The 137113-nt window shown below is 38.4% G+C and overlaps 4 protein-coding genes across 11 annotated transcripts; 1 reads left to right on the top strand and 3 right to left on the bottom strand.

Moving 5' to 3' along the window:
- Window positions 1–13212: 13212 nt before the first annotated feature.
- Window positions 13213–26885, bottom strand: RAB21 (RAB21, member RAS oncogene family). Its single transcript, XM_026100332.2, has 7 exons — window positions 26440–26885; window positions 19225–19284; window positions 18932–19039; window positions 17328–17391; window positions 16447–16501; window positions 15928–16016; window positions 13213–15043 (listed from the first exon to the last, which is right to left on the bottom strand). Exons 1-7 carry the CDS (start codon window positions 26584–26586, stop codon window positions 14904–14906), a joined length of 663 nt encoding a protein of 220 aa, XP_025956117.2. The 5' UTR covers window positions 26587–26885; the 3' UTR covers window positions 13213–14903.
- Window positions 26886–51080: 24195 nt separating this feature from the next.
- Window positions 51081–75676, bottom strand: TMEM19 (transmembrane protein 19). Of its 7 annotated transcripts, XM_064509104.1 has the most exons (8): window positions 75466–75676; window positions 67508–67550; window positions 64278–64432; window positions 57632–57745; window positions 55849–55986; window positions 55260–55514; window positions 53929–54138; window positions 51081–52418 (listed from the first exon to the last, which is right to left on the bottom strand). In XM_064509104.1, the coding sequence occupies exons 3-8, from the start codon at window positions 64405–64407 to the stop codon at window positions 52255–52257; spliced, it is 1011 nt and encodes a 336-aa protein (XP_064365174.1). In that variant the 5' UTR covers window positions 64408–64432; window positions 67508–67550; window positions 75466–75676; the 3' UTR covers window positions 51081–52254. The 7 variants fall into 7 exon arrangements, with proteins under 7 accessions (XP_064365174.1, XP_064365191.1, XP_064365162.1 ...); XM_064509121.1 differs by lacking the exons at window positions 67508–67550; window positions 75466–75676 and adding an exon at window positions 64661–64867 and having other exon boundaries at window positions 55849–55884; window positions 64290–64392; XM_064509092.1 differs by lacking the exons at window positions 67508–67550; window positions 75466–75676 and adding an exon at window positions 64661–64866 and having other exon boundaries at window positions 64290–64392.
- Window positions 75677–80252: 4576 nt separating this feature from the next.
- Window positions 80253–84625, bottom strand: THAP2 (THAP domain containing 2). Its single transcript, XM_026100323.2, is given in 4 exon segments — window positions 80253–80652; window positions 83851–83936; window positions 83939–83989; window positions 84601–84625. Coding segments are annotated over 4 exon segments (429 nt in total). The 3' UTR covers window positions 80253–80385.
- Window positions 84626–85423: 798 nt separating this feature from the next.
- Window positions 85424–127015, top strand: ZFC3H1 (zinc finger C3H1-type containing). 2 transcript variants are annotated; one of them, XM_064509080.1, is made up of 35 exons: window positions 85424–86177; window positions 89906–90325; window positions 93834–93898; window positions 94182–94377; window positions 94591–94817; window positions 96455–96578; window positions 98247–98344; window positions 99318–99521; window positions 100252–100416; window positions 102435–102572; window positions 102749–102867; window positions 103210–103356; window positions 104357–104531; window positions 104738–104869; window positions 105574–106122; window positions 106211–106320; window positions 106859–106990; window positions 108071–108192; window positions 108738–108839; window positions 109202–109318; window positions 110165–110348; window positions 112207–112393; window positions 112924–113115; window positions 115019–115256; window positions 116362–116467; window positions 116546–116744; window positions 117232–117326; window positions 118301–118411; window positions 120705–120809; window positions 120902–121067; window positions 121823–121923; window positions 123060–123161; window positions 123749–123788; window positions 125970–126032; window positions 126158–127015. In XM_064509080.1, exons 1-35 carry the CDS (start codon window positions 85568–85570, stop codon window positions 126293–126295), a joined length of 5979 nt encoding a protein of 1992 aa, XP_064365150.1. In that variant the 5' UTR covers window positions 85424–85567; the 3' UTR covers window positions 126296–127015. The 2 variants fall into 2 exon arrangements, with proteins under 2 accessions (XP_064365150.1, XP_064365145.1); XM_064509075.1 differs by having other exon boundaries at window positions 94179–94377.
- The last annotated feature ends 10098 nt before the right edge of the window (window positions 127016–137113 follow it).

Here is a 137113-nt window from a genome sequence, read left to right as displayed (position 1 = left end):
AGGGTTGCCGGCGTCACGCCCTTTCCCCGTGGGACCGGTAGGACGCCCCGGTCGTGCCTCCCTGCCGAGGCCGGGCGCTGCCCTGCGTCCGCGGATGCGGGTTCAGAAGCAAGCTGCGCGGCTGAGGGGACAGTGAAGGACAAGGAAACGGGGAAACACGCGAATTTCTCCAGCAGGTGGACTAAAGAATAGACAAAGCATTTGCCAGTGAAGTGTGAAGGTTCAGGCTTGAAACGTCTACCGGGCTTTGCGCTTTGGGACTAAAGGGATAGTTACCCCTATAGTGCACCAAGCTGCTGCAAGTAATGTAGGAAGGATATTCAGACGTTTTTTTCCTACCCTTAGAGTTTTTTTTCTGAAGCACTTGAGATTGTAACTGCGAGAACTGCTAGAAATTTGATCCAAAACTCATATTTCTGTAGCTGTTTTCTCTTCTCACTGTTCCACAACATAAATAGCTAGGAAATAGTGGCCATAGACACCATTTAAGCTACCCTAATGTCCACAGACCAGATTTTTACTGAAAAATACAACAGTTTCAAGGTTAGATTGCATCTGCTTTTAGCAGATAATGCAATGTATCCATATTCCACGTGGAATAAAGCCAAACCTTGGTAACAAGCTCATCGATGTTAGCAATTGTTCAGCATTCACATACGTGCAGATTTGTAAACTCTGGGTGAATCCTGCTGTTGATTTCAATTGGTTTTGATTGGCCTTCTTTACCAGAAAAGCATATAATTCATGGTATTACTTACTAACTTACAAAAACTTTCATCTTTCATTTAACATCTGCAGCCTTTGATCCTGTTTAGAGAAACAAATAAAGATTTTTCTAAGACTGCACTTGTTATATGCCAACATGTTACCATAAGATACTTTGAGCAAAAATATGTCCCCCAAATGTCGTTTATTCAAAATGGATGAATGGGATGCTCACATGAGAGTGATCCACTAACTTGAAGGAGCCTCATATAATGGTGTTATAGTTTGCTTCTGACTTCTCAGATTTAAAACTCACTTGCTAGATTAGATAGCCATACTGTATTTTTTACTATCAGAAACAAGAGTTGCTCATCTCAAGCAAGATAAATACTGATTTACTTAAGAATTGTGACCATCTATCTTGATTATCCTTCTATATAAACATGCATATGGATAAAAAAAAATGCAGCCAGAACACACATCCTTGTAGTAATATGTAAATTTTGAAAGCTGTATGGACATAGCAAAAATGGATATGGTAACTGTAATGGGCTCTTTCTTTGAATTTAGTAAAAACATAAATGATGTCTGGGGAAGATTTAAGGAAAAGGGCTAGACATTAAAAAAATGCATCACCATTAAGGAATTACTTTGACAGGTGAAATAGTCCTGTTTGCCATCTTTCACTATCCCACTGATTTAATCTCTTTTGGACTGTCTGATATTTGTCTTCCTTTCCATTTCTTCTCGCTTCCCTTTATTTCTTACTCCTTACAATATAATCGCACATTAGTTACACACATTTCCTTTAATCTCATTAATCTCTCCACTTCTTTTCCATCTCCAAGCTCCCTGAAGTCACCAATGAACACCTGGGACTTCCCTTTCTTAGTTGTATTACATACTCTCATTCTTCTTTCCCTTCTTGCACTCCACTGAAACTCCTTTGTCAAGGTTTCTTTCCAAGTTCTTTTCCCTAGGAGAAGCTCAGAATTAATATTCCAGTCTCAGCTTCTTTAACCTTTATCACAGTCTACAATGCACTTCTTGAAATCTCCTCCCTTCACTAGTATGATTGTCATCTAATTCTCCTATCTCTTGGACTCTGTCATTAACGTACTGAATGAAAGATCCACTCTCTAATTTTCATCATCAATCCTCTTTCTCTTTGTAGGTAATTTTGTCTTGGCATCTTTTTTGTCATCAGCAGGCAGCTAAAGACAGACATGGCTTTATTTTACTCCAGACTCTCCTGGCATCCACCCCCCTCTTCAATATCAACATCCCAGCTGTCTTCCAGGCCTTCAGCCTGGTTGATGCCTTAGACTTAGATCTCCCTCTAGATTTTCTCTTCCACATTATAACCGGGGAGGGGGGGAGTATAACAGCTCTAAAGCATGGCTTTTCAAAGTATATCCATCCACACAGCTGAACTTTTTTTTTCTTGTAACATTCCGTTCGCTGACTAATGCCATTTTGATCTGTTCAGAGTCATGCAGACTGCTTTTGCAAAGATCATTCAGCTGGTCCATATCACTGCAACTGTCTCACCCAGCTCTTTCTACCAACACGCACCCTTCTCTAAGACTCAGCATAAATTGCCTATCCTCATTTCAAGGGCCTTTCACAGATTACCTCCCATTCTCACTCACTACCAAGACACCAAATCCATGTCAAGTGAACTCATTGCCAGAATCTGCCTATCACTTGTGAAAATTTCAAACAAGAACTTGTGTAGGCGGCTTTTTCCCAAAACTGACCTTCCTATAGGGCAAGAACTCCCTCAGAAAGGCACCAAGTTACCTCATTTTTCTTCAAATCCTGCCCCAAAATCCCTATTTGCTATAAAGTGTACCAAAAAAACAGTATCAAGTAGATAACTGGTAAACCAAAACCACTACTGATTGTGCTTACTGCTACCATCTCATTGTTTCCTGTCTATACTCTTGTATCCACCTGTTGTTTCTTGCCTACCCTTTGAGAGCCAGCTGGGTGGGACAGGATCCTCATTTTTCATATAATCACAGAATAATTTAGGTTAGAAGGAACTTTTGAAGGTCATCTGGTCCAACTCCCTTTTCAAAGCAGGACAAATTTTGTAGTTAGATCAGATTGCTCATTTTAGAATACTACAAGTTTCTTCTTTCAGATTTCCCATTGCTAAAAAGACTGTTAACAGTTATACTGTATCTGTAAGCGCACTGAAAGCTAACCTGTAGCTACTTTATGCATTTTTCCTTAAGCTTCCAGCATTCCCATATTCATTTGTACAGTCATTCAATGAGAAACAGTCCATAGGAATTTGGGACTAATTTTTAACTTGTCATCTATTTAAAGCATTAAAATTTAATACATTCGCTTTCTTATCTGGCCTTTGGACCAATCCAATCCTTGGGAATTTTCTGTCAATTCCAACCACAACATGATCTTCTACCTCATAGGGAGCTTGTAATCAGCCCCACTGAATGGTATCCCTGAGTTTAAAATTAATCCTCACTAAGCAGTAGTCCTTACTCGATCAGGGTTGTTCTTTTTGTTTCCTGGAGAGGTCTTCTCTCAGGGGTAGCTAAAGGTCAAGCCTGAGATACTTCAAGCTTAGCACTGAGACTTCCCTTTCCTTTGGAGATGTATTCAGTGCAGCTCCCTTCTTCTACCAGACCTAGGAAGTGAGCTTCACCCCTAAGTTTCACTGGTGAATGATCAATGGGTCCCACAGGAATCTTCCTGGTAGGATTCCTGTCCTGTCACACTGCTCTCTCAAAGTCCCAGTCAGCACTTCCCTCACTCTCAGGAAAGCAGGAGTGTTTCAGAGAGCTCTCAGTCCCACAGGCCAATTCTACTCCGCAGATGCCCAACAACCTTCTAGCTAATTACCCAAACTACCAAGCCTTCCCCTTAGGTCCTGCCTCTTTGTTCTTTCGCAAATTATCATTGCATAACAACAAGCATGTCTTTATTCAAGACAAAGAACAAAAATGACTCTGCTATAAGGTTGCAATATCACAGAATGGCTGGAGATCATCTAGTCCAACTACCCTGCTCAAAGCAGGGTCAGCTAGAGAAGGTTGCTCAGGATCTTGCCCAGACAGGTTTTTAATGTCTCCAAGGAGGGAGACTCTACAGCTTCTCTGGGCAACTTGTTCCAGTGTTTGACCACCTTCACAGTGAATGATTTTTTTCTTATGCTCAGATACTCTTATGCTGTGTTTCAGTTTGTGCCCATTGCCTCTTGTCCTTTCACTGGGTGCCTCACTGGGCACCAATGAGAAGAGTCAGCTCCATCTTCTTTATACTCTCCCATCAGATATTTATAAATATTGATCAAATCCTCTCCAAGCCTTCTCTTCTTCAGGCTAAACAATCCCAGCTCTTTCAGCCTCCAGTGCCTCGACAATCTTTGTGGCCCTTTGCAGGACTCACTCCAGTAGCTCCATCTCTTTCTCAGGTCACGGAGCCCAGAATAGGACACAGCACTCCAGATGTGGTCTCACCAGGACTGATTAGAGGGGAAAGATCAGCTTCCTCAACCTGCTGGCAACCTAATACAGTCCAGGATGCCGTTGGCCTTCTTTGTTGCAAGGGCACATTGCTGGCTTATATCCAACTTGCTGTCCATGACCCCCAGACCCTTCTTTGCAAAGCTGCTTTCTAGCCAGTTAGTTCCCAGCCTGTACTGGTGCGTGGGGTTATTTCAATTCACTAATTAAATGATACACAATAGCATGTACAGTAGATTAACAAAGTGCTAGGAGATTCCTTTCCCTTCTGCATAAGCCCATTAAGAAAACAATGGGACAGTCTGTAACTCTGTGCACACTACACAGTTGGGAGTAACAGGGAGAGTATCATCTTGGTGGTCCATGCTTGGGGTTTTAAGTAGTCATCTGTTCTAGTATGGAATCTTGTGCCACACAGAGGTAGTCACAGCACCCCAGCCAGTTATAGATCCTGAGTGTGCAGCCAAAAACTGTTCCTGTCTTTCCTGTGGCTTCTGTTGCTGTCACAGCTGCAATTGTAGCTATTATTGCTATGCTAAGAGCTGCAGCAGCTACTATTGTTGCTGTTACTGTTGTTCACACAACTATTTCAGCAGAGCTCCAAGGATCCATTTGTGTATTCAGATGTATCAGTTACCCACATACTCAACCACATGAAAGCCTGGCCCAGACAACACAAGTACAGATTCTTTCAACTCATTCCATCACAGGCTGAATTTGTACAAACACAAAAACCTCACAGCAGCAAGAGAAAGATAAATATTGCTGAAAAATCTTTCCCTTTGACTTCTTTTTATGCTCACAGGAAAAGGATACATTTCAAGCCTTGTTTTAACAGGAATGCAGTCCACAATTTTTCCAGGCCATTCTAGTTTGTCACAGGCCACAAGCAGGCAGTAAATAGGTCTGCTGTCTCAGTCTCTGGTTGCAGCAGGCCTACCTGAGACAAAGCTGCAGACTAAGCTTCTCTGTGGAGTTCCTCATATTCCTGCAAAGTTCCAGTCCTCAGTAGAATTACATGAAAGATGGTAATGGAGATATTCCAGGGTTTAGCTGTCATAGGCTCTTATTTTTCCACATACAAGAGGAAAAGATGGAAAAACAATCCTCCCAACCTACTTAGTGATCAAGAAGAGAGACCAGGAGAGAGATCAGGCTCTGACTACATCTGTTCAAGTAAACCATGTAAGCCTGGGGCACAGGCTTGAGCACTGACCCACAGTCATCCTTACTGTGGAATTACTATCATGCTCTCTCTCATATAATTCTGGTCCATGCCAACTAGGTTTCTCACAGCACAGTACCTAGGCACAGCTTGGGGAATAGCATAGCCATTTCAAGTAGGCAGCATGCAAACACTGTTTCAAGGGGAGAAGATTGCTTGACCGTACAGATGAAAGCTGTACTGTGCCATTTGCTCTCAAGGCCAGAGCTCCTTACGCCCTGGCCTAATTTATTTGCCAGTATAAGGGTAGCCTCTAGGACCAATTATGATCTTCTGCACTCACCTATTGTCCTTCCCTCAACAAGGAAAGATAACAGTCTTTTCAACCTCTTGTTCTAAGAAAACATACAAGCCTAACCCATGCAAGTAGAGCAGGCAGGTAGAGAAACATTCCACATTTGGCTTCCTCCTGCCATGAAGTTAGGATTAGGACAAAAGAATTTAATAAACACAGATTCAAATTAGAAAGAAGGAAACCCCTTTCCTCACTAGCCTTTTTTTTTTTTTTTGGGGGGGGGTGGGTATTTGCAGTGTGAAGACATGGATATACATGAGACATGAAGGCAGTACACTGGATGAGAAGCTTTCTTCAAGCATTTATAGTATGTCATATATATATGTATACACACACATATAAAACGACGACTATGAGTTGTTTGTGCACTTGATTTTTTTTAATCTATGCATATCAACTACTAATAGAACCCCAGAATATGAAGCAACCCAAAACATACAATACCTGTCATAAGGCAACATTATTGTTGATACAGCTGATTACAGGTTTACAATGGCTCTTTGTTCTCTCAGTGGGAAAAGAAACATTTTTTAATTATCAAACAAGCAGAGCAGATACCAACATGAAGTGCTCTGCATTTGCCATACAGGGAGAGAGACATGGATTGCATCAGCCTCCAGAGACACTAACTGGAAACTATCTGAGAGTGATGACTACACAGAAACTGATCTGTTTGCTGATTGGCACAGACAAGTATTGCCAAAGCTACAAATTCAGAAAGCAAAGACGAATGACAGTAACCTCATTCGTTGTACATACACATTACAACACTACCAACGGGCAACATTTCCTGGAAAGAGCAGGAAACTAACAGAACAGTTGTTTCAAGGTGGGAGTAGTCAATGTTACATTCCATGCTAGCTGCTCAAAGGTAATGCTAATGATGTGTCTGTGTTATTAACCCAAAACTTGCTTCCTTCTGTAACTTACCATCACAACCCACTTCAGAGATCTGCTTCCTACGCAAGCTGAAATCCTTAAGTCCCTGCAAAAGTATCAGTGTCCCATGGTGCTAAGCACCACATTCACATACTGAAAAGATGGTCTAGATCCCTAGAAAGCTCCAATCAAACTATAATTTAATGTCACTAAGCCTCAAACCAACTATTCTAACCAGCATGGACACATCTTACAGTCCAGGATTGTTTTGCAGTTACTCCAGCATCACAAACTAGTGGCACGGGAGTCTCCATAAGACTAGGCTGGCAATCAGAGTGACACTGGATACTCTGCTGCTTCCTGCCATTTGAGACATTTGCTAGAGGACTCTGATTACCATATAATAGTAGAAACAGCATACCCACTCTTCACTATTTAATACAGACTCTTTCATGAGATGGTGACAGTATGTGGGGGAAAAAATGTGCAAAGAAACTATATTTGCTCACAAAAGTTCCTAGAATTTTAGTGTCTTGGGAATAAACTTCTCACTAAATAGAAAATACATTTTAACACAAAGATAATGGGATTTAGCCATAGCCTTTCAGAAAGTGAAAATGAAGGATAAGGAATTGTGCAAATTCCCTTTATCTTGTCCTGCCTTTCCTGTTCCTTGCTTGCTGCTTACACTCACATTATCCATCCAGTTCAAATCCTCAGCATCAACTGAGTAAGAACATTCACTAGGAAAGTGTTCATAAGCATCCATTGTACAGTTAGGGCATAAGTAGGACACGAACACATCAGTGGTAAATTCCCAGTCTAGATCCGTGGTTGCATATTTGTCTTTTTTTTTGCTGCTCCCTTAGTATTCAGAGGATTCGTTAGTAAGAGCTACCATTAAACCAGCAAATGTAGTTCAACAGCAACTGTGTCTTCCTCAGGAACTGTTCCAGGCTGCCAAAGACCAGCTTGAGAATCAAAGCTGCATTTTGATTGAACCCTATTTGCACTCCCATCTCTGGAGTATAAGCCAGCCTAATTTAGAGCAGTCTTTCTGAGTCTGGTGTGGCCTCTTAAAATCATCTTCTGACATATTATGCTCAGATGGGCTCAGAAGTTTGTTCTTGTAACAAAAAAAGTTTTTTTTTTTTAAAAACAATCTTTTTTGAATTCACCCCCCCCCCCCGGTAATTTTCAGGACCATCTTCATTTCAAGTTCTGTAATTTCCTATATATAGAAAATTTTCAAATATGGCATTTTCTTATATTGATCTTCAATACAGGAATTTCCCCTTCTGTGGATTCATTCCCACTTTTAATAGTGTCATTTCTACATACATTTTCATCTTCCATATTAGGAATTCATAGAATAACAGTCATGCTTAAGCTCTTTTGATCAATCATTTGAAATTGCTTAATTTATCACAGCTGTATGTTGGTGCATAAGAGATACTTAAGAATTCCAGCTGCAGCAATGCATTAGGAAAATTAATGTTTGTGAAGGGTCATAGGTACTATTTCTGAGTATATCTTTTCTAAAATACGCCCAATGTCAGTAGAATCTTCCTAAAAAACTCGACAGCATCAGGCTACCCAATATCATTAAAAATGCTGTTTCCTTTTCAGCGTTGGCTTCAGCCCTGCTAACATATTTTGGGGGTTCAGAAAAAAGTACTCTATTTGATAAAGCTTGATAAGCCACATTGTTCAAATAAGAAAATCCACTGAGACAATCAATAAGATGCCTGTACGATGAAACAGCAATGACAGCATCCAAATCTTTTTATATTAAGTGCAGTTTTCTTTTTCCACCAAGAAACAGCTTCATTAGGCTCTAACTTCCTGGTTTGAAAAGAAGAAACTGCTCATTTTCTTACACCATAGGTCAAGTCTGTTGAACTTTCAGAATGGCATGATGATCAACTTTAAGAAGGGTCTACAACTTAACAGTTTCAACAGCTCAGAAAGGATCTCTTACAGTAGTTTGGATCTGCCATAGGCTATCAGCTACTTGGCAACAGAAGATAGTCCTTGCTCTCTGCCTACTGGAAGGCTGAAAGGAGTCCCTGCTACCCTCTATTAGGATTTGATTTCTTCTAAGTCACTTTCAACATCCTGGAATCGGGATTCAAGTGCCAATAGAAGTGGCAGGGACTCCCTCTCAACCTTCCAGTATTTTCTCTTCACTGTTTTGGAGGCAGGTTATGATTAATTGCTATGGCAAACTAGGGAAGACCTTGCAACACTACTACTCATTGGCCTTTGTTGCTTTGTACTTTGAAATTACATTGCTTCTGAGTGGCTTATAATGAAGCATTAAAAACCCAAGCAAAAGATCAATGAGACTGAGTAAGCTGGAGAAAAAAAATATTTTTAAATCAAGTGTCTTGTCAAGAAATGAGAAGGGCTCCTCTGGAGAAAAAACAGTGTCCTTAAATTGAGACACCCATTTTTGGTTATAGTACTTACCACTATCTAGAAGAGCTAGCAGAGCAAGCAGAAAATGTTTCCTTTCTTGTACAGGGAGATGTCAGGCAAGGAAAGTTTCCTGTAGTAGTAATTTATAACAATGAGGATCAATGCAGCCAACAAGCAGGTGAAGAGGGTCATAAGCCCCTTATTCACTCAAGCTGTATCAGGACATGTTGTTTGCCTGAATGCACAAAGCAGTGGTGATAGATGGAAACAAACAATTCTGTAGTCTATTCTTCAACATCCTTGTGTTGAATACATACAAGCAAAGCTCTGAACTCTCTAGAGGAATACGGATGATTACACAGCTCCTCATTACAGTTACGGACAAAGCTTTTTAGAAAACATACTAATCAAAAAAGAAATTTTTGGCCTGATATGGTCTAATTTTGGCTTAAGATTTGGTAATCCTGTTAGCCTTAAAAAATTAAGAATCAAGAGGTATCAGCTTGAAATAAACTTACATTCTGGAAGACATCATAACAAATCAATATTTTTAAACTTTTCCTCTAAGCCAAAATATTTTCAGTCATCTCAAACAAAATGCCTTTGTCATACAGTGAAAATTTTATAGACTGTCTTTTCAAGCCAACTCTAAGTTTTTCACAGTTCTCAGACTGCTTCCCCATCTCATTCTGCTCAGTGACCAACAACAGCTCTGAGAATGCAGAAAGAAAAAATACACATTGTTATTATTTGATGGAAAAGCCTAAATTCAGTAGGCAGCTATAACACAGAAATGCACAGGTTGGTCCTAAACAGGGGGAAAATCCCAATGTTGAGCAGAATCTCCCAGAGAGATTAGTAGAAGCAAAAAGCTCAGCACAATAAACACAGATCTGGTTTTCAAGTTGTCTTTGTTGAGTTTGTGTAGCTAGTGCCAAGGATCTTGGTCTTCATCTGGGACTCCCTGGCACAGTAGTAGTAAAAGTTATCTTCATCGGAGGATCCATTCTGACAAGTCAGAAAAAGAAAAACCTAAACTTTGATGCAAACTTAAGATTAACAGTCAGTTTTGATGGAAACTTAATTTAATAGAGTCAGTTAACTGTAAATACCTCAAATGAACATGTTCTACAAAGTTAAGTAGGTTTGCTTTCTGAAAGTCTGTTCAAAGTTACTTGCAGTCTTTTGTTCAGTGAAATGTCTTTTGCTTTAGTAAGAAAAGCAACCTAAGAAGTTATCTTTAAAAAAAAAAAAAAATCTTGAATTGGCCAGTTACCACTGCTGAAAAGACACACTGGCAACTCCAAGAACTGATGAGCTCAGCTCCAGCAGTCCATTACCAGAACCTTCATTTTTACTACTTGTCCTTTTCCTATGTCTCCCTTTCCTTCCACAGGAGAGGGGGGCAGAACTTAGTTAACTAACTCTCATATACCCCTATGCTATCCCACTTCCAGCTCATGGAAATTTATGACCTCAAGTAGTCCTGTTCCTCTTACTTTCTTTAGATGGCTTCCTGTGACACCATCCAGTGTTTTCTGAGAACTCTGACTACCTTCTATGACCTCAACTTTTTGCAAAGCTTTTTTCACCTGGCTTGGAATCTAGAGCAGAAATAGAATTACTAGATTTGTTCAAGAGCTGTAGAGAGAAACGGACAACAATATAAACAGCCAGAAAAATAGAAGTGGCAGGATAAGAGAACTAAAGGATGCTTTTTAATATGCAAGAATGTCTGTCCCCAATGTGTCAGCACTGAGAAAACCTGCACCGAAGATGTCATTCAATTACTTGTCTTAAGAGATTTGACTACACCTTCAAAAATTAATCACCATACAATGCAGTTCATTTAAGTCTTATCTGGACTTCAGGTGTCTCAATCTTGGAACCAGTATTTGAGTCCATTACAAAACAGATTTCAAATCACTCACAATCTTTAGAGCTAGTTACACTCATCTCCAACTACTACAAGTCTAAAACAGACTGATTCAGGCAAGGAATTTCTAAAGCTATCTATTCTTTTAGGCTACAGTTCAGGAGTTCGAAGTGCAATAAGACAGTATCCATAAATAACTCAATGAATATGTATAGTGCTGTATTCAAATTTTTTGGACTTTGGTTTGTTAGACTATTTCAACAAGTGATAAGACTCTGCAGGTAACTCAGTATGTCTCCACAGCAGCACCATCAAGACTGTGAGCAAACTTAAACATTTTTTATTGTAGTATATAGGTACAAATACCTTTCTAAACTAACTTTGTCATGATTTACCCTGAAATAGGGTGTTCAAAGTTGCAAGCCCTTTTAAAGTTGACTTATGCACTGTAGTGTGTCTGGCTGGTATTACCTATCCCTGAGAAGTGCTTTTTCAAGTCCTTATTCTTCTGTACATCTTCATGTGAACAAAAATACATTATCACTTGAGAAAAAGTTTCATATTTAATGTTTTGAAAGGCAAGAAGTTGCTCAGTCTCAGATCTTAGGCTCTTTTTTTTCTTTATAAGCTTAAAAAGCTCAAAAATGCTTTCAGGTACATGCTGAGTAGAAGGAGAAATAGTTTTCTTGTTTTCAGTAACAGAAGTCAGGAATAGAACAATAAGTATCTGTTTCAGAAGAGTATTAAGACATACAAACCAGGGAACCATATTAGATTCCAGCAAAGGCAAGACTCTTGAAAATCAAGCCAACAATCAAACCAACACAACAGTAATACCTGGTTACTTAAGTCAGATCCTGCTCAAACAGAAATCAAACCTTTCTGTACTTTCCTATAAATTTAATCCAAATAATCCAGATGTCAAAGATTCTTAGGCAAAGTACAACTGTCTTAGAAAAAGAATGAGATAGCTGAAGTTAATCAGTCTAAAGAATCCAGTGTTTTCACTGTGTGTTAGAAACCAACTTCACTGACTCCATATTCACCTTGAGACATTCCCCGCCCCCCGCCCAGTTCCTTCCATTCCAAATCTTCTTGGAAACATAGGCCAATTCAGTCTTTTCCAGCTTTCAGAGACTGCAGGTATCCTAGGCAATGCCTCAGATCAGTAGGCAATATTAAGGAAACAGGCTCCCAGCTAATTTTTGGCTCATGCAATTAAGTGAACTGTTACCTAGAAATTCAAATAACCCCCTAGCTAAGAAAGAATTCTCTGGTTTATGAATTTTGGTTTCCTTCCATTTACACAAGGATCAATCATGTTCCATGAGTGTTTATGAATAATTGCATATGAATCCTTACTACAGTCATTTTACAACAGCTGCCCAAGACACTAGGTTGACATGTATTCAAATACCTACTTCTGAGGAGTAGGATTTTCATTTCTAAGAACTATATTCAAAGAGTTTTGTAAGATATTGATGTTCTGCTAAGTACAGGTTTTAATGGTTTGAGTAACAGAGCCCAGCCAAACTGAAGCTTAGAAAGTCTCCATTCAGGATTTGTCATGCTGCAGGTTCACTGAAATTAAGAACAGCAAGTCTGAGAAGAGTAACCAGCACCTTTTTTTCAACTATCAAAATATTCTAATGATACAAAATGCCAGCTTCCTCCCTCCACCCCAGGTTGTCAGCAGGAATAGTCTGTTTTGCAGGAGACTTAAGAGTTAACATCAGCATGGCTTTGTTAGTTGTGGAGTCACACAAAGCCCACAGAATGCAAAGCAGCTATATAGCTGCAGACACACACAAGCATGCTATGCTTTTGCTTTAAAGTGGTCAGACATAACACTTTGGGGTAAAAAGCTAGCATTGATTTCTAGACCAGAATCTCAGCTGTCCATTTCAATACAGTGGAGAAAGCCTTACTCTGAAGAGAACACTTGCATGCTCTAGGGCAGATAAGAAAGCAGATAAGACATGACAGCTTTTCAAGTGTAGTTGAGGTTTTTTTTTTTTTTTTTTCCATCTTTGCAACAAAAACTAGAATCTGAAAAATTTGGAACTCTTCTCATGAAGACACTCCAACCTTGAACACAGAGCCTCACTGTTTTCATTCTTCACATCAATACTGTATCACTTACAGATTTGAAAGTGTTGTTTTCAGATTAACTGACCTGCTTAACTTTGGCAAGGTCACTGTAAATTGGATACAATATGAAGATGTTAATGCTATGTTAAAGATAGTGTTGCTATATGTATGTCATGTGCCCATAATTTCATGATCATGAATTTAGATTGACACCAAAGCTCTGTACAGTCAAGAAACAGTTTTATCTTCACTAGCAAGAACAGATCACCTTTGTCATACATGCAACCATGTTAGAAGAACACCCCAGTATTAGCTTAATGGAAAGTATCCACACCACAGTTCAGACAAAAGGGGAAAAAAATGCATCAGGAACAGTTTATAGCAAAGCCATCTATAATTTCAGAGAAAAATCAGGTTGAAGACAGCACACTTCTCTTACATGCCAAACTAATTAGTTACTACTACTGTTGTGCATCAGAACATTCCCACCCCATTCAGTGTATTCATATGCAATACTAATTCTGCCCTTCAGAAAAAGGAAGGCCAAGGAATATTCTATTTTGTCATAGACATCACCTTTACTGTTTTTCCAAGCACAACAACTTAGATAAAAAAAGTCAGAGCACGAAACATTTTGAAGTTTCAACTGCCACCATTTGTGTTCCTTCTGTGATAGTAATTTATACATTGTGTTTCTGAAAACCTTCCTCCCAAACCTTAACTGGGCTTCAAAAAGCTTTACAAGAGAAAGAGCAAGTCAGGAGTAAGTTCAGCTCCGTCTAGTATCCCCACAGTTACAATTGCATCTGGCAAGTTTTACATCTCCCACATAATCACTCCAAAGCAGAAGTAGTTTTAGTTAACACTAATTCACTTAGTTACTCAAGCCCTGCAATACAGAAAATCCCTTATGCTCATTAATAGTTTATAATGCCATCTTGGGACACAAATGTATTAATACACCTTAAGAGTTTCCCATGCCTCTGGTTTACTGGCTACCAGACAGACAAGGGCTAAGTTTGCTTTGACTTCTGGGGCTATTCTGAGAGGCTGAAGCAACTGCAGAGGCAAGATATAAGCATGCTCCAGCTGCTTTAGTTGGGGGTCAAACACCTCCATCTTAAACAGCAGTCTAGGAAGCATTCCCTCCCCACTAAGGAGGTACTCTAAACACTGCTGCTTGCCAGAAAAAAGGCTTAAAAAAATTGCTGTAGCTATGAATATACTAAAAAAAAGCTGTTTTCAAGGAGGAGGAATAGAGTGAGCAATTCAACAGTACACATGAAAAGCTTGCGTCTTTTCACTGACTTATTCACCTCACAATCACTGACAAGACTGCTGTACATATTTCTGCACCTGCATTTGTAAAAGCAGATAAAATATTTAATATGTAATTTACAATGTATTTTACCAGCTTGGCATACAGGATGAACAGAGTATATCAAAGTAGTTGACAATTATAGGCTTGTGGAGGCCCTGCAAAAATATTACTTCAGATATCTGCTAATTAAAAAAAAATTTGCATTTTAGAAGTGATACAATTCAATCTACCACAAAATACAAAGAGCTGCAAAAACGTATACCATTCCAACAACAATGTATATAAGTTATTAAATAATGATCTGATTTAAAAGAATATAAATGAAGCCTTTAAGTAGGTATTTTCTACATGCATATTATTCCTCATTAAAGAAAAAATATGTAAAAAGGCCATTGGTAATTGCTTTGTTAACCACTGTAGAAAATGCCAATTCTCTGGTCACAGACGCCACTAGTTTAGCACTTAAGGTCTCTGCAGTGTTATAAGTGATTATTTTTAAATACTGTTAATTCTATTACTCCATTGGTAAAGAATGCGTGACTTGGAATATGGCAGTCTTCATATTGAGAGGGCAATGACGCACAGTTTTATAGTTATCCAGAAGAACAGCACCCTCCACTGCTCTGTACTTGTGGCTCATCATCAATAATCTGTACACCTCGCCTTGCTGTTCCTGACTGACTGGAACCATTCCCTCTTGCTCTTTCATCCACTTGAGCTGTTTCTATCATTCCTGTAAATGAAGACATTTATTAGATGACATTCCACTGCAATTTTTTTTTTGAAGACTAAGATCTTAATCCACTTCAGTTACATGCATAGATATTAAGTTCAGCAAGACTGGTTCTCTATTTGTAATCCAGTAGTTAGCATTCAGGTATCACATGGCATAGTTTAAGAAAATACTTAAATCCTATTCCTAATGTGCCCAAGATCCAACAGCTCCTGCTGACTAAAGGAAGATCTTGTATGCTGGAGTGTACTGGAGTTAGTGACTTGGAAAACTAGGTTTGGTATAAAGTATACCTACCGATATTAAGGACACTTTGTAAAAGAAGAAAAACAAGAAACAAAAATACACACACATACTCTTAATGGATCTGCAGGAAAAGTTTGGCTTAATAATTTCCTGTATCATAAGAATTCCATGATTAAGACAACTTCCTCAGTTTACTATGCAAAATGGACACATGTCCAGCATCCCATGTTCTTTTCCATTTACTTAGACTTGTGTATAACATTTGCATTGTTGCACTTTCAGATTTATGAACTGTAGTTGACAGTTTCAGAAGAGTTTTGATTTTAAAACAGAGGGCTTGAAGTAGGCAACAGTGAGACCAGTCACAGTAAGCTTAATCTAAAGTTATTTAGTCAGCATTCCAATAGGTCAAAGAAAAGTATCTTTCAAGTATAGCATGAATTTACAATATTGTAAGCATTCATACATCAAGCTTCCATAGCTGTTAGGGTACACAAGTGGCTTGAAGTAAAACAAGACTTGAAGTCGGGTTTTTTTAATTTCTTAAATTAAGGCTTTTATATGAATTTGAAGCATGCCCCAAGCCTTTAGCTTTCTGTGACTGAGTGCTTTACAATCAAACTAGATAAAATACCTACTTTTACAAAGGTCAAGAAACAGTTCTTCAATTCCTTTATTCTGTTTAGCTGAAGTATGATAATGTTTTGCTCCAACAGATTCAGCATACCTGAATGAAAGCAGATACAGAAGAGCTTCACTGCACAGAAGAAATCACTAATCTTTCTAAACCACTATACTTTAAGTGAAGCAAAAAAATGATTACAAGATGTTTTCTCCTTCACTGAAAGTTAATCTACACATGCTGATTTAGCATTTAATGGAATTAATCTGATAAAAATAATCATGATTCAGAAAAAAACACCAGGTGAAATAAAGAAAACTTCACATCTAGAAGTACATTTAAACTACAGTATTACTTCAGTTGTACTTTAAGCTACACTTCAGTCATTAAGGGCATTCTGGGACTCAGATACTAAAAGAACAATGAGCAGAAGCCAGACACTGCTGGTTTATGCCTGCCAGTTGTTAACAGCATCACAAGTTTTAGTCCAGCATAATTCTGCAATGACTGTTTCTATTAATAGATGGTAACTTACGTTTCTGCTTCTTGCACTGAAACATGCCTCTCTTTTTCCAAGTCTATCTTGTTACCTGTTGGAGACAAGTTGATCTTTCAAGTCTTTGTATTCCAAAATTACTCCAAAGAGGTATTGTAATCATAGTCCCTCCCCTCCCCCCCCCTTTTTTTAAAAAATAATACAAGCTGTCCCAAAAAGGACTGAACACAAGTCTCTATTTGGAGCATTCCAAAGCAATTTAAGAATCCACCTTCCACTCAAACATCTTCACTGGTGCCTATAAATCATGTTCTACTTCTGTTAATGAGACCAGTGATAGCTGAATGCCTCAGTATGAGGCACTCCTTCAGGCTTCTGCTTTTCTCTATAATTTGGTAGGCAAGTTCTGTGCTGCAGAACAGTATAGTTTTTGCAGAGTATCTGTATATCTATCCTCCTGAAGACTGAGAGTGTTTTCACTAGATCTGATCAGTATGTTAGATTTGTCTTAAAAAGACTTCTTTAAATTTTTTTTCTTCTTTAAGAGTCATATCCCCTTCCCCCCAGCACTTTAATCTGAAGACACATAAGCATCCACATGAAGTCTAGGTATTTGCAATAAGGCTATAATATATAATGGAGGTTTAGGCTTTTCTTTGTTCAACTATGCAACCTGCAGCTGTCTGTATCATGTCTCTGCCATGGCGTACCATTAAAGAGTTTTCTTTAAAGCTCTTGCTTTTTCTCAGTTGCAATCTACTGAACCTTCTGTGAATCTGATGTTTAAAATTCATTTGGAGCTAGAAGTTTCACCCCTACACATGCACAAGGTGTCAAAGCAGTGTTCTGAAGATTCCACTAACAATCAAAAGTAGTGTTTCTAACTCAGTCACTAGAACCATGTATTAAAAAGGACTTACCTACTATACATAAACAGATTTCATTTCCCAACATTTTTCTTAATTCCTTAACCCAGTTTTTTACCTGCACAGAGAACAGAGGTAAGTTTATTTTGATACATTACTGGTTTAGGCATTGCAGAACTGACCTATTTCCTTCATGAACTGAAATATGTTTACAGCAACACAGATTTACCAAATACTCTTTAGATAACTATGCACAGCTTTAGTTCCAGTATTCCGCAGGTTTTAGCTTGCAGTTGAAGTTAGCAACAAGTGAATCACAAGTTCACTACACTGGCCCTGTGCATTTATTTCCTTTAGGTCAGTCAAGATTATCAACAGGAACTTAGTGACAGATCACAAGTAGTACTTTAAAGGTAGAGGTACATGCACTGAGTGTTCCCCCCCTGCCCCCTCAAGTATGTACATTTCCTGGGAGAACAGATGGGCCAAGAATGTTGAGTTAGCTGGTAGCAAAAGGTAGCTGTTAGCTTTGCTTTCATGCTTGGAAGCTGTATGCTCACAGCATTGACTTTGGGACTGCTATTTCAAGGGAATTTAAGTAGTGATCACTCCAAGAACTTAAAAATACTTAGGACATCATACAGAGGTAGTTATGCAATAACTTTTGCAAATCTACCTTTCCTCTTTTTCCAAGAGAAGTTTAAGTGTCTTGATATCACAAAACTCTACATCTCAGCATGAAAAGGCACAAGTTGAACTAGTACTCACAAGTCACAGCAATTCTGCAGATAGGAGCAAGGGGTTAACAGCTAGCACAAGTGCTTTAATTGCCCTAAGTCAGACTTAAATTTACTTCAGCTGCTGTGGAACCATATCCTTACTCTACTTTCATCTTTGCTATCCTAAGCCCAGTCCATATAACCATGATTTCCTAATACTCTACACAGAAGTCCTACTGCTTCTGCCACAGGCTAGCTTGGTTCAAATCCACCTAGCAGAAAGCCTCAAGTCTTCAGCTGGAAGAGGCCATAGACTGAAAACAGCAGTCTGAAATAAGATTAAGCTGACAGAGAATTGGACAAGAACTCACCTGCCCAGCTAATACTGCTGTAAAGTAATTTAACTATTAAATTTCAGGTTTGAATTAAGATTTGAAGCCCACAAAGTAGATAAAAATCCAACTACCCATTATCAGTGAGAACTTAATGTTTCCAAGTATCATGTATTGCAATTTTAGTCATCTCAGATCTACCAAAGGCCACATCACTTAACTTTTAAGAGCTTAGTTTATACAGCAAAGATCAGCATTGCATACTATCACAATAGTACTGGTTTATGTTTAGATTGTTGCAGGTAACTCATACCTAGTTCTCTGGTGTTCTCTGAATAACCTTGTTAGAGCTTTATCTAGAATTGACTGAAAAAGTCTGCCTTCAAAAATATTAAGCCATATGCTTCCATTATACAGGATTTTTACTCCTAAATTTGCAGATCTAATATTAAGATTTTCATATGTGATCAGATATCAATCCCATAACTTGAACAAATTAAGCAGAGGTGCTATTGCCAAAACAGAAGATTGCCAGTTACATACTCATACCACAGGTTGGCTCTTTATCTGTTTACATCTTGCAAAGAGGTGGTATCTGTCACAGTACCTTCTGAAAAGAGTCTTCATCTGTTATATCATATACTAGAATAGCTCCGTTAGAATCTCTGTAGTAGATTGGCCCCAATGCATGAAATCTTTCTTGACCTGCTGTATCCTGCATTTGTTAAAACACACTTATTAACATTTAAGACAAAACAAATTATTTGAAACACTGCAATTAGTTCTAAATTTTACTTTAAGAAGTGTGAAACATTTGAGTTTTATTAACCATAAATAATTTTTCAGGATATTAGTCTGCTGGGGGAAGGGGAAGGGGAAGTTGTAGAAAAGCAAACATACCCATATTGCAAGATTTACTCTTTTCCCACCAATATTTAGCTTCTTTGTAAGAAAAGATGCCTGGAAAGCAAAACAGATTACAGTTTAGTTTTATACACAAGTGTGTCTCATTTGACTTCAGATTAATTTATTAACATACACATCTGAATCAATAGAGAACGGGTTTTTGGATCAAAATACTCCTTAAGCCAGAAGGCTGGGTCAATACTAAGCCAGTTAGTCATTTCACTACATTTTGCCAGCAGTCTTTTCTAAATAAGTTTGGCTTAAGCCAACCACTTCCTACTTTTGTTGTTGTTGTCCTGAATGACTTGGGAAGGATAGGAGAAAGGTTGTGCAAGAAGAGGTTGAATTCAAAACACTGATATGCTTCAAGTTCAGCTTAGACTTTTCACTAAAGTATATGAAGCTGATGGGATCTACCTCAACTGCTTTGATTTTTTAGTTTGCAGGAATTGAGGTAGTTCACTATTAAACTATTAGAACAGTTTTAGTTTAGAGCTAGAAGTCTCAAAATACTAGTATTTGGAGAGAAGTTCTCATCTTTTTCCCTTTGTTTTTCTGAAAGGAGCTCACAATTCTCCTTGTCATTTTTTTCAGTCTAGTACTGTTCCTGCATCCTTAGTATGCTCTTCAGCTAACTGTATCTTAGGGAAAAATGTGTACACAAAAAAGGAAAGTGGCAGAACTGACCTGCACATAAGAAAAGGCCTCAAAAGAAGCATAATGAAATAAATTCTTAGAGTAGTTTAATAGGCTGAAGCGGCTATAACAAAGTCGATACATTAAGAAGCTGTTCTCCCATCCTGAAGTCCAGCAGTAACTGGTTAACATCATTAGTCAATTCAGTTGCTAAGGGTTAACTTTTGTCTTTTTCCTAAGTTATACTCAGCTCGCCTTTCAGCTTCACCTCAGTTTGCATTTAGACATCAACAATCTTACAATATCTTACAATACACTGATCCCAGCTCATTTTAGGCTGAGCTGCAGCAGCTCAACAAGAGCTCTCTGCTTGAGTACTGATCAGGCACTGAACCAACTAAAAACCATCCGTGTGTGTGGAACGAAAAAGTATGTGGGACAGATCAGCTGCCTAAACCAGCTTGCCATTTAATTGCATGAGCAACCAATACCCACACAGAAGACCATGACAGTTCAATTTATATCAGCCTAAACCACAGTGAAATCACCTCTCAGGAATGATGACTGTACTACAGTTAAGCCAATCCAACACTCAGCTGCTAGAGCAGATCCTGCTCTTCTGCTCCCTCCCTAACATGAACTCTGGCATTTGTATGACATAAGGTAAGGAACTGATTCAAAGAAGTCTTTCTTCTCTTCTTTGAAATAAGTTGTACCCTTTCCCTCAAAGCATTCCATAACATCTGAAAAATAACAGAGCTGATACAGAGAGAGGACAGACCGTAGATCTGGAACCAAAAAACACCCAGAGACTCCTTCCAAGAGCAGGTAGCAGAACTGGTCATTGTAGCCACTGTATTCAATCAACTTACAGCAGTAATGCTACCCCTTTAGCCTACAGTGAGGTGGCATAGAAGTCAACTTCAGAAACAGCTCCAGATAGCATGTTAAAAATAATCAACACACTATCCAACTTGAAACACAAAACATAACATCAGTAGCAAGTCTTAAACATGAGGAAAGCTTTAATGGTTTACAGGTAAATCAAGAATTCTATATGAACTAGTTTATGACTTTTAGCTAGCTGTCCTTAAGGATCATCTGTCTGATCAGCCTCCAGTCTTCACATCCTAGCTTGTTCTACTACATCCAAGTATAAAAATGAAAAGCTTAGAAGTGACTTCAGAAGTTTTAATTCACCAACATTGGGGCCATATTAATAAGAAGTATGGGTTAAACACACTGAATCAAGTTTACCTGCCAATATTTTATTGATGTACTGTACTACAGGACTACATACATCTGTTGCAAATGCTCAGAAGAGTTCTTCCTAGAGATTATTTGCTTTTGTCTAAGCCTATGCATAACAAATTTCTTACAGGCTGAGCAGAGTTAAGTGATTGAGAACCACATTCTTGGACCTCTGGACCAAAAGGTGGAAAAACTTTTCATAGAAATAGGATTCATATTAAATACACAGGAGTCTGTATTCAAAAGGTTATAGTATCATGGCTTTGGACATTGGCCTAGTAAAGACAACTGTGCCATTAACTGTCTGACATACCATATACTGAAGCAAATTTATGTCCCTAGATAAGTTTTCCTTAAATATTATCTGTTCTTCAGGTCACTACTACTCTCGATAGATACTGTTCTTTTAGCACCAACAGTAGAATATTTGCTTTCCCATATACCCAAGCTTGAGAAGACACACACATTCAAGTAAGCTTTTCAATATCTACTGTAAAACTGACAAAAGATAGCGGCAAGGGTATTTAGCATCGGGCTGTTGTACTTGCTCTCCATATTAAAACTTGATGAATCTGTACTGTTTAAGTTTAGACTGAAGTCTTAGATCACTAGCCCAAAACAAGGAAAGACAGTATCAGTATAAAAAAGGTCACAAGCAAGTTTGTATGAAAAGCTTTAACGAGTTTGTAACCTGGTAATGAGCAGAAAACTTTATGAAGATGCTATGCAAAACAGTCAATACTACATATAGACAAAATGCTTCATTCCTTTTCATTGTGTTGACATATTTGAAGAGTATCATTAGCAGGCTCTGCTCTTGAACTAACAAGTATGGCTAAGTTTGGCATATTTACATTTAAATAACTGATGTATTTCATGGCCACAGTGGCACATATTTCAAAGACAAAAAAAATATGCATAGAAAAAAGCATGGAATTCATTTCCTCCTGATCCCCAGGGGAAGTTCCATTTGACTCACTTAACAGCAAGGTTACTAGTCTTCATTCTGAAGGTTAGAGATAATCAAAAAACTAATCAAGTGAATGGCAGGACTTGCAGCTTTTTTTCATTAAAAGCTTCAGCAAGAGTTTTTCGGGAGTTCAAGGTGTAAGGAAGACCCTTAACTACTGCTCTGGGGTAGAGAGTTTCCCCATTCAACTCAGTTTAGAAAGAAGTCAGTTGCAAAGCATGTCAGAGCTGCTGGAAGTGATACAGTCTAGACAGCATTAGGTAATTAACACCAAATAAGACTGAACATTTTCAAACTCCTGCAGGCTTACCAAACCAAGTACAAGAGGGTCAAGTGTCAGTCATGACTTCTGACTTGCAATCAGCAACTCCTTTCCACACTTTTCATTACCACAGCAATTCCTTTTTACTTGGGTGGGGGGGGGGGGGGAAGGAGGAGAAGGCAAAAGCAGAAAAGCCTACCTAACCCATGAGATCAGAGTTAATATCAAGATAAGCAATCTCATACAGCTCTTTGAATTAGCTACTATTGGTATTTTGATCCATGTAGTATCAGTCTCAAGAATACTTAGACACTTCGAGGAAAAGGATAATGCAGTTATAGTAGCTAAATACCATTCTCTTAACAAGTCTGTAGGAAATCCTTTCTCAGCTTTTAAGAACTCAGTTCCACATGTGCATCAGGCCCTGTTAGAGTAGATAAAAGGACCTGAGTGGAACAAGAAGGAGATCCAGTCACAACAGATTCTCTTGCAAGTCATAGCAGACAGGGGAAAGCAGTTTGCTGCAATCTGCCCCTTGACTGTTTTATCTTGGACATAGGGGCAAGCCAGGCATAAGAACACTGCATAAAGCACTAAGCTGAAAAAAGTAGAACAAGGAGGCTTAGAAACCCATGACAGCTTTCCCACGTTATGCAAGTACCCCAAAGGAATCAGCACCGGCATGGTATGATTGGTCCCACACTAGTGCCTCTCTTGTACTGGAAATTTTGTAGTCTTCTGTATATTTCAGAGATCAGAGCATCAAAGGTGTACTCATCTCCAGTAATTTAACCAAAGTATCTACCTGAACAGAAAGTGATAGTTTGAGAGTCAATTTCTTTATTATTGGAGTAATTCCAGCATATACCACTTGACATCAGTTTAGAACTGAGAAACAATTTAAGATAAAAGCACTGATCTCAATATCTGGATCTATGGGAACCAGTTCTAACTTGCCCACCAGATCTGATAATATAGGTTATAGTCATGGCTGGGGGTGGAAACTAGCTTTCCTGCATCAGCTTCTCCACATTCTGGGTGTTTTCTCTCAATCAAGTAGCAAATCAGCAGCTACCTTTGTTTCAATTTACAGGTCCTTTGAAGTTATAAACTTAAGATTTCAAGCTAATATAACTACAGCAACATGTCCCAGCAGCTTCCTAACCTCTACAGGAGAGGTTCCTATCTATATAAGGAAGTGCCAAATCATAGTTTCCGTCTAGCTTTCGGGGGGGGGCAGCTCCCTTTCACTAATACTCTTGTACTACTAGCACAGTGGCAGGGGGGAAAATCCTATTATGTATACACAGATAAACTTCACAGTTAAAAAATGCTGAAGTGTTACAATTCAGATGGAAAAGTAGAGATAATACATTAGCAAAAAGATCCACACTGACCAATTTAAAGGCTTCCTAAGCTGTCTCCCTGCAGAGGGCACACACCCATAAATCACATTCCCCTCAAGACAGAGGGCTCACACTGCAGGAAGCACCAGGCAGCATCACTAAATTAATTTTTCAGAAGTCTATAGTCCCACCATCCTGCTTTTTGTTGTAATCGTATTAGGATAGAGCACAATGCAAAGCTTCTGTGACAAGAGCCACTTGTCCCACTATCTGGTGATCCCTTCATACAGCTCATCACAGTGGGTCCTCTGCTGAATCAGGAACTAAGTATTTATCTAATTTTGACTTTATTGGAACAAAAGTCATTTGCTGAAATACTCTGAACTGATGCCATGAAACAAAGCCACTTCATCCGATTAAGCCCTTAATCTAAAAAGGGATGTCTCGCAAAAAACATCACTTCATTGCTTAGTCAGATATTCTAGTTTCTCCCTAGCTTATTTTTAAGGGATATTTTAACTTGTCAATGGAAGTACTTATGACTTACTAGATCTTTCTTCTACTACTGTAAGACACAGGAAAACAAAAGCAATAATATGCACTTTAGAAATACTATCATTCAGTACACTAGGATTCAACAGCACCTGACACTATTTTACAATCAGAAAAGCAAAGTGAATTGAGAAATACAGTGCAATCAATTAAAAATAGCATTATCACTTGACTATCAACATTTAAGTAGCAACCAAAAGTCTAACTGCAGTAGAAACATAAAATTTCAGTTTCAAGCATCAGCATGTGTTTCCATTCCTTTACAAGCAATTCTTGCCATCCAAGACAGTCCAAAACAAAGAAGCTCCCAAACCATAGAATCTGGAGAGGTTTTTTATTGTCAGCATTTTTGACTTGCCATTTAAAGCTCCATTTTATGACATCTGTTACAAAGTCTGTATTCCAACTCACTTTCTACTTCCAATTTTAAGTTTTCCACTAATGATTTAACCAGTAAGACTAAAACAGGGGTAGTGTTCAATGGACAAGCAGTGTTCAATCCTAATCCTTCTGCTTGGGATATCAGAATACATAGACCACTTCAATACACTCTTAAAAATTCTTGTTTGCTTGATGCTACAGTTCAGGTGAAAGTTACAACTGTATCCTGACACCTGTAAGTTACCAGTTATTGCTTTACCAGTGTGAAGTATTATTTACCTCTGCAGCAATCCAAACTACAATTAGCCTGCCAGGAATACCATACGCTGTGTCTCATGCCTAGTAAACCTATCAACAGATCCTTCCAACACCAGAATACGAACATATGTTAATAAAGTTTAAAATATGTGGTTCTTTGCTATTAAATAGCAAAAATGGAGCAACTGTATTTGTTAATGAAACATTCACCATATTGTTCCAAGCACATCTCTAATATTCCCTTTGTTTTAAGGGAAAGCTTCACCATTAAGCACTTCTGAGCTGCACAGCCCCACAAAGATGTTTCCCAAAGTGTGCATAAATAGCACACAACCACCTTAAGGCTCTTTTTTGCAACACCTATTTACTCTGTACACCACACTAGAGAATTTAAAAAGCAGTTCAAGACCCACCAGTGGCCCACATGGTGGCAGGATTTGTTTCTTTACTTAAAGAATATTTATTATGAATAGTACGCATTACAGTGTTAAAACCACGCTTTCATAAACCTGTTCACAACCGCTAAAAAACATGCTGCATAACTGCAGATAAAAGGTTAAGTGAGCAGAGACAGCCCACAATATAAACTTAAACTTTACATCAGGGATTGTACATTAAAAAGTGTTTTCTGAGACCATGTACAGCCATGTGAGTATTGGCTTTCGAGACTGTTTTATAACACGACAAACATGCCATACTAGGCTAGTAGGTAGTGCAAGAAACAAACACTATTTTCATGCAGACATCCTATCGCACATTCATAAGTGGAACAGCACTTTTCAGTTGTTTATAAGTTAGTTGACAGCACTACTGAGAACTGATCCAAAATCCAGATAGGTAAAGTAACAAGCAAATAAGTCTTAAGAATTTTTTCTGTTATGAAACCAGAAAAAATATACCATGATTTTATAAGCCATTTTGTGAAAGCTGTGCTCTTCAAAGATGAGTATTTAGGCAGTTCAAATGTTAGGATGTGAAACACTAGGAAGACTATAATTATCAGAAATGGAGCACATATGAAATACTTAGTCATCAGTCCACTGCTGATGGTGACAATAACAACATTACTTTCAAATCATGCTTCTCTCTCCCAGGATTCAAATGAACGTGTTCGTATACATAACTGAAAGAGAACCGGTTAGCATTCAGAATAGAAACGAGTTATCTAAGCACTGAAAGCTTAAATTCGAGGGTTTAAAAAAAAAAAAAAAAAAAAAAAAAAAAAAGACTGGCTTTCAGCATAGCCAGCTGGGGACAGCCACCATTTAAAGAGGGGCAGCGGCCACTCCGGCCATGGAAGAGCAGTGAGCAAGACTGTAAACACCCACAGAGACACTCCAGCGCTGAGCAATACCGCATAAACCGAGCACTGGGAGGAAAGCGGGCAGCCCGGTACGGCGCCAGAGGGCCACGGAGAGGTGGGCTGACACCGCCCAGCAACCCTAGAAGGCGCCCAAGGCGGGGAGAAGCGAGAAGAGCAGCCGGAGTCCCCCCCCGCGCCCCTGCCCGGGAGCCACGGGCTCCGGCTCCCGCCCGCCCGGCCCGGCCCGCACCTGCAGGGTGGTGATGTGCTTGTCGTTGAACTTGTTCTCGCAGTAGCGCAGCACCAGGGAGGTTTTCCCCACGCAGCCCTCCCCGAGCAGCACCACCTTGAAGGAGAAGCTGCGGCCCCCGGCCGCCGCGCCGGCCCCCGCCGCCATCCGCGCCCCGCCGCCGAGCCGGGCCGCCGCCGCCTCACATGAACCGCCCGCGCCGCGGGGCGCCGCCGCCACCCACCGGCTCCGGCGGGACGGGTACCCGCGGGGGGGGATGGGGGGGTGAGGGAAGGGGTGTCGCGGCAGGGAACCGGAGCGGGGCGAGGGGGGGGAAGGTGCCGCCAAGGCCGCGGGGGAGGAGCAGCGCGGGGAGGTGAGAGCCAAAACGTCCCCACAGCCGACCGCCCTACTTCCCCCTCCCCCCTAATGGCGTCTTCTTCCTCCTACGTCACGCGCCGCTGGGTCACGCGCCTCCCCCCCGCCGCCAATGGGAGGGGTGGACGCGGCAGCGGCGAAAGGCCCCGCCCAAAACTCCCGGAGGGGAGGGGGGGTTGTGAGCGGGGCGGGGCGGGGCCTCCTGGGCGGGAGGGGGCGGGGCCGCGTTCGCCGGCTGGCCGGGGCGGGGGAGTGGCGGGGGCTGCGGGGGGCTGCGGCGTGCTGCCCCTTCCTGTTCCCGTAACTGTGTGCACACGTACATCTGTGTATAACTGTATAGGGACACCTGACAAAATGTCGACATCCACAGTTGTGTGTAGGCGCGTGTAGGTACCCCTGACAAAATGTCGCCGGCGCCGCTGAGGGAGGCCCCGGTGGCGGGAGGGAAGCGGCTCTCCTCAGAGCCGGCCCGCGCGTCGCCGGGCGCAGCAGGAATAGCGCCGCTGCATCGCACCCCGGGAGCGACCGTTTTTTTCCGTTGCCTGTAAAGGCAGGCCGGGGTGGCTAGCACAGGCAAAGCCGCTTACCGAGGTCGGCAGTTGGGTGAGGGGGGTCTCGTCTAGAGGTCCTGTCTCCATAAAGTTTCTAAAACTACCGAGCTGCCCCTCAAACGTATAATAAAGGGCAATTATTTGACAGAATGCTGAACTGGAGTGATATTTGTGGCCTAAGTGGAAAAAAACATATCTATAATAATATGTCAGTAGAGAGAGAAACCTGTGCAAGATTTATGCACACGTACGAATTTGGTTTTTAACGTCATCGTAAGACTTTCAAATGCAGCAAATGTACCTATGGAGCTCATCGCAAGTAACGCCTGTAATGAATATAATTAAACACAGCTTTCATTCCATCAAACTTCAGTGGCCCTATTCATGTGAATAAAGTTATATTCGTGTTTAAATATTTGTAAAAAAAAAAAAAAAAGTCCACGATAAAATGCTTTAAACAGAGATGTGAGAGCAGGCAATGAAAAAAGGCATGAGAAAAATGTTCTGTGAGGTTCCTTGACCATAGGAGTCTTTGATAGTGTTTCATACACTCAAGAACTGGATTACTGCCTTGTCAAATTGAATGTCATACCTTAATTAAAAGCTGTCCACACAAACTAGCCCAAACTGCTGCAACACAACTTCTCTCTAGTGATCGTTTAGTGGTAAGAAAAATAATGCTTATGAAAAGGCATCACAGTGCAATTTCCTTTTTTCTCTGTCAGATAATATTAATGCTCTGCTGTGTGAGAAGGAATAGAGAATGCCGCCAGGAGAACAAAGATCAAATTTCCTGGAGCAAGAAACCTCATTACCAAACAATATCATATTCACATACAAAATGGATTTCTTTTTTACCTTTTTATTTTCTCCAAATGTAAATAAAGCAAATAGAAAAAACATTAAAAATCAATGCAGACAAAATCTTCAAAAGTATCTTTTCTTTAAATAAATTAGCAGTTTTGTGGGTGTGTAAGTGATTTCAACAAGTCATTATAAAAACTGTGTTTTGCTGGAAAGTGATACTGGCTTCTGTTAATCATGTCTTCCATGAATAGCCAGTAAAACTGACTGGGATGTTAGCTATTCCTCTTCTGGTCTCAGTCAAAGAAGCAAGTAAGATCAGTTTTGGATTAAGGTTGTCAGAGGTGATGGAAGTCAATGCTCAAGAGTACAGGCTGCTTATGAGGCCAAGCAGGTTGGGGCTTTCCCTGGTAGCTGATTGCAAATGCATCTGCTAAGACACTGCTGTTGCCTGTATCAGAGACAAAATGCACTACGTAAGCAGCAAAGGCAAAAGAAGGGCAACAGAAAACAACTTTAGTCTGAAACTCCGAGTGACAGAACTGTGTGGAAGGCTGTCTTGAAAACTGTGGGGAAAAAACCCTCCCTGTTCTTGTGTCTTTCTACTGTTTTCAAGGAAATGAGATTCTATATATGTTCTTTATAAAGAAACAAGATTATACTAAAGAATACACCTGATTTGTACTTTTCAGTTTTCCTTCAAATAGAAATGATCTGTATGTCAGTTAAACCTTATTGGTCAAAAAGATAGCTGTTGGGTTCTGGTACTTTCTGCATGGGTGATTTTTCATCAGTCTTCAGTCAAGTATGTTATTGTATTGAACACTATGAGGGAAATATAAGCCATCTTCCAGTGAGAAAGAATTAACTGATGTCTGAAATGCTTGAATTGCTCCCACTGCTTGCACAGAAGCTGAAGCTTTTAGAAGGGCTATGGGAGAGATAACCCATATGAATTCTGTATGCTGAATAGGCCCAGGGGTACAGCTGCTGACAGCAGAACTGTGAGCATCATTTTTCTAACAGAAAACACAACAAAGCATAAGAAACCAACTGCAGCTCAATTTTAGTAGACTACCTTTCTCTAAGAATCCTCTGCCATGGTACACAGTCAGAAGACACATCTTCCTGCTGACAGTAAAGTGCTGCAAGCGACTACTGTGTTTCATCATTTCTGTTTTCCTCTCTCTGTTGCTTGGAACTTGTGATTACTGTCTTTTCTTGCGTGGGAATTCTAAAGTACTATATTATCCCAGACTGCAGACATTAGAACAGAAAATTCTATCTGAGCTACAGAAAATACTACATTTTACCATAACCTGATATGCATGGCTTATTAGAATCTGCAGGTTTAGTTGTCTGTGATAGCTGTCAAGCTGTTTTATTTTAATAGTGTTAATTTAATTTGGAAGGTGTTTTCTGGGAGGCATTTTTTGGGATGCATTCTGTCTTCTGAATATGACAGAATACAGAAGACAGAATGCCTCTTTTCCATCTAATTTGGTGTGCTTCGACTTTTACATAGCTCCCTAAAAATACTTTTACAGAACTTCTGTTTTAAATTTTTTTTATTAATCCATTGGAAGGGAACATTTTTCACAGTTCTTAAAGAAATAGACTTTACAAGACAATCTAATTTGTAAAGGTGGCCCCATATCTTACTTTATGGCCCCATATCTTTTCATTATTGTCCCTAAGATTCACTGTGTCTTTTGCTGCAGAGGCCTGACAGTGAACAGCTGTTTGAACTCCTTGTAGCTAACTGCCATTGAGGCAGCAACACTATGGTAGCGGTTTTGTAATGAAGCAGAATCAGACAAAAGGATCGGACAGCACTTTTGCGGCATAAGTTCCAGGAGCATAAATACCCTGCACAGTAGATCAAAATAACTGTATATAGTCACTAGCCACTTAAGGTGGATTCATTTCACCTAACTTGTGGACGCCCACATTTAGTCAGATAAGTTCCAGATAAATCTGTTTTAAGAGGAACACCTGACTGACTTGGCAACATGTACTTTTCCCCACAGCTTCAGTGGAACAGCTGAGTTTCACCATGTTAGCAATGGTTTCTGACAAAAATGAAAATGGAAAAGTTAACTATGTTGCTAATTACAACTGCATGAAAATACCTTTTAAGAAGTATTTGCTATTTCACAAAGAAACTACCATGAATGAAATGTGTGAATTTGTGTTTCTAACATGACTGACAGGAACACCCGGTCTAGGAGGGATAGTACACACTGTTCTACTAATTGGCAATCACAAGTAACATCAACCTATCCATCAAAAGATATAGTAGGTATTTTTATCTAAGCTGAGATTAATACTTCAGGTTACTTAAATGATGGCAAACACAAATAAAATGTTAAGAAGTGTTAATGTATTAAAAAGATACAGTCTGTTCCAAAAAGAAAGACAAGTGTTCAGGTACTGAAGATGAAGAGTAAGGCATATGAACCTGAACATATTTTACCCACTCATGCAATGCTTAGAGCCTCAGTGTACCATGGGGATGTACTTGACAGGTTCAGTAATGTGTTTGGAGACTTTGTGCAGCATAAAATTTGTTTCTAATTTGTAGAAACAAGTAAATCATAGAATCTGATTTCTAGGTAAGAAACAATGCTCACAGGGGACAACTGTTATTTTTTCTTGTAAAGAAAAAGACATCGTTCTTTTTTTTAAAAAAAATCACTTCTCTACATTGAAGTGAAACTGTCTGTAAATGTCATTCCCTCTAGCATAAGCAGTTATGAATCCTTTGCCACTTTATATTATCTTTTTCATACCCACAGTGAGACACATATGGCAATGCTGAATAGCATCCCCAAGTGTTTCTAATAGCTCCTCTCGTTGACAAGTAGCATCCTGAGCTCGTGTTGAGAACAGCAAGCAGCATGCTGCTCCGCCATTCATTCAGTCCCTCCTTCCTCTTGGCATTTTCACTTGCAGGGTTGAAGGCTCTGTTCAGGCTCTAAATATTTTGTTCAGTGTTTCTTCTTCTGCTGCTGTGCCTGGAATGAACATCCCTCAAATCCTTTACTTCTTGAATTAGTAAAGGAACTGCTGAGTGAAAGGAACAGCAAAACTGGGGGCAAAATGGAGTGATACAGATGCATCAACATGCTCAGGGTGAGCTCAGATAATGAGAGGGGCTGAAGGTCTGGAAAAAAAAAAAAAAAGGCACTCAAAAGAAAGCCATCAGGTAAATGTTATATTCATTTGTTATAATTACTTATAAGTTATTTTCTCTTTAATGCTTTTCCCAAGGAAAAGAAGAAAAGGAGAGTGAATAAAGGTCTGGGCTAGGAGTGAGGAGGAAATAAAACTTTTTCCTAAGGTTCCTTTCTTAAAAAGTTCTTCCCCTTGTATTCACACCTTGAAATTGTTCTCCAAGTGCCTCAGTTTTGGAAAGTTTGGATATTGTCCTGAATACGCCTGACTGATCAGTGCATCTTTTAAAGCTACCCATCCAAGTCTCTCCGGTTCCTGTTATATTATTAATAATTAAGCTATAATAATAGTTCTTGTGCTCTCTGACAACATCACTCAAAACAATGTTTTGGTGTGCCATATTTATTATAGGAAATAAAACATTTAAGATGTAAAATAAGTTTGCTAGACAGGTGTTGTCCTCCATGAGAATGCCTTTGTTAGAATGGCATAACTGTAGTGCAGGTATTCCCAGGACTGACTGAACTGTAGTTATTCTCACAAACCATTTCATTTCCCAGATGCCTTTAATGTGAATTTTAATTATTAAGGACTTGCAGCAAAGAACATGAAGATATAATCTATCCAGGGCAAAAATGCAACATACAACAGCAAGATTCTCCAGGATTGTAAGATCTGCAAATTTCTGTTTGTGATTCTTTGCAAATAGATTGGCATCCTGTGGAAGTGTGAGTAAAAATCTCTTTCTGGGTTATTCTGCAATCTCACTCTTTAGCCCTGTGTCGGGGCCCTGCAGCATCCCCCCTCCTGGAGGTGAGGTCTGGCTGCCAGGCTGAGGCTCTCATGCTTGGTCCCCACCTGAGCTACAGCTCCGGCGGTGTCGAAGCCCTGCCCCTGCCCAGCCATGGACCTGCTGAGCCCGGCCCCAGGCCCGACCCACGGGTGCTCACCCAGCCTGGCCTCGGCCTGACCTGGCCCCACAGCGATGCCCAATGCCCCCCGGGTCTGGGGCTGCTCCAGGTGTCCCTGGTGCCCTGCGCCCTCAGGGCAGGGGGACCGATCCAGGCGCCACCAGCAGCCCCCACTACTGCCACCCCTGGGGAGCTGCCAGCCCCTGCAATGCCCTGGCACCCCGAGAAGCTGGAAAAGCAGAAAATACTCAATATGAATTGTTGGGTACTCAGCTGCTACAAATATGATTTCTCGGCTTTGTGGTACATGCGTCCATGTTGCAGCCGCAGTGGTTGGAAGGATTGGAATCCACTGGCGAGGATTAATACATGGTGTTGTATTTACACTAGCAGTCTGGGAAACAAACTTGAGGAATTAAAAATTTCCCTGATGAAAAGAAATGTGCTATGAGTGGCATTTCTGAAACTTTCTTGGACAATTTGAATGGCTGGAATATATATATATATGAAGTTATAAACTATTTTGCAAGCATAAAAATAGTGGAAAAGTGCAAGTATAGGACACTATAACTTGCTCTGAAGAAGCCATAAGTGGTACCAGAATTATTAACAAATTGGATACAGAGAACCTTGAATGCATCATTTTAACTGGCAAAACCCAAGAAAGGGACATTGCTGGGAATCAGTAAAAGAACACTAATCAAACCAAAAATAGTTTGATTTTCTTCATAGAAACTTGTCTATATTCTGCCTGTATGTGTGAGGCGAAGGAGAGGAAGTGATGTGATAGGCATCTATTTAGAAAATCTGTATTGGAGGACCTGAGAGACCAGCTATGAACCACCAGTAAAATTTCAGGAATGGCTCATCTTTCATTTCTTAACACAAACAATAGAGCACACGGTATGTGACAAGCCTATTTTGGACTTAATGTATCAAGAGAATCATGACATTGAAGATGATTTCCTAGGCATCAGTGACATAAATATGGGCAAAAAAAGAATGGTATTGCTAAGCAATTAGTAGACATTTAAGATTATGACAGGCAGAATATAATGAGGGCAGTTAAACAGAAGAGGGTAAACCAACCGTTTGTAGGGTTGATAGGTTTTAAAATGAGCTAGGAACAAAAGCAAACATCCGCCTCTCCCCAAAGCCCATTTACTAGATATAAGCCATAAGAGGGTTAAGAATGAAAAAGGAAAAAAGCAGAAGTGCTTGTTTTAAACGCATGCTTGTGTACCAGGGAAATTCCAGAGGAAGGCAAAACTGGTAAGATTATGCCAATATTAAAAAAGTGAAAATAGGACCCATGTAATTATAAGCTACCTAGACTAATATCAGTCCCTGGCAAACCTTTTTTTAAACAATTATGCCAGTGTTCTCAAACATGGAAGACCAATGCGACTGCTGGCAGGTCTGTATTTACTTCATGGGATACATAAAAGAAGAAACTCTGTGCCAGAGTAACGTGTTGCTACATGGTGCAGAAAACGATGGGGAAGTCAGTCATGCCATAGGTTCCTTCATACTCAGAGAGATTGATGTGGCAAGCTGATGAGTGGTGAGACCTTGCAGTGCGCTGACTGCAGGTGAGTCAAAGCAGTAATAATAAAAGAAAGGTTTCATACTTACTGGATGAACAGCCAGTGAATAATGCAAAAGGTACTATACAGGGAGCTGGAACATAGAAAGAAAGCGTGGATGCCTTGGGGACATCCTGAATCACAGTTGTTTCAATGCTACTCAGTGCAGTGATGATTGCACAGGTGAGGAAAGGAATGAGCTTCTCTGAGCAAAGCCAGGCTGCTTTGGATCAGGGAAACTTCCCTAAATGAACTACACATCTCCATCCAGATCACCAACAGTGTGATAGCAACCAACCAGTCCACAAACTGATTGTTTGGCAGTGATAGTTGCCTACTGCACATATGCTTGTACTCATACTTGTCTTGTCTTCTGCCCATGCGCAGACTTTGATTCACCCCTCCTCACTGCGGCATTCTTACCTTCAGCTGTGGGGAGGAATAGGTGACGACAAGAAAAGTAATGACAAGAAAGAAAACTGGCGATTAAATGAAGCATAGGAATATTATGTGTGTCTAATGGAAAAATAGGTCTTACCAAACAAACCTGTGATGCCCCTTCAGACTTGGCTGTTAGAAGGTAATTGCATAGCTGTACTGGTGTTGTAAGGTGTAAAGCACAGATTCAGTGCATGAAGAATGGGATGAGCAGTTCAAAGTATAGCTGTCCATGGGACAATTGTCTTTGAAAAGGGATGCTTCCTTTGAGGTTCTTTGGGTTCCCTAAATGGCCTGGAAAGTAAATATCAAATCACTGCTAATCAAATTTGAAGTGATGTGGCACTGTTAGTATGGTATACAATGGTAAGAATAAGGCAGCCAGCAAAGACTGAAAAGCTATCTGAAAAGCTATCTCCTGAAAAGTTAGGAACGTTGTAAAGGATATAAGAGTGACAACTCTTACACAACATAAAGAATCTGAGAGTCAAAACCTAACAAGTATCTCAGTAAATTACTGTAGCAAAAGGACTAAGGTGATTCTTGAATATGAAATAAGAGAGTAGTGAAGAGATGATTTTATCTCTGTATTGAGCATTAGTAAAACTGATACTGCAATTCTGCATGTAGTTTAAAAATTGGGCAAAGGGCAGGGAAGAGTTTGGTTTGGTCAGCTCATCATTACTCCAGCAAGGACAGGCACAAGGAAAGAACTAATAGCGGGAATCCAAAGCCAGACAAGTTCAAATTCAAAATGAGGCAAATGTTTTTTAACCAGGATGAACTACCAAGTGAATCAGATGATTTCTCATCGCCTGACAGCTTTACATGAAAGCTGATGGGGAGCTTGCTGGGATGACTTACTTTGCAAGACAGAGGTTATATTTCAGACAGGCAGTTACCAGGCCTGATTTACAGAAGACTGACCATCTCTGCCAACTGTGAAACTTATTAAATTAATTTTTCAATAATATACTCAGTATATTTATTGCTGAAATAAAGATGATCAGAATTATTAACGACACAAATGAGAATCACATCTTACTAAAATATCATGCATTCATCTAAGACTTCTAAAACTTTGAGAAAGATTTGCCTTCTAAGCATATAATTTACAGAAATAAGTGGAGCCATTCTAAGACTCTGTTATCTGGTTTAAATTGAAACACTTTATCCTAAAGCAGCCTTCAAAACAAGGAAAACACAGATAGGAAACTGTCTGTTTTTCATAATAATGTTCATACAATAATAATGTTTTATACCACTGGTATAAAAACTATTGTGATACTCTGACTGAAATGCATTTAATATTATAGATCTTTTCTTTTGCAGTGTTCCTTAAAGTGCCTTGCAATACAGATACTGTCAAAGAATTTGTGAACAAATAAGCATCTACAAATACATGCTAAAGCATTATTCCTGTCAGTCCTGTGTTTTAAAATACTGTATAAAAGGCATGTTACTGGACACCAGGATTAGCATATAAATTCTTAAAGAAGGTGATTTGGTTTCTATTGACTGAGCAAATAAAATGGAATAGGTCAGCTTTTTCCTTCTCATCATTTTTTTCTTTAAAAATTTCTGATGTAATTTCTAATATTTCTAGTGTTTCTTTTTATTACACTGACCCAGTTTCAAGAGAGTCACATGGACACAACTGAAAAAAGAATATAGTTCATCAAGGACAATTAGGTATTCCTGTCAGAAGAATCCATCCATTAAAAACAATTGTCACCTTGCTGCTTTGACCAATTTCATATTTTCTTTTAAAAGATAAAACCTCTGGTTTGGAGAGCAGACAGAAATAATGGTCTCATTTCTGCCTAGAAAAATGAGTAAGTATGACTTCTCCCCAAGTCTGAAGGAGCTGATGCTTCAGGGTAGTATGAGGAGCTAGGGTGCTGTTATATCTGTCATTTCAGTTCTCTAAGAGACAGAAAACTTATTGTGTTAAGCTAGATGCTTGCCATGCCTCTTCTCACTGGACTCCAGGTTGGCTAATTAGATCAGAATTACATATTTTATATCCACATTGTAACAGGCACTGCACAGAGCCAACAGCAGTGCTGTATTTCTGGCCAAAATCCCCCACATGTCCATGAATGTAAGCACTACACAAATTTGCTGTTACGTTGTACCCCCAAGGAGGCTGCATGTCAGCAGTGAGTTAAATAGCCTCTGGATAATAAGCACAGTTTGTTGTGTTTATAGACACTGCATGTGTGTATATTATAGATTATTATATGTGCATATGTGTCTGCATATGTGTATGTTGTTTATGTAAAAGTTGAGATTAGGGGTAAAATTAAGCCCATTACAGTCATCTAAGTAACAACATATAGCACTTCATGTGGAAGTCCCTTTGGAGAGAGATTATTTATACCAAGCAGTTTCTTAGTTAATGGGTAAAAAGCATAGTCCATGGCAGGTTTGCACCTCCAGTTGTCAGGGACCTTGTCCCTGTAGGCAAGATGTGCTTTGCAGGAGGTAGCTGTGCGGGTTCCTGCACCTTCCAGGCTGCCTGTGTGCCCAGAGAGGGGGATTTTACAGATTATTTGGGCCTGAAACTAAGCCATAGAGAGAACAGGTTTGGAGGCAAAGATAGCAGTTCTTAGTGCTGGAGACATAAAATATGCCTATCGCTCACTATGAAGATGAAAGCACAGATAAACGATATGAGACTGGCATGGTGTCCAATACTTATTTGCTCTGTGTTCCAGTTTGGGTTTTATGTTTTATTTTATTTTAACCGTATGGTAATAGCCCTAATACCGTTCTAACAAAATGAGAGGCACCATCTTAATTTGGCATTATCTTCCAGAAAATGTGCTGGGTAGGGGCCACTGCAGGGCTGCGGGTGGGACTGGCATCTGAGGCAGTGCAGCAGCAACCAGCTCTCTGCACAAAAAGGAAAAGGGCTGGGCACAGGCTCTTTCTGTGTAAAGTCAGAATTGGAGGACACTTATGAATGGATTAGTTGAAGTAAATTATGAAGTTATGAAAGAATAATTATAGTCCTCAAAACCTAGTGACTGTTTCAGTAAGCCCCGATAACATTCTCAAAGCTTGCTTGGCCAGATGGATTGTGTTTGCACAGTAGATGAAGGGAATCAAGGAGCATACTTTTTATCTGAGAAGCATGACCCTCAAGTTTCTGTCATCTGAAGCTCTACCTGAATCTGTATGGAGGAGTAAAACAGCTTATGTAAGACATTAGTTATATGTACTCCAGAAAAAGCAACTGGTAGGACTGTAAACAGCAGTTCTCCTGTGAACTACATTTATTTAAACCAGTGAATCCATGATTAGGATTCTTTGTGGTATTTTTGTTGTATTTCCTCCTGTAGAGACACTGATGGCTACAAGACATATTGCTGTATTCACTAAAAAAAAAAAAAAACAAACAGATTTATTGACAGATTTCTGTCAAAAAACCAGCATTTGCTAACTCAAACAGCCAAGATGCAGCAATAAAAAAAGTCTGTGGAAAATTTATTTTTGCAAGTCATCTTTACAAGCATTTCTGTTCAAAATATCATTGCATCCTTGGTTGATACATTTGTTCCTTATTAATTCCATTAGATGTCATGAGTACATGTTTGAGAACTTGGTAAAGTTTAATAAGCAGTGCTTGCTACAAATAAAAATGTGAAAATCTGTTGCCTAGCAGTTGAAACCTGACATTAAGCTTCTTTTTCAAGACTTTACAAGGAAGAAAGGTTGCTGAGGCTTCAGGCAGTGCTGAAGGCTATAAAGCATGGTGGAGTTGTCTCCATCCTCAACTTGTTAGCATTCCCTGATTTTTGATGGATTGTTTTGTTAACTCACTGGAGTTACTTGTTTCTGCATTTGGCTGACCTTTCTTTGCCCCATCCTGATCATTTTCTTGAAATGTCTTGTGTTTAGAACCTAAAATCTTCAGTCTCATGCAATGTTTTAATGGTCTGTTTCCAACCAATGTCTTGGTAAAATAACATTTTCAAAGCTATCCCAAAGCTCTAATTCATTTACAGGCATATTATCAAGGTATTTTTTTTCTCTAAGATGGGACAAAAGCTGTATGTGTTTATAACTCCTGCAATTTTTTACCAATGAGGGCATTGTAGCTCTGTTGTGAATTGACCAAAACCATTTTTTTCTTTACTTCTGGGGATGAAAGAAGCCCGTCTTCACTTAAGAGTAGGCAGGATGACTGAGCTGGCTTTTTATTTTTATTTTTATTTTTTTTTCCCCACAGCCTACCAGGCTTGGTGGGAGTCCAATTCGCTCAATTCAGTGAGTATTGCAGGCAGGAAAGCAAGGTTTTTTTTGTTGCAAGCTAGGGGAAAGTGTAACATATGTTATCCATTTTGAACTATGCACTGTTTTTACAAGGTGAAAATTCCCACCAGGATCACATTAAAATCTTGAACTGTTTCATAGAATAAACTTGGCTATCTGAACAGAACTACTTAAAAGCTTCACCTGGCAATGCACAGAAACCATGGCTAGTATGATTAATACGAATGAAACTTTTTACTGATGTTTTGTAGTCAAGCTAGTTTCCACTTATTCTGTCGTTCGTTTAAAATGTGCATGCCCATTCAAACAAAGGCTTAAGGGAGTGTTTTATAACTAATGAACACACTTACCTGTGCGAATAACAAGTTCTGTGTTAAGGCTTCAAGTTGCCTTACCTCTCCACAACTGCTGTTGCAATTCTTTTCTCTCTCCTGCTCCTTCAAAGAACCTGCAGAATTGTTTTGAATAGGGTTGCTTCCAAGGCTGCAGCGCAAATTTACTTATTTTATATCCCACCTCTCTTTGATACCTGGGTTCCTCCTGTGGGCCCATTGACCTCTATAACATGTGCAAGATACTGCATGCACTGTTTCCTCTGTTCAGAGGAAAACCACAGGGTATGATGGGGAATTTCAGCTAACCCAAGTGTGCAGACCATACAACTTCAAGTTCAGCACCTTCTCCATGAGAAAGCCTGACAGCACTTTTGAATTGAAGCCTAATTCTTTTCTAGTGGAAATATTTTAGGATTAAACATTTTGCTGAAAACCATCATAAATATTTTCTGTGAAAAAATTTCTTCCTTTTCTCATTAAATATTTTTATCCCAGGAAGTAAAAAGAAAAAAAATGAAAGCATTTTCTGGAAAACTTAAATTCTCACTTATAGTGAGGGCTATTAGCTTGTTTGGTAGGTGGCAGAGATCTAGAATACCAGAACCAAACACTGGAGTTCTTTTAGCTTAAATTAGCGAGTGGCTCAAACAGAGAACTACAATAGACTTTTATTTGTGGGTGATGTGTGATATACACCTACCAATGGACAAGAGTTGCAGAAAAACAGAAAATTCCTGGGAGTGCTGGAGGCAGAAATTCAATCTGTCTTATTCACTAAGCTCATCCAGAAGGTCCTTATGCCAGACCTATTAGATATATCTATATCTATCCCAGCTTCTGTGCTAGGAAATACATTAGCATAATTGTACAAATATAACTGCCGTGAGGACCTGTAACTGGATTAAGAGACCTTTCCCAGTTTAGGTATGCCAAATGGTGATAACTGAACTGCAAAAAAAGAAGGTTCTGTATTCTGAAACAGGGAATTGTATTACAAATATAGTATTGTAATTACTATTAGGTCACTACATCTCCCCATGTAGTTCAGATAGGTTTCTTAACACTTCTAAAGTACTGTTCAGAGTTCACAGAAGTGACTTCTTTACACACTGCCAGTTTTCATTTCCCTTTCTTTAACCTTTGTCTTCCTCTCTGTTCTTTCATGATGATCTCCTCTATCCTCATGCAATGAGAGGAAAACACATGCTCTAAATTAGCAGCAACAAGTCAAAAGCTCACCTACACATAAAAGACAAATGCTTCATTTTGCAAGACAGTGGGAGGCACATCTAAGAGAAATAACATAATGACATAGTACATATCTGAAAATAAAGTTATGTGACACTTAGAAGAGAGTTGAGGCAAGATGTGGTTAAAGATCTCTATTTGCTCTGTGATACCCAACATGTCTGACATTTGGTGCCCACACATGCAAACACATGACTTTGACTCCCCAGGCTTAGTCCAATCTTCTTAAGCACTAATTCTGCTCCCAATAGTTTTGCTTTTTTTGGGGGGTGGCTGTGGCAGAGAGAGGGCTGAAGTGATGGCACAGTGATAGAAAAGAGATGTCAGGAGGAGAAATCACAGCACCCAACTTTCCATCATCAGATGCAGTGAATCAGACAAAGCACTAGTGCTTCCAGAGCAAGCAAGGTAAAGAATTGCTATACCAGTCTTTATTGTTAAAATGGGTTTGTTGTATAGGTAATTCAGTCCAGGGATGGCTGTCATTTTGGCGGAGCTCTATCTGATCTGATTCAGCTGTGTTTTGTGCAACTCACCTGGAGGAATTCATGAGGTGACTGCTGAGGGAAAGGCTGACAAACCACATTTCTCACTTTCAGTCCTTGAGTACACACACTGCAGCATAGCCTTCTTGTCTCATGTAACAGCGACAGATAGTATAAATGGTGGAACTTTCTCATCTACCTTGTCCTTATCAAGATGAAGACAACTGCAAGCTGAATGCTGTGAATCTCCAAGGGATACAGGCTAGGTTCAGTCATCTTTGTCACTCTGGTGATGAAAGCAAGGTAGAAGTTTTAAAATGCTACATAACAGGCACTGCAAAGTTTCCAGCTCTGTCAAGTCTCACTCCTCTACTCTTTGACTTTTCAGCTGCGGAGCAGTGTAACGATAGGAGCTCTAAAGCTTCAGGGAATTCAGCTACTAACTTATGTGGGTTGAGAAACTTCCACTGTGTGCAGGTCATCTCCTAACTGCCCAGGCTCAGCCATGGGAATTACAGACAACAAGCCAGTGCCTTCAAGCCTCAGGCTCCATTTTGGTGGGTCCATACTTCACTTTCACACAGGACAGCTCTCACTAGTGTTAGAGGAAGACTGGGAGGAGTTAGAGAAGGATCCTATTTCAGGAGAGGCATTCTAGAAAAATCAAAGGTCTGAGATTATAGGTGATGACTAGTTTCCACTTCTTTTTCCATTGAGCTGTAATACTGAATTCTCCAGGACAATGTGAGCAATTTCTTGGGTTCTGTTTTTCCCACAGTCCATTAGCTTCATAAAGGAAGACCTGAGGAAAATCATCTGTCAGTATAAAGAGCTTGTTTAAAAGGTGAAGGCTGAAATGAACTGCTTGTCTGAATTGACTGTTTCCATGGGGAAACATAAAACAGCTGCTTATATACATCAACAAAATGACAAGGTCTGTCTGATGCTGCAAGTATGCTATAATAACACTCGCTCTCCTCTGTGCACAGCAATTTTCTCTATCCAAAGAGAGGATAGACCTTCTCAGCTTCAAGGCAGCAATGTTTATATCTACAATATGAGGGCCTAGAGGAGCAGCAATGCAGAGGAAGTACTGCAAAGGGAGGTCATGGGTCTGAGCAGATCAGGAACAAGAGCTGTAAAAAAGGGTTCTGTAAAACTAGAAGGTTTATGATTTTGGCATAGCAATAAAAGAAAAAAAATGTTTCATGGAGCTTTTCAGGAAACAGCCTTTATTTTGTATAGATGACGTTAACTACTGTCCAAAGGTTAATACTGAAAAGAGAATGACTGATTCTTAGGTTACCCTTTTTATTGAAGATTCCCTGGCTTGCTGTCAACTTTGATCTATGCTGCTGTACAAAACAGAGGAATTTCACCGGAGGATAAAATGATCAGACATCAAAGAATCGCAGTGAAAGGAAGTTACAGTATAACCTGCAGTGCAGAAAAGTTGAGGAGAAAGAAATGAACAGCACTGTAAACTTAAAAGCTACCAGAACACTTATTAATGAGACAGCATGTAGCCAGAATGTAATTCATCTAGAAAATAGTAGGAACATTTACTCTTTTCACTAAACTCCGTGGGATTTTTCATTGCAACAATCCATATATGTCATCAGTACCAGACACTTCATTATAAATCACTAAGTAATTTCAGTGACGAGGAATGAGGATATCAAGGAACCATCCGTGATCTCTTGATTCTGCATGACGCCTACCTGGGTCCTCATGTCAGTACAGCCAAATTGTCCTAGGTTACACCACTCTTTCAGTGTCTGCCTATCCCCAGTATGTAATTTATAAAAGAGGACCTCTGGTGCAGGAGGCCGTTTGTATATGAGAATACAGTGCTTACCTGTACAAGGAGATTTCTCTGCTGTCTATTTACACCTTATGCGTATCACCGATGAGTGTATTCAAATAGCCAGCTTTGGGCTTCTGCTTTCAAGTGTCTTAGTTAGGAGCTGAACTGTCCCTCTGCAGACTTCACAGGTTGTTCATCATGGAAGGGGACAAGATTCAGAACACCTAAGTTAACCTCCTGATCTGAACTGGCCTCTGGTTTAGGGTGATTTTCAGGTTTCTGAGTGCATGAACAGGCCTTAATCGTACTGTCCAGCCCCATCTAGGACTCCCACCGACACCCTCTGCCTGTGGCCTGGGAGCTCTGGGTAAACTCAGGCTGAGGCACCCAGACCTTGCCTGAGCTGTCGTAGGTGTGCTTGTGTCTGTGCCTAGTTCCCTGCTGTCCTGGCTTACCAGCTGGTTTTGCTGGATGGGCTCTGGACCTATGGGGTAGGTAGCCTTGCCTCCAGTCCTGTCTGATGGACCTTGGCCTGATTTGTAGCCTGGTCTCTAGTCTTGTCTCTGGCCCCATCTCCTGATGTTCCTGAGTGAACTGGATGGATCTCCCTGGAAGTCCTCAGGTCCTCACCTCACCTAATCTGCCTGGCCTGTGGCGGGGGCACCCATGGCTCCTGGCTTGTCCCTGCCAGGGCAGCCTCACTCCTGCTGCTACCTGCCTGTGATTCCTCTGGGTACCCAGGGATCTTGGGGAAGCTGACCTCTTAACCTAGGCAACTAAAACGACATGATGAAACTAGGCAATGTAAACACCCTCCTGCCTCCCCGTCCTTCTAGGGCACTGCCTAAGGAACCTGATCCACAAAGCTCAAAACTCCCAGTTCAGGCAAGAACAAAAGCTATTTGCAATAACCAAAAGAGTTTGAATAATTCAAGGAAGCAAACTAAAGTTCTTGAGGATCAAAAAGGTAGTAGAAATTCCCTCCCTCTCCTCTCCTTTAATGGTACTGTAGAAGCAGAAGTCTGTGAGCTGGGCTGCAAGAGACTGACCCCCAGTGTTGCCAGTGGTAGAAGTCAAGTCAGACCTGCTGTCACAGTCCAAACTCAGAAGTTGTTGAAATACATTCGAATAGTCTTTTTGGCAAGCAGAATTAAATGGCAAGTTTCTAAGGACACAGAGCTTCCCTTACATATCCTGTGAGCACACAGACTCATAGCAATAATGGAAACATGGCTTAAATTCTTCCAGCAGTGTTACTGCAATGATGTTAAGCACAGAATCACAGAACAGTTGATGTTGGAAGGGACCTCTGGAGATCATCTAGTCCAACCTCCCTGTTCAAGCACCTAGAGCACATTGCCCAGGACCCTGTCCAGGCAGCTTTTGAATATATCTGAGGATGGAGACTCCACAACCCCTCTGGGCAACCTGTTCAAGTGCTCAGTCACTTTCATAGTAAAGAAGTTTTTCCTTATGTTCAGCTGGAACTGCTTGTGTTTCAGTTTGTGCCGGTTGCCTCTTGGCCTGTCACTGGGCACCACTGAGAAGAGTCTGGCCCCTGCATAAATACTCTATATGCAGCAATATCTAAGAGAGTATTTGCACACAAATATTAGGCACACTGTTTTGAGAGTCACTGCTTGTTCAGAAAAGTTTCCAGCCTTATTTGTAAAAGCCCATTTCACCTGGAGAACCTGTGCTGAGGTGGGATGACCTGAGCTGATGGCAGTAATAATATAAACATTGTGAATTCATTATTTGATGTCTGAAGATTAAGCACCATTCAGCAAAGACGAAAGTGACTGATGACTCATTCCTTCAACTACATATGCACTTAAATGATGCTACTCACAGGAGCAGGGCACATCCACAGGCGATGCAGAGCAGGGTGCTGCCTGCTTGCTGATGAGGCTGTGCACAGTATGCCTAACTTTAAACAATACTAGTACACCCCTAGGTGTACTAGCTCCGTGGAGCTACTCTTGTGTTTAAAATTAACTGTCTGCTTGAATATTTTGCTGGATTGTATCTTGCTGCTCTCCACTTAGCAGGATCAAGCACAGATGAACTAGGGCTGTGCTAGAATATCTGATGATATTGACTTTGGTAGAACTGAAGTAGTGTTATCACCTATGCAAAGATTTGTACAAATCTCTTGGTGAAAACAAGATGTAGGAAAATGATTCTGCTGAAAATGACTGCTGAAAACTTTAATCAGCCTGTGTCACTTTAAATTGACTGCTTTAGCATAGTAGAGATAAAACTGCTGTCATTGTTACCAGAAGTCTTTGCAAGAATTATTGAACAGATCATTTCTAGCTTAAAAACAGGACAATATAAGTGCTGGTGGCTTGGCAAAGCCAATTGGCTTTTCTGCTTGCCAGCTTTCCTAGCTGAAAAAAGTGGGAGAAGGGCCTATTTTGTGCCAGCCTGGGTAGACAAGTAAAATAATCCTGGTGCTGATGTGTGTCTGCTGTGTCCTGATACTGTCTCACACAGAACCAATTGTTGGCTTCTGGGGAAGGATGCTGACCTGATTCCTTAGGATTGCCTTAAATCTACAGGAATCTCTTTGCACTAAACTCTCATACAGGAGAGGGTATCTTAACACTCCTCAGTGTCCTAGTGCATTCATGGAGCTCAGCTTTCTGTAACGTTCACCCCTAGCAGTCAGCTTTTATTGCTTTACATTTCACTTTTCCCTAAACCCAGATGGGAAGGGAGAGATTATAGGCCCCAGAGAACATCAGGTAATATTTTTAAATAACTGCTTGTGCTAGTAAAGGAAAAATTATTGCACAGAATGTATCAATCTTGCACCATGTGCAAAAGTGCAGCCACTAACTTTGTACCTGCTGCTAATGAACAGAGTCGCTCTCCTGTGGTTCCTCTAATTCACATTCACAAGCATTGAAGAATAGCTGCAGATCCCGGGCTGAGAGCTAGGTCACTAAACCAGAAAGAGATAAAGGGAGCAGGGGATGAAGAAAACCAAACTCTTCAGATAATGGGAGAAAATAAACAGGACAGATAATGGGAGAAGATAAACAGGACATTTCTCACGTTGCAGACATTTAACAGTCTAAAAATTCCTTTAGTCATTGTAATTGTCAAGGACGAGTGATAACAACCCAAAATGGCATACAGGATATACATACCACTGCATTTTTGGATTTGTAAATTCCATGTAGACATGGTATAGACTGATACATATTCATTACCATCCTAGTCCTTTTTCTCTCACCTTCTAATTTAAATACTAAAGTAGATCTGCTAGTGCATACAGACATCATTTAAGGGAATTTAAGTGATATTATAGATTTAACAGTAAGTTTAAACAATTTCAACTCCATTTGAACTTTAAAAGATTCTTTTGGGCTAAAGTTGTTAATGCTTGCTTCTCAGGCAAAAAGTATGAACTTTTGAACTAAAGGTAATGGTATGAAGAAAAAGACCGTCCCTTTCAAGTAAAATAAATTATAAAAACAGCAGAATTTTAACTTCAGCAAATTGCTAGTCCTTAGAGAGGACTACAGTCTTGACAGTTTAAATTTTTGAAAATTAGAGAAGATATCAAAAAGCACTTTTCTGTGTACCTGTTAAATCTAGAAATATTTTACTGTTTGCTATGTATGAATGTCAGTGACAGTCAATTGTTAATACCTTCGATTCTTCAGGGCAATGCTCATATGCTGAATATCAATATTATCAAGTGCCTGCTGGAATTCAGGGTGCCATTACATGATATGTTCATTTGAATTCTTTAACATAACACAAGCTGTTGCATTAATCCATTTCTTCTTTTCAGTTTGGCCATTTAAAAAGTTCTTTAGCACTGGATTGTCTAAAATGGCAGATAATGGTTTTGTTTAATTTTTAGCATAAGTATTGAGAAGGCACATGGAAGTTTTACTTTTTTCAATAGAAACAATATTTTCAAAAATCTCAAGAAAAGCAGAAGGGTAACAACACTGCCTTATTACGGGGGCGGGGGGAAATCTAAGATACAGTATGTCTTTCACTTTATGTGAGAGAGTGAAATATAATGTTAGCTATGAAAATGCTAAAATTTGGTGAACAAAAAGAAGAAATTTCTTGTGGTAAAAGTCACTAGACTGGGTCAGAGAAGTTTGCTTAAGTAGAATTTAGGAGTACAAGTCAATAAACATAGAGTCCGTTGTAATCAAGCTAATCAGCCTTGTGCTCTTCAATGCAAAAACATCTGCAGGAAGAATTGGACAAAGCGGGTCCCCCTGCATTTTCAGAACTATCTATTGGCTGATCCCTTGATCTCTCCTCATGACTTTATGTTGTTATCCCTTAGGAATGAAGACCATTCCTTATATAAAAAGGTATGTAAGTGAAGATAGATGGCCACTAGTTGTAGAAAAAATCCAAATATATGGTAAAAGGCTGGGATTTGCTAGAGAGAAGAGAAAAAGAAACTTAGCTTGAAATCTAGATTACACTGTTATTTCAGATGAGTTCTGAATCCAAGTGAAATACATGTTATTCCAGTGCAAACTAAATCCATCTAATTGTTGTATTTTTTCAGAAATCTATAGGCAACCCAATATGAGCATATTTTTGTTTGTTTAACTTCAAGATCTAAAGTACAATAAATTAAAATACACTTCCATTTTTGTCTTGTGAGAATAGCTCTGGGCACTTTTTTAGTCTTTCTGCAGGGGAGGGGGCACAGCTTGCATGGTTTAACTATAGGGCCTCTAGGGCAGACGCTTTTCATTGCAATGTTCACTCTGACACACATTTCTTGTTTTTCTTACTGCACCTATCAGAGCAATTCTAGAACTCCAGAGGTGAATCATGCCTCTTATCCCAATGCATCATAACTCATCTCCTTTCACTTTTGCATTTTAAATTGTATTAGGAGGAAACACTTAATACAGCAAGATGATATTGGGAGTAGCAAAGCCAGAGGCATTTAGTAGCTTAAGGCATAGCAATACAGTGCAGGCAGAAGAGCAGACAAAGTACCATCACTTTGGGAGAGCATTTAATGACAGCAGCTTTCATCAGTGGAATGATTTCAAGACTTGGAAAGTCAACAAATGGAATAACGAAGAATCAGGATAATGAGTAGTCGTAAAAAAAAATCAGGATGATAAAGGTCACTACTTTTCTTGCGCTGGGCTGAACTCTGCACAAGTCATTGCAGTAAGAGCCCATGAAGAAGAAAAAACAGAGTGTAGCCAGTGCTCTTGCCCCCATGACTGCTAGCAGGCAGGTATTGATGAGAAGCAGTGATCTGGGCTGTTTCATGGAGATTTTTATGCTTTTAAGAATGTGCCGCTGTGCTGGGTTGTAAGGCTAGAGGTCAATCAATGCATTTACAGAAATGAACACTTTGGGAATTCAAAAACTAGCATGAAGCCTACAGTTAGGTTAGTTGAAAGGCAGGTTAAAAAGCAGTATGTTCTCCACAGGTTGCAGAACCACGCAAGGTTGTAGTGCAGAGCTCGGCCTTTATAACAAGAGGTTTGTGCACTGATGTATACTTATGCATTCTATGCATGACGTTTCTTCCTAGGGCCAATATGAGCTTTTATGATGCCCTTCTACCTTCCTAGCTTTGTTGCAAAGTCCTTACAAAATGCAGTTACTGAAAAGTTGCTAGAGAATATTGAGAAATACTGAGATCCAAAACACTTTCATTACTGCTTTATTTCCTTCCACCGATATGTTCTTTAAACGCAGAATGCATTTGCATTTCTTTTAAACTGTTACCATCCTTGCTAAAGGTGTCAGTTTGAACCTCCAAGCCCAATTTGGATGGCAACCACATTGCAGCGTTTCATCTTGTTTTACACTTGTTTGAACAAAGCTGCAAAAAAGCAACCAGCAGGAAAGAGGCAAACAAGTTACACAAGGTTTCAGAGGTGGCTCTGTGAGCCCAGCCAGGTAGCTCCCTGCAGACTGAGTTGTCTGCTGCTGGTGGTATTGCCCTTTCCGGAAACCCCTTCCCTCAGCACAGGTCAGACTGTTTTTTCCACATTTCAGCAAAATTCCTCAGTCAGCCTCTCAGATTAGGAAGGGAGCTTGCCCCTGCTCTGAGAGCACCACAGAGCAAATAATCCTGCTAGAAGCTCTACTACAAAGAGGGTACATTTATTTTAAAGACATTTTCAAAGTGACAACTACATAACATTACTACTTCATAGTATCAGTCTCATAGAAAATGTTCTAGTCAGAACTCACATAACCTTGGTCCTCTACTTTCCAATGCATCTGCCTTATTATGTGCTTTGAGGAAAAATTTTGACATTTAGTTCCGGCTGCAGTAGCAAGGTGGTAATATTTATCTAGCTCCTCATGGCGGGTGGAAGTTATTCTCTGTTGGAGTTTGCTTTAACTCAGAGCTCAACAGACTTCAGAGTACTCAGGCAGAAACAGTCATTTGCCTCACAGCTTTATTTCTACATTCCTGTATACCATCTTCATTTGGGATACACACTAAAATTTACTAAAGGAGGCTCCAGGCCTGGGAGCAGTGCAGGTATCCACAGAGTCTGAGTGAATTCAGGTACCTGCACTTACTTACCCATTACAAAGGGCACATCATTCAGAGAGCTGCACAAAACCCCCCAAGATAAAACCATCATTTAAATGGAAAGATGTTATGCAGTTCTTACTTTGGAGCACAGGAAGGCACAGAGGTACTTGCACAAGCTGGTCCTGATTTGAAGCAACAAAACACCTGGCAACACTGGCAGAACTGCCAGAAGCAGAGATTGGGGTGTACCTACAAAGCTTTAACTGAATAAACTTTCTGCAAAGTAGATTAACTCCTGCTTGAAGAAGAGTGACTTACTGCAATTTAAGATGCCAGATAATTAAGTTTAAAAAAGGCTGGGTGGAGTCCAAAGCACTGTCAGAAGAACAGAGGGAAAACAAGTCCTACTTACAAATCTGTGACATCCAGTCCTAACAGATTTTAACATGAACATCAATCTACTGCCTCATTTATTTAGTTCTCAAATCAGCTTCTGTAAACTATCAACAGTATTTTAGGAAATTTCAACCCTTTATCATCAAAAAAGTCGGTCTTCGGAATGTCAGCTAGTTGTAACAGTAAAATAAAAATAATTACAAAAATAATTCTCAATATCAGTGATGTGATACCAGTACCCTTAAACACTCACGATCAATACACCAAGCCTGAGTCAAATCTGGCTAAAGATTTCTCATGCAGAGACTGCAGTATATATGTAATTTATTAAGCATAAATTATGTCCTAACTATAGGTAAACTCGCTTTTAATTGAACTCATATAACATCTAAAAAAAAATCACACCAAGAATGAGATTCAATGCTTCACAATTTTAACTCTTAAGTTAAAAAAACCCAAACAAACCTAATATATCCTTTTAATGCTATAGAAATATTGGTGCCACTTCAGAATGAAAGGAAAATTAGTGACAGATTTCTCAAACTAGATGTACCAATGGCTCTGAAAGAAAATACATATTCAAATGTTTTTTAAAGGATGAAAATAAATTTGCTTACTGCATTGACCTATTTGGCACCTTCAAATCTCTTCCATAAATTTCCTTCTGTTTTTATCTTAGCTCCTCTTTTTATCACTTGCCCTTTTACTTCCTGCATTTTCCGTCTCTCCCAAGCATCATGTGGACAAGTAGTATTCCTGTCTGCTCCTTTCTGATCTCAATAACTGTTCTTAGAGACACAAACCACTTTACAGGCACTAAGTCACATACTGTAACTTTCTCCCTGTGTCTCTTACTCAAAAGAAAAAAAAACAAAACAAAACTAACAATTCTATGGCTACTAAATGAAACAAGTTTAATGTAAGAAAATTTGCATAAACTATACCCCAACTCAATGTAATATGCCCAGAGTAAACACTGTCCTCTTCAGAGTGCTCAGATCTCCCTGAATACTGAAGATTTATGAGTGGGAATTTCAAAAGCAACTCAGCGTCATCACTAAGAAAACATGACAAAGATAAAATTCTGAATAATGGCCTTTGAAGGTCCTTCCTGCAGCAGTTCATTCAGATCACATTAATTCATATAACAGATGAAAGCATTTCATGCTGCTATGAATTTAAAATTATAGATGTTTTCTCACTGCAGTAAGCTATTTCAAAAGTACGACCCAATTAGTAAAAAGTTGACTAAAAGTATACTTCAGTGTCTGAAAATGTATTTTGTTTCAGGAATCAAAAGTATTTAAAAATATAAGCTATTTAATTGAAAGAGAAACTACCTTACAGAAATTCAGTGTATTAATTCCAGAAATCACAACAGTATTAATTAAATCTTCAAAAAGATTGTGTTTAAAATCAAATCAATGCATAAAAGCTTCATGTGTTCATAGTTATAGTTCAAGTGCATATATTCCTTTCATAATTTTGCACCTACCACAGGAACACTGAAATATAGCTGCCACAAAATTATTCTTTTCTGAAAGCTTTCGCTTCTGTGAAAAGTTTGAAATCTTGTATATATAAACTGGATAATACAGTTTACAAGTTCCAGTGCTAATTTCCAGATGTATATAGAACAGATTTCAAACAAATAAACTCAAAATAGAAGGTGTTTTTATAATTTTAAATGTTCTCATAAAAGGTGACATATATATAACCCAAGTGAATTAAGACAGGCAAAATACACAGTATCTTTGTAAAAATCTGATGTTTAATGTAAAATACTCATTTATCTATTAAGTTAAAAAGAAAAAAGGTTTTTTTAAGTTAACTGTACAGGCCCTACTTTCTGAATGTCTCTAGTCAGAGGTTATTAAGAGGGTATTCTTAAGTTTTCAGTACAATCTGTGCTGGCTAAGTTACTTCCATATCTTCTATAATTAATGGTGAAAGATGAACTCATCTAATATAGCAGTCTAAGCACTAAAAGTTCAATTCCCATTTTGAAATGCTTTGTAGATGAGACTCTCCCCATTCACTATAAAGATAACCTCTGTAGCTTCTTTGGTTGAGAATATCATCACTGAAAAGCAACTCCAAACAAAATGGAGAGAAACTACACCACTGAGAAAGAACCCACAGAGAATAGTTTGGTCAACATGCTAAATATTACAGAAATGATGTTCGTATTTCAAAAAAAATCCAAAAAAACACCCCCCCAAATTTGTACTGTTTTATTTAGATAAGTACCACATTACAACAGTGCTAACAACCCTTATAAAAATTTTTAGTTTGGAAATTCTAAAGATTTGAAGAATTCTAAGGATTTGTATAAAACAAGTATACATTTATTCTTCTTACTGGAAAAACTGGTATGTTTTTATTTTAAATTTAGTCTTATGCTTCAAACATTTTTTTTTTAACATTTCAAAATATTTCCATGAAATCTTACATCCTATAGGAGATCATGTGAAATACTAAACCAGAATTCATTCATTTCATCCATGTTACCACTGCCAAAAAACTGCAGAGTGCTTTGTGCCAGGCTTAGACAGTAGCCACAATGCTCCATCATACTGGTAGATGTAGATTAAGCTTCTAATTCCAGTTTCTTGCTCTTCCAAATTCTGTGGACTGTAGAAAATATGTAAGCCAACCTCAGCTGCATGAGGATAAGTGAAGTGCTTCACCTTGCTTGGCAGTGATTGACATCCACTTGAAGAGCTGCAAGAGCATATTGACAAAACCCCTTCTTGGCCCTGACAGATGGCAACTGCCATATGAAGCTTATAGCCTAAAGAAGTTGCAATGGAAAGTCCTTTGGCTCTGAAGGTTGCAGATCCCTTTCCAAAGCGCACTCTTAGGAGTGTCTTTGAGTAAGGCTGAGCGCATCACTGAATCACATACAGAAAACCTTCAGCCACTTCAACCTCTTGGCCAGAAACCCCATGCCACACCTGGAAGCACCAAAGCAATGACTACAGAAGAAAAAAGATTCACTGCGTTGTTGTCTAATATAGGTTTTCCAGATATGTGCTTGGAGTCTTTTGTTTGGTGGTTGACAACCATGCAGATATTCTTGTCAAAACCTGGGAAAAGATAATACTTCCATTTACAGAGTTAACCAAGCTGAAAAGAAACTTAGTAAACAAGTGCACGCAACTTCCTAAATTGTTTAGTTTAAAATTATGGTGTTAAGCATCTGTAAGAAAAGACACTAACTGACCCAATTAACTAAATTATGGTTTAATCCAATAGCTTCAAAGAATGGGATATAAATGCTATACTTTACATTAGAAGTTACTTATTTTGAAGGGTTACAGTTCTACCAGACCTGCCTCTCTCTTTGCATAGTTCCATAACAAGGAAAGGTACGAAACATGAGCTAAATCAGAAGAGGAAAAAGCTATTTCAAGAGTCATTCTAAAGCAAAAGATGCTGTTTTGAACAGAACAGAAACAACTGATGGGAAACATGTATATTCCTGTTAAAAAGATGTATTTGTTTTCAAAGTTAAATAATAGAAATAAATTACTTGATCTGACAGCAAACAAGCCCCTTACAGAGGCTGAATTTAACATCTCTAGTTACACACTAATTTTATACTACCAGCCGCATGGATTTTTTCCCATCACTTAGGCACTTCCTGCTCTGTACTAGCAGTATTCCAGCACTGTGTTTCATTAGCTGTTACTGTGTACACACAGTTATTCTATTTTTTGTCCAAACTGACTATTTCATTTGCTGCCAAAGTATAAAATTTTAATGGCAACTCCCTATACAGTATTAACTGGGTGTGTGCATATGCACATACTTAATGTTGCCATGAGAAAACATTCCAAACAGGATCAGCAGATTTTATACTAGCATTACGTTTCTCTATCGATTTGAATATCTGCTAATACCCACAACATTAATAATTCATTATGAGCTGCTGCTTTATTACAAAACAAAACAAACAAAAAAAGCATGTCAGAAAAAACTTAGAAAAAAAATCTGCTTGGCAAGTAAATAGCTGCTGTTACTGTTACCTTTAAATCATATATTTAAATCTAGCTTTGACTAATGGAAAAGGGCTACAGAAAATCAAGTGTCCAATCCTGACAGTTTCTCTTAACACTTACTATGTTTTAGAAAGCTTTCTTGAAAGAGAAACAGGGGATAACTCCTTATAAATATATATCCCAAATGCAGACAAACCTACATTCAGAGCAGATATATGAAGAGGAATAGAAAGTCTTACCATTAGCTTGATTTTTTACAAAATGGACATAATTTCAGATGGATTACATAAGAGAACTGGGATCTAACTCTGCAAAACTATTCAAAGTTTTACTTAATGTAGATAAGTCAGCTGGGAAGAAATGTACAGAAATCAAATGTACTGAAATCAAAGTGTATCTTCCATCCTCTTCCTTTACTACAAATAAAGCATCAACTGCCCTTGCTCTTATTTTCATTATCATGTCCATCACTTTGGCCTCCTTTGGCCTTTGTGTTATTATTTCTATATTTTCTCAATTTAAAAATCACATCCTCAGCTAAGTCAATTTTTAGGTTACATCGGGGGGGGGGGGGGGAAGAGAAGAACAATCTTACCACTGTATTGCATTGTTGCTCCCAAATACGAATCAACAATTGATCCCAGAAAGCCAGCTGCTGCACCAAACACAATAATTGGCCATTGTGGAGCAGATATATCCAGATCACTCACAAAAAGGAGTTGTGCTATGAAGTAGGCTGCACCTACTACCATGCCACCAAGTAAACTTGAAAACAAGCCCACTAAAGTAATTCCTCCATTAGTACCTAAATCAAACACAATCATGTTAATTTACAAACCTTTTTCTTTTTAATAGACAAGACTTATATTTGTTTAATTGTTTTATATGAAAACAGAACTGTGCTAAGAGTCATCTTTCCCCCATTTACATGCAAAACTCTCTTCCATAGCTTTTACTTACAATTCCCATTATGCTGCCAAGAAGCTTAACCTACACCATTACAGCCTATGTATTACTATTGCTTTCACTGTCTCTGAGGCTAGTTATCCAGAAATATACACCAGAAATAAACTAAACAAAACAGGATGGCTAGTCTTTCAGTGTCACCTGGTATTTGACTACTCTAAATTTGGAGGGAAAAAAAAAAAAAAAAAAAAAAGACATTTGTTCCAATATATAGAGAGTTCCAGGTGTGCATACTATTAAAACAATATCTCTTTCAAAAGAGGTCTACCAAGATATATTTCATCAAGAATGCACTTAAAAGAATGAGCAAAATCCAAAGAAAGGAAGATATTTGACAGCTTACTGGAAAGAAATCCGAGTACTACTTATGAAGAAAAAAAAAGAATGCCCACCCTTTTAAATCTTGTCCCACAAGATCTAAAACTCAGGTGAACATACCAGCAAGACTCAAAAATAACACACCAGTTTGCAATGTCACCCGCTGTGGAGACAAGGTTCCACAGAGGGAAGGTTATTCTACCTGCCCTTGATAAGATATTAAAAGAAATGAGCTATCTGGTTAAGAAGTGAATTATCTGTAGTGTCTATGTGTACTTTATATATTCTTCTACTGATTAAATTTTTAATGACTGAAAAACTCAGATGACAGCTTGTAGTCTATGTATCAGCAGCAATATAAACACTTCAGTAGTACCAGAAACAAGAATTGTCAGGATTCACTAAGAAAGATTTTAGCTCACAGCATGCTATATATTTGTGTGTTATCACATATGAGATAACAGCAAAACCACAGCTGAGTAAATGCAATTTCAGAAAATAAATTCCTACTAAAATTTTCTAATTCCAGAATTTTGATATTTGTTTTTGTGGGGCTTTTTTGGAACTTTAAGTTGGATGCATAGTTCAAAACAAATTAGCAAAATATTAAGACATGAACATGTAAGACAGATAGTATCTCACCTACTGGAACCTTTTCCCAGGTTGTTATCAACCTTGGCTTGCTTTTACTCATTACAGTACCAATCTCTGAAGCCCATGTATCACCAGCAGAGCATGCCAATGCTCCTAAAAGGGATAAGCACATCCATGATGCTGTGTATTGCCTGGAAAAGTCTATTGGAATTTCACCTGGTCCATTTTCTATCATATATAAGATGGCCAGCTCAGTAGGAACACCACCATTACAGAATACTTGCACCCAATTCCGTTGTCCACCTAAAGTGACAAAAATCAAATTTTAGTATCTTCAAGCAAAACACCTTGACATGCAACAGCATCGGGCAAAAGCAAAATACAAATACCTAAAATTAATTAAGAAAGAGACATACATTCAAAACAAAAACTAGTTAACAGTTTGTTTATCAAATAGACCAGATACAAAAGCTAAGTAGCTTATTAACAATTCATGTGAGGAGGGGTGGGGGAAACAATAGTGTTCCTTATTCTGGGTGTGACATCTCATCTGACCCTTTGGAAAAAAAAAAAAAGGGGGGGAATAGGAAGTATTATTCTTCACAGAGGATCTGAAGGAATTAACGTTAGGGCTTACCTTCTTTGTATTCTGAATCTATTTGCTTCTTCATATCTTTTTTCCATTTAGTAAGTTTTGAAGAAGTAACAAAAAATACAAACAAAGCAGTGAAGAAACTGTAATTTGCAACTGTAAGGATAAATCCAACCACCAATCCTACAAAAAATATAAAGTTACTTCATGCACATATTACTTTGCAGAGCAATGAAAGTTGTTTTGAATCTCTTAAATATGAGCAATAATATCTGCATGATAAATCTAAAATAAGACAATCATGCAATAAGAGAATTGCTGAAATGCCCAATACCCTTACCAGAATTTCAGAGACATCTTGACTGAAAAAAGTTACCTTTAACATTTTCTCTTAAATTTCACCTAGTGCTAAAGTTTATGGGGTTTTTTTCAGACCTTCTCTAGTATTGCCAAGAATCAGAGATGCTGTGCAAAAATAAAAGACAGAGCAACACAAAAAAGCTGAAGGATATCTAACCGAAATTTACATACCCTGCCTGAAGATTTTTATTGTTTGTATGTGAAGCATACATACAGCTGTAGCTGTAGCTCTATCAGCACATTTAACTTCAGTTTGGGGATCAATTCCCCCCCTCGGGGGTCTCTTTAAGGTAATCTGGTTAAATCTCCTCCGTATCTTAACAGTTGCTGCTTCTTCCTTCAGTTCTTCATTTTCATGTTTCTGATTTCCTTTTGCCATTTTTTTTGGTGTAGTTTTCTTAAGTATTTGAGCTCCTAGATGTGCTTCTTTTTTCCTACCTCCTCCACACTTCTGACAAGGAGGTTCAATTCTCACTGCCCACCATGATATTACAGTTCTTAAGGACTGAAAGAAGACTGGTAGCACTTAAACTAAATGCCAATATGAGCTGTCTAACAGAGCTGATATACGTCAAGAGGTAGAAGTGTAGCAGAAAAGAAGTGTAGTAGAAAAGCAAAGATGGTTTCTAATCAGGAAACTACTGCCCCTTAACTCACAGACAAAAAAAAAACATCTGCAGGATGGGAGGGAAAGATCTGAGGTCCTGTTTCTTTCCACTGACTATCAATTCATTCAACTTTATGAGACAAACTTCAATCACTTCACCCAAAAGTCTTTCATCAGAATTTAATGAATACTACTGTACACTATACCTTGCGGGGGTTTTCATATGGTCAAGAAAAACTTTCCTGAAACAGTCATCTGCCTAAAGTGGAGTACAAATTTCATATTTTTCTTATTTTGGGGAAGCAAAAAACATCTGAGGACTGCTTGTATTTACAAAAAGGAGAGCCACATTATCTTTATAGGTTTCCTACCAGGCAGGTAGGTTGCTGATATGCCTCAGTTTTTACAGTATTTCTTTACCACTGCCTCTTTCACTCCATTATCTCTAGGTATGTGAAAACAAAAAAACTGTTTCAGGCAGTTTCCTCCAAAAGATATATATACTTTGGACACCACAGTATCATATTATCTCATGTCTATTTATCGTATCTGCAAATCATTTTACTATCTAAAACATGCACTTTTAAATGAACATTGTACTGAAGTTTAAAACAATCTTCCAGAGTTATATACATCTGATGATGTTAATCAAATGAATCACGAACAGCGGCACAAACTAACTTGACTATTTAAATAGCTATAAGAAAAATAAGTATGAATTCAAGATATGGATGCTTACACTTACATTTTTGTTATCATAGGACTAGATGGGAAAGTCTTAAAAGAATACTATATACATTTAAAAGGATTTTAATTTAGTGCATTAAGTATTTAGTTTAATAGTTTCAGGGAAAAACATACCTCCCAAAGCTCCACTGTGATCAAGACTCTTCTTCTTAAAACCCTGTGTAACAATCGCTAGTGGAACCAAGACTGAAAAAAGCCAACGCCATGGAGAAATGGGTCGCAAAGTGCCTGGTAAATTAAATTAAATGGTTACAGGTCATCCTTATATGCCTTTTCATTGCCTTTACATCTGAAAAGTAATTCTCTTCTAGTATGCATTTAAAATCTGATCTTAATACAGGTTAAACCTCTTTACTCTTCAGAAGAGAAACACGTATATGAACAGAATACAGAAACATCTACCCAATTTTTGCAGTTACTGACTCAATTTTTTCTATTGTTCAGCTTCTGTACAACAACAACAAAAAATTAACTAAAATTAATTTATTAAAAAATAGCAAATGCATCAAGAAATCAAGACAGATTTTTTTCATTCTGAAAGGGATTTATAAGCTTTGAAAATTAACATTGAAAAAGTAAGACCAGCTGAAACCTGATGTGGATAGAACACATAAATTACAGTAAACATATAATCACAATAAGTTATGTAGAAATAATTCAGTTTGAAATACGAATAAAATTCAAACTAAAATGCCAGTTAACAAAACATTAGTGTTCCTAGCACATAAGAGATTGCAAAGTAAACTAAGTAAATAAATAAAAGCAAGAACTTTCATCATAGACAATGTTATGACTGATTCTCTGGTAACTATATGAACAAATCTGAACAGCTTATTATTATAATAATTCATTTTTATGAAGTTTCAGTGAAGACATGAACAATAAAGAGAATGAACATAATCCTCAGTCACTAATGCTTTTTGGCACTTTAATGTAATAAAAATCAGAACAACATACTGGAGGCTTCACATTGTTTTTCAAGCCATTCTAAATAGCAGGGTTTATAGGAAAGGTCATTCTTATTTATCAAAGGCTTTAGGCTTGATAGCTCTTGCCTAGCAGGAGGAGGCAACTTTTTTTTATCCCCTTTTTGCAGTGCATACATATTCTGAATTACTCCTATCATGTGCCAATGTTGTCACTTTGTTATCTATTCAATCAATCAAAATGTTAACACTACATTAATAGAAGGACTGCTTCTACTTGGTTGACAGTAGACTTCAGAAGTACTTTCATCTCTATACAGAGAGAAAACATCATCGCATATGAGCTAGCTGACTACTTTTATTTCTACAGTTTTGATATTAACATTATATCCTTTTTTATTCTACTTTTGAAGTTTTAGGTATTATCTAATATACGTAAGTGCTTTGTTCAGCTGCAGTGATACTTGATGTCATGTAAAGAAACTATCAGTACATCCTGCACTTCATACGCAATTCTGTGCTGATGCTGATTTAATGCACTGACTGTCCTTCTGCAGGACTACGAGGAATCATCCATCTATCATAGCATCTTAGCCTCATTAAATCAATTACTGACCAGCCTCACTAATTCACTAAGCTCCATTTTTCCTACCACTCTTCATGCTGAAAATTGAAAACTGGAGGAGGAAACACATTTAATTATATTCCTAAGCCAAATCTTACAAAGAACTACATATTTTGTAGTCTTCCAAATTCTTGCTTTCTCTGCTAAACTAATTTATTTCACTAATGAGTGTTTGCACTAACACTAGAAAGAACGTTTATATGTTCTTTTGCAGTATTAAAAAAGAAACACTCATTTTATTGGCATCCAAAATGTTTTGTTTATGCATTATACCTGGTTGAAAACAAGAACTACCAAACCAGGTCAAGTCAAAATCTGCCTGGCTCAGAATCCCATCTGGCAGTGGTCAGCTCCACACGCTCAGGGAAAGAGTAGAAGAAACAGACACAGACTGATCTTTGCCAGTTTTATTAGGAACTTCTATGTTCTTATTTCTAAAACTGCCATAAATACGCCCAATCCCTTTTTAAAACCAGATATAGCGTTACTCTCCACAACCACCTTCAGAACTGAATTCTGGTTTTAGTTGCACTGAAAAAGACCTTTCAGAAAAAAGCTGAAAAAAAAAAAATCCTGCTGCAAATTTCATCAGACATCTGCTAAATTTTATGAGCAACTGAATGATCATTTCCTATTCATCTTCTCCCTGCCGTTCATGACGTTTACAGATGTCCTCTTTTCATGCTGAAGTATTTTACCTAAAGGTATTTAATTCTTCTTCAAATGGATGCTGTTACCTGCTGTGATCATCCCTATTGTCTACACTGTTGCTTTCTAATTCTGCTATGTACATATTAAGATAGGATGAACAAGTGCATGCAGTACTGATATGGGGAGACACCAGGGATTTACAATTATAGAATACTGAGTTTTCCTTCTGTGCTAAAAATCTATTAATTTTTTGACTGACAATAAATGAAAGATGTCTGAATCAAAAAAAAGAGAGAGAGAGAGACAGACAGACAGACAAACAGACACCCCCCCCCCCACACACACACACACTATATTAAGTAACCTGGATGGTATAATTCCCTTCCCCTGATTATCTGCTTATACTGAACCAGGCTACTGATCTCTTCAGTCACACAATATATTACGGACAGCTGTGGCATAAAACATATATTTGTCTTGCTAATTTCTGTTCTTCTCCTCACTATCTCTTCTTTCATCACCAACTGATCACCATTATCCATGGCAGCCAAGCTCTTGCACACCTCCTCAACAGTGAGAATTTACATACCTCAGAAACATCTGAGCCATAGCTATTATCTTTACAATGGATGTTCTTTTAACTTTAGTAACCTTAAATCTTCATCGAAAAAGGGACTAGTACTGGGGTGGACTAGTACCGGAAACACTCAAAGGAAACTAGAAACACTCCAAATAGGAAGCTAATTGAAAATTAAGCTTATTTCAGCAAGCTATAGGGTACCCCTACTAAATGATGATTTTTGCTAAAGAACAATCTGCACTATACATTTTATACTTCTTAAGTAAATGCTAGCCACAGGACACACACAGATTCCAGTTGCCACCCAAAGATTTCTCCTCAGGTGAGCCTGTAGTTATCTACAAGCAGTTCTGCTTGTTCTGTTGCCCCTATTTTTCTCTAAAATAGAGAAAAATTGGCTTAGCTGATAATGAGAGATGATTTAGACTTCTTACTCTTTGCTCTGAGCACTCCCTCTCAACTGCACATGCACACACACCCCTTTCCAACCTGGCAGCAGTACAGAAAACTAATTGCACATCTTGGCCTGAAGCCCTAGAGAAGACTGTTAAAGCAAGCTGCATCCAAAAATTTCACGACTCGCAAAACACTTGCTCAGCATTAAAACCCTTTATCACTGGCAATTTTTAATTTGACTGCTTAAACTGCCAGGACAGACTATTAGGACAACTTCAAAACAAAAATGCTGTTTTTCAAAATTACAAATGTCTCACTTGTGCAAAGAAAACTAATTTGAATAAAACAACAAGTTATTTTCTCCTCAATATACCTACACTGCCTTGGAAAAATCCTTTTCTTTCTTGAGTTTCCAGTTTACTCTCTCTGCTTAGTCATTCAAGTCATTATGACATGGGTTCAAAAGAACTTGCAGAACAGGAAAACAATATCCCACTCAGCTGTCATTATATCGCTACTAATCATTAAAAAAATCATCAATCTAAAACTCTTAAGTTCATTATTCAAAATACTCCACACCACTCCATAAAAACAGTAGTGTGCATAGCAACTTATCTTCTACAGAGACAATTTATCATCCATGTCCTGAACATGTTTTTTCCTTCTAGAATTCAAAAATACTTACTAAAATAAAAATCAGTTAATAAACTCAATAAAGGAGTTATTACTGTCCAGTTAAAATACATATTTTCATATAATTGAACCAATAAATTCACTGCCTTTGCAGTAATACACATATAACCTTTTTATTCTGTCACCTTGTTTTGACTTTAAATTGGAAGATAAATTCCACTGCAAAAGACACTGACGTGCAAAGGTATATACTACTTATAGAAGGCAGAAATCCAAAGTACGAGAAGAAATTGTTGCTAGAATGCTATGACGTTTAAAGAAGTCTTCCATCTTGGCAGTCAGAGAGGCAAGCTATTGATTACATCCTAAACCACATAACTTACTGTTATATGATGAAATTTCACTTCCAGAAAAAATAACAGGGAACCCAGTTGATTAGGTGAAAGTGGTATGGCTGCCTTCTGAAACATTAGTCCTCTCAAGTCTTTTAAACTTGATGTGAGCCTCTCAAATCTAAGTTTCATGACGATGACTATTTCAGCAAGATTTCAAGTGACAGTTTTTGTTCAACTCCCCTCCACCTCAAAATATTTTCAAAAAGGAAGGCTAGTAGTTTATCTAGCTTTTGAGGCCAGAAAGAAAATATGAAAACAGATGAGAGGTTATTTATCAAGTGTCAGTTATACAAATATAAGACATCCCAAGTCTAGCATTAAAGTGAGTCTTAATCTCATAGAAGAAAGACTTCACGCAGGCACAGCAGCTTGTCTTGATGGAAAGCTGCTGAACATAACGGTCTTTGACAAAAATGCTTGTCAGCGGTGCTTGTAATTCTGCAGATATACAGGCTCCTTATTTCAAAGTAGGGCAAACCTATTTCACAGTAACACTTGTCATTGCAAACACAATGATTCACTCGACAAGAGTAAACTTGTGTGTGCTGAAAAAACACAGTGCTGTGGGAGGTGTGCAAGGAAGTCTTACTGCCAAGGACTGACTCAAAAATTTGAAAGAAAAGCACCACTTGGGAATGTATATGCAGAAACCTGCAATACTACAGCCCAGTTTTGCTAATCATGAACCAGGACAGTGTTTGATATAAACTTAAATGTGAGCTGTACCAAAGAACAAAGTGGTTCTTTTTTTTGGTTGTTTGTGTTAACAAACAAAATTTTCACCTTTTTAAGGCTAGTTTTAAATTGACCTTTCTATATTTCTTTTGAGAAAAACCTAAGAATCAGTACTAGATTTCTACTAAATCTTAACGAATTAAGACTGAGATAGAAGACAATTATTGCTTATGGATTCTTTAATGTTCCCATTATGTCGATATTCTGGTCACTGGTGCTTAAGCACTATTATGAACTATAAGCTGTAAATTAATAAATGTATATTTACAGTAAATTTATGGTTAAGGACTGCAAGTTTCATTGCTTTTGCAAGCCAAACTTACTGAAGCTCTCTCTCCTACTTCCTTAAATCAGTTCCTACTCTTTGTTTCATTCCCTCTTTACATAGATAGTCTCAAGCAAACGGAGAACAGCAAGTTATACATCCTTCTTATTCCCTAACCCTCCTCTACAAAAAGGAGGATGTGTGTGCAGTCTCCTCCTCCTTTGCATCAGTCCCTATCCTGATTCTTCTGATACTACCGTTTCCTGTCACTCTATGCTGTCAATTCTCAATTATGTTAGATAACAAAGACTGGAATATATTAAATAGTGGAAAAACTCAGAGCTATACCTACCAAAAGCATAGAGCAGATACACACAAATGAAACTGAAGAGTATGTTTAAATCCAGCTTGGCTAGCTCTAAATAAAGTTAGCAAAACCTGGTGGTCAAGCCCAATCCTGCATACCTGCTGTGTGTCCAGCATCTCATTGTAAGCCAAAGTAGAAGTGTCCAGACAACAAGTATTTAATGCTGTACCAGAACTAATACCTCACCCCAGAACCTGAAGCACTGAAAAACACATGGTAGAGGCATCCAACTGATACTGCAAGAGTCAGCTCATACTGGCAGGGTATTCATTCTGGCTCCTTCTGGATCCAAGCTGACACCAGATAAAGGCACTTGGGGATATTCATACTGCAACCCTAAGCACTCTTAGCAGCAGCAAAACAGCAATAACACCGGAGCTCTTTCTGCATGAAATCAGGTGAAGCCTCAAGGACTGATTTACCTGTCCCAGGAAAGCAGTCAAATGTTTCTAGGCTTCAACGGATGCTGAAGGCAGTACTGCTGCATTCATGCATTGCTGTAAAAATGGTCCTAGAACTGAAATGACCACAGAAGTAGCACTAGGGTCCCTGCCACTATACACAACTAATCCATAGCCTGAGCTGCCTTGCATCGAACACAGAGCTGACTGTATACACCAATGTCAGAGACTCCATGCACATATCCCTTTCTTCTTGTACAGCTTCCCCCATTTCTTTCTTCCTTCAAGAGAATTCCACCCCATACCCCTGTTCAAGGGCCGCATGTGCATTCTTAATACTTTTTACAGGCTGATGGAATCCTTACAGGCTGTCACTCCTCTCCTCACAGGAAGAGCTCTATCAGCTTGCTCCTTGTTTTCCACTGTTACTTTTGTTTTTCTCTTATTTTCTTTCTTTACAGGAGAAAAATCACACAAGATGCCAACATTTTTAATTCATCAGGATCACTGGGCAGAAATACAGAGAAAGGTGAAGTAACAGTTTGAAAGGTGTTAGTAACCGCTATCAGCTGCCAGCAGGGCTTGAGCTTTCAGCTGTATTAACGTGACAGAAGGGGCTACATGTATGCCCCTTCCAGGCTGCTGGTCTCCACCAGAGCGCAGGAGCCAGAGAGGGCAGGGCTGTGGGCAGCGTGCAGCTCTCCCCGTGCCAGCCTGGAGGACCAGGGGCCACTGGGGCCGGCACCCAGCCCAGCCTACCTGCCACGCACCGGCCTTCGAACTCACCGTAGTACGTACTTGCAGTCATGGACACCATCCAGAAGGCTAAAGAAATACATATGAGCAAGCTGAGGACGACAATATTCGTCATCATTTTGAGGTACTCTTTGAAGAAGTCCTCCTGGTAATAGGACATGGGAAGTCAGTCAGATGGAGACCACCTGCGGGGGGAAGGAAGCACAAGCCGCACAGCATCAGCCATACCATCCCCGACCCCGCCGGGCGGGCAACGGCTGCCGGGGGCCGCCGCTCGCCCCGACTCCCCCCGGGCCGGGGGAGGCCGCGAGGAGGCCCCACGGCGCACCCGGGGCGGCAGCGGCCGCCGCTTCCCGCCCTTCCCCGCGCAGGCTGCCAGAGGCCGCCTCCACCCGCCCGCCGTCGCCACCGACCTGCTCCCCCAGCCCGCCGCTGCCGCCGCCCATCCCGCCGCACGGCGCCCGGCTCCGCGCATGCGCCCGCCGCCGCCGCTTCAACGCCGCCCGCGGGCGAAGGGGAGGCTCCCCGGCCCGGCGTCCTTCCGCAGCGAGTGGGCGAGCGGCGCCCGCCTCGCCTCGCTTCGCCCCGCCTCGCCCCGCCGCCTACGCGACCCTTGAGGCGTCCCCGTGCCTCGCCGCGCCTGCGTAGGCGGCGTTTTCCCCTGCGCGGCGACTACCTGCGGCGCTGCGGCTCTCGGCAGTGGCCGGGCGCGGGGGTTGCGCGGGCAGCAGAGCCTTGTGCGCGCCGCGCCGCCGCCCTCTCGGCAGCCGCCCGCCGCCATTACCGCTAGGGTCCCCGTGCCGTCGCGAGCGGGGGTGCTGGGCCTTGGCCCTGCGCCCGCGTCTCCTCAGCGGCCCAGGGAGGGGCAGGCTGCCCCTCGTCTGACTGGGGTTGTGCGTTTGGCCTTCCCAGGGGCCGAGGGCCAGGCCTTCCTCTCGCTGCTGCGGTGCCTGTACGGGTCAGCCCACCCCTCCGGGCCCGGCCTCTCCCCGCAGGTCTCCTGGGAAAGATACAGACCGAAACGTGGCCCCTGATGCTACCTTGTACCTCGGTACAGAGCTAGAGACGTGTACCTCCGGCCAGGGGCCTTCGCAGCCCCAGGGAGTTCCCTGCAAATCCTCCTCAGGGTGACCTAGTTCTGGCCTCCCGAGCCTGCCTCGGCTGCAGCAAGCGCTGCGCCTGGCCTGAGCCACCGACTCTCCCATTGCCGGGGAGCTCGGGCCCACAACGCCTCTGCCCACGGGTCCTGGCAGAGGTCCGGCCTGCACCCGCGTCCTGAGGTTCTAGTTGTTTGCATGGCGTGCTTAAATAACCACAAATAATGTGTGTGCCAAAGGAGGGAAATGTGTTAAAGGTATATCTAATTTGCCTTTTTGTGGAATAAAAGAATGGCACCACTATAAGATTATGATAGTGATAGGTTTGATAAATAGTGATACAGACCAGTGTTTGGATGAGGTCTGAAACTCTTAATTCATTAACACTAGAAGAGACAGGCTTGAAACATTTCCTAAAATTAACTTGAGATAAAAACAGACCAAACCTGCCTAGTAACTTTCCTGAGGCCATGCCAGAAATAACTTGCAAAACACCTGACTATCAATAAAGAAGCTAATCCAAGTTATTAGAAGGGCTCCACGGCATTCGCTTCCATGTATAAGAGGCTTTGTCAACAAAGCAGAGAAAGACATGAAGCTCCACAACTTTTCAAAAACCCTCCCTTCATTTTAGGGCAGCTACCTATAAAATAAGATTTTTAGCATCATACAACATAATTTTGAACCAATATATATGTATTCTACATTTGTTCTGTGGAATATAATAAGAAAATGCGTAATTTTACAAGTATAGAGGAGTAACTTTATGAGCATCAGTAGCCTCAGGTGTGCTTGTTTCCATAGACTTGAAGAACATATCTTTTATTTATTTATTTGGTGAGAGACTAATAGGTAAAAGTGAAGTAAGAGATACAACAAGTGGCATGTATTAATATAGGCTCTGGTGATCTTTGAGGAATGGGAGTACTTAAAAACCACTTAAAAGTTGCAGTATATAAACTTTGTGTAAGAGATGATAATTTCCTTGTGGAATTTAAGATTATTTCTGGCTCTTACTGGCATCTGATTCATCTTTGAGGCATGCTCTGTTGTGTTTCATTAAGCTTCTGCAGTTTCTAACAGGATGTATACCACAATGCAGGTTCTACATTCTTCTGCAATAGAAACTTAGATGTATTTTGTGTTGTTGTGAAAGGAAAATTCAGTTATCATTCAGTGCTTTTTTTTTTTTTTGACTTTGTCTAAACTAGTGACCATATTCTGCAGAGATTTACACATACCTTGTCTTAGCTGAAGACAGTAGGCCCGTTCCTAGGTTAAAGTTGAGCACTTGTGTAAGTGTTTACAGTGTATGGGCTCTAGGCCAAAAAAAAATTTCTTGGGCCGTGCGCCTTAGACAGGGTTGGACAGACTTTATTTTCTGTTACATTTACTGATATAAAAACTGGGAACACTAGAATTTTCTCTGAAGTAGAGATCACAAAAACATTAATATTAATGCAGATAAACTTTTGTTAAACATGGCTTCTTCCTGCTCCAGTGTTTTTGATTATATAAACCCAACATATTTTGTTGCACACCAGATCAAGAGATAACTTGCTTAATACACATTAAGGGTTACAACTGAATTAGCAAATGAAAAAGAAAGGAAGACTTCTTTCTATATTCAGAAGCTGAAAGAAGTAGCTACATTTTCAAAAGGAATGAGCCTACAGCGGTTTCTAGCATTGGCCGAAATACTATGTTTAAATTACTTTTTTCTAAGTGTTGCCTTTGATTTTACTGAGCCCTGCAATAAAAAAAATTGTAACACTTTTAATGGGCAAAAATTAAACGAAATATTTTTAAGTGTCCATCTAGATATTTAGAATATTGTGAATTTAGAATTCACATACTTAAAATACCATCTTGAATCAGTAAGGAGAGTATTACGCATGTTTAATACATTATAGTGAACATTTAATAAACAATTTTACTGACATTTAAGAAAACACATTGTTATTCACACTGATATAGCTAATGAGCTTGATAATTTAAAAAAATGGCAAATAAGTGTTCTATGAGATAAATGCATCTGAAAGCATTTTCCCTACATTTTCATATACAAATACATCTTTAAAATAAGAAAAATCTGACAAGTTTAATTCTAAAAAAATTTGTTAAAGAAATTATACGTAGCCCAGGTATTTAGTTCCTTCTTACCTTGTACTTAGATCTATACGATGCAAAGGAAGACCAGCACAGTCTAGAAGTAAAAATAAATACGATGATTTAACAGGAGAAAGGAATGTGAGATGAGTAAAGGCAGCATGACAAACTGAAGGTAATAGCATGTTGCTATACGTAGTATACTAATCTTTAACATTCATTTTCTTCTTAGAAATATAGCAGAATTTAGTAGATTAGTAATAATATATCAGAAAATTTCCACATTTTCACAAAGATCTTAGAAGTAGACTTTCTGTTGTGCTTTTCTCTTCTGCCTCTTTTTTGTATGTCTCAGGTAGTAGTCTGCATTTGTCTTTACTATTTGAAACACTATTCATATTCATGAAGGTTCTGTTTCCATCATGGTATTTTTTTCCTTAATGCTATAAAATTAATAGGAAATGTTGATCTGACCATGGAGTAATCCATTTTACCTGCCCCTCTCATTTTTTTTACAGGATAAGAAATATTGTTTGTAGTAGAGAAAAGAAAAGATAAAGGCAGCTAGGCACTGTTTTTTAAAAGCTGAACAGATGATTTTATTCAAGGTGGGATTGGAGAGAAGTAGTGTTTGTCTTAGAATTACTATGACAATAAAGGAAACAATCCATGGATGATCTTGATGGTTTAGGAGCATTAATTTGTACGACTTACTTTTACCTAGCTATTACAGCAAAAAACACCATACTTGAACATGAGCTTCTATGCTCTATTTTCCTTGTAACACTCCGCAAGAATTTCTATATACATATATTTTTTGCTACTAAAGGGAATATTGCTACTTTTTTCAGTTGGCCTTACAGATTGTGTTTGATAGAGTACATTCTGAATAATATAACCTGAAATTTATAAAAAGAGTAATTTAAACATCTTCATTCTTTGTTTACACTTGTCTTTTCAATAACCAAAAACTGGTTAAAGACAACATACTGTTAAATACATAAGATTAACAAGCTGGAAACATTGCTCTAAGTATCACCACTTGCAAGGCCCTTAAATAGTATTCACACTTGTAGAAAATGCAAAATAGTAAGACAGTAAAATTTTATGCTGATAATGGATGTTTTACAGAAAACAGAAGGAAAAGCATAATATTGCAGTTGAATATTTATCTCAAGTAGAACACCCAAATTTAGTAGTCAGCTGTGCAAACTGGGACCAAACTGAGAACAATCATTTCCATTCTAGAAAAGTTCCTATACAGATGAACGCATAGCATTTTTGAGACAGTCAAAATGTCAGTGATATCACTATAGAAAAAACATTCACAGCAGGATTTGGTTTGTTGGCTATAAAACAACGAATGGTGAAGATTAAAATAAGTATCAAACTGTCTCACTGCACAAAATAGAACACAGACTGTTGCTTTAAAAGGCAGTGATTATTAAATATTTGTTGATAGACTTTAGCTTTGTGTTGATTGAGTTCATCCAAGGATAATGGCACCAATTAGATTTATTCATTATCCTAAAATGTTTTGGCCTTTTCAGAGCCATATTGTTTTAGAAATATTGTTTTAGCTTTCAAAATTGATTTGATATTTCACTGGGCATGCCACATTTAAAACAGTATGAATTTTACTTCAAGTTAAGTATTTTGTATGCTTGATACGCTGTACAATACTGAACTTTCACCAAATAAAATCACCTTCTCCCCGACTCTCTCTCTAACTTCAAAAAAAGGATTGAGGTTTTTGTAAAGCCTGTGAACACATTTGAGTACTATTGAAAACAACTGTTAGAAGGAGTGATGTAGGGAAAGGTCTCATGAATCTATATCAATTTATTATTACTGGTTGGCAAGCTTCTGCAAATACCTGACTCTAAACATATTAGTCTCATTGGTTTATGATAACATGCTTTGCTGATTCAGTCATATTCCCTAACTTGATCACTGATGATCTGCCAACTGTAAGCAACAAAAGATTTTTTATGCTTTCATTTTACACATCTGCCTAACAAATATAATGAATGTTTCCAGACTGGCAATGATATTGTGAGGATTTTTTATTGTTTGTAAGCTTACAGTTGATGGTAGTGATTTATTTATTTCAGTTTCTTTGACTGGATGAAACTATATGATCTTTGAGGAAGTGTCCCGATCCAATATCGGGGGGGGTTTCGTTACGATCCCAAGGACGAGATTAAGACGCTAAAACCAGTCACATATCGTACAACCTTTTAACTTTATTTTCCACAAAGTGGGGAGAAAAGGTGGGGAAAGGCGAAGGGGAGGAGAGAGAGAAAAAGAGAGAGAGAGAGAGAGAGAGAGAGAGAAAGGGATATCACCACCCGTGGATCCAGCGGCATCCTGTTGGTCCTCTTCACCCTGGGTGTAAATTTTGGTGAAGCGCGTGCAGTAATTACAACTCGAGCAGGGTCCGACCCTAGGTTCCCGCTGAAAAGCTTGGAGCCAAATCAAGGCAAATTAAATAAATAAATTGTAATGACACGCGTGCAGTAGTTACAGCTCGAGCTGGGCGCCTCCGAAGAGGGACCCCGAACAAAGAAATCCCTGGGCAATTATACTTTCCAATCAAAGCTCTCCGCCCTTCACGCAGTAGTTTGGACCAATAGTAATATTTAGGTCTGGGGTCTCCTGCTCCTTATTGGGTCCCTAGGTAGGTTGTTTACTGTTGTGGTTTCTGCTGACAGATGCGTTTTCATTCTTCGGGTCTTGCCCTTATCTCTCAAAGCCCTGACAAATTATTACTTCCCCAGCAGTGACGGTAGGTGTTATTTCCCAAGGTCCAGACAAAGGGAATATGATCTGGACCCCGAGATAGCCCAGACCCCCCCAATCAGCAGTGTTTCCGCAGCAAGAGGAGGCCCTGCTCCCCAGGGTCCCGGTGCCCAAGCAGGCCTCACTTCAATGCCTTGACATCCTTCCTCCCGGAGTGTGACGCATGGGAATGCAAACTGCTGGTAACTCCCTTGTCTTTCCTGCCTGCACCAGCTCTGGGGCCCTTTCTCACTGAACTAGGGAGTGTGGCCTAAGGCTTCAGCAAATTTAGCTACTCATGCTAAGCAAGTTTTATAGAAGTTGTGCTAAGCAGCAGTAATTTACAGTCCAGGTCCCAAAGTCTCTGCCTGATCGTGGTCTGGTTCAGCGCAGGCTTGGTGTGTCCTGAATGGTCGCAGGGAGACCATTTCGGGAGTCGCAGCAGCTCAGTCCTGTTTCCGCCGGGAACAGATGGCTTGTTCGGGGTTATGGTTTGCTTGCACCTTATGTACCAAGAAATGTTTAAGGCAAAAGTTCACTCATCTGTCCGCCACAGGAAGTTTCTTGGATACTGGATACTTCTGGAGGTAGGACTCCTTTCCTTCTTTCTCTCATGTCCTCAGTTGGGTAGACTTTATCATGGCACAATATGCCCAGAGACAGTTTTATATTCCAGGGCAACTTTCTATATCCACGTGATCCAGGAAATTGTCTTTTTTTAATGGTAGAAATTTATTACATGTGACCTACTTTTTACTATGTCTCTATCTACTTTAGCAAGTAACTCAGTAAAATAGGAAAGAATCAGTATTTTTGAAAGCAGTTGGTGCTCCGGCTTCTCTTATCTCCAGTATATTTGATTTGGAGAGTTTATTTTGTATGGGATATAACCTAGCCTGGTGTTGCAAATCTCTACTACACTTGTAGTTTGAAACTTTCTGAAGGGAAGATAGTCTGCATACTTTTCTCTGTGTCCCTCTGGAAGGGGTATGCCCATATTGCCATCACTCATGTAAAAATCTTTGATATAAAAGCCGTTTTACTGTGCCTCTTTTTGGCTCTCTGTAGAGCATCAGATGACTTCAGGTGTTTGAGAGCTCTCTCTGGCTTGAGAGCCTCCTGCTGACATGTGTTAGGTACATGCTACAGGTCTTTAGGACGGTGTGGTCCACGTGTGGGGTCACAACCCTTAGGGCTTGGAGGGCATTTGGAGGGGGATCGGCAGGTTAGGTTCCTCCGAGAGGAATTAGCTCCTGCACACCACAATTGCTTTGGGAAATGAACACCAGCATGGGGTAAATAAGAGCAACCACAGGACTGGCTCCAAAACTGCACTGTTGTTCTGAATCATCTTGCTATGTAGAGCATAGCCTGGCCTGTGTTGACAGAATAATAGCTATGCAAGGGAACAGGAATGTCTGGCTTTTAGGTTTAGATAACTTTTTAACAATTCAGAATCATTAAGATACATACATTTTTAGCCCGTGAAAACATGTCCTTCCACTTCTATTTTAACGCAAGTGGGTGTAACTTGTCATACCAAATGATTCAAATCAGCAGCTTCATCTGTTTAGGCCAACTACGTAGAACTGATGGAACTCTGCACCTATACTTAGATTTTTCTCCATGGATCAGGCTGTTAGACTTAAGATTTTAGCAAAAGAATAATGCCATATTTGTCTCTACTTAGAACTGGGGAGGAGAACCTTCTGGTAAATAATGCTCAGGCTTTAAGATGCATACATTTTTACTTTGTTTAAAACTACTTGTTAGATATTGGGGGAGGAGTGATGACCCAACCTAAATCTAGATACAGAATATGCTGTTAATGAAAAATATTGTTATCCAGATCATTGGAGCCTGAATTCTTACAGGTTTGCCAAGCTCTCATTGACTTCAGTTGCGAGTGGGTGCCTGAATATCTGAGAGGATGTAAGCTGCAGTCCTTTGAGGGGAGAATACTGGGAAATTCAGGCCAGAGGAAGGGCAGATGGGTGCTATGACATTGTTGTGCTCGGTCTTTATATAAAGAAAATTGGTGGCTTCAGGTAAAAAAAAATAAGGCAAAAAAATGCACAAAGAAACCTCTCTTTTTGGTCTTTTTTGTCAGCAGTATCAAATGAACTGAACTTGGAAAGCAGTTCTAGGTATATCTTGGTAAAACTGAAAATACTTTTTTGGCTGTAGATGTGTCAGTTTCAACAACAACAAAAAATCATTTGCATTCACTTCCAAATAGTTTAATGGCTTGGAAATCATTGGGAATGCGTAAGACCAAGATTTACTGGTCTTCACTAGTCTTTACGGGACTGGGCAGAGCAAGGATTGAAGCTGGGTTTGCTATTTTTAACTGAGTACCTCAGCCATCAGACTGCTGGCTGTCCTAAGGGATGATCTAAGGAACATCTAAGGGATTTTCTGTGCGTTTTGTCCACATTCCATCCTGATTTTAGGAGCTTCCCAACAAAAAATTAATCAAAACCAGTATGTTCTGACTTTAGCACATCAACACTTTCCAGTGGGGAAAAAAACAATTGTAAAATTCCTAAACATTTTTTTCCTAGTAGAGAAACATAGGCTGTCAAGTCCAACTATTTGTTATATTTATGTTTCACCCTGGAGGGTCAAAAAGTAGACAAGTCTGCAAGCCACTGGAAGTTGAAGAACAACAGGGAAATATATAACTCACATTTCAGAAATAATCTCCTTAATAGGAGGGTAAACGACACCTTCCTTAAACAATGGCTAAAGTACCAAAATGCAGCATCTACATGAATAGCTTTTAACTAGGACTTTTCAAGCACTTGCTTGTCATCTCTTTATCTGCATTTGAAATAAAACAGCACTGAACTTAAACAATGGATTGCAAGTATAATCAGTAGGTGGTAGAGCTTCCCTTTCTAGGGGTCCAGGGAGAACATGACTTCATGTCTCCTTCTACTCCTTTTTTCCAACATTATTGCAGTTGCTCTAAGCTATAGTGAATGTAGTCCTCTAATCACCTTTTCCACATCAAGGAGGCTAGGATGCTTTTGTAACAAAATAGAGACTCGAATAAACTTCGGGATGAATGACTGCTAATAAACAAAAGGGGGAAAACCCTTTGTGGCTGTACATTGATGTAATACCACTCAAGTCAGTGAAGATGTGCTGTATTAAACTGTGCAGATCTGACTCAAAAACTCAAGGCAGGTGCTGTTAACACCATCAAAGTGATGTATTTTCTCACTAATTATTGTTTTATAAGCAGGTTTGTGATCAGAATTGGTGTTTTATTAAAGAAGAGATTGACTCTTAATTATTTTCTTATTATTTTCCTTTCTCTACTTTTTATTAATTTATTAAATTATTTTCATTTCTATACTTTTTTGCTGTTTGTTCCTTATTAAATTTCCATTTGACAATTTTTTTGAATTGCTCTTGAGAAAGAAACATGAGAAGTGGTATTTTTTTATGTGGTAAAGCACAAAATGACTGGGGTATCTACCCTGTAGAGATACCTTCTTTAAACCAGGGGAAGAACTGTGCTCAAATACTCACTAGTCAGAACAACTATGGGCTACAAAGTCAGCCTTTATCATATTGGTAAACAGGGAAGACAGATGTCAGAGAAGAACAGATGACTAAGGCACTGTCCCTGCTAGTATATATTACTTTGGTTGCATAAGTTGTTAAAGTTGGGACTGATTTTAGATGAAAGTGGTACAATTCGTATTTGCAGTGAAAAGTACATTCATTTCAGTTGAATCATATGATGAATACTGATGTGTTCCTGGTAGTTCTGATAGAAAAAAAGAAAGTAGTCATTGCTTCACTTCATTCAGTATTTACTGTGGTCTTCATTTGTATTTGTTACAGTTGACTGAGCTAAGATCAGGGGCAAAATAGAAGTTACTGCATATGTACTAAATTCAGGGCTAACAAGTGAAGTACAGAAAAAAAGCTTTCAAAACTCTTTTCTGAAGTTACATATTTTTAGTTTAAATTTATAATCCATCATTTAAAATCTAGTAAAGCATGTAAAATTGCTCTCAAAGCAACTTCAAAGCAACTTTATTCCACTTTTTTAGGTTACCAAAAGCTGATGTAAGCAGAAAATGAAGTATCAAAAGCAATCTGAGTTTCTCTTTGAACACATACTTTGCATTTCTATAGGACTTCCATCATAAGAGGTTAAAAAACTTCACAAACATTACATTTTGGCAAGCTTGAGGGAGGGAAATAATATTGGTAAATGTCTTGTTCAGGGCCACATGGGAAACTGAATAAAGAAAACATAAAACCAGATGATCTGCCAGTTCTTTCACACACAAACTTTATTAAATGATTGTCAAACATGCAGTGAGCCCTAACCAGAGTCTCTGGATTCTGTAATAGAGTAAATGATAAAATCATGCTTTGACGCTTTATAACTATGAAAGAAAGTGTAAGGTAAAGTTCTTGAGGGAATTATCTAGCTGAAGAGTGTACCTGAATTCAGATTTGCAGCACTATGGAGCCTTCCATGCATTTCATAAATTCTAGAAGCCTTGGATTAACCTGGTCTCAGGATGCAGAAGATCCTACATATTAATAGTAGCCTACTAAAAACCTAGTACAGACAGCAATGGTGTCTGACATCTTTTTAAAGAATATTATTTTTCCTATATATACTGCAGCATTATTATAAAGATAGTTAATAATGTAATTTCAAAACCACATAATTCTTAGATTTGCAGTAGATTGTAAATACGTATTTGTAAGGCTGTATGTGAAAAATTATATGTTGCATTGTTGTTTAGAGTTCACTTTTAAGCCACATAAATATTATTTATTTGGAGAGAAATATTAGAGTATAACTTACTTGCTAAATGCACTAGAGATTTAACAACATTTTGTATATAGATGAAAGCAGCAAACTCTCTCTGGCCAACAAGCTGGATTTCCAGAGATATACTTTTAATAATGCACAATTTTTGTATCACTAAATACTTTACTCATTCAAATACAATACTTATGGTTTTGTTAATACAACATTTAAAGCCTGTTTTTTTCTGGGACAAACAGCTGTACATCTAATTTTAAACACTGTCAAGGAGTTGAAGACTTCTTCACTTTAGAAACTGGATGATTATGTGAGAAATGTGAAGACTTCCTGGAAAATCAGAACTACAGAGTAAGAAAGGCATGTTTACCTAGAAGAGGTGGCTATAATCATGTGCACTCAAAAGTTAAGCAGAAACTCTCCTTACCTTCTTTCAAGACTTCTGTTCAGTCCAGATTCAGTAGACCTGGTACGGAAAAAGTAATTCAACAGCAGGATGAGCGTAAGTTCAATGGCAAAGAATTGCAGACTCCCAACGTTTTCAACAGCTGAAGTATCTGATCAGAAGGAATATTTGTGTATTCTGCTTCTTTGCCTTGATAAATTAATTTATTTGTATTCTTTCAGTCACAGACAGGAAAATGCCACAGCAAGTCATCCTGTCATGAGGCGGATCAAGAGTGGAGAAATCAAGAAGCTGACAAACAGGGTGGGGCCCAATCCACTGTTCTCCTGCCAAGACGGTGTCAATTAAAAGATTTCTTCTCTTGTTCTTCTGACTTCAGAGATCCACCCAGTGTCATAAATTGGTACTGAAGTTGCACAGTGCCCTATACAAAACACTCTAAGGTACCATAGGTTTTATCTCAGCAAAGATTGTATTTTTGACTAGCTCTGCAAAAAATTAGATGCATTCTTAATCTGTGAAAGGAGGTTGTATTTATTCCCTAGCACTGTCATAACAAAAATAAATGAAACTTGGTGTTCTGCTTTTCCACATAGATCTGACCTACTTCAGTTTTGGGAAGTCTAGGACATCACCATAACAACAAGATTCTAGAAGGTTATGTTATGGCTGCCAAGTCTTGCCCCATTAGATGTTTTTTCTTGATGACATAAACATTGGATAATATGAATGCAGAAAGGAAAAAGACTTGAATTCAAACAAAATACTCCGAGGAGAAATCTGAAGACATAAATAAGAAGTGAATACTTTCAACATCCTTGATTATTTTGGTAGTGAGTCATGATTGCTTTTATATATTTTGCATTTTTCTGTCTTGAGACATCAGCCCAGCAGTTTTGAGACTGCTTTTAGGTTAATTATTTGAGCCTCCCACCTGTGAGTCTGATGGACCAGTGGAAACTAATTTTGTGTTTAATTTTTCTTACGTCAGCTACTGATTTAGTTGTAAGGCCTAGGAAAATTAAAATTATTCCAGTCTTTCTGAGCAAAGTATCTGCAGCAAAACTCCTTTTCTGCCTAGAAATTCAATCCCCAATTTAGATTTCTGTCTTGCAGTGGAGGAACCCCAGAACTCTTCCAGAGACAATACTATCACACAGAACAGCTTTTGAATTTTTTTTTTTTGAAAACTGATCTTAGATCCACTAATTCCACTAGATAATGTTCAGATCTAAGCTCCTAAGGATAACTAGTAATGAAAAGTTCTCTAACATATGAGCCACTGGTAGTAGCTGGCTGGTTTAATGTACTAAACTTTTGCAGAAATGGCTAATTTTATGATATTCACTGATTCATGGGCTCAGGACACTAGTGTTGTATTCACAAAAGTTAAAGTTAGTCTATGGAAGTAACTCTCTTAATTAACAAAAGGAGGTTTTTGCTGTATGTCACCCCTCTGATGTCAGTTAATGTTAGGTGAACTGAAACATCCGGTAGAGAAAATTTTCTTTCTCCATTAACTAAGAGAGAAGACCTTGATAAATTTATACTGCTAAATAAATAAGCAGGACGTGGGAGCAGGCTCAAGCACTGAGCTCTCTGCAGTCCCCACTGCTTCATTGTAAGATTACTCTCTTTTCTTACACTTCTCTTTTCTTGCATTGTTAGTGATATATCATGCCAAGTGAAGGTTCCTGAACTCTCTTGAAGATAATGCAAAGACAAAATGTTTTGAACTGGACAAAGCATTTCAAATTCTTCAGTTTTCCTATATAGACATAGTTCAGACTAGACTGAAGAATAATAATAAAGTGTTGCAAGAAAAAGCTGAAGAAAATCATCCTGGCAGCGAGGGTCATGTTACTCCTCTTTACATATAGATTTAATTTTTCAGGACTACAATCCTGACACTTTTTTCAACTACCAACTGAAAAGTAACATACTTCTTTTTTTAATATCCTTTTTATGACCTGTTTATTTTTGAAAGTTTGTCTCCATTGTTCATATATGAAATAGTATAAATACTCATGCATTAAAAAACACTTGAAAGGTAGCCAAACATTTGAAAGGTAGCCAAACATATATAGATATAACTTTCCTTCAACCTATGTGATTCTGGAATGAGATTCACTAGTAAATGCAATTGCAAATGCAAAGTGCATCTTCTTATATGTGCAAATGAATCTTCATAAATATAATCAGCATTAAATATTTTTTCCAGAAGAAAACAATTAAACATGCCAGTGAAACAGTGATTTATTTGAAAAATATTTTGTCAAAATATACAAGAGGTAGGCTTATATATTCTGTAGTATTTGCATTGAGAAATTGCTATTTATGTAATACCTTGAACTTTAACTAAGGTTGATAGACTGCTAATGCACAGTTTATTCCAATTAAGTAATTAAAGGAAAAGTTTAACGTAACCAGTTTCAAAATGCTTAATACATTGTCATTAAATCATCTGCTTCAGAGCCTGTCAACATAAAACTTGAGGGGGAGATCAAAATTTTCTTTGGTAAAATGTGGTTGGAAAAGGGAAAAACAGAGAGACCTGTAGTAAAAAATAACGAGCAAAATATTAAAAAGATGATTATATCTAGGTTCAAAGTAGTTGCACATACTTTGCGTTAGTTAGGAAGCAATCTCAAAAAAATGATGAAATTCAACAAAATTAAACAATGAATAATAGAAATTAACTACAAAGCCCAAGGACAGTGAAAGCGACACAACTTAAGTTCTAGATAAAAACTTTTTTCCATTTGAAAATACACTTTTCATGGACTAATGCCCAGTGTTTCTTGTGATATAATGCTGCTTTGCAGTGTAACAAATAATTTTACTGTATGACTGAAAAAAATTCTGTCAATTTTTTTTCAGGAAGTCCTTCTCGTTGGGCTTCTCAAAGAAGAGAGACAGATCTAGCTATCTGCAAATCTTTGCAGTTTTATGCAAATGAGATTAATTCACTGATTTAAGAACGCATCTTTCCTGTTTTCTTCAAACCTTTGACAAAATCTACAGAATTTCAGTTTTGTGCAAAAAACAAGTAAAAATGTGTCATAGCTCTGGCTTTCTGTATGTGAAAATCTGTGTTCCTCCAGCATGAATTGTCCAATGATATCCTTTAGATGTGAAGAAATATAATAAACTTTTGAAGCAAAACTAAACCCACACATGATAGAGTATCACTCCTAATTGTTTTCTTCAGTGTTTTAACAAAAAGAAAGTTACTGTTTACCTTGAGATGAAGACACTATAGCAGTTTCACTCATCCATCAGAAAAAAGTCTCACGTGCAGTTCATGTCAGCTTTGTATTTTTCACTTTTTTTTCCTTCCAACATTCTATGCACAATCCAAGGTAGTGCCTTCACTTAAGACAGAAAAGGTACAATTGGCTCTATTATTTGTAGTGGGTAAACAGTGGAAGATTGGCAGGGAGACAGGAGCATGTTGACTGATGAATTATTCCAGCTGCCAAAACACTTGGTGTGCAGAACCCATACGGAACGGCAGGTTGCGACCCTTAGACTGGCACCACATAGCCGTCAATCTGGACTTGTGTACTCCTAGAAATTACTGCTTCCCTTGTTATCTGCATACCTAAAGGATTACTGCTTCCCTTGTTATCTGTAGCACATGTGCAGTACCCCATATAACCTATCAATTCGCCTTAAAACCCCCCTCCCCAGACCTCACCATGGGCCAATGCTCTGCAGTGCCTGGGACAGCCTGATTGCTTCCCTGCAAAGTTCCTGGGGTTCCCCATGCAGTTTGGGGATTTCAAGGTAATAAACATCTAACAACATTACTCCAGAGTGGTGTCTTCTACCTCTGCCTACTGCAAGTATCAGTTACCACCGTTAACATTATTTCAAAACAAGCTAATTTCAGCCTTTATAATTTACATGAAGTATTTTGTAAGTATTTAGGAAGAAGATGAAAAATCCTAATATGATGGAAACTGTACTTAATCATTTGTATGTGTATTGGTATACCTATCAAAGTGCAAAAAATGACCCCGATCATTTGGTCTGTCAGGTATTTCTAACATGACATTTGCTGTAGCATCCATGTACCGTAGAAAAAATTAATCTTTTAATCTTTTATCTGAAGAAAAACTCAACTCCAACATATTTTTGTTTAACAAAAATACATGTATAAATTGAGAAAGCAAATGAAAACACCGCAGGATTTTTCTAGTTGTTTTCATCAACCGTGATTAGATGTGTACATAATTTGAAGACTTAACTAATACCAGTCATCCCATCACAGCGCATTACATGCTCACCACAGTCCTTGGTGTTAACTTCGGGCTGCATTTACTACCTCCAAGTACAATAGAAAACCCACCAGAAAAAGCCCACAGTCATCTTTGCATTAAAGAGGGCATGAGGTATATGAGTCAGCTGCTGACCTTGCTTGCTCACTTCTCCTCACCAGGTCATTCATCCCCACAAGCCTTCAAAGAGAGGCCTGCGTAGAGTCAGTGTGGAGTTCCTCAGTTGTACATCTCAGGGGACAAAACAGCTGGAACTGAAGTTCCCTAGAGGAAACTGCAGCTCTTTTTAACCAACATGTAATAGAAATAAGTTAAATGGTACTTCAATAGTAGCGTAATAGAAGAGCGTTCTATCTGAGCTATCTGCAGCGATGAGTGTATCTTCCTAAAAAATAAAGCCTCATCCAAAGAAAAAGCCTCCTGTATGCACTTAGTGAAAGACTGTGAACTCACAGAACAAGCTCTTCCACAAGATATTATTATTATCTGATGTGAAAACCTAAAATTGCATTTTAGAATCTCCCAGATTTTATAGAAGTTTTTATTAGTAGCTGATAGGTATTGAATACATGAGCAGTCGTAAGAACTAATTTTTTTCTCATCACTGCGTGAATACCTGAGAGCATATTAATGTGGGTGATTCATTTTCAGCATTAACTCAGGATAAATAAGTATCATAGTTAAGATTACAGTATATTTTCAGTTTTGAAAAGCTTTTATAAATGTTTCTTTTCTTCAGTAAAATATTTTTGGACTCATCCAAAGCAAGATTTCTGAAGGCTTTTGATATAATTTGCTCAGGTAAGTTTCTTGGTGAAATGTGATCTAAGTTTCTGATGAAGCAAGTCATTTCTATCCATCACTGTATAGCTACACTTTCTTTTTGAATGTAATTCTTCATTCTTGTTCTCAATCTTGCTATCTCCTTCTCTCACTTACACTTTTTGTTACTTCCACGTGGCTTTGAAGGCATTAGCTGTGTTCAGTAAGAACTCGTTCACAGTCATATTTATTTTGAAATGGGATGTTCATTCTGAGATGTAAGTCTCTTTCTTCTTAGGATGACTTCTTGACACAAGTTCATGTCAAAAAAAAATAGTATGTGGGGAAATAGAACAATAAAGTGACATGAAATTGTGTAACTTACATAGTGTCAAATTTTTGATTAACCTAACATAATACTCAGAAATTCAAACACAATCTTTACATATAGCGTTGTTCAAATGTCACTATCATAGTATTTAAGATCACAATTAATTATTTGAGTACCAGGACAAACAAAAGTAAAAGACATGCAAGTCCCTTAGTTCCAGAAGGGGTTATTTAGTGTACAGTCATATACAAATTATTATAGTTCAACCTGTTACAAATTTCAGTTGAAAAAACAAACAATATGAATAAGCATTAACTAGCAATACATGTATAATCTGTGTTTATAGTTTACATAGTCAATAAAAGTTTCAATTTAATGCAAAATGAATTAATTTTACATTTGGTTAGATTAAGTTTTATTTGTATTGGTATCAGACAATTGTAATTAACATTTACAAAGCAGCAAGAGAACAAAAATAGTCCATAACTGGCCTCAGTTGAATATTATATTACCAAAAGATAGCATCTTTTATATTCCAAAATGTGGCCCAGTCTTTACAACTGAGATTGTTTCTGAAAAACAAGATTCCACTTTGCTTTTAATTGTTTAGTTTCATTTATGTGATAAACTTATTACTAATTTTTGTCTCAAACATTGAGAAACAGATTTTTTTAAATATTTTGTTGACCAGAAATGAGGCATAGATCACTTAAAGCAAGAATGTCACTGGAGACCACTAATTCCACTATTTTTTTTTTTGGTTTTGGATAAGCAGCTTGGGACACACATCAAATCCTGGCCCTTATTCCATCTGTCAATACCTAAAAGGTAGGTGTCTGGCTTTCCATGTGGAGACCTGAACTCTACAGCTGGGTACTGGGGCTTTCGGTTGGTCAGGCTGGAACAGGGAGTCCTCGGTTCCAGTCTGTGCTCCAAAGCTTATTTCTATATTTCACATTAGAGATTAGTCAGATAATATAGCTTACACCTGCTCCTATTTTATTATTTTAAGCAAAGATCTTTTAATTGCAAAGAGTTTAGAGTCTAACAAACAAAAAGTAACAAATATATTATCAGGGAAGAAGTGGGAGAAGGAAGCAGTAATCTTCATTTACCTGCATTTCCACACTGACCAAGAGGATGCCACTTTTTATATACTCCTTTTTCAATGACTGGACTAAACTAAGTCTGTCATAACTAGGTAACTTCAAACATAGACCGCCTTTGAAGCTGGGTAACTGGCTCAAAATTTAACCATGTCAAGGCATTTTGCTTATGAACATAGGAATATCATACTTTCCTATGTGAGGGACATTTAAAATTTTAACAGAAAATATACTGTGAAGATTATGATACCTATGCTAATTTTCATAATTCAGATTTGTAAAATATGTAAATGAATCTTAGTTGCATTAAAGCCACATTATGTATTTAAGCATCACCTGTGATCTTTGCTGTTTAGGGTCTCATGAAGAGCTCACGACGACATCTTTCAATTCAGTCAATTGTAGCTGCTGACGTAGATTTATGTCAGTAATTCAAGTAACAGTTTTCACAGATATGCTATTGCTACAATGCTTTTTTGCCCGTGTCTAGAGGTGCAGATAACAGAGAACATGCGATCAAGAACATATCACATTTTATACTCCAGTTTTAAGACATACCTTTTCTTAATCCACTTGCAGTTTGCTGAAAATACATCCAGTATTTAACACAAAACCTCTGCTCCAGCAGCAATCTCAGATCTCTTTTAAAGGCATAAAGTCAAATACAGCCAAGATAAATTTTTTTTACTTTGGACTTTTAAAGTTACAAAGTGACTTACAGTAATTGCAATGAAAGCTCATCTATTACCCATGGGATAAATATGGAAGTTTCTTTTTTTTTCTATTGAACAGCAACACCTTCCCAAATTTTCAAATGTTTATGGACTCTACAAATGCGTAGATACCAAACACATCAGACCAATGCATTTTGTTTACGCATGCCATTTTATTCAGGAAAGAATTTAACTCTACCAATTTCCTTATTTATCAGCACTAATGATTTCAGTTGATGCATCAGCTTCTTCCTGAAATTCAAACATAACAAAATTGCTTGCCTGATAACACAAGACTAGAAGAAAAAACAAGCAGTATCAAATGACTGAAATAAAATAAAGTCTGGATGATAGCATATGACACCCAAAATCACTCAGAGAGAAAGATTCACAGGAATTGTACTTTTTTAGATAGTTAAGTACTTCTGAGCTATGAATTTATAATATAGATGACATAGCATCACAGAACTTCAGGGCACTTGTTGGATAAACTCTGGCCATGCCCTAACAGTCAACTGAATATAGAGGTGTACCTAGACCAGGTTAACTTTCCATAATGCTGCTGGTTCTCTGCCAACACCTTACAGTTTTAAAACTTTTTCTTCTCACTTTGAAAGATGCTGATATTAATTTCCTACCAGTGCACGCAAACACTTAGAAATTAACATAACTATACAAAGGAAACTGAAATTATATATATGCAAAGCTCTGAATGCCCAAGTAAGCAAACATCTATTGGGAGGAAAATTTCTGCAGTTTATGTGTAGCGATCTTGAGGCTTATTTATAATTAGAGCTGATCAGATTTCAGACACAGGCCTTGTGATAGCTGCCTAAACAAAGACTGTTTCAGGCACCCTGCCTGACCTCCAGCTTCTGCTTCAGAAAGTTTTCAGAAGGTGCTGTGTCATATGTGCCAGCCCTTTGTGCATGTCTTTAATAATGAGAGGTGTCTAAAATGGCATGAGCCACCTATTAAGCCAGACTTCTAAAGGTAATATCCTTCTAAACAAAAGCTGACACATGATAGGACACTGCTGAGACATGATGGATGATTACTGAAATAAAAGCACACATTTCATTTGCTTCATTTTTCCATGTACACTTTTAACAGAATTGGCACTTTCTGCTTTAAACAGAAGAAATACAGAAGAGTTTAGTACATAATGTACACATACCATTATCTCACCCTAAGTTCTATATGAAGTAAAAAGTCATTGGAACTGCATCTATTCTAAGTCATCTAGCTTGCTCAGTTAGGTCAAAAGAAGACGATGCAAAGTGTTTTGAGCAAAGAAATGCTTGTTTGGCATAACATTTCTGCACTTTGCAACGCATATCCCTTCTTTTCCTGTTTAATCTAAAGGACACCTGTGAGAAAAAGGAAAAGAAGAAAAATAAAAAATTGAAATAATAGGATATGATACTGAATTTTATTTTTAATCATGCAAGTGCTTCCATAAAGAAGTATGATGGTTCTAGGACAAGGGAAATGAACAAAACAACTACTCGCGCTGAGAATTCTAACTGGTGTGAAATAAAGTGAAAGCAGCACATTAACCACTGAATAAATCCTTCACCATTTACCCTACAAAAAACATGAAAAGGCAGCAGTATTCTCCAAGTTTTCGAAACTTGGCAAGTCCACAAAGACTTTTAGCACGCATGCTCACTGCAAAGAAATTCTTAGAAACGGAGCTACAACTTTGAAAAGTTAGGATTTGTGACTTTTCCATGAAACACTAGTTTGCTTTACAAAAGCTAAAGGGTTTATTTAAAACAAGGTTTCTCCTTCTGCCGAAGAATGCCATCACTGCTTGCCTGACAACACCGTGGCACGAGGCGGGAGCTCCCGAAATGCAGACAGCGGGCATCAAGATACACAAACTTAGAGAAATCAAATAAAAGTAAATGGTATTCTAAGGGAGCTTCCTTCATTGCTTTGCTCTCTCAGATGCTCACTTTGCTTTCCCATCAGAGAAGCCATTACGGCTGATCTGAGCCTCAGAACAGTAACAGGCCAGGCGTGCTCCCCAGAAACCTCCTTCTACACAGCACTTCGGCCACCGGGAGGGAGCCGGCGACTTAACGACGCCTCCCTGGCAGCTGGAGACAGACACGACAGCAGCTGCTTTTCCTTCTTTAGAAGGAAACTGCGCAGTTTGGGGGGAGGCGGGACACGGGCCTCACGACAGAGGAAAGGGCCGTGGACGCCTTCCCCCACCCCCTGCGCTACAGCGACCCCAGCGCCCCGGGAGCGCTGTGCTTGCCGCTGCCCCGGATGGTACCGGGGGGGAAGCTGCCGCTGACGCTCCTGCTGCAGGCAGCGGCATAGTCCGCCGCCGCCACACAGCCGAGCGGTATCGCTTTGCCCCCCTGCTACCTCCCTCAGACAGCTCGCTTCCCTTCCACAAGATGGCGGCCTTCCCATTCGCCTCCTTCACCAACATGGCGGCTCAGACTCCACCATTGGCGTCAGTCACCCACCGCCGCCCCACTATAGGCTGAGCCACCGGCTTTCCGCGCCCCCCTCCCTCACAGGCGGAGCGAGTCCTCCTTTCTCCCCCCCCACCCCCACTGAGAGCTGGGAACTACATTACCCAGGATACCCAGCGCCCAGGGAACTTTCCCCTCCTCCCCCCATCCCCCGAGGGCCAAGGCCCTTTTTTCAGTTGCGTAACCCACCGCCCGCCTTCCCTCTCGGGCAGCGGAGCCGAGGCGAGGCCTCGCGAGAGCAGCGGGGGCCGGGGCAGAGCCGGCCGGGGGCGGGCGGACGGGCTGGCGACGGCGGCGGCGCGGGGGGGAGGGCAGGGCAGGGCAGGGGGCGCGGCGCTGGGAGGTGCAGGGCCGCCCTGCGCAGGAATCGAAACCGCCCGTGCGGCTCGGGCGGGCCGCGCTCTGCCTCGCCGGGACCGTTGGCCTGGGCCCTATGGCGGCAGCGACCGCGGAGGCGGCGGCCGCCCCTGCGGAGGCGGCGCTGGATCCTAGCGGGCTCTCGCCGAAGGAAGAAGGGGAGCTGGAAGACGGCGAAATTAGTGACGATGACAACAACGGCTCCTGGCCCTGCGGGGGCGGCGGCGGCGGCGGGGCCGAGCCCGGCGGCGGCCTCGTCAGCAGCAGGCCCTACTCGCGGCGCAGGCCGCCTCCCGGCCTCCGTGGCGGCATCTCCCTCTCCTCCTCCGCTCGGCGCTTCCCCCGCTCGCGGCACCAGCCCCCGCCGGAGATGGGGCACCTGCACGGCCACGGCGGCTACCGGCCCAAGGACTCGTTCCGCTCGCACCCGCCGCCCTTGCCGGCGCCGCGGATGCCGTCGGGCTCGCACTCGGAGAGCGGCCCGCGGCTCTCCTTCTGGGAGCGCAGCCACAACGCCCTGGACCGATTCCGCTTCCGCGGCCGGCCCTACCGCGGCGGCGGGCGCTGGGGAAGGAGCCGAGGCGGCGGCGATCGGGGAGGCAACCCGCCGGGCAGGCCGCCCGGAGGGGGAGGCGGCGCCGGCTTCAGCGGCAGCCAGGGCTGGAGGGAGCCCTCGCCTCGCAAATGTATCCTTCAGTCGTGAGACGAGCGGAGGCGGGAGGAGGCCGCGCGGCTGGGGTGGGCCCGGCTGTGTCAGCGCGGCCTGACGTGGCCGACAGCCCTGCGGAGGGACCTTCCTCCCTCCCGCGGGGGCAGCAGCGGGGGCAGCGCCCGGGCGGCTCCCTCCCCGGTCCGGGGGCCCTGCTGCTCCGGGGGACGCCGGTGGGAAGCGGGTTCGTTCCTGTGGGCGGCCAGGCGGCAAGCCAGACCCGTCCCGTTTAGGGAAAAGCGTAGCCTGAAACAAAGCCGTAGTGGATTGGATCCCAGGTGGTTACTTTTCTAGCCCGAAGTGCAGACATTGCGGAGCAGGGTCAGTCTTTGGCGAGGCAGTTTTGATGTGTATAATTAAAGTGTCATAGCTGTAAAACTAAAACCCTGAGCTTCTTAATTTCCCCTATTGGGCAATGGAGGATCCACTGTGGTTTTTTTTTCATTTTTGCTTACAGCCCTTCAGAGGGTGTTACACATAGCTAAAGTCAAGCTCAAAGCTGCTTTTTAAACCGAGCTTGGACTGTGTGCAGAGTATGTTTTGTATGGGGGGGGTAATATGGGAAAGCCCTATTTCTGTATAAAGGCATATATAACATTGCTTGTGGGATTTTTCCTACCTGTGCCAGGACTTAAGGCTTTGAAGCTGCTTCTTGTATCCTCTTATTTTGGGTCCAAGATCACTTATGCATGTCCTTAACTGTTTTTTTTTTTTATGGCATGTGAAGAGAATATGTAAACTAGTGGTAAAGACGTTCTTATTTAGTTTCAGTTGATAATACTAGAACCTTACTGAAGTCTTTATAAGAACTCTTCATTCAAGAGTATTTTCTTATCTCAAGAGGCAGCAAGTGAAGATGTGATTTGTCCAAGGTCACACAGTAAGACAGTTCTAGTACTGAAAACAGCTATTTAAGTCTCTTAATTTGCAGTGTTGCTCTAAGTACCAGAAAATGGTGACTTTCTGTGTAACAAGTAGTTTGTGGGGCAAATGTTGATCACTCTTAACAGATCCTGCAGTGCTTATTAATATTAATATAAAATCTCTTTGTCCTTCTTAAAAGATCATTCAGAAACAGAGAGCTCCATTTTCAAAGCAAAAGAGATAAGTGAGACACTTTTTTTTTTAAGCTTGATACTTGGATATAGTCTTCTGTTTAAACATTATAGAGAAGGAAGAATCTAATGCTGTTGCTTCTTAGTAAATGACATTCAATTGTTTATGGGCCATATAGTGAAGGAAGGATCATGAATTTCTCTGTAAAATATTACTTTTATTTTTTTCCTGTATTTCATACCCCTTCCACCTACAAGAGTTGATATTACACTAGCCCCAAATATTAGGGTACCTCCATGTTGCTGATATTAGTGCAGTAGGGGCATAATTCGTGGGCATGTGACTTCAGAAGAGGCCCTCACATCAGTTGTTATGAGGAGGCTTCTGACCTGGAGTGATGTTTGGATTTTCTCATGGAAAATGAAATATTTAACAGATCTGTTAAGAGATACCTGCATTTTTTTTCTTTATCCTTGGTCTCCATCTTGGAATCAGTACTTTGCACATGCCATGTAGGAGTATGTGAATAAGAATGGGAGTGTGTCAGTGACAGGATGAGATGCTTATCTTCTAGAATTCTTTTCTTTGGGTATTAGCTTTTAATAGGCTTCCCCCCCTCCCCCAACAATTCCTAGCAACTTTAAGATGAAGGTGTCTGGATAAGTGTTCTGCAGAAATTCTTATTTAGGGAGAGAATTGTGGAATTTTGAGTCTGAAACATAGGACAAAATATGACTTTCTGATTGCCATTGAATTCTGAACTTATCCCAGTATACTTACTTTTTTTTTTTTTTTTTTTTAAACACTTCTGATCCCAGTTTCATCAGTTGGTCTCTCTTCTTTTTTCATTGTATGATGAAGGTTCTTCTGAGTTGATTGAAGAATAACTGTATTTTTAGTACATTCCTATCTGCCTCTTTTAACCTTCCATACAGTCTTGAGTTCTATGTGTAGAATCATGTATTAAAAAATTCTACATATATGAAACATTTATAAGAATCTGTGATTAATACAGTCATGGAGGCTCTAGCCATTTCATTATCATAAGCTAAAGAGACATCTCAAAACTTTTTATCTTGTTCCCCAGCTCTAGATAACTCTAGAAGCTATTGAAATATTTTTATATCAAACAACTGTTATACTAATAAGTGATGTTAAATCACTTAACTAACTTTGGAATTTTCTGTGAATGCTATCAAAAACACTAATGCAATTATTTTTTTTTTCCTGAAGTAGAAATAAGTGAAAGTGAATTTGGCAAATATGCCTGTTAAAATTTGGTGTTGTGCTGTGCACAGCTCTTAATGTTTTGATGTATTTTCAACGTATTTATAGAACACTTTCAGATTATAGTAGCTAGTGCTTGATTGCCTTCCAGATTTTTTTTCTGTAGTTTATCTTGACTAATCTGTTTATCTGACTAAATCTGTTTTTTGTGTTGGAGCTTTTGTATAGCAAAAAATTCCAGAAGTTGTTTTTGTAGGATGCATATCAAGATTCTTCAAATTTGTGTTAGAAGTTAACATAGTGAAACATCCAAGTTGTTGATGCCTGTTGTAAGCAGAAGACAAATACAAATTATCTTCCTCTGTTCAATATCCTTGCATTCAAAGAATACCTATTTTAGCTTTAAATTTTACTCCATTTATTGTTTTAAGAGATGACATTAGTGAAAAAGCATTCCAATTACTTAGAGGGTGAGTCAGCTGTTGTCACAGGGGGTTGACACTGAAAGTTGAATGAATCAAACCTGACTCATTAGTGGCCTAAAATACTTTTTCCTCAGGATAATTTTTTACTGGATGGTTTAGCTTTTTGAGTCTCAAGTTAAGGTAAAAGAAATTGAACTGTTAATAGGGAGAACTTTTCCTGTAGGATTTTCTGGATGCAGTTGGCTAAGATGTATGTTTCCATTGCCTGCCTTGGACAACTTGTCAAAACAGGCATCTAGACAATCTGTATCTGTTGGGCATGCATAATGAACCAGTTTGGAGTAATTAATGGTTCCAAATCCTCTTTTATCATTTATTTGAATGTTTTGTGGCAAGTGTTCAGCTGCTTTCCTGTCCTCTCCCTCCTCCCCCCGCCCTGTTTGATTAGTCTATGCCTCACCCCATTTATTAGGCTACAGTTACTGCGGCTTTTAACTGTGCTGTGGCTAGATCTTATTAGCCTTTTATGAAAGGATAAGATAAATGAGAATGAATTTAGCCTGTCTTTTTCAAAATGCCAAATATGGAGTCAGTAGTAGAGATACTAACTCTGAAAGTCTCTGTTATTCTTTCAGGTGAGCTGTAGTATGGAACTTTCTCAGTATTAGAGCTGCTGTTTCCAAGAGGGTGATGTGAGCAAGAGAGAGAAGACTCCTAAGCAATTCTTGAAATTGTATTTATTAAAATATTTTGAATTGTTGGTTTGATTAAAACATTTATTTAAATTGTCAGTATATAATAGCAGATGTGTCTTTCTACATGTGGCTCTTAACAATTTATAACAGTTTTTCAAGCTAGGCTTAAGGTAAAATTAAAATACAATGTATGAGAATGGATTTTAAGTTCTGTTTGTCATAATTTTGTCTTCATTGGTAATATATCTACTGTTTTAAGGTTATAAATATTTTAGTCTTAATTTTCTTAACCAGTAATTCAGCCAAAACTTTTGGAAGGTCCCCATCAAGAAAACAGAACTACTCTTCTAAAAATGAAAACTCTGTGGAAGAAAGTTTTGAGGATCTGCTCTTGAAGTATAAGCAAATACAGCTTGAGCTTGAATACATTAATAAAGATGAAAGACTGGCTCTGAGCAACAGGGAAGAAACTGAGCAACAAGATGATGATAAAACTGTGGACACTGAGGACCAAATAACTGTAGAAAGTGACAGTATTACAACAGATGCTATAAAAGAAGTATCTCCTGAGGAGAAAAATCAGGTTATAGCCTTTCAGGCATTTGAATTGAAACCTCTCAGACAAAAACTATCTACTCCAGCTGAGAGGAGCAGATTAAAAAAAGTCAAAGAAGGAACAAAGCAGTCATCACAAAAATCTGAAGTCACAGAATCCAGCCAAGGTAAATATTGGTAAAGTTGTTTTAGCCATTTATGCATCTTTATTATTAGGTGTTTGGGAATAGTCTACTGCCTGAATTAAAAAACTGGGTTTGTTGTATTTTTAAAGGAATTAACTCTTTTGTCAGAAATACTGAAATGGATGCTTCTGTCAGTAAATATTCTGATGCACATTTTATTTAGAAAGATTAATGGAAAGAGCTTGTTTCTAGGCAAGTTTGAAGATGAATGAAGAAACATACATCTATTTTTTTTTCTTTTCTCATAGTTATAAACTTAGTTGCCCACCACAACTCAAGTTAAGAAGATATTTCATGCAAGAAGATAAATTCTCTGTTTCCGCTTCTGGTTGCGTGATCCCTTTGTTTACTTCTGTCAACAGAGGTATTAGGTCTTCTCAGTGGTAGAAAATTTCAGCAGAAGGAGCTCTAAAGCTGGATATGGTGTGGTGTTGAACTATAGCCCCAAAAAGAAATCAGCAAATTTTTAATTAGTCATGATTCCCACTCATGCTCCTTCCAGAGAAAGAGAGATGTGTATTAAGCCAGTAGTGTTTTAATAACCTGTGCAACACTCAGTTTCTTTTCCCAAAGTAACTTGGAGTTAAAACAGTAACAACATTTTGCTGTTGTAAAGGTCAAATGTAGCTTTATATGGAATGATGCCTTGCAGTAGCAGTGTAATTATTTTTCACTACGAAGTGGTGTGAGGAGAACCTTTTAAAACTTTCAGTCTGATTTTGACAAACATAAAAATATTAAGATTTTAAGTGAGAGATGTATTTGCTTCCTATTTTAATTCCTTGAAATTGCTTGCAAGTGCAATTAGTTTTTTTTAAACTCATGTCCTTTATTGCACTAATGGATAATTTGGCAGAAAGGGCAGGACAAGACTTGAACGTTATAATTGTTGTTCACAGCAAAATCATTGACTTTCACTTAAGAGTTTTCCTTCTGTTTTGCCTAGTCATTTCTCTTCTGCTGATGCAGAAATATTTATTTTTTTCTTTATACTGAAAAGGAAGATAATATTTAGAGACATCTTTGTCTATATTTGATCTCTTTATTATGTGTTTTCCTTAGTGCACCAAGTGTTTATAAGACTTTCTCACCAGAATTATTTTGGTCATAATTGATATTCACAAATAGTGGAGAAATCATGTGGGCCAGGAATAGAAAGGATTCATAGAAGAAATGTTTCTGGAGGGTAGAATAAGCATGTTGAATAAAACTGAGGTAGTTCTGGACTGCAGGTGAAGAGGATGATATTCGAGACACGTGAACCAGTTAGCGAGAAACAAGTTGCCAGGTTCAGCTGACCTGTGGCTTAAGTCCTTGAGCTTCCTTTTAAATCTGCAACAAACTAAAGCAGTTAGCTTAAACTGCCTATTCTTAGGCTTCACCTAGTTCTAATAAATCGTGTTTGCTATGGCTGAGGATGTGTTAATGCATGTCATGTGTTATCCTATGTTAGCTAATTTGTCAATGCGCCTAAACCCTCAATTTGAGTGGGAAGAGACAAAGTAGTAAGTGGAGGGATTAAGAAAGAGTACAAGTGAGTAATTAGTGAGAAGATGAAGTAAGGTAAGACTAGAACACTGAAAGTCAGAATGATTCATATCTTGAGCATGAGAGTGTAGGAGACAAAGCCCATAAAGGAACTGAAAGATGAAAACTGATCAGTACTAGTTAAGCCACCTCATTCTGGGTATTTTTCCTTCATATCTTTCCCATCAATAAAAAAAAATGCCTCTGGTATTTTTTGAGGGGTGATGTAGCTTTTAGTAGGAGACATGAAGAAAAACAACAGATCTTGATAGCAGAAGAAGAAAACCAGTAGCTTGTAGGAAGAGAACAAGGCAGAACTTCTGTAAGGGAAAAGTAAAAGAGCTCTTTTACAAGCAAAATCAGTCTACAAAAATCCAACTTAAAAGCATTGAAGTTGAGACTACAGATAATATTATAGTAGAAATAAGATGCTCTTAATATGCATACTATAGCATCTAAGTTTTGTACACCGCTCAATACGATGTATTGCATAAAAATGATTTGAAAGCAGACAGATTAAGCCACATGACTGATGCTTTGTAACAATATACTGTGGCTTTCCAAAGTAGGAGTAGCTAGCTGATTTTAGTTACTGCAGAATCATGGGCATCAATAAGTGTATATTACATAATTCTGCATATATTAAGCATTCACTTTTCCTGTGATACTTATTTCAAGTGGTATCCTGGATGTCTCTCCAGACTGTTGAAGTTGAAGAACTTGTCTTAATTCTAAAAAGAGAAACAAACTTCCCTGAGTTTTAATTCTCTACAATTCAAGCTCCTCTGGTAGAAGCTTTACAGAATTCCCGGCTGTCTTTCCCTTACCACCCTTTAGTCTGTTCCACCTATATCCCCTTCTTCTGACTTGAAAGGTTGTTTAGGTTGTATACTATGTCCCTATCCACATTATAGAAACTACTGTCATCACAGCTAGTACCATCTGTATCTCTTCAGTTTCGTCCTGTGGATTGAATGGTGAGGATCTTTGTTGCGTGTGATGTTCTGAATATTTTTTTAGGTTTGGATGGGTATTAGATATTTCTTTCTTTTGTATGTGTGCATTTTAAAAAAAAGCATGCATGTATAAGCAGGAAGGCCTTCAGCATTTGCTGTGTATCATTTTTGTTTCAGTATAAGGTCTTTATGTATTTTAGACTAGATATCTTTCATGTCTTTCTGAACGTGACTTTTCATAGACCTCCGGGAAGACTAAAAGTTGTCCTGAGTGGAAATTTGTTTTCTATCAGTTTGAAAGGTGGGAAAGAATCTCCCACTGAAGAAGGGCTAATAAAAGAAAAGATCTCCAAGCTTCTCTCTGAATGTTTTTTTCCCCTCTTCTCATTTCATGGATATGTGGCTTTTGGGTAGTAATGCCTTCATTCTAAACATTAGACAGTTAGCGTTTACTATCCGTTTTCAAAGGACAACTCCTTTAAGTTCTCTTTGGGATGGAATGGTGCAAGTGTGTTCTTATTCCAGGTCTGGGCCATTGTATTTAATTCTGTAGAAGACTAATCACTACTTGAAACAGCTGCCAGTGGAATCTGAAATGCTCAGGACAGCAATTAGTATGAGATGATAGAGTAAAACAGCTGGAAAGAAGCCTTCTTTTTGCCTTGTCTCCTAAATCTTTTTTTCTTCTCTCTCTCTGCTTGCTTCTAGGGGAAGTACACACCAACCTTAGGATGGAGAATTATTAAAAAAAAAAAAAAAAAAAAAAGACAGACTTAGGCTTATGGCATCTTGATGATGTAGATTTTCTCAAATGCATTAAGTTTATATTAATGATTCTTAATGTGCTCATATACATACACAGTGCTATCCTGTTGTACACTATGAACCAATGATATTGATAAAGTATCTTCATATGGAATCAGTTCTCAACGTATTTTTAGTGTAGTTCTGTTTTAAGGCTTACAACAAACAGCTCATTCAAAAACATGGTATTTTTCTTTTGAAAGGTGCAGAAGATAAAGAACAAACATTAGCACGAAAGCTTAGCACTTCAGATGTTACAGCTGAAAAGGTAAGAAACTATTCCTTTGTAGCTGAGACTTACTGTATTATGACATTCTGACAGCTTTTTCCAAATTGCAGTCAAGAAACAGAATGAACTGTTTTTATTCTTAAGGAATAACTCTGATGAGTACAGTAGGATTTTTAAGCCTTGCCTTTGTTAAAAAAACTTCAGGGTAGACTTTTAAAGACTTTTTGAAAAATATTTAGTGTACTCATTAAATGACATCTTGACCTTTTTTTCCCTTTTTTCTTTTTCTTTTTTTTTTTTTTTTGTCCTTCCTTTTAAGAAGTTGTTTGATGATGAGGAGGAGATGTCTGAACTGCAGCTTAGGCTCCTTGCCCTCCAGTCTGCTAGTAAAAAATGGCAGCAGAAAGAACAACAGGTGATGAAGGAAAGCAAGGAAAAATTAACAAAAACAAAAACTGTAACACAGAAAGTCAAAGCCAGTACAAAAGCACACTCAACAAAGAAAACTAGTGCTACAGGTAATATGTTTAATGTTGTTGAAATGACTATCAATAGTATGTTTTGTGAAATAAAAAGAATGCAACACATTATGTGAAATGGTGGGGGATGAGTCTTTGATCCTTTGTACAGAACCCCCATCATCCACAGAATACTTTCGGCTCCTGAAGAATACAGGATTTGGAGAACCATTTAGACAAGGTGGAGTTAATCACATATCTTTTTATTTAAAGCCAAGCAAGCTTTGAGGAAACAACAGACAAAGACGTCAAAGAAGATGCAGCAGCAAAAGGAACAAGACAGGCGTCAGAAAGAGGAAGACCAGAGGAAACAAGAGGAGGAGGAGGAGAGAAGAAAAAGAGAAGAAGAGATCAGAAAAATTAGGGACCTCTCAAATCAAGAAGAGCAGTACAATCGGTTCATGAAGCTAGTTGGAGGAAAGAGGAGAACAAGAAGCAGGGTAATTAATTTATAATATGGTATTCAAGTTTTATATAGTCATGGATGATTTCTGCTTTTACATTCCTCTGCTTTCCCTATTTCCCCCCCCCCCCAAAAAAAAAAGTATTTCAGTAGATAACGTTTTACTGCCATCCTAGATAGGCATTTCCTTTCTTTTCAGTAAGATAGGTTTTGTAAGAGTTGTACGCTTGCAAATCAGTGACAGATAAGCATTCTCCTTGTAAAGGTATTTTGGGACATTGGGTATTTGGGACAAAACATGAGGACCAAAGAACAGTCTGCAATTTAATACAAATCAATTAACCAAACGTTCTAGGCTTTCATCTCTGTTAGATTGCTGTTTGTCTCCATGTTCTCAAAATTATTCTGTCTTTCAGTGGCTTACTTACTTCAAAATGTGATCTCTTTATAGTTTGGTTCTGCAGTATTTTTCTAATCTGTCAAGGTACAAAACTTGCTGAGACACAAAACATAACTGATTACTTAACTCATCCTATAATGAAGCTAGTGTCAAATTCCTAATGTAGTAGAGTTACTGCAGTGGTCATCATGCTGCACCTGTAGGCTGTCTTCATTCTCTCACCATGAGACTCACAAAAGGTGCTTGAATCAGTCGTGTTCTGTCTTTAAACGCTGGTACATTACAAAAAAAAAAAAAAAACCCTGAAAACAAAAAACCTACCCCAATATTTCTTTAGCATCTATCCTTTCAGTATACTCTTAATGGGAGCAGCTGCTGCTGCTAGATACATGAAGTGGCTAGAGTTGCTGATACTGTAATGAGAAATGGACAGTTAGGTGAGTTGGGACTCCCTATCTGAGGCTGTTATACAAGAGTCCCCTAAAATAATCATTGGGAGACTGAGGTTTGAAATATTTGATTGTAAGCGCTAAAAACCTAAAAGCAGTCAAAATGTCTACTGTAAACCTAAAAGATGCAAATCAATTGTCTGAGAAATAATACTTCCCCTTTTTGCATGTTTTCATGCTCACTGAACATTCATTGTCATCTGTATAGTGCTATGCATCCTTTAAACAATGTCTTATTAGTTGACCATCTCTTGGCGTGTTTCATTGTGGTATGTGACTCACTCTGGGGCAACAAAAGGATTTTCCACCTGAGACAGCAGCTTTAGAACAATTGGAACACATTTCATCTAAGCCCTCAACTTCCGTCTCAGTAAAGATGATCCTTGTGCACTTCTGCCTTATTTCTGACAAGGGTAGCTCAGGTGTTGTTGGTAATTACCATGGCAGATTCACAGAAACAATAAAGAATTCAGTTCTCTTTCAATATTACAGAAATGCATAACCACGGCAATTTGCCAAATGTATAATGACCTGCTAGATGTTCAAACATTGCTTTTATACGTCATGGCCCCCCCCCCCCCCGCACTCTGAAAAGCTCCAGTTTTAAAACTGGCCTTTAATTTGTTGAGTTGCAAGCTGCTGCAGATTTGATTAAAAGTTCATTTTCAGCTTGTTCTGTTTGTATACGCTGTGTAGAATTGTATTTGTAAAGCAATTATAAGATAAAATTTGATTGTCTGCCTTCTAAAATTCACTTTTAATTAGTTTGCTTTAAAAGAATAATGGAAGACAGCTAAATTAAATATGCTTTTTTTCTATGTTTAGTCTTCAGATACAGACCTGAGATGGTCTTTAGATAAGCAATCTACGGATAGCGCAGGAGGGATATATCAGTATGATAATTATGATGAAGTTGCTATGGATACAGATAGTGAAACTAACTCTCCAGGTAAGTCTTATTTGCAGTTTTCCTGTATGACGGTTGATTAAAAATGGTTAAAAAGTATGAAGTGAGCTATCACTTTAGAAAGGAAACTCATTCTTTTGAGATGACATGCACTCATATGGCTATCAAACTATAATATTTTAAGATGAACTAATTCTGCCCTGTTTTTGTGCAGATTGTTTTCTGGCATCTCTGCTGTCATGATCTTTTGAAGGTCTTCAGGCTTATACTTTTGTAATTACAATAATGTGAAGTTTGTTCTTTTACATTCCAAAGCAGTTGTATAGAAAGCAGAGTCCCCTGAGTATTGACTGGGTAGAAAGCAGCTTCACAGAAGGGGGCCTGGTGGACCACAAGCTGAACATGAGTCAGCAGCATGCCTTTGGGTGATAAAGGCTAACTGCATCCTGTGCTGTAGTAGTGAGACTATTACTGGGGGTGTGGGAGGGAGCAGCTGTTAAGAGAAGTGCTTATTCCTCTTTCATAACATTTACAAGGACTGCATCAGTTTTTGGTTTCCCAGTATGAGAAAGATACTGACTTACTGGAAGGAGTCTAGTGGAGGGCAGTGAAGTTCACTGGGCACTGGAGCACATGATGTATGAGAAGAGGCTGGGAGAGCTGGGTTTGTCTTGAGAAGAGAAGGCTGAGAAAGGCTCTTACCACTCTCTTCAACTATGTAATGGGTGGTTATAGAGAAGGCAGAGGCAAGCTCTTCAGAAGTGTGCCACAAAAGGACACGCAAAGGCAACATGCACAAATTGTAATCAAAGAAATTCCAGTTAGGTATAAGGAAAAACGTTTTCGCAAAGAGGATGGTCAAACACTGGGGCAGGTTGCCTGGAAATGTTGTGCAGTCTGCATCCTTGAAGATATTAAGCTTGACTGGATAAGGCCGTGAGCAACCTGATCTGGCTTTGGGGCCAGCCCTGCTTTGAGCCCCTGAGTTGGGCCAGATGACTTCCAGAGGTCTTTTTCAACCTAAATTATTTTAATGACTTTGAGTCTGAGGTGCATTTAAACTATTTATGCTTCCTTGTTCTATCTGAAAGCATCAGAAAATGTAGTGTCTTGCTAAAGCTTCACTAAGCATAGTTCTGTTGGCCATAGTTCTCTTGCAGTTAATTTCTTTATTTTCGGTTTGTTCTTCCTCTTTCTTGCCAGCCTGCCTTATTCTTTAGTTTTCTAACGTACTGTACCTGCTGTTTTAATATGTAAGCAATGTGAAACTTTTCTTGATGGAGCATCTGAGGCTCTAGTTTTGTGTGTTAGAATTCAGTTTCAGCAGTGCATTTGGTCTGCCTCTGTCCTAATTTGTATTGTAGCCAGTAGCAGTAGAAATCACTGTATTGAGATTTATAGCTTAAGAAGGCATTATGAATTAAATCAAATATGAGAGCTGAGTTATTCCCTCAGTAGCACTGTTGGGGAGTACTTGTGTTTTGTATGCAAGGTAGAAACAAGGCAGGTAACAGTACTCTGATTTTCTTTGAATATATATAAAAGAAACTATACACCATGCTTAGTCTGGCATTGCCTTTTAAAGCTCTGTCTATTAAAAGTGTTCGCTGCTTCTGCTGCAGTAAATCAATTTAATTACAAACACAAGTTGCTGTGCAATAATTACCTGCCTGATTTCTTACATTCAGTAAATTTTGTTTTTAATTACAGCTTCTTCTCCAGTGCAGCCTCCTTTCTTTGAGTGTCCAGCAGGATATTTTCCACCTCCAGTACCACCGATTTCCTTGCCACTGCCACCTCCAATTCCGGTAAGTAATCGTGGAAGAAAACTGTTTTTGAAAATGTTAGTAATTCGCATTTAGTATCTTATTTCTAATTCTAAAGTTAAGCTTAAATTTAAATGTTGTTTGATACAGTTCTGAACTTCTTGATGATTCCCTTGAAATACCTGCTAGACTTATGATTGCTTTTTAAACTCTTGATTTCAGCTACTTTTGGCTGATCCAGTTCCCAGTTCAATGGAGGCTCTTTGTATTGAGCTAAAAATTTCTCTTCATTGTTATTAGAACTGTGTCATTTCATAACAGTAAGCAAAACTTGCCTAAAGCACATTGAAAAAATAACAGATTGGAATTTTAAGTGTAAAGGAACTTTGCATCTTATCTCTAGGCCATGTATGTAGGTATGCTTACTTTACAGCTTGTTGCCTGGCGGGGGGGAACAAGTTGTAGCTCATCACAATCCTTCTTCTTTCAAACTTTGTGTGTTTTGACTGTATGCTGTCTGTCTTCTCATCCAAGAGTCCATGCGACAATCGAACTAGGCTCTTCTTTCACACTACTGTTTTCACTGAGTGTGTATTATCCTCCTTAGGAAAGCCATAGAAAGTTCCTGTCCCCTGAGATGATAAGACTCCGAATTTTTGATTAAAAGAAACTAATTCTTTTTGGCTAATACAAATTCGTAAAACCATTTCAAGACTTTCTCATGCAGAGTAAACTAATTCATTGGTGCTAACCTACCAGGTCAGCCACATTCCTATGGCTAGACTACCTCTAGTTCAGAATTCTCATTTATAGTTAGTTTGGATATCCTTACTGTTGCCACTATCTTGGTAACTAGTAAGAATTTGGCACCACTTTTGACATTAGACTAAATCCACTGCAGTTTTAATGAGTTGTAAACCACAAAATAATTTGTGTAGCTTCACCTCTTATAAATAATCCTAAAAAAACAGTAAGTCTCAAAACTTTGAAACACTTGTTTTCCTTTTTATCTCAGCCTGTACCATCTTTGAGTCAACTTTATGTGGAGGGCGTTTCTTGTGTTTCTCTTGAGCCACCTCCACCTCTTCCACCTCTTCCACCTGAAGAGCCTGAGCAGCCACCAAAACCTCCATTTGCAGATGAGGAAGAAGAAGAGGAGATGCTCTTAAGAGAAGAGTTACTCAAGTCATTAGCCAACAAACGAGCTTTCAGATCTGAGGTACTTCATTGGTTTTTGAATGTAAACCTCTAGATGGCAGTCTTGAACTAAACTTAAAGATGACCTGCTAAGTGAGGAATATGGGCTCCTTTTATGCTGCCCTTCTGCTGCCTAAAAACAAATTCCCTGAATTTCTATCACCCCTTTCTTCCCAAAAGAATGAAAAATGAAAAACAACCAAAGGTGTCCTTTGAGTTGTAAATTGCAGCTTTTTTTTGTTCCTGAAGGAATTATGAAACTTCAAGGTACTCAAATTTGAACATTTGAGGAGAACAGAGATTGTATTTTCTGCTAAATTGTTTATTATTTAACAGTCAGTTAGGAAACAAAACACTTAAAGTTTATTTCAACCTTCTAGCAAATGGAGTTGGAAGAAAGCTGCCGGTTCTAATGGTTAAGGTTTGGGGTGAGGGGAAAGGAGGTGAAGTTTGTGGTTATGAAAATTTAGAGGGTGTTTTTGGCAACATTCAGAGCTCACGGGTCTTTTGCATAGTTGAGCTGTGAATTACTTACATATTCTTGCATGCATTTTTAGCATAATCGCAGAACTGCAAAATTTGTGCCTAATATTCAGATAGCCTGTTTCATTTGTGCCTTGGAACTTGGAATTGTGATTTGGGGAGTATCTCTTTTTATTTGTGCTTACTGTTTTTAAAAAATAGCTGTATATAGTGTGTGGGTTATTGTTATTATTTTTTTTAATGACTGTATTTCTTACTTGTTTTGTTAGGAAACTTCAAGTAACAGTGGTCCACCTTCACCTCCTGTTCCGGATAATTTGCAATCTGTGCCAAGAAGCAATCTGTCCGCAGTCAGTATTAATACCGTGTCTCAGCCACGGGTACAAAGTACAAAGTTTGTCAGAGTATCAAGGCCTCCCCGAGCAGTGATCACAGTAAGCAAATATTGGCGTTTTCTTTTAATAAGACGACAAATTGAAGTTGTCCCCAGTTCAAGTGAACAAGCAAATAGACATAAGTTTTTCTAGTGATACAGTGCAGAACAGCGGAACATCAATTAAACACATGAACTGCTAGTTAACTTAACTTGTATGCTCTTATCTTCTTGAAGGAATTTGACCCTGAATAACTAAGAATGTAACATCTTAGGACAGCATCAAAACAAGCATCTTAGTTCAGATGGGTGGTGTGTGGTGGGTTTTCTTGTTTTGTTTTGTTTTTTGAACATGCAAATAACATTCCTGTCTATTAAACTTAACTAATATGTTCCGAGAGTATACCTAATGCATTCCAGTTGCAAATGCATATTCAGTTCATGGAACCAGGCTAGTGTTGGTTCGGAGTAAAATCCCTGAAATACATAAAGTGGTAATCAGGTCCTTGGCACCAACAGACCTCAGATCTGTGCCTGTTTTGCCATCTTACTTGGTAGTGTCAATATAGGTGATAACTGCTAGAGTTGAGTAATTCGCACTGGTAAAAGTACTGATTTGTTTAAAATCCACACATTTTATATATAAATATTCTGTATTCCAAGCTGTTTCAAAGAAGTTTTGGCCAAAGTGATGTTTGCAGGAGACTAGTCAAAAGATGATCCTCTGTAAAAACAGTTCAGTGTGAAAACAGTATAAATGACTCCTATCAGTTTAATCATTACTGAAACCATTTGTGTTGCTTATGGTTTTATTAACTCTCATAGTATTTGGTATTTCTTAATAGAGCCTAAAAATGTGAATTCATGAGAACTTATTTTTTGAACCAGAAATTGATAGTTTTGCTATGTGATCATTCCTAGATATACACAGGAGTTCAAAAATAATAAGGCTACTGAAATACAAATATATGAAATACAAAATTCAGACTTCTGAAATCTCATTTCATAGTTTTGGGGGCTTGATGGCTTTTGCGTGTTTGAATATCCAGTACCGTATTTCAGAACAGATTTTGAGTTATAGACTGGCATTTTTCCTGTGGAGTTGAAGACCTCTGCCTAGTGAAATAGCCTATTGACATTGGTTTGCTTATTCACTTACTTCTTGCAAAGCTTTTTCCAACATAGTTGTGGACATTCGGGAATCTGTTCACGACAGACAAACTGTGTTCTAGAACAATACAAAGAGACCCTGCATTACAGCTGCAGCTATTTCCCAGTTTAAAAATAGATTTTATTTTGTGCATTGAAACTTGAAACTATGGAGAGGCCCTGTTCTGAGTTGGAGGTTAAACATGTATTTAATTGTCCAGATCTACCTTAGGAAGAGAACACCTGAAATGTGACTTGAAATTGCCACTCTTTCAAACTGGAGCTGCATAACATCTTAGGCTAATCTAAATTGTCTGCCTGTTTCTCCATCTTTCTTTGTGCTGGAGTTGGCAGTCATCTGATCTTCAATGAGCTGGTTCAGTTTGCAATGTTGGCAAAAAGTAGTTAATCTTGTTACATATGTTCTTTATGTACAGTTGGTATTCTGACAGTTTAACTGCCTGAACAGCTTACTGCCAGGTCAGCTAAGTATAATGTTGGACAAGAGGCATCAGAAGTGTGTGGCAGAGGTGAGGGAGTTCTTGTACATCTGCCAAAGTATTTCTAGTGCAGACTCGATTGTTACTTCTCAGTTGCTTACAAAAATTTGCGTGCAAATGGCAGATGGTAATTTCCTTTATCACTGAAATAATTTATTAAGTGTAAGTTTAGGAAAGTCAGAAGTTCTGACCGTGGAGCTGTAAAAATGCTACAAATAACTGGGAATAGGTTGAAAATGTTGGAGTAACATTTATGTGCAGCCTGGAATTGGTTTGTCACGCTGTGCCGTACGCTAATAAAGGAGTTTAACCTTCTTATTTCCTTGTCTTCTAGTAAACATGTATTCAGTTGTATCTGCTTTCATATTTTGTTGTCCTTGCTATAAAATCTTCTTTTCTCCCCCTCCCTCTTTGTCCCCCTCTTTGACAGCTTCCAAAGCACAAGTCTGTTGTGGTGACATTAAATGATTCAGATGATAGTGAGTCTGATGGAGAGCCCTCTAACTCAGCTAATAGTGTATTTGGAGGACTAGAATCTATGATAAAAGAAGCAAGGAGAAATGTTGAGGTAAAGGATATTTATCTTTAATTGCTGGTGGAAAAGAAAAAATCCCACTGACTTAAAAGATCTTACTTGCCTTGAACAGCCTTAAGTTTGTGCTGAAATGCCTCTTAGAAATAGCAGTCAAATAGCTATATTTTAAACTTGTGTGAGTGATACTGATTTGGATCTCCTTATAACAGGCCTCAAAAATCAAAGCTGCTCCAAAATCAGAAAAAGAAAATGATCCAATGAGAACTCCAGAGGCTTTGCCAGAAGATAAGAAGATAGAATACAGACTCTTAAAAGAAGAGATTGCCAGGTATAACTGAGTTTTATTGTTGCTAAAGTAAAATATATTCTTTGTAGTGCTTTATTAATCTATTTTTGTAATTGGAAGAAAAAAATCTGAGTCTGAAAAACCTTATTACCTTCATTTTTTTCCTTGATTTTTAGTAGGACCAAAGAAAGTTTTTTTTTTTTTTGTTTGGTTTTTTTTGGGGGGTTTGAACTGACTGACAGTAGTTGAATGTAGGTTTGGAAAGCTTTCTTTAACTTGAAATGTTGCTCTGTTAGTTTTTCAAAGATAAACAGTTGGAATACACAATAAAGTGAATGTTGATGAAGTTACTGAACGTCTTTGCTTTTACCATCTCTGTTTTAGTCGTGAGAAGCAACGTTTAATTAAAACTGATCCACTGAGGAACAATACATCCCCTGCAAATTCAGATGGTGAGGTTGATGGAATTGGTAGAATAGCAGTAGTGACAAAACAAGTTACAGAAGCAGAAGCAAAGCTTAAGAAAAACAAGTAAGTTTTTCACTGTCATAAATCTTGCTTAGAATGATTAAAGCTGTAAATAAGTTTTTTCAATGAGTAGCTTTTAAAATAAAGCTAGGGTTGTTTTTTCGAACTATTCAGCCTGTGCTGTCATCTTTTTTTCATGGTAACCTGTAAATATGACTTTTCACACTGTTTTCAGCTGTATTTTCATTCAGTGACTAGAACTTCATCTCCACTATTCAATAACTATCAAATATGAAAACACAAGCATGCTTTTCACTTCTGAATACACTTTCTTTGAGGGTAGAATGCCTCACTGTTTCTGAGATATGTCTGATGAGTTTAAATGAATTAATAGGTATGCTGTTTGAAACTTCTTTTCTCCTTAAGTATGCCTTTTTCATGCGTCTCACTCTTCCTCCAAGTTACTGTGGAAACGGTCCTAAGTGCTTTGTGAACTCCTTTTCTGCTTTCATTGTCACTTGCTTCTTACTGCATGGAGTTTTGAACAAACTGGTTTGTGTTGGACACAAATTGAAGCAGAAATTTTCCCGGCTTTCATCCACCTACTTCCTCCTAGTCTGTCTCTTGCTCCTTTTGATGCAGTTTTCTATCTTTAAACACTGCTACTGTGGCCTTGTAGTGTGGCTTGTAATCTGCTGATGTGTGTGTGTGCCCTAGAAAAGGATCAGGTTGTTACTTAAAGTAAAACAGGTAGGTTTTTGGATGTCTTAAAACTAAAAACAACATTAAAGATATGCCACTTGCTTATCTTCCACTTGCCCTCATAGTTAAAATGCTTTCATCTAATTTATACTGAGCTGCTGAAGTTGGTTACTGAAATTGTATGTACTGTCAGTATTTACTGTCTCATGGATGTTAAGACTCTCTTGAGAAACTTAGTTTTGTTTGCTGATAGATGACAAAGCTCTTTTCTTAGATAACGAGGATTCCAGATAAGCAGGAATAGCTTTATGAGAAACTTCGCTGTGAAAAAAATTTTGTTATATGGCTTTTCTATTTTTAGACTTCTCCTGATGAAGGATGAATCTGTCTTGAAACATTTGTTGCAACAAGAGGCGAAAAAGAGAGAGAATGTTCGGATTGCTGAAAATAAGATTAACAAGCTGGCTGAACAGCTACAAGCCACAGAGAAGATCCTGAATGCTAATAAAATGTTTCTCAAGAAGCTTCAGGAACAAGTAATTCTAATTTTGGAATGTTTCTGTGTTCTGTAGCTGGAAATGTTGGAATGGAAATCTTGATTTGGAGGGGGGGCGGGGGAGTCACTGGGCTTTCTTTGGCTTAATCATTAAATCATTCCCATGTCTTGTCTTTTTTTTTAATTACATTGTGATGATATCTGAAAGTTGCATCTTACTATTGTATTTCTTCTCTTTTTTTTCAGATTCATAAAGTTCAGCAACGAGTTACAGTAAAAAAAGCTCTGGCATTAAAATATGGGGAAGAACTTGCTCGAGCAAAAGCAGTAGCAAGTAAAGAAATTGGGAAACGAAAACTGGAGCAGGATCATCTTGGAGTAAGTCTGCTGCATGCTCTTAAACCATGCTGTGCTTGAAAAGCCGTAGCAGTTTTGGTTAGGAAATGTAGTTCAAGTGGTATTTCAGGCAAATGGGAAGACTTTCCCAAAGCACTGTAAGAATCTTCTTAATCTTTGTTCCATATTTTTTAATAATTCAACAGAAAAAGCATTAAGCATTTAAATAAGAAAACTGTTCAAAGCCTGCATTTCCTTGCTAGAGGTATGCCATAAATAGACTGATGATAAGAGAAGTATATTCCTGTGAGAAGGGAAATAACTTTATAGCCATAAAAAGCATTGTTAAAACCCGTTTAGCAATAAAGGCACTGAAGTGGGCTCTGATTTCGTTATTCTGAAAATCAGAATATAGAAAAACAAGGCTTAAATGTTTTTGTCAATGTTTCTTTGTTTTTCTCGTGTGTATTTGTTTTGTAGCTCACCTTTTAAATGTGATCAGAACTTTTGTTGAAGACTTATACATGACGTAGACTAATTTTTATTGAAAAATCTGCAAACATGCCAGTGGAATTGTGGCAAACTATTTTGTGGTTTTTCTGCTGTTTATTGAAATTATCTGGCAACGGTTTAAAATACGTTCTTATAAACTCTGAGTTAAATGTCGCCCATGTTTAATTTGCCTCACATCAATAGATCAGTAAATATGAAGATGAAATTAAGAGAAATTTTTTTTTTCTTTTCAGCCAAGCAAAATGTTGAAACTGGAGAATTCCCCTGCATCAAGTCCAAAAAAGCATTCAGCAGAATTAATTGCACTAGAGAAGAAACGACTGCAGCAGCTGGAGTATGAATATGCTCTGAAGATTCAGAAGTTGAAAGAGGCCCGTGCACTTCAAACCAAGGAGCAATCAAATATTGCCCCTCAGGCAGAAGAGGAATCTGAATTTGCATTACCTCAGCCATCGCTTCATGATCTTACGCAAGATAAATTGTCTTTGGACAGTGAAGAAAATTACTTTGATGATGAAGTTTTGTCTAATTCAAACCGAGAACGAAGGAGATCTTTCAGAGAAACCAATTCTTTTACTAAACCAAATCTTAAACATATGGACACCCCGAAACAAGAAACTATGAACAAACTTTCTAAAAAGGCAGCAGAGGAGCCCGAGCTTTTCCTTGGGTTGAATATTGAGGAATTGAAAAAACTTTATGCTAAAGCTGACAGCTTGAAAGAGCTGCTAATGAAAAGTACTGCCTTTGTAACACCTAGGGAAGACCTGTTGTGTGGTCAGGTAAATGCTTTAAAACTAAACATTAAAGTTGTTTTTATTTTATTAGGTGGTATTGCAATTGCTATTTATCTTCTCATCTGTTTCCTAGGAAATTTCAGTGGATATGGGTTTTGTTACGTCACAAAATAAACAAACTGAAGTGAAACCATTTCCATTTGGACCATATCATAGTCCCCTTCTAGTATTTAAATCCTACAGGTATGAGGATTATAACAGCTGTTTTTGACTTCTGTGTATTTGTGAAACTTTTTTTTTTAAGTCTTCATTGCTCTTCCTTTGTACAAGTCTTGATGCAAAACACAAGCTTTAATGAAAACTTGACTATCCTGAAACAAATTTTCTCTAGTTCAGAGCACCTTGTGATTTTTAGTTACTTTTTACCTGTTACGCAGGGTCCCTTCTGTACAGTATGCTGGTTTTATATTGTGTTGTATTCTGTTCCCTATAACTGGATTGCTGATTGGTATAACTAAATTGAACAACAGTGGTTAAACACTTGAAAACAAGATTTTTATGTCCAATTTGAAGCAATCTGAAATCCAGTGAATACTTCACAGTAGAGTATTTTGATTATGCCATCTTTAAACTTGGGTAGGATTTATACTTTGATTGTAGTATGGTTTTGGAAATAATGAGACTTAATACTGAAAACAATGTTTTTTTCTTATCTTTTGTTTAATAAAACTGATGTCTTCGTTTATATGCTTTGTCATAATAATTCACTGTTTCATTTTAGGTTTAGTCCATATTTTCGAACCAAGGAAAAACTATACCTCAGTTCCGTAACCCATAGCAATATGATTGAGCCAAAACAGTGTTTCTGCCGTTTTGATTTAACAGGCACATGTAATGATGATGACTGTCAATGGTGAGTTCTTTATCACGTTCATCTGGCATAAATGTCCATTCTAGATGTCTGGCTCCAGGACCAATAGACATGTTTTTCATTTCTTTGAAAGGTCCGGATTTATGATCCTATGGACAAGTTCTAGAAAAGAAAGTTACTTTTAAATACCATACTGCAGATACTTGGCTGGGAGGGAAGAAAGTTTGCACCTAAGCTGTGAAGAAAGAAGGCTCTTTAGATACAAATTTAAGAAAACAGTATAGAGTCTTAGAGAATGTTTTACTCTTCGAGTGCCTTGTAATTCAGAGTGGACTCCTCTTGCTTTGTAGTTTCAGTGTAACTTCAGACCATAAGGGAACTTCAGGTAGCGATCGACACTGTGAGGCACAGTAGAAATGTATCATATGCTACTAAGCAAAATAAACCATGTAGTAAATATTATGTAAGAAAATCTTTTTGTAATACTGGAATTCAGGCTTTCTAGGAAAATATTGGCTAAGGTTGCTTCTTTGAAGCATGATGTTAAATCGGATTTAAAAATATTTTGCTAAACAGCATTGCCTAATATATTAAAAAAGTTGGTACAAGGACAAATGGATATGAATTGGTCAATAATAAACTTAATTTGGAAACTTCTAATTATTGGAAAAATACAATAGGAACAAACTTCAGCTCTTTTTTGCCCTTCTTTGTGTTAGAGAGCTTTTGAATCAGCTCTAGCTGTATTAAATCAAACTTTGAATCCTTTAAACACAGAGTGATACCTGTTTTGTTTAGACCTTTCTGGTTCAAATAAGCGTAGTTACACTGCGTTGCATCAGTGCAAAACCAGACCCCTAGCAAAGTAGAGGTTTATTCCAAAGAACAGGGCTGTACTGAAATAACGAGAACTAGGATTGAGTGAGTGATGCAGGCTTAGTTTGGGGAAGGCCTAGAAATCTTTAACAGAAATTTCAGAGCAGGCTATGTTGCTTTCCATGAGTATCGTTTTCCTTTTTGTACACGCTTATAGAAGGCTTAAGCAACTTTCTAATTACAGGCCTTGTTAAATTGTTGTAGTGATTAAAATACTTTAATTTCTTATGTACTTGTTTATTTCAGGCAGCACATGAAAGATTGCACTCTTAGCCGAAAGCAGCTGTTTCAAGATATTCTGTCTTACAATTTAGAACTGATTGGTTGTTCAGAAAAAAGCACTGATGACGAAATCAGCACTGCGACAGGTTTTTAAGAGTATTTTGCTCACTTTTGGTTTCAAAGATTCATTTCTGAAAGAAATGGCTTTCATAAAAGGTCTGGGATCAAGGATTTTAATGACTGATATAATACAATGTGCAAGATACTGCTAAATGAAAAGATGCATCTCTCCAGTCACCAGTTCAGCCCTCAGAGGTGTACAGTCTCCTCGGGACTCCTAATGACAGGAAAAATTCTTGTTGATTGCAGAATGTTTCACTCAAAAATAAGGGATTGGGGTGTGTGTGAGGGAATGGGGATGGGATCTTTCCTTCTCATCTTCCTCTCTACTTTATGCAACTAGATAACTGGTCTGTTTCAGAGAAGTTGGAATTATGTAATAATGGCGTTGGGATATAGGCAAATTGCCTAACATCACTTGTTCATGTTTTGATTTCTGTATCCCAGGATGTTAAATTACCATGCCTCTTAAAGCAACCAGAATTCACTAATCATCATGGGTGGTGTTAAATTGCTGTTGTTACCTGTTTTCATTTCTGTGTTATCTAAGATACAGATGTTCTTATTTCAGAAAAATATGTTGAAAAACTGTTTGGTATAAACAGAGATCGAATGTCAGTGGATCAGATGGCTGTTCTTCTGGCTAGCAATGTCAATGAGAGTAAAGGTCATAGTAAGTAACTTTCTTCATAGATTAAATACAATATAGGCTTGGATTTTTAATTATATAGATACTTTAATGACTTTATAACCCAAGAATACTCCTTTTTTGTTTCTTAGTTTGTCTCAGTATACTAAATTATGCTTATGGTAATTTCAAGACAGCAGATTTTATTATAAGGCAATAATGTAATAATTTTAGGGTCCAATGTGAAAAAATTATTTATGCACTTAAGATCAACAGTTTTAAGTTGTATTGAAACTTGTGCCCTCTGTTGCACTCACAGCATGTTTTTGTCTAAAATTATTATCAGCAAAAAATGTCTTAATCTTGAATACAGAAAAGATAATTTCTACTACTTTGGTTGTTTACAGCACCTCCATTTACAACGTGGAAAGATAAGAGGAAATGGAGACCAAAGTACTGGAGAAAACCTCTGTTAGATAGTAGCAGCAGTGAGGAGGAACAGTTCCTTGGACCTGTTAAATACGGTAATCCAGAAGTGTAGCATACTGGGGAAAATTAACCACCAGCCTTTCCTCAACCCAGAATTCTTAAAACTGCCTTTCAGTAAAAACACTTTTTTTTATTACTCTTTTGGCTTCTTAATATTTCCTGCATGTAAACTTCCTTTTGCCTTTGTTTTTGAGTGCAGTTTGACCCTAATTCATTCTAAACAAATGACATATGCTCTAATAAACACTAATAGAATATGTGATTGGAGGTTTAAATGGAATTTCTATTTACATATTCTTGAAAGGAACATAGGGATCTATTCCCTAGAACGTTCCAGCTTTGTCTGTAGACCTAGTTGATGTTTCAGAACCATAATAAGTAGTGAAGTTTCATGTGTTCAGTCAATTTAAATTTGAATAGAGTTAATATTTGGTGTTGAGATCAGGAGAAAAAGCTGTTTTAGGATTTGAAATTTTGAAGCTTGCTTGGACATCAGGAATTTTTGCATGTGACTCATGCAGGTGAGAGATTTAGGTTCTGCTTACAAATCCTGTAAGAAGGATTTTGAGAGGCTCAGAATTGAGGCAAATAATCCTTTTGTCAGACCTGTCTACTACTTAATGGTGCCTGATGAACTGCCTCAATTAGTGTGGTTTGACAAAAGTAGCCTTTTACTGCTGGTTTTCTTGCCCTCCTGTTTGAAGTATAACTAGTTTTCTGTGCAGTACACAGTTTTAGAGGATGCAGAAATAACCATATTTCACTGTGGTTGATGGCCATACTTGAAATCTATTTAAAAAAAAAACAAAAAAACCCCAATGTATCTGTCAGTTCTAACTTGACAGATCATTTGCATTTTGAAAAGAAACTTTTATTTGCAGCTCACCCCACAGAACATAAAGCAAAGGTTCCAACTCTTGATGCTGTGGTGACTCCAGATGATGTCCGATATTTTACAAGCGAGACTGATGACATTTCCAACTTGGAGGCAAGTGTTCAAGAAAACCCCTGTGATGTACAGCTTTGGATTAAACTTGCATACAAATACTTGAATCAAAATGAAGGGTAAGTCTTTGGCATTTTTCGTTTCGATTTTTGTTCTTTACTCATGCTGCTATAATCAAGTTTCCTTTCTAATATAAAAACTTTCTTTGACAAAGCCACAACTAATTTATCACTTAAAAGCAGGTTAAAACAGATTAGGTTTTCTACTGTATGCAGTGTGGTACCTGAGTAATAAATTAAACTGGCAGTTTATCTTTAGGTAGGTTCTGATTCAGAACGGAAGCTGATGGAAAGTAGCATGGGAGAAATAATCGTTTGTGTTTGAAAAGTGTACAATCTAATGTATTCCCAAGATTGCAGTGGAATGTTGTACTTCCAGTGATAAAGCAGTGGACCAATAAACTTAAAATTAGTCTCCTCTACAGTATGAGTGGTTGGAATATGTTTAAAACAACTTGCATCTGTAAGATTTGTTGTAAGAACAGGTCTGCCATATGGCTCTATCCATGTAGAAATTGTCCAGTTGCGTGCTCAGTTTCTTATTTTAGTTTTTCTTACTTTTAGATTTCTAGTTGTGTCTAGTTTCTGTTCCTCTAATTTATTCTGCAGAGTACCGTTTTTATTGACAGACAAATAACTTCAGTAGGAATTCTGTCATGATGGTTTTGTTGTAGTGATTCACTTGGATTCAGTAATAAAGTACTAACCTAAGGCAGAGAAACATTGTGGAGAAATCTGCTGCAGCAGAGAGGAAAGGGGGTGGGGAGAAGCCCTGTGTCTTTTGTTTTTGTTTTTTTGGTTTTTTTTAAGAGCATTGTATGAACAATGGGAAATATTGTAAAAGATCAATTTAGCTATATCAATAACTGAACACCCTAAAGGAGGGGAGGGTATGTTCAAAGTTGTTCGAGTTACTATGTAATAGTAATAAATACTAGCTGAAACTGGAAAGGCCAATGCAGGAAGTAGAGTACAACCAGCAAGTGGCAGGGTGAGGAGAGCTCATTTTTCTAAATACAAGTGTAGCTGGAAAACCCCCAAAACCTCAAACAAACAAAAAAAACCGTTGGTTATTGCTCTTAGGAAATTGAGTGGTTTAGTTGATTGCGGTAGATTTTGTGTGTTTTTTTTTTTCCTGGATGCACAGTGCTTAGAGAAGAGAGAACAAAGGCTTGAGTCTTGCCCATCGTTAATTGTTTTAGTCTTATTTTGAAACATGCATTTTTCCCTCCTAGATGTCTATGCAAAGTAATTTCTAAAGACATTTTTAGAATAAATGTGGCCTCAGAAGCTTTCTGTGGTTTTATGGAAGTTTGATATTTATAAACTAAGGCTTAGCCATGTGGTTTGCAGCTGTTTGAGATAATCTTGTATGACATTACTGGTATCATCTCATGATAGTTATCTCAAAGTAACACCTAGAAGCAAAGAAAACCTGTATGACATGCATAGAAACTTGGAATAAAGGTTTATATATGGTGAATATAGAAAGTTAATTAAATATGTAACAAAAATAATCTTCCAACTTACTTTACTAAGCCTTTGAAATATTTCTACTTAAGCTTTTGTGTCAGTATGATGTGAATTGGCCCTTTATACAGATTCAGCATGAGACTTCTGCTTATGGATAAATCTTACCTATTGAATTGACACCTTATTTGAATCAGCCTTTTTTCTCTGGGGAAAAAAAAACTTTGCATGCACTATTATCATATTTTTGAAGGGTTAAAATTCACTAAAACTTAAGTTTTATAGTAAAGGACAGCATGTGTTAATTTGATGACTGTCATTTTCATTCTAGTTACAAGCATCTATTTTTGTATTTTACTTTGTATGAGTTCTATTAACAAAACCACTGATGTAATGGAACAATTCGGTGGGTGGGGTTTTTTTTATTTTTATTTTTTTATTTTCACAGCTCATCATCTGAATGCTTAGATTCTGCTTTAAATGTTTTGGCTCGAGCCCTTGAGAACAACAAAGAAAATCCTGAGATTTGGTGTCATTACCTCAGACTCTTTTCGAAAAGAGGAACCAAGGAAGAGATGCAGGAAATGTGTGAAACAGCAGTGGAGTATGCTCCTTCTTATCAAATCTGGTGGACAGTAAGTAGTAACAGGCATGTGAAATGTTCATGTAAGTGTGTATTTAGTGCTGTAGAAACCCTGAAATTTCTGCATGTGTGACAGGAAAAGTAGGAAAGGGAAAGGTTGATTTAACTAAGTTAATGCTATAGCCTTTTGAAAACTGCAAATGTTGCTCAGAAAATGAGGCAGTTCAAAGTTATATTTGAAGGATGTTTGCGGAAATCACCACTTTTCCTCAGGTAATCAAAATCAAGATGGTGCATTTCTTAGGTAAAAGTTCTTTTTTTTTTTTTTTTTTTTAAGCTTGAAAAGTTATCTTATTTTACCTTAATTTTCTATGGCTCCCAATATTTGATCATCAAGGATATTTAACCTGGTATTTGAGGTTCAGTGTGAAAATTTGGTGTGGGGAGGGAAGTATGCTTTGTAGGGTGATAGAAGACATTTTCATACAAATTTGATGCAATTCATCTGCTTTTCAAACTTTAACTTGGAAACTTTACTGGTATTCTGACTTTTTTTTTTTTATATGAAATATTTCTCTCTAGTTTTTGAATTTGGAGAATTCCTTTGATGGAAAAGACTATGTATGTGGAAGGATGCTACAGTTCCTAATGGAAGGGACAAGGGGAGAAGAAAATCCCAGTCTTTTGTCCTTTGAGCTGCTAGAGACTCTTCTGTACAGAGTTCACTTAAGTCTGTTTACAGGAAGACATCAGAATGCTCTTGCTCTGCTGCAGGTAACCTCCAAGTTACCATCCCAAGAATTGTCTTCACATGTTGTCTTTCTGATGTCTGTGACTCCAGTGGTTCCAGCTTTGAAAGAGTTGTCCCCTCAGCTGTTTAGTTGCTGAAGGAATTCTCTTAAAAGACTTCTGTTGTAAAATATGATGCCATTGTAAACTTTGGATGCACCTTCTTTGTTCCCTATTTTCCTTTCCTTGTGTAGTTAATAACTAGAGCACTACTTCCCACAATGCTTCCAGGGAATTGCTTTTGTTTTGATTTCTGGTAAACAGTAGAGCACTTTCCTCCAATTAACAGCCTGTGAGTAATGTATTGCCTTGGATACTCAGATGTTTCTTGTTGCCACAGAAATTACAAACCAGTAGCTCTTAGGAGGAAGAAGGTATGATACTACTTAGCAGTATTGCCTGTGCTCCAGAAATTGGAGACTGTTACGTTAGAGGATTTGGTGATCTCATGAGCTCCAAAGTCTCACTTATCCCAAGCTCTTATTATGATTGTAAAAGGCATTTTAGGTCGCTGTTGTTGCTCTCTGGTTTCTAGATGAAGGTGAGAAAGAGGGTGATGACATCAGTCCCTAGTAAAAGGGAGCTGCTGTAGTTTCAGTAGCAAGTGCTTCTATTGCTACCAGCAGGTGGAGCCTTTTTGCTACACCTTAGAATATTTTGTGAAATTGTGCGGTTTAGGGCTGTAATACTTCTTCCTATCTCCAGTTTAAATAGAAAAGTGCAATATGCTGTGTTGATTTGCTTCAAAACCTATTCTGAACACAGCAGTACTGATAAATCTTTCTCTGAGTGCTTGGCTGAACAAACAAAGAGAATGGAGAGGAAAAAATTGAGTTTGCATCAAACTGAAATAGAAGTCCCGAGTGCATTGGAGAAGAACGTGAGTTGCTTCTCTTCCCCTTTCTTCTGAAAGTATTGTTGCAAAAACAATTTTTTTATATTAATCTGAAAACTGTAGTTGGAAAGAATATTTTGGGGAAGGTTATTTAGCCATACTTGAGAGAGAATTTCTAAGTAAAACTTCAAAATAATTTGCAATGTTTCTCTTTGAAAACTTGAAAGAAAACTTTCTAAAGTAAGTGCTTTAGAAAGTTCAGTCTTTACCTCTGACTCGATAAGTGTGTCTGAATCCCACCCAAATTTGCAAGCACTTTAATTCTCTTGAAAAAGTGCGTTGTTTGCTTATCCAGAGAAAAATTGGCACAGCTATAGTCATGAGATTCTGTTCTGTTTTAGGAGCAATTGTGTTTAGACTTTGTCTAATTTTTTGGCTGTAATGATTTTATTTGGGATCTGCCAGTTTGGGTATTCTAGTTTTGCATATCATTGGCAGGAAAACTTAGAGCAGTGTTCTGGTTCTCAGTAACGCTTCCAACACAGTGCAGCCCTGGTGCTTTCAGGAGATGTGGATACCTGTAACTTAGCAGCTGTGCAACTGGATCTTAAAAAATAAACAAACCCCCAAACCCTAGTAGGATATAGCAAGCATAATCCAACTCACAGATGAGTTGTCTCTGGAGCCGATGTATGTATGTATGTAACTGGAAGTAATTGTCACAGAAGTAAGCAGAAAAATTGAACACGTGTTGGGAGATGCATGGATTAAAGTTCATCTCTGTTCCCTTTCCAAGGCAAAAACTTTTGCAGGTTTTCTAAACATGTTACTGTGAGTTATTTAGCTACATACGATTTGAATACAGTCCCACATTTACATACAGGGAACTTAATACAGGGAACTTAATCACGACTGAGGTCAAGAATTATTAATTCCCTGTCCTTGAATATTAAATACCCGGAATATTAAAACTTCTTATTTTTCCCTTTTCTCATTCTTAGATCTTAAAGAATTTATGGTTAAAATATAATGCATTCCTTTTAACTTTTACAGAATGCTTTAAAATCGGCAAATGAAAAGATAGTATCGGAACGCCTTACTGTAAGTGACCGTTGCTTGGCTTGGCTGGCTTACATACATCTGATTGAATTCGGCATTCTCCCAGTCAAGTTCTATGATCCAGCTAATGCCTGTCCTTCAAGGATAATGAACAAAGAGCCATTTTTAATACCATGGCAAACAATTCAAGATGTGAAGACTGATCCTGATACGCTGTTGGCTATGTTTGAAGGTAAGTTTAGGGAAGTAAACTAGTCAGTATGTTACTCATTTGTTACAAATCAGGAATTTGCCTTTTGCAATTTCAAGGCAGTGCAGCATTGCTGCTAAGTACTTCAGGCAATTATGATCAATCCATTGAATACTTCATCGTGATTTGAACATGGAAGTGAGGAAAGCCTATTTTTTGGGTACTTGGAAAACTGTGTGTGTTATCTGTGGCTCAGAGTCAAAGCTTTTTCTCTGAAATATGATTTTCTGTCAAGCTAGAGATCAGTTGCTTGTGACAATATGGCTTCGCTTATTTTCTTGGGCTTTAAGAAAGCACAAAGCCAAGCTGTTGTTGCCATTCCCTTTCTTCTCCCTGCCCCCTACCCCTGTGCATTTTCAAATATGTCTGTTTGAAAGTTACTTCCTGGGAATATTAGTGTGCTTGCTCAGGACAGGCAGGCCAAAGCTTGTGCTTGTCTTCATTTAAACTTTACTTAAGCGGAGTAATTTTTTAAAGTAGTAAAATGAAAATACTGGGAGAAAAACTTTTGGCTGCTGCTGCCACCTGATGGAGTCTTTCCTATTGGCATCTGAAGATCAGTACTTACACTGTGTATTAGCCAGCAGCAATACTGGATTGTCGCTGAGAATTTATCTGTGCTGCAGATGGTAATGCAGTGTGGAAATACCTGAGGGTGGTTGTGGTGTTCAGTACTGGATAATTTTATTTTGCTTCTCAGCATAATAAAATAGCCCATTTTAGCTTTTGTCTCAATAAAACTGCTTTCAGCACTGTGCTGGAAATCCTGTACTTCTAAATAGAACATGTTAGGCATCTATCTGTAATGTAGCTTTAACACTACTTTGGTTGGATGGGTTTTCTGGTTTTTAAACACATGAGGGATGACACTTCTGGAAGATTTTTGTCTTCCCTGTCGTGATAAGTGTTGATAAAGACCTTTTCCAAAGGTTGTCATCTTCCTTTTTTCATAACTTAGAAGAACAGCATTCACAAAAATAACTTACGTGCTTATGTGTTGTAGATTCTTGATGTTAAAGTTTCAAATAAGTTTGAAGGTACTTGAGGTTTAAGGGTTTGACTTTTTCCCCCCCCCTCTCTTTTTAAGATGCGATCAAAACATGTACTGATGAAAGCCTTGACACTGACAAAAGAATAGCTATCTGCTTTCCTCTCTACAGAAATATGATAGCTTTGCTGAAGCTTCTTCAAAGGTAATTTGTTTTTAAACATATTTTTCACTTAAGAATATTCAACTCTTTTTTTAAATCTTACCTTTACTTTTATTTGAGGTGGGAGTCTGCTACAGAACTTTGTAGATCATTGTTGGAGCTCTGCCCTAACAACTGTCAGCTCTTGGAGAGTTTGGCCACCTTGTATTTGCACACAGAGCAGAGTGATAGTGCTTACAAAGTGTGGATTGCAGCATTTGAGAAGAATCCTCAGAATGCAGAAATTTTTTATCAGATGTGTAAATTTCTCATCTCACAGGTAATACCTCACCCCAGAACCCTTTTTTGCATTAGTATTCTGGCTTTATGTAGTTTGTGTTTTGCTTGTGGTTTCAAAGCACTTATTAAACAGATCAATCTTCACAATATTTTTGTAATGTCTAGCACTCCTTTTTACAGATGTGAAAAATAGAATTGGCAAATGTTATGACGCCTTTACAGGTAATCAAAGATATTATATAAAATCATAAATTTAGAACCAAGATTGGTTCTAATCCAGTGTTAACAATATCCTTATACAAGAATAATAGAAGATCCCAACAGTGAAACTCTAATATGTTTTCAGCTATTTTCTGCAGTCTGCCAACTCGCCCTGTTAGATGTATTTTTTGAGAGAATGAGGGCAATGGAGCATTTCAGAGATAGAGACATCACTTGTTATTTGTCATGCTTAAATTGTTCTCATCATCTTTAAGTTGATATTTTACACAATGTCTGTTTTAAATTTTCTTTAATTAAAAAAACAGGGAAGGTCAGACAGTATTCTTTCCCTATTGCAAGATTTTGTGGCAGCTTTCTTTGAGAATGCATGTCAAGAACACAGTTCCATGGATCTCTTAAGGTATGTTTTTTTTTCCTTTTTGGGAAGACTTTTTTTTCTTTCAAAACTAGGCAGTTTTAGAACTCTTGAAACTCTCAGTTTTTAACTGGACATGTTTTAATAAAGCTTTAGCGAATTATGATTTGGTGTTTTAAGGTTTATGCTTGTTGTTTGTGCACATACACAAAATTTTAAAACACAAGAACTTGGAGATGAAATAACCAGCAAGTTTAATATCTGGATTTGGGGAATGGAAATTCATTGAATATCTATGCCACAGTGTTGTTTTTCCACCAAAGCTGGGAGCCTGAAATTGCATCCCTGAAATCTTGTATCTAGGCACTTGCGAAAGATCTCAGTCCAGAAAATACATGCATGCTATTAATTAGGGGACTGATATTGCTGAAAATGCACAGGCAGGTTGTCAGTCTGCTGAATTTCCACCTGAATCTTAGGCACCTAATTGAGACACTCCTTGAAGTTCTAAAATAATGTTTCCTATAGTCAAAGAAAAGTAGGTGCCTATGAAGGCCTTCAAAGACAGACCATCTGTTCTTAAGCTTATGCCAAGATAGGTGTTAGATTTTTATTCCTCTTAAGTTCATTTGTATTAATTTTAGCACTGGCAATGCAGTTCAGCTGATTTTTGGTAGATAATTGTATCTTAGGAGTTAACGCATTTTATGTGGAAAAAGGAAATGTCTGAGGTTTAAAGATTTAACTCTGTACATAATGAAGGAGGAGAAGACTAAATGCTTTAAAATACACATCTGTCTAGAGTTAAGGTATAATCTAAGAAAAGAAGGTGAATCTCCTCCTTTTTTATTTTTTAGTACCTCATGAATTGGATTTCAGAGCTAAATCTTATGTCCACATAATTTTTTTTGTTGGTGGTGGTTATTTTCGTTGTGTGTGGCTTTTTTTTTTTTTTTTTTTTTTTTTTTTTGGTCACTTCCATGTAGTGGAAAATTCACATGCTACTTTTTCTCTTGTAGGTATCTCTTGAATTTTCCAATGCCAATTGAATTTACATCACCACTCTATAAAGAACATCTTACTGATGACATTGTAAATCAGCAAATCCCATATCTGTGGCAGATCTACTGGTGAGACTTTCTACAGTATTTGAGGGACAACTGTTGGGTCTGAGTAAATTGAGTTTTCAACTGTGAAACAGTCATTATTTGCCAAAGTATGTCACTTTGGGTTCTTTTAATAACCAGTCTGCCAGTTCTTAGAGAAGCTACCTGGCTGCTGCAGAGCAGAGACAGTTCTATGGAACTGTGAATTGCACATCACCACAAATTCTGCACTTGGGAAATCTTTCAGGAATTCTTCCCTATTTGGGATAGTGGTGGGTGTGTTCATTTCATAAAATGATCAGTTGTTTAGACTTGTGTTTTAAGTCACTTCTAGTAGCTTCCTTTCATTTCTTCCAGCTTTCGGTTGCCTCCCCTTATTCTTCCATAATTCCCTACTTCCACCGTCTTAACTTTTTGTTTAGTCCTGGTCTCCCCATCTGTCTTGACCCACTGTTTCAGCTGTTAATAGATTTAGTAACAACAGGCCGTAAAAGCTGGAACTTCTCACAGGTGGCTCTGCATATCAAAGGAATATGGCAGTGACCTTTTTTTCAAGAAGAGATGTATAAAGGTGAATCACCGTTGTCATGTAAACATAAGCTTTGGGGCTTTTTTATTTTACTTTTTTTCTCCTTTTTTGGTTTCTCCTACCATTCCTTTTGATAGCAAGAATATCCAGGATATTATACAGGTGGTAACAGCTATCATGATGGCAGTTAAAGAAAACTGACTAGCTTCTGATGTGGTTAGTGAGATGTCAACTTATGCTACTGCTTGAGAAGCTTACCTCCCCATGGTCTGGGTTTGCCATCTTCAGAAGTAGCTATTTGGCTTTTCAGCCAAGTAAAGGGGCAAAGATGAGAATAATCCTTCAGATACAGTATTGACTTGAGGACTCCTTAGAACTCCCTCAACTCTGTTACTGGTAGTTTTTAATTGATGGACAACTTCTTAAGAGGTAAATCATGTGTTTTCAAGAAAATCGTCATACAAGGTTTAGATTAAATGTCTTAATGCTTTCTTTTGGTATTGTCCATGAATTCCAATTTAAATGAATTGGTTTTAGTTTTCTTGTCTTTGCAAGCTCACTTTTTTAGAAGGTTCATACTTGCAAATTAGAAATATTGTTAGAAGGACGCTTGAGGTCGCTGTCTAGTCGTTGGAGAATTTACTTTAAGCTTAGATGCATCTGCTTTTAGGCACCTGGTCCTAAGATATAAATCAGTGCTTCTGAAATAAATTCCTAAATTACTTGTAAAGCTGATGGAGAGCTGATTGCTTCTGTGCTTGAGTTCTGTCAGTTAAGTGCCTATAGATTTGGGCCTATGTATGTGTCTTTCCGTTTTCAGGTGCAGAGGACAAATGACATCAAAGAAATAGTCTGAGTGAAATTATTAGAGCCTGAAAAGATCAAGAAACAACGTGTTACTTGGAAAGATCATTTTATCTATATCTGTCTATCTACATAGATACAATTTTTTTAACAAGATTAGCACCCTGATGATTTAGTTTCTACTCTTGCTTTCCTGATGAACTATGATCAGGCGTTCTGATTATCTCTGTGTGGCCCTAGTCAGGATGCTTCTATAGGCTGTAGCAAGGTAGCCACATCAGCCCTTTCCTATTTTGTAATTCTGTAGTCTTTCTCATGATTTTTTTTTTCCACTTACAGCTTAATGAAAGCCTTCCCCTTTGATCATTATACCTTGAAATAACGGTTGTTGACTGAATCTTGGACAAAAACTGTCTGTCTGCTTCTGTCTTTGGAAAGGCCCTGTATGTTTTTCTGAGCTGTGGAACAAAAGCGTTTTGACTGCTTGTGTCAGTTTTTTTCTGTCAGCATATTTTTACCCCAACTCCCCAGTAGCATTTGTTTCAGAACACTGATTTTTTTTTTGCCCCTGTCTGATACCATTTCTCAAGTGTGGTTTCTTTTAATATAACTTTGGAATTTACTGTTCTGGAGCTTCCCATAGGGAAGCTCAAGACCTGTCTCCATTCTGTAGCAGTCAGAGCATCCTTATTATAAGGATTAGTAAAAAAGTACTTTACAAGAGTGGAAGTCAATGGGTAGGTTTTCAGTTCTTTTTGAGTTAAAAATTGCATTTAAACTGTATACTTTCCATATTCTGCATTACCTGCGGTGTGATACTTAGCCATTTTAATAAGCTGACTGACAAAATAAGTCTGTAATGCTCTTAAACTGAAAAGGGTGTTTTTTCTTGCATCTTGGAATGTGAAGTTCTTCATTGTTTCTTACTCTTAACACAATGCTTGTTCAAAAATATTATAACTTTTTAACTTTTAATATAAACAGTTTGTGCCAGTCTCTTCATGCAACTGTTGGTGAAGCACTGGATGCTTTTGAAGCAGCTCTGGGAGCAGTGATGCAGCAGGAAACTGTTCAGAACATTTGGCTGGAGTAAGTTCATAAGGAAGGAAAATAACTTAATCTTGCAATTAAGTGAAGGTCACCAGAAACATCTTTTTTTGTTGTTGTTTTCTCCTTTCTAGTTACCTTGTTTTTATCAATAGCAAAGTTGTTGGATCCAACAACAAAGTTCAAGAATTCAAGCTTTTTACTGACCTAGTGAACAGATGCTTGGTTACAGTCCCCACACGATACCCAATTCCTTTTAGTACTGCTGATTATTGGACCAATTACGAGTTTCATAATAAGGTAAGAATGTTTCTCTGGACACTTTTAATTAAAACAAAATGACTGATGGCGTTTTGGCAGATTTGTATAGTTTACTTGTTGAAATAGAGCACCACTAACATATGTACACTGACAGCTAGAAATTATTAGAAGAAGAAACAAAGATCTGAGGAGAGTAGTGTTCTGATTCAGTAGCAAAGGAATACCTAGCAGTGATATTTTGAATAAAGGGCAAAGTGAAAGTTAGAAAAATTACAACATGTTTTGATACTACATGGATAAAACTGTTAATGACAAGCTATCCTTTCTTGGAGAAAAAAGAAACCATGCGTAAGGGAAGGATGAAAGGGTGGAGTGAGAGGAGTCTGCAGAGTTGTAACATTGGGAGATGGAATTTAAGTTGTCAGTTGTGATCCTAGAAGTTAGAGTGGTTGAGAAATAAATGAAGTAGGAGAATAGGAAGAAGACTGAGTTAAGCACTTCTAAAGTTTATTTTGTTTGTATAAATCCTAGGTCCCATTTTATTAACATCCAATGTATTTTTTTCACCTATTAAATAAAGGCTGGAAGGACTGTAATCTGTGGTGTTAGTGACTTGGCATTAATTACTGGCATGAATTGATTTTTGCTACCCTTGAGGGATAAGGTTTGTATTTGAAATTATTTCTGTGGTGGTAAATCAGTTTAGTCACAATATTTATAGCTTCTAATTCTATTACTTTATCACAATTAGACAGGTATAAAATGCATTAACGCTTATAATTCCAATTTTACAGGTAATTCTTTTTTATTTGAGCTGCATTCCAAAGTCTCAACATTCCAAAACCTTGGAACGGTTTTGTTCTACCATGCCTACTAATCCTGGACTTGCATTGAGGTATGTGAAAATATTTGTAATTAAGACAAACGTCTGGCTAATATAGGTGTTCTTTTTCATGCAAGACTTGCATGATGTGTTTTGTACTACAAAAATAAAACTCTTACTCTGTTGCTACAAGTTGCTTGGGGCTTATTCTGCCGTCTGACATCTCAGTCTCTTTATGTTTGACAGGGTTCTGTTTTATATGCAGAAAGATTATAACTATATACAAGAATTATTAATAACTTTCAGTACTGTACATGAGTGCAGTCAAAATTTCAAGCGTGTAGAGAAAAGTCAGATTTATTAATCTTGTTATTCCTTAATGCTTTATTAAAAACAGTTCCAAAATACAGCCAAGAAAAATGGACATGCTGGTATGTAATAGTGCTACCTTAAGCTTTAACTTGACATTTGTTTAGCAAAGAGAAACTGTCCTCAACTTTGAAAAATCTTATGAATGGAAAACAAAAACAGTTAATGTAAATATTGCACTGACTCAAACAGTATTTCAAAATGCACTCTTCTAGGATTAAGGAATCCATATTTTACCACATACAGCTTCACCGAACTCGTCAATGTTTTATTGAATAGGTTGGTAAAGTCCCCAGATGCTTGCTTTTCTTTATCAACTCTGATGTCAAATATTTGAAAGCCAGATTTGAAACAACTGGGGGTGGAGGAGAGGTTTGAACTGTGGCACACAAAGTTAAATGGTTGCATTTTAAACCAAGCTGTGATTCTGTCTAGATGAAATTATAGCTTCCTTAAACAATGTTGAAACTATATAAAATGAGTGATGAGATCTGACTGCACAGAATCTCCTAGCCTCGTGACTTTGCAAAACTAATTAGCCTTCCTTCAGATATATAGTTACCTTACACAAGCTAAAAATGGATTTTGCAGTGTACCAAGGTCATGGTTTCTTTGATTTCTCTGCAGTTATTCTTCAAAAGTGTTTCTTAACTTTTTTTGCTTCCAGAACATATTCAGTCAATGTTATGTGTTGTCATTTTGGCTCTTTTTTTCCCCACTTGCAACTCTTGGCTGAAATTAGGTATAATATATTGTATATAATACGTTTGTATCTTTGGATTGCTTTTCTGTTCCCAGTGATTAGAGCAATGCTCCTTTCTCATGAATGCTTTTTACAGACTGCTTCTGCGATACTGGGAGGAGAGCAATGTTCAAATTCTGAAACTGCAAGCCAAGATGTTTACATATAATATCCCAACATGCCTGGCCATCTGGAAAATGTAATGCAACAGTCATACATCTGTTTTCATAGATATTGCTTTTGTTTATAAGGTTTACATCACAAAGGTAAATCTGAAATGTCCTTCAAATTGGGCTTGTACTAGAAGTCTCTCTTTCATTATTATTTAAACAGTAACTGTTCATTACAACAAAAAGAGGTATTGTTGCTTCTTTAAATGAGAATTTGAATTTCCCTCTTGGGAAAACATATATAAATGGATATTATGCAGATAAATATGAATAATGTATTTACAAGTTGCCTTTATAATTCAATTATTGACTTCTGTCTCCTCCTCTCTACCCTCCCCTTTATATATCACAATAGCAGTAATCTCCATTATCCAGTGATGCTGAACTGATCTTTTTCTTCAGTGTTTGTTCATAATGGGGAACCACTGAAATGTCTTGCTCATGTAAGGTTGTTTTTAAAAAATGGCTATTTTTTTTTCTTTTCACTATAGATCATTGGAAGTTAGTCAGTTTCTTCTCAAGGAATTTGTAATTCCATTCCACAGTCAGTATTCTGCCAATAATGGCATTTCAAATCATTCAAGAATAAATATTTTTATATATTTCTTTTTCTCAGAGCCATTGCTGCCGAATGCTTTCTAATGGGACAAAGAGAAGTAAGTCAACATAGCTTGCTAAAATGAGTAATTATTAAATTCTGTGAAACTTTTTCATACCTTGGCTTTATCCAGAGAAATGGTTATCTCTTAAACCCAAGATTTCTGGATAGCTGAAATATTCTGTGAATAGACCCTGAAGCAAATGCTTTAAGTGTAAAATGTCTTCGGCAATTGAGTTAAAATGGAATATATTATTAGTACTTGTGCATACTGTTTGTGTGCGTATCTTCCCCTTACTGGAGACCTGTGTTCTCCCACTTTTATTTTTCACTGAAGGAGATGGCTAGACCTAAAATACAGTAGAGGGAAGGAAGTATTGTGATGCTAATGACTGCAGTGGAAAGGATGGGTCTGCCAAGCAAATGTATGTAGGGAGTTTCCGATCAGGTTTTTTTTTTCCTCCCAAACCCTCTAATTTTTTCTCCCAGAACACAACAGCTTTACTAATTGGTATTTCAGAGAGAAAATACTTTCATCACCTTATATACAAATATAAGAGTTTCAGCACAGCAGCTGTGAATCACTTTTCAGTTCAGACAGATTGGATCTTCCTGGTGTTGTTGCTGTCCCCATCAAAATACTCTTTTGCCTGTGGAAAGATATTTTGTATTGGGGGATCATGAGGCCCTGTGTTTGATTCACCACATGTCTGTGGTGTTTGAGCTACTTCTCTGCCATTATATGTAACCTAGTATCTTGATAAATGTCATTCCTGTAGTAGCTGATTCTTGGTACCCTACTCTTCTGTCAGCGTTTCTTCTGAAACAGTACTAAAGCTCTAATGGATTCATAATGGGTTGTATGGCTATTATTAGATTCACAAGTGAAATTTTTATCCCTTTTTTCCTAGTGTGTTGTGTGTTTTTTTGTTTTTTTTTTTAAATAAAGCACCCCCAACTAGCCAGTTAGTTTATAAAATCAAATAGTTCAAAGTCAAGAGATACAGAAGGTATAGTTGCTTGTTCAACCTTAATTCTGTCTCTGTGTAGATGATTTGGTGTAATCTGTAATTAGTCACAGATCCCTGCTTCAGTCATTGTATTAGATGGACAACATTTAAGGCATTGAGTATAATGAGGCTGTTGACTTACAAGACTCCTGCTTTATTTACTTTCAACATTGGAAGAATTTATTTCAAAAATGAAGGTAAAAGAAAGTCTGCATGGAAAATAAGCCAGTTAGAATTAAGGCACATGTAAAATACTGTAGCTGGATTACACCCAGAAGAAATCTTGTGGATTTCTTCTGCCATCTCCTGACTTCCTATACTGTATGGGGGGGAAAAAATACTTAATTAGGCACACAGACATTGCAGTGTGGTGGGGGTTTTTTGTTTGTTTTTGGTTTGGGGGGGAATGTGTGCTCAGTTTGGAATGTGGTGAGCGTTTACAGCTGTCTGTGGAACCAGTGAGAGTTGTAAATAATTGAGATTTATAATAGTCAAACAGGTTATTTTTGCAAGAGTGAATTGTGATTCAGATTCTGGATTTCCTGGAGACCCTGTCATTGATTCCCTTCAGCAGCTCATTTAAAGGATTGCTAAAAGAATACACAAATAGGTATAAGAATGTATAACAATAAAAGCCACCCACCCCTCACTCCTGTCACTCTGATTAGACTTGGTACTTCAAATATCAGAAGTTGAAGGAGACTTGAGAAAATATTTACATTAAACTCCTTGGTCCTACATTTCCAGCCATAAAATGATTTTTTTAAAAAAAAGAAAAATGTCTGCTAGGGAGTTGCAGACAAATACTGATTAGTAAAGCACAAGTAGAGAGATGCTGTAGGAAAAAGCCTATGAAACAGTTATTTTCATTACAGGGTTGGGATGGCATGCGGTAGGCAAGACCTTGGGACTACATATTGAGTGGTGAGAGAAATATTGAGTAAGCTGCTTCATTCCACGAACATGATCCATCCTGTGCAATGAATGAGGCAAGAGTCTTGTGAAGAAAAATAGAATGTCGTCATGTAATCAATCATGTGCATGCAAGGGTCAGAATTAAGGCCAGACGTAAACTAGCCTTTGCTTGTAGTAATAACTTAATGCTCAGCTTTGCGACCTTTAACAGTGAATACAAAAAATTACTGCAACAGATTTTTGTGCTTCAAATCATTCGTCATGTTTTGAGTACACAAAGTTGTGCTGACTTAATATTTGTTTTTATTTTACAGGTCCATCATTTATATCAGAGAGCCCTTCAGAAGTTACCTCTGTGTGCAACACTGTGGAAAGATGTAATGTTTTCTCCTTATGTTTCAGTTTGAGGTTTCATATAAATTTTCTGCATATCCCATATCCATAGATGTGGTGATGCTCAAGCTCTGGCTAAATCTTATATCTGCTTCCCCATCTCTTACAGCAACTCTTGTTTGAAGCATCAGGAGGAGGTAAAACTGATAACCTGAGAAAACTAGTTTCCAAGTGCCAAGAGGTTGGAGTCAGCCTAGATGAGCTTTTAAATTTAAACACTTACAGAACAGAAAGCAAGAATCACTGAACACTGAGTATGGTCAGCCCTAAGTCCTATTAAATGCCAAAATCAATTGAATGATTCTTCAGGCTGATCCATGCCTAAGATCTGTGTAAGGCAGATGAGTATTGCTGAGCATATCAAGTCTCTCCAATCTGCTTTCCTTGAACCTGGAAACAATTAACATGACCCTCCTCTCTGGATAAATGAACTCCCTGTCTGGCCTTGCTTCTGGGCCCTGCCAGATTCTCATAACATCATGTACGTAAGTATAGTTAATCAAAATGACAGACTTTTTTTTTTTTATGTTTTCCTTTTATTTTCTGTTTTCTTTGTTTTGCTGTTCCTGATTCACTTGACACTCTCGCTGATGCCTGAGAGATCTGTGTTTGGGATTAATTTACTGGGCTGTGTTTACAGTAAAAAAACAAGTAGTCCACTTTGGGTTTTTCCTTTTTTTTAAACCTTTTTTGAGACTTTTTCATTACAGGATTTAAAACAAAAGCAGCCGCTCTTTAAGGAAAGTGTAACTGCCGTGGCCACAAGTATGCTTCTTGCACTTGAAGGCTCTAAGAGGGTTGCTTACTGCCCTTTTCTGCATTGGACTCATGGCAGAGACTATTAAACTTGAAGATTAAAGAAACTATTGCAAATGCCAGTGCATCAGAACCTAAGAGTGGTCAATTATGTGCAATTTTTTTGTAAAGAAATTTTAATTTATAATAAAGTTTAACAGTTTAAAGAACAGTTAATATTGATCTGTTTTGTGTTGGTGCTACTTTGTAGTATTACAGTTGTTTATACAAAGATGTTTTTTAGAAAGCTCAGCTTATATTGAAAATTTTTGTCTTATTTTGATCAAAAAGGAAGAGAAGGTGGTTGAGCTTCCCGTTGTTAATTGTAGAATAACTACATCTCCAAAAATGTTTTCTTTGTCTTGCCTTGGATACACAGATGTATCTGCCCTGTAGTGACAATTCCTGTCAGCAGTACTGTTTCAGTAATGGCAAGTACATGATATTGTTTGTCATTTTTCCCTTTAATGAAATGAGGCCCATTTTTCAAAATCCCTAAATGTACATTACAGAAGAGGTATTCTGTCAGCCCGTTGAACCAACAGTAGGTTGTCCGCATGGGTTTGGCTCTCTTATCATGTTTTTTGTCTGTGCCAAGTCATATTAAAAGATGACTGTAGTACTTTCCAGATAAATAACGTTAGGCAGATGCCATGAAGACTGTGAACAAGTAGTTTTCATGTTTGAGCATGAGGCAAAGTTGTTGGTGACATATAACTGCTAGCAGTTTTTAAAAGCTAAACTTTTTTGAAGTTACACGTGGCATACCTCCATTAAATGGAAGAAAAGTGGGAAATACTGGTTTTAATGTAGGGTAGTGGAGAGTGAGAGTGAGAGTAATGATGGAGAGTCTATACCTTAAGTCCTTATGGTAACTTTCATGTTTCGGCCTGAATTATAAAACAGAACTTCAAATATTTACCAAGTTTAATGGCCTGGTTTCCCTCCAGACTGCAAAACCAATATCAGAAAGGCTGACTCAACTCCGTTCTTCATTGTTGTAGGGTGGTGACTAGTTTCTTTGAACTTAAGTGGTACAGCTCAGAATGAAAAAGATACAGGTCTTAAAAATGCAGTATTTAATTTTCTCATTAAAAACACCCTCAAGTATGAAAATGTTGGCTTGTATATGTGTTGCTCCAAATATTTTTTCAAAGTTTATCTTTAAAACTTTGATAAAACTTTCACGTTTGTGTGCAGCAACACCTAGACACATGAAGAATTTTACTGTGCAATGCCATTTTACCCATTCTGCTGTTAATGTCCTTGACAGTATTAAGCTTTACTATTTTTAAAAATACTATGTACACGTTCTGCATCTTAGGCTTGTCTCATGGCTGGTATTTCTGTTACTGTTTTTGTCTTGCTGTACAGTGACTTTGTAACAAAATGCCTAGTTTCTCTCTCTTTGGAGACCTTAAGCCTTAAATTTTCATCAAGAATTAATCGTAAGTACTCTGCCTTAATGGTTGCTTGCATACTTGGAGATAAAGAGGGACCCCCCCCCCCCCCCCATGGTCTTTCTCCATTGGCCCTCAGTCCAGATTGTTTTAATTAAAATACTCCTGTTTTATACATGACCTTTTGACCCAATTTGGCTTGGCTTGACCATACATGGAAGTGACTAAATATAATGGGAACTGTTCATCCAGGAGCTGGGGTGAAGAATATGAGGAAGTTGTATATTCTTTAGAGCAGTACAAGCTCATATGACTTTTTACCAAGCAAGAAACAAAATGCATTGCGTAATGTGGAACTGCCAGGAAGAATATAGTGTTTCCAGTAGGTGTGCAGTTAGCATTGAAACCTTTCCATACTTTTTTTATTCCATTTGCTGCAAAGAAGGCATTCAGTTTAAGAAATGAACTAGGCATTTCATCTGTCATTTTGCAAGACTTCATTAATTCTTCATTGGGAAGAACAAAATAGGCAAATCAATTCAATACCCTTGGTTGTACTAGTCTTTTAAACTGGTGATCTCTCCTGAGGACTTCATTTCTACAAGAAAGATTTTTCAAATTATGGGTAATCATGCTGAATACTGGGGGAGGAGAAGATAATTTGAGCCGTTTAAGTAAAATACTAGCTGTGTAAGGGGAAAATTAACTTCAGCAGGAAAGTGCAGTAATCCTTAACACAAGTATGTGTTGCTACCACTTCTGTGCTTAAAGTGGCAACTTCATGAATAGTGATCGGATTATTTAGATTAAGCTGTTCTGGAAACGAATTTTCACTCTTTAATACTACACCAAACTATCACTGCTGGAGTATTTTTCATTTCCTGGCTCTCGCAAAGACACAACAATATAAACGAGACCTTCAGCTGCCTTAATTTAGAGGAAAAAAATGGAGAAAAATTTTTCTCTTTTTCAATGGAGACCTATATGAAAAGAATCTTTCAATACTGGTGCTGAGCAAGAAAATGATAAACTTATGGGAGTGACATGCTGTTTACTTTTCTATTGAAGTCTGATACATGAAGGTTCATTTTTAACCTAGCTTTGGCAGATAAAATGTTCTCCACAACTACAGGCTGAAGATGCATTAGAAGGTAAGTGCAGAGGGACAAGCAATAGTAGGAGAGAAGTAGAGAAGTTGTCCAAGAATCCTTTAGGTAAACCTTCCTAGCTAAATTTCTGAAGTAGTCTTAATGTCCTTTTGGGGGGGGGAGGGGGGAATATGAGGATATCCTTTTCTATATACTTTTTTTTAAAATGCTTTGGAATACCAAGTAGTAGTTGTCTGCAAGACCACTCCTCTTTTTCATTGGATTCAAAGATAACCTATTCATTCCTCTAGACCCATCTTGGTTGCATTTTATATAGGAATATTATTGGGAATTGAGCAACTCTTAGAAGCAGGCTTGGATTCCTTTCATGTTCTAGAGGTCCTGCTTTAGTTCAAAGTTTTGAAGACTTGTGCATGCTTTGTGTTTATATATATATATATGTGTGTGTGTGTATATATATATATGTATGTATATATATGAAACTTAAAAGCTATCTAGGCATTTCCAGTGTCACAGGAACGTTCTTGACAGCAGGGACAAGAATTTTAAGAGTGCCTCCAAGGACGCAGTATCAAGGAAGGGCTGGCAAACAAAGGGAAACAATCCAGGTATACAGGAAGCAGAGATCAAGAAGAGGCAAAACAGTGAAGGAGAGTGGGGAAGAATCCCAAACGTTCTAATTACATAGATACTCGGAAGTGAGCATGGAAAGCTTGACTGTAGTACTGAGAAAAATTGTAGGAACTTGTGTGTTGATGGGACTGAAAAAGATTTTTTATTAGATAATAGCAGGAGGTAAGTAAGCTTGAACAGTGCTGTAGTAACAGTATGCAGTCAGCATACTATAGACATCAGTCACACACCTCTTACTCCACCACTGAACTTCTGGATGTGTCTCAGAATAGCACTGTAGTCTGAAAGAACTTTCTGCTTAGTATTACTAGCTTTAGGTGTCCTGCTCTCCTGCCTCTTCTAAGTCTTAGCACTCTCCTTATCAAAATGGACAGCTAGTGCTCTCATGCTCTTAAAAGGAGAGGTAGCTGACCGGTTTTCTGTATGATTCTAGAAATTACTTGTTTTCACTGAATTATTACATTAATTTCAGTTTTATCATGCTGCTTGTGCCTGGGGGCCTTTGTGTCTGCTGTAATCAAGGTGTAGAAATGAGAAAAATCTCAAACTGTTCTTAGTGCCCAGGATGGTGTTATGTCCATTTTACTTAAGGGATTCTCCAGATCTTCTGTAAGTTTCTAAGAAACCCCTGAGGAGGAGAGGAGAAAGAGGACACTGAATAAACTAAATGATTTTTTTCCTCCTGTTTTTTAATTTTCATGATGGGAGTTGCCTTTTCAAAACAAATACACTTAACTTTAGGCTTTGTTTATACTAGCCTTGCCCCCCCCCCCCCCCCCCTTTTTTTAAACTGTGTTCTAAAGGTCTTCGTAACTTCAGTTTGCTGTTCAGAATATCCTGGAGGGGAGCACTGTTAGATGTTGAATTACTCCTACCTCCTTCCTCTTCCATTTTTTGAGGTCCCTCTGAACCACTGGTGCGTTGCCCTGAACTTGAGGGTGCTTGCAAACCCTTACTTTTCTCTTGAATGTAGAAAAGTAAATTCTTTGCAAAACCTCAGCTGATCAGAGTCTCAAGACTTAAGCAGTCTTCAAATAAAAGCAGACCCACCAACAGATAGTCCATTACCCTTAGTAACGCTTATACAAGTCCTGTTACGAAACACTGGGCCAGTGTTGAGTGATGCAGAATTGGCTACACTAGTATTGAACCCAGTAGTACCGGGTAACTGTAGCGTGGGCTTATCAGCTCTGAAATATTTGGCATTGACATATATGGGTGGGGTAAGGGGTAGGCTCCAATCTGATGCAAATTCCTAGTTAAATGTAGACCCTGTCAGAGCAGCATTCCCAGTGATGAAGATGGTGGTAGCCCATTAGCAAATAAATGCGGTTATGTTGGCCAGCTGTGTATGAACAGCTGGTTCAGGAATGGATCTACAAGAGGAATGTTTAACTCAGTAGCTGTGAGCTTGACAGTCTTGTTGCCCAGCCTATGTATGCACGCTATCTCCTCATTTCCCTTCCACCATGGTCCATTCAGTCCAGTTCCTTCAAAGATTGCGAGATGAACAGTCTCAATAGTCTTTTAGGAAATTTCTAACACAGTCGGGACAACCTACTACAAGTCTTATGCCAACTCAAATGTTCCATAGTGCAAGGGAAGCGAAGACTTAATAGTGGTGATTTCTGCTCCACAAACTTTGGACCATTTCCTTGTCTAAGTGAAATAATTAACTTTGTGTCCAGATTTCAGATTCAGATTTCAGATACTTGGATAACCTGTTAGAAGTCTTGCAATAAAACATGTGTGTGGTTTTCTTTTCTTCCTCCCCCCCCCGCCTTCTCCCTGAACAAGGTACTTAAGCCCAACTGCACATCAGAGGTCAGTCATAAGAAATGTGAGTCATCCTCAGGCTCATTAGCTCAGAGCCCTTAATGTTAGGGGTTAAAGCTGTGGGTCTTAATGTCTAGCAAATTGCCTCGTGCGGAATCTAGACTTCAGATTGCTGTCATTTATCAGACAGTTGTACCTAGCTGGTTATTTATCATTTCTGCTTGTAATACTGAGTTGGTGCTATTCCTGTACAAATTGCGTTCTGTGCTTTGGTAAGTTCTTAAGCCACTGTGTTTTACCTTGCTTTTTCACACTTCATAGGATGTACTATGAAGATAGTGACATGCTTTTTTGTCTTTTCTATGCAGATTACAAGCCTTGAGTGAGGAGTGGAGGGAGGGGAAAAAAAATCTTGCCTTAACTAATGAATTTATAGACAGTTTTTCCTGGTTGGGTTACATCAAAGTGCAGATACTAAAGAGAGACTCCCATACAGAATAGCCATTTTTACCTAAGCACTAATTTATACTGAGACTGTAATTATAGCAATGCACCAGAACCTGGCCTGTACTGGTAAGTGTAAAAGTATGTTGATATTTGGTATTAAAGATTTCATAGTGGACTTCCCTCGTAGCTGACAACCCACTCAGCAGTCATTGTTACGCTTTCATTGTTGTATGAACTTAAGTGTTTGTGTGGAAGCTGGAATGACGGGAATACGTAGGGGAAGAAGATCTTTTTTTATGGGAGATGGTCTGCACAGCATTCCTGGTGTATCTGAAATCCATGCGCTTTCACCACCACTGTTAACGAGCTGCACCTGGCCCCTCATTGCCCACGTGCTCCTTTTGCCAGGGGCAAAAAGCATGGAGCCAGGCCAGCAGCCTTGGTTCTTTCCTCCCATCTCTTCCTGAGACAGAACTGTGAGCACTTTATCTTTTGTGCTAGGCTAACCTTGTTTGTAAATATTTCTTATCTTAGTGTATATAATAGATTAAGAGCTATTTAGAGACCTTGTAGAGTTTCTTTAGTGCTTTTACTGAGGTGTTCTACTCCACACCCTCCTTTTATATAGTCAGTACTGCAGGGACTGCATACTGATGGAATGTTTTTGCCTCATTCTGTTCTTTGTGGGGATAACCCTGTTCTTCAGTGAAGGATGGATTTTATTTTCTATTTAGGTCATTGGTTAAAAAAAAAATTGAAATTCAGAAGACTGAAGAAGCTTGTTTCTCTTGTATAGCAGACAGCTGAGACACTTCCTCAGAGCTGTGTGGTTCAGGTATAAAATTGGCCTCCTCTCAAAATCTGCAGACATGTTCCTTGTGCTGTTTCTGCCCTCAGGGCTCATTGACTACATCTCAAAAAGTAAGATAACTTCTCAAACTAACTATATCCCACCAAATATGAGAAGTTTGTGTCATCTTTGGAGAGCTAGGTTAAAAGAGGAGGGGGAAGTTTTCACCTCCTCCAATTTCCCCAAAGACTCAAAATCTCATACAATCATTGCTCTGTGATACTGTCCTGTATCTATACTGCGTTGTTTTGAGCAGCTTGGTAATATCAGCTGAATGCTTGGAACCAGTTTTACCATGCTAAAGAGTGAGATTATGTTGATAATGAAAGGCAGGGTGCATCTCTACCTATTCAAAAGGTCTTAGCTCCTTTTCCAGGCTCTTGACTGTGACTGTCCTATGTATTTAAAAAAAAAAAAAAATTTCCCATTCTCGAAGATCCTCTGCAGTTATCAACGGGGGCCTACGGTTACAATCCTTTGAAGGATTAATCACTGTTTTCTAATCTTGAGGCTCTGAACAACAAAGGTGTTGGTGAGGAACAAATACAATGAGAAACAGCAGAGGTCATCTGGCTGTCACTTCATCATTCTGATATTTCTTCATCTCCTGATGGTAAATTTTTTCCTCCAGGATGTGATAAGTATAATGACTAAATCTCTAAGTAGATATCAGAATAGTCTAAAACTTCCATCTGTTTTTCAGAGCTTAATGCTGAAAAGACTATCCATACCACCTGTTGCAGATGGTGTAATCTGTATTTACCTGAGAAGATTGATAAACTATTTAGCATCCTAGTTTTCTTGAAAGACTTATCCTTATTATTTACTAACTGTAGCAAATTGAACACACCCTCTCCCCCTAAACTCTGGATGTGTTAGCAAGCGCCAAAGCAGGCTGTCCTGAAACAGGTGCAAGTGGATGGATGTGGAACATGCTTTAGGCTCTTCAGCTGGACACTTCAGAATTGCAAGCTGTGATGACTCTTACAGAAGTGAAGTTACCCTAATAGCTAATGACCCTGAGAATGTTTCCCTTAGCAATGTATGGATGAAATCTCCTTGATCCAGGAAAATCCACTTGTAGCATGCTTGAGGAAACAATTGATGTGGCCTGAAGATACGTAACCTCTGCAATGTCCCTGCAGTTGCTATCAGGATTGTCCTCTTTGAAATCTGGAAGCTTCAAATCTCTAGGCAAATTCTCCCTTCTGAGATATTCATCTCCGAGTGAAGGGCTTCTCCATTTTAATCACTGTATAAGTGAATATGAGAGAGACTGGCCTCTAGTGAGCAGGAGGGTTAGGAAACAGCTGCACCATGAACAAGGAGCAATAGTCTCTTGAAAGCAGGTAGGTCACTGGTGAAGGAGGAAAAGCATCACAGAATAAAAATCTCTTCCTTGCAGAAGCTGGTTTCTCTATATTCCTGAGAACCACTTGGGCTTTCCTCTGTTCTTTTGCTCTTTTCTAGCAATTTTGGATATTGGCCGTTGTTGGTTTTCCATTGGTTCGTGTAGAAGACTAAGGATCTGGAAATCATCAAGAGAGATTACATACATTAAGTAGAATATTTAATTGGGTAGACTTAAATAAAAGAATTTTTGATAGAAGCAAAAAACTGATTCTGGACTTGCCTGTCACTAAATCCGTGGGGTTGGTTGATGTCCCTGCATTTTCAGGTACTGATGTACTTAATTGGCCCCTAGGAAGCCAGCTGGCCTCCTACTAAGCAGCTTTCTCTTACCTGGTTAATCTGTTTCATGAACTGTCACTCAGTTACAGGAAGACAATGTTTCTTGTTTTGCATGAATAAATGAGAAGTCCAGTCATCCCATTTATGCCATAGAACAATTGCGCTGAGTGATTAGTGCATAAATCATCTGATCAGTTTTTTTTGGATTATGAGTAGAATACTTCCCTGTGATGACGGAAACACACTCTAGTCAATAATATTGTGACCAGCAGGCACATGATCATTTCTCCCCACTAGTAATATTTCTTTGGGTTTCGAATATAAGGTTACTAAATGACGGACAGCCAGTCAAACCAGCTGCAACCCTATTTCCCTTTGCAGGTTTTATGTTGGTTGGCTGTGGTCACATCTGTGCTAGATAGCTTTGTGAGGTTCTTATTGTTTGTTCATTTCTTAATATATATATATTTTTTCCTGATAGCAGTTAGCTTCCTGAACTGTTGTGCAACAGCTGAGCTCTTCTCATCCTCTTGGCTTCAAGGACATGCAAAGAAAGGAATACCTTCCATTTGAGTAACCACAGAAAATCAGAGGCTTTTTTATTGAGAGTGATTTTGGGTGGATAGGGACAACACATGATATTCATATCATTTTAGGAATACAGATTTTTAAAATAAAACTGCATGTATTCAGACCCAGGTATGTTCATGGAGCTTCTTTGTCACTTCTCCAAGACCTAGCCTCCCTTTCACTGTCTGGCAAATAAATTCATTTATTTCCTTGGCACTGGGAATCTCAAAAGGAAATGATTTGAATAGTTTTGCTAGATTGTGTCATATCCTTGCATCTGATATATCTCAAAGATAGATTTGAAGTGAAGTGAATTGAATGTAAGCACGTATATCCTGGAGGTATTTGGTTACAAGATAGATAACCCACAGAATTACTATCTATTATATCTAATATATAAGATATGCTAGCTATAGCTCTATCCTGCAATGAGAATATAATGTAGATGCAGAGATTCTCATAGGTAGCTTGGATAGACAAATGAAGAAATGGAGATGTAGCAGCATAGACTTCAAAGTTTTTCACCAACTTTCAAATTTATATGAAATTCTAAGTAGGTACTGATGTAGTTTGACTGCATAGAAAGAGATGCAACTGCATCTTCTCTGAAAATCTAGACTAAAATCAGCAGATGTGCTTACACATCCTGTCATTTCACCTGAGATTAGGGGATCATCCTACCAATTGATTTATGCAGTGGTCAGGTATGAGATGATATCAGAAAAGGGCTGTTTTCCACTGTCTCAGTGTTTCATGCTAGGGCATTTCTGTTGTTTCAAAGAATAGAGTGAGAGTATTAGCTTATCCTTATCTGTAAGATAACTTACGTTTGCAAGGAACCCAAGATCAAAATTTGGCCTGGAAAAGAATATAGACGTTAACTGCTTTTTTTTTTTTTTTTTTTTTCTCTCAATTGTGCAATACAATTTGTTGTTGTCCTACCCAAGCAGCAGATAATAAAGAAGAGTATGACCTGTAACTGAAACTTAACCTTGTAAAAATTGTTGGCAATGAATTATCTATGAGACACTTTGCTCTCTGTTAATGGGAGCATAAAATCTAATCATAAAGTTTGCAGTGCTGCACCTGGGAGAGTCTGGCAGAAGTCACTGTGTCATGGCTCACTACTGTGTTGACAAAGAATAAATGGGAGTAGGCCTTATGCTGCAGGTAGCAGGGCCTAGTCTAGCAGAAAATGGGAAAGAAAATGCAATTATTCTGTCATAGAAGTGACTTCAAGGAGGCTAAGCTGAAGGAAATACTGCATTTTTGAAAAAGAGAATCATTTCTAACTTATTTCTCACTGCTATGACATCATATTATAGCTGCAGGTGGCCAGTGAGGAACCTTTGCTCTTTAAGATGATAATCCTCATTGATTTCCATATCTGTTCTTTTATTTCCTCGAAAACTGTGGATCTGTCTCTCGTTTGTGTCCGCTCTCCTAGGTTAGTCTCTTTTCCAGTCAGGTTGAGAAAGCCAGGTGCCTGAGGAAAGGTGGTTGGGGTATTTCTAAGTACAGGTTGCGAGAGGAACAGTGTTTTCTCTTGTATTGACCAGAGTTAACACAGTGTGAGTGGGAAGGCAGAAGAATTGCTCTTATAAGTTTGGATGAAAGAGTTTTAGTGATGCGTGGATGTGATGTGTTTAGTGCTGTTATGTGAGGATAGCCCATATTTTGCTTCCCCTCAGCTCTTGCCCCCGCCCCCCAGTGACATCTGCCTTTCCCATAAGCTTTTACCTTTTCCTGCTAAGGCTTCCTTCTCTCTCTAAAGTTCTCTGTGAACTTCTTTC

The sequence above is a fragment of the Dromaius novaehollandiae genome, chromosome 1 (assembly GCF_036370855.1).
Source record: "Dromaius novaehollandiae isolate bDroNov1 chromosome 1, bDroNov1.hap1, whole genome shotgun sequence".
Lineage (NCBI taxonomy): Eukaryota > Metazoa > Chordata > Aves > Casuariiformes > Dromaiidae > Dromaius > Dromaius novaehollandiae.
The sequence above is the reverse complement of the archived record's forward strand: the minus strand, read 5'-3'. Positions and strand labels throughout refer to the sequence as shown.

Excerpts from the sequence above, each read along its gene's own strand:
- ZFC3H1 (XM_064509075.1), top strand. The coding sequence starts at position 85,568 with ATGGCGGCAGCGACCGCGGAGGCGGCGGCCGCCCCTGCGGAGGCGGCG. Across the intron at positions 90,326-93,833 it reads AGTCACAGAATCCAGCCAAG|GTGCAGAAGATAAAGAACAA; the intron begins GTAAATATTGGT and ends TTCTTTTGAAAG. Across the intron at positions 126,033-126,157 it reads GTGCAACACTGTGGAAAGAT|CAACTCTTGTTTGAAGCATC; the intron begins GTAATGTTTTCT and ends CATCTCTTACAG.
- RAB21 (XM_026100332.2), bottom strand. The coding sequence starts at position 26,586 with ATGGCGGCGGGGGCCGGCGCGGCGGCCGGGGGCCGCAGCTTCTCCTTC. Across the intron at positions 17,392-18,931 it reads ATGAAGACTCTTTTCAGAAG|GTAAAAAACTGGGTTAAGGA; the intron begins GTACTGTGACAG and ends TTCTCTGTGCAG. Across the intron at positions 16,017-16,446 it reads TCAGTGCAAGAAGCAGAAAC|GTATGCTGAATCTGTTGGAG; the intron begins GTAAGTTACCAT and ends GCTTTCATTCAG.
- TMEM19 (XM_064509088.1), bottom strand. The coding sequence starts at position 64,693 with ATGGGCGGCGGCAGCGGCGGGCTGGGGGAGCAG. Across the intron at positions 55,515-55,848 it reads AGATTCAGAATACAAAGAAG|GTGGACAACGGAATTGGGTG; the intron begins GTAAGCCCTAAC and ends TTGTCACTTTAG. Across the intron at positions 54,139-55,259 it reads CTGGGAAAAGGTTCCAGTAG|GTACTAATGGAGGAATTACT; the intron begins GTGAGATACTAT and ends TGTTTGATTTAG.